Here is a 121,896-nt window from a genome sequence, read left to right as displayed (position 1 = left end):
GCTTTGGATATGGCGTGGTTAGCTTCCTCATTAATGACTTGAATTCCATTCCAATTTCCAAAAATACCCCACCGAAGGCAGCTTTCCTCATACTTTCGTCTTACAAAAATTATTGTCGCCCTAACAAGGTGGCGTTCTTTGTTAGTTCCTGTAAACGTTCGTTAGGCTCGGCTTCCTATTAGTGGCGATAGGAACCTACCATATGGAGAGGGTTTTTAGTGTTCATATATTTGTTCCTTAAAAGTGCAGGTCGCTAGACATCTCACAAGCACTCGACAACACATCCAAGTCTTGCTCTTCATCTAAAAACGCGTAAAGAAACACCTCTCCTTTCCAAAGGACTCTGGATTACTATATAAATGAAAAAGGCAACACTAGGAAACAAAAGAGGCAACAAAGGAAATATGATAGGGCATATGAAACTAATAAGAAATTCATAGGAAATCCCACATTACAACTGCGTGATGTAATGTCCCTTAAGAAGCTCACGGAACTTTGAAATGTCCATTATGGACAGGACCCACTGGGAAACAGAGTATCCCTATAACGACTGTGATTCAGAGGTCTGGTTCACGGATAGATCAAAATTCTATGACGGAAGAACGGGAGCTAGCGTCTATGGGTCGAACTTCAAGAAATCGATACCAATGGGATGCTACCCCACCATATTTTAGGCAGAAATCCATGCAATAGAAGTCTGTGGTAGAGAATGTCTACGGAGAAGCTTAGCATCGAAGAGCATCTACATTATGTCGGACAGCAGGCGGTTACACAGTTATATCTAAGCTAGTGGATGAATGCATTGAAATCCTTAATGACCTGGGAGCCAAAAACAAAGTTTTGTTAGGATGGCTTCCCGGACATCAGGTACGTGAAGGTAATGAACCTGCAGATTACCTAGCAAAGCAGGGTGCTATAGCAGCGTTCTATGGTCCAGAACCCTTTTGTGGACTTACAAAAGCACACACCTGGGAAACTGTAAATAACTGCGAAACTAAACAATTCAGACCTAACTGGGTTGACTGCCCAGGGCAAAGACAGGTCAAACTGTTTACACTTCCGGCAGCGAAAGTATCAGCCAAACTGATTAATCTAAGCAGGGAGGACCTAAGAACTTTCACTGGGTACTATACGGGAAACTGTGGTCTACCATATCACCTAAATAAGTTAAATCTAACCTATACCCAAATTTGTCCTTTCTGTGAGCTTGATGATGAAACGCCGGTTTACATTCTTTGCGAATGCGTCGCTCTGGCTAGGCAGAGACTATCCCATCTAGGTGATATGAAGTTCTTCGTCAAGGAGTAGTACTTTTTTCCTATTTTGTGCATGAAAAGAACTACTCTGCGCTTCACCCTTGAGATATAAGCCAGATAGAAGCTACCCTTCATAAGTTGTATAAGGTGAGGAAATAGATACTCGTCAAACTGCGGAAATAACAAATTATGTCATTTCTATCTGTGCATTTTTATGGCTCAAAATAAAGTTTTGCGTACAAGCTGGTATAAAAATGTAGCTCAATGAAATCTCAATCGATTTTTGTTTAATCATGTGAACCCTTTATTGCATAAATGAAATTCGAAAATTAAAAGACACATGCCTGACAAGTTTCAAAAAATATTTTCAAATTAAGCACAAAAGTTTTGAGATAATTGTATGAAAAAAAAACTATTTAAATAAATAAAGATGACCACATATTCTGCGCGAGGGCGCAAGAGTTCAGTAATTGCTGGTACAATATTCGATGATGCAACGCGTCAGTACAGAAGAAACTGGGATATTTCTGGACTAAGAGTAACAACAAATCAATCGAAACTCATAACTATATAAACGAACAAAATTTTTGTTAGGAGCAATGTAAAGAGTTTGGTGTGGAGGAAAATTATCAGATGTACATGGGTCGCTTGCGTTCAAACCAATTAGTCAACTTTTTTGGAATACTTATTTGTTTCACGTGTGCATATTGTGCTTTATTACTCGCAACTGCTGAAATTGTTAAGTTTTTTTGCAAAACAATTTAAAAAATTTAATTTAAAATTTTGCTCTTTAGGCTAAAGAAGATCTTATCCTTTACTTAGTATTAACTGTATTAGCTATTGCAATTTTAACTCCAAATGTATGGGCAGAGGCATTATCACGTTATACTTGGATTTTAGTAACAACAACTTTTTTCGCATTAACTTTTCTAATTTCTATGGGTAAGGATATAAAAAAGATATAACAACTTAGCATAATATTGAAATGAAAATGCCGAGAATATACCAAGAGTATCCAATGAGACAATTTTAGAGGTATTAAGGTTTTGTCTAAGAGTTGATGCATGCTCTTTTATAACAATTCACCTCAGAAGTTGAACAACTTGGCGGGCACTTCATTAGTTTGAGGAGGAGTATTTTCTCCACAAACTAAACATTCCTCTTCAAAAGTGTAATAACGCCCGCTCTATCTCTGTTTTTTTTTTTTTTTGTAGAAAAATGACAGGATTAATTCAACAAAATTTTCCCTTTCAGATATCGCTGTCCCAGTTATGCATGCATTCGATAGGAACGAGATCAACAATCCCATGTATTATGGTTTTCTAATATGCGCTATTTATTTATATATGCCAGCTCCCGAATATCTGTGGCCTTTCCTATTTGGTATCTATGCATCGCTGTGTTACATTTGTTTATTTTCTTTTGTATCATATCGAATGCATTCGGATGGAAGTGCAGAGATTGAAAAAGAAAAAGTCATTTCCGAATGTTTATATATGGTTGGCTTGAACTTTTTGGGTATATATTATCGGTTCACACGCGAAATAGTTATGCGCATAACATTTATTGATAAACGTGAATGCGTTGAAGAAAATTTTCTGCTGTTAGCTGCAAAAGGTCAAGAGGTAATTCATACAAGAACATTTAAGTTAAAACACATACATATCGTCGCTGACTTAGACAAAACGAACAAACGCTGCATATTTAAATAAAAAATTCTATGACGTGATCGAGAATTACTATGTGGAAAGTTGTAATGCAATGAAATGTTATTGTTTCTCTGCTGGCTGCAAACGAGCAGCATGCTCTTTAAATAGCACTTTCAAATTTTACGTCAGGGTGTCGAGTTGGCTGATTGTCATCCCATTTAATCAAACTATGATAATATTCAGTACCCGGCTCACCAAGTTATTTGTGTTCCTCCTGATCAAAAAAAAGTAGGGGAGTAAACATACAGATGTATATCTAGAAAAATTATGTTTTCCCGTTGGCAAGAGCTCGCAAGTTAAACCACAACAGAGGTAACATTAACAAATACAAACTGTTTAGAAATTATTCCTTTTGTTATTGTCTGAGTAACGGCTTCACACAGATTTCTTATCGATTTGTTAAAGGACGATCTACAGATGTGTCATCGATTTTATATTTAGATTTTATAGGTACCTGTTTCATAACAAGCCGATGTTCGATGAAAAATCGATAACACGCCGATAAAAAATTGCTAATACCCCGAAATGAAATCGATATCGCTATCGTTCCGGTATATATTTAATAGCTAAGAGATCGATAACATATACACAACTTTCCGATACATATTTGATAGCTTTTCAATAGTATATTGATAACTTTTCGATAACAAACCGATATAGCTATTCTATCAAATTTCGTTAAATAATCGTTTACAATTCAATAATAAATCGATAACCATTCAATAACAAATCAATAACTTTTATATAGAATATCAATATCTCTCCTGTACATAATTGATAAATTTTCGATAACAAATCGATAACATATACAAAACTCCGAAATATATTTGATATATTTTCGACAATATATCGATAACTTTTTGATAACAAACCGATACCTCGTCACTACAAAATCGGTAACTAATTTTAAACATTTGCTATCGATAACAAATATTTAGCACTTCGATAACAAATTGAAAGCACGCCGTCTAATTTCGTTCCTATCAAATTGGCCACATACACTGTATCCACTGTATCCTAGAGTGTAGTGCGCTGCAAGAAAAAAATGTTAACAATAAAAAGCGCTCAGCTAAATTTATCACGACATAATCAAAAGTAATAACAGCGCCAGTGCTTAGAGTTAGGCTCTATACGAACGCGAACAACATTTTTGACTCTGTGCAGTGAAGATGGTACGCAGAGCAGCGCAAGACAATTTTTCCGCCGAATACTGCTTAAGAAACAAACAGAAAAACTTTTGTCTCCTTATCTTTTCCCACATATTGTGCGCCATCCGGAGAACACCATAGGCTTCCAGTGCGACCGGGAGGGCAACTGGTGTGTTGAGGAACATCAAGCCGCCTTGGATAAAAAAGCCAGTACCTATAGAATGACTTACTCATGATCGGTGCTATGGCGACGAAGCCCCACAATTGCTTTTTTGTTTTCGCGATATATTTCACAAAACAAACGTTCCGATAATTGGTTAATCGTTTTTTTTTTTAAATTAACACTAATCTTAACCGGCCCCTAATTTATTTAGCTCTTTGGTCAAAACTACGTTTATTAGTGTCACGATTTTTTTTAAGACTGATTCTCAAAATCATCGACGTTCTGTATCTCAAAATTGAAGTAGTTTGTATGCATATACTACATATTAACATATTTTCTTAATTTTTTTTTTGTTTATTTTTAGAAAATGCTCTTAATGAGTATGATTCCAGAACAAATTGCCGAAAAAATGGAGGCGGACATACAAATGCGGCTTTTGCATTTGAATGACTTCAATAGACGCAAAAGACCTTCCGAGACGTAAGTAAACACATTAGTAAAGAAAAAGAGATAAATAATTTTAAACACTATAAAAACGATTGATTCGGGCACTTCACTTTCATAGATTTGTTTCAAATAAGCTATTATAAGTAGCTCCATCGTATGCCCATATTTAAAGCAAAACTCATCAATTTTATGTTTGTTTTTAACAAATTTTCCGCTGCACTTCGATCAATTTTTGTTTTCCTCTTTTGTGCTGTGTGTTTACTTATATACAGGCGCGATGAGAGGGGGGGATCCCCCGGGCACGGTGTTTCTCCGGGGGCCCGCGATTTAGAGGTACTAATACATATTTTTTATTCAGGAGAGTCTTTAGTTGTTTCATGTGCAAATTTTAAGCGGAATTTCAAAAGTAACGAATATTGATTACCTAGAGTATGGCAAATTAGATCAGCGATTTTCTGACCAATCTTTTGGTTACAATTCACGAAAGCCAAAAACCGCTCTTGAATTGTCAAATTTGTTGCTTTCGAATTGAAATGGAGTTAGCGCAAAATGAACGGAGTCAACCTGACTAGCATCATACATAGCATCAACGATAATAGCAAAATACTTGGCTTTCTTGCCTTGATCTAACATAGTTTCCCTCACGTGCTTTGCACATATTTCTAAAAATTCGTTCTGAATATCTGGGGAAAGATAGTGAACTTGTAAACGTTTTTGCTGCTGTTGTGAAATCCCAACTTTCTCCAAAAGATCTCTAAGTATCGGATCATAATGGCTTATGAGATATTAAAAATAAATAAATAAATGTAAGGCGCGATAACCTCCGAAGAGATCTAAGGCCGAGCTTCTCTTCCAATTTGCGTCGTGCTCCTCTTGATTTTTCCCTACAAATTGGCCGGACGGGACCTACATGTTTTATGCCGACTCCGAACGGCATCTGCAAGGCAGATGAGTTTTCACTGAGAGCTTTTCATGGCAGAAATACAATCGGAGCGCTTGCCAGACACTGCCGAGGGGCGACCCCGCTTAGAAAAATTTTCTTCTAATTGAAAAATCTTATTTCTAAAATTTTGATGTTGCTTTGCCCGGGAGTTGAACCCAGGGCATACGGTGTGATAGGCGGAGCACGCTACCATCACACCACGGTGGCCGCCGAGATATTAGATGCCCAAAAAATGTCAATCGTTTCGTTCACCAAGATATACCTTCGCCTTTAAAAGCTAGAACTCATGGGCCCGACGAGACAATAAAAACCTCAAACAAAAATATGTTCCTCAGGGGGCCTGCGATTTAGAGGTACTAAGGCATTTTTTTTTAATTCAGGAGATTCCTTAGTTGTTCCATTTGCAAATTTTAAGCCGAATTTAAAAAGCAACGAATATTGATAATGATATTTTTCCTGGGCCTGAGGAGACACTAAACACTTACATGAATCCGAAATCGTAAAGTTTTCGTGGCGACACTGATGAAGGTTTACCTTCAAAAAGTCTTCCAACAATTCCGCCAACTCTGTATCAAAGTCCAGATTATTTAAACGACTTCGATATCGGTACCGTGAACAATGAGTTTTTGCGATCTGAAGAAGTCTACGAAATAATTCGTCTAGTTCATCAAAAGTGTCCTGTTAGTTTTCCACGTGATTGTCATGACGAGACATTTCCTACCTCGTTGTTAAACAGAATCTTACCAAATGGAAAGAAAGTGGAGCGTGACTGGTTAGTGTGGAGTGCTAGTAGCAATGCTTTTTATTGCCTACCATATCGTCTGTTAAGCACCAATACTTTAAATCGACCTAAAATTTGTTGTCCTGGCAGATATTCGAAATTCCAGGTATGGAACAAGCTATACTATAAACTGCCATCATACGAAAATACTCAAGATCCATTAAATGTTATATTCAATGGCGATCTTTACAAAATCTAATTCAAAAGGAGGATACAATTGATACACTTATCAATGAACAGCTAATCACGGAAACTCAACAGTGGGAAGAAATTGTATATAGAATTTTGGACACTATTTTATTTTTGGGTGAAAGAGGTCTAGCTTTTAAAGGCGAAGGTATATCTTGGTGAACGAAACGATTGACATATTTTGGGCATCTAATATCTCATAAGCCATTATGATCCGATACTTAGAGATCTTTTGGAGAAAGTTGGGATTTCACAACAGCAGCAAAAACGTTTACAAGTTCACTATCTTTCCCCAGATATTCAGAACGAATTTTTAGAAATATGTGAAAAGCACGTGAGGGAAACTATGTTAGATCAAGGCAAGAAAGCCAAGTATTTTGCTATTATCGTTGATGCTATGTCTGATGCTAGTCAGGTTGACTACGTTCATTTTGCGCTAACTCCATTTCAATTCGAAAGCGACAAATTTGACAATTCAAGAACGGTTTTTGGCTTTCGTGAATTGTAACCAAAAGATTGGTCAGAAAATCGCTGATCTAATTTGCCATACTCTAGGTAAACATGAAATCCCATTAAAAGATTGTCGTGCACAAGGGTACGATAACGGTGGAGTTGTGCAAAAATGTTTTAATATTTTCAGCAGCACTCCACAACTATGGAGCATCCTCAAAAAAAAAGTACCGAGCTCTCTTCATAGTCTTTCAGCCAAATTTGACTGCGCAAGCATACGGCCATGTTACCGCGATTCGCAAGTACATCAACAAATTCTAATGTATTTTGCTGTCCTCAATTTGGTTCAAAATACTGACTACCATTAATGAAAGAAACGTGGTCCTCCAAGCTAGAGACGACATCTAGATGCCTTATTAACTGATTTGAAGCCGATCAGGAACCAATGCGAAACAATTTTAAAAGAATGCAAAACAGTTGCTATTCAATTGAAAATCTCGCTAAAGTTTCCGCACATTCGAAAGGGAAAACTCAAAAGACGTTCTGAAGATAATTTAAATGAGATGATTACGGATGATTCAGAGTCTGATTTTAAAAACAATACATTCCTAGTGATCGTTGATTCGGTAATCACTGGCATTACTGAACGATTTGCAGCTATGAAGACATGGATGAAACTACGGTTCGGGCGAGCGCAGCAGAATTTGTCGAAAAATACAAGCCGGATATTTCTCAAAGCTTAGAATGCGAAATAATTGACTTGAAACACATTTACGAAGCAAATTTTGATAAATGTTTGTCACCATTGGAATTGCTAAATGCCATCTACATATGTTCAAAATCTGTATACGATTTTCCCCAACATTTGTGTTGCTTTACGTTTCTTTTGCACTATATCTGTCACTGTAGCTAGTACAGAACGTTCCTGCAGCGTCCTTTCAAGAATCAAAAACATTCATAGATCGTGTTTGTACCCCATAAATTGATAGCAAGTTTCCCCGCCTACTTCCGATATTTAATTGCCTCTATACGTGCGCCTTCCAGGGAAACTTTAACATTTCTTACCACATGATTTGGTTTGCTACGAAATTTCAAAATATCTCACTCTTGGTACCACCTAGCGGAATTTTTCCCCTTATTTTATTGTCATCAAGCTCCCAACCATGTATTAGTATTACGATTATATTTCAAATTTTTTTGACAATTATATTAAATTGTCATTGATCTCTAAAGAACACTTTAAGTTTTAAGTCTCTATCCCACCGGGAACTTATTTAAAAACGTATTCCAAGTTTCCAAATTATGTTTGAATATTCTTATAACCTTGACCCGTGAACAATCAATGGAAACTCTCTTTCACTTTCTGCTTAATGTATCGGGTTTCTAAAGATGTCCCTGCCAAATATGTCAAAAGTTTCTTTATTGATATTAGAGGAGAATTACAATTGCACACGGCGATGGTTATTAGGGCATATTTCTTAATTTCACTTCTTCATCAATAAGCTTTTCGCGTGCTGAGTTTTGAAATCTAGCTCACCTGCATTCATACTGGTGTAATGGTAGATGCTTCAATTTAGTCAGCCATTTGAATGCCCCACAGTATGTTTGATGATTTATCTATAAGCACCATTTGTATGAAATACTTTTAGGCTCGTTTAACAGAAATCGATCAGTGTAATTTTTCTTAGCATCAACAACAAAAAGAAAGGTTGGGAAAATCAATACGAGTATGTCTAGGTAATCAAATACAAATTATGTATACGTATAATGATGAACAGCGAAAGTATTGTTGTTGTTGTTGTAGCAGTATTTCGCCCCATCCAATAGGTGCGACCGATCACAAATTTTCATCATTGTCCTCTAACGGGAGTCCAAGGAAACTTGCTGTTTCAACAGGGGTGGACCATATTGAGAGGGGTGTTAGAGGCGTTGGTTCCACAATACAGGTAAAGAGATGGTTGGTGTCATGTGGGGACACGTTACAAGCAGGACATATGTTTTGGTTTGTATGTCTGGGTTTGTAAGTCTGGTTTAACCTGTAACAGTATCCAGATCGAAGTTGAGCTAGAGTGACTCGCATTTCCCTGGGGAGTGTGCGTTCCTCTTCTGCAAGTTTTGGGTATTGTTCTTTGAGTACGGGATTCACCGGGCAATTCCTGGCATAGAGGTTCGACGCCTTTTTGTGGAGTTCACTGAGAACCTGCTTGTCTTTTTTGGCTTCATACGGCTGTGTTCTCAGGTGCCGTATTTCCTCATAATGCTTACGGAGATGACTCCTTAAACCCCTGGGCGGTGTTGGCTCATCAATTACATGTCTGTTGGGATGCCCAGGTTTCTGGGTATTCAACAGAAACTGTTTGGTTAGTTCTCTCCCTAATTATATAGATGGTGTTCTGGGGACATAAGAAGACAACCCGTGGCAGTTCTGAGGGCGGTATTTTGGCAGGCCTGTGGCTTCTTCCAGTTAGTAGTCTTTAGGCTTGGCTACCATATCGGGGACGCGTGGCATGCAAATGGCTGGCCATGGCTTTGTAAGTGGTAATGAGCGTTTCTTTATCTTTACCCCAAGTACTGCCAGCAAGAGATTTGAGGATTTTATTGCGGCTCTGGATTTTCGGTACAATCGTGGCAGCATGCTCACCAAAATGTAGATCCTTATCAAACGACACATCCAAGTTTTGGGGTGTCATATAGTCTGTAGCGTAGTGCCATTGACGTGGATGTTCAAAGTGGTCGACATATGGGACGTCCATGTTGTAAATAAGGTCGCCGATGCTTTAGTCGGTGATAATATCAGGTTTCGCGAGGCGAAAACCACCAGCAAAAATATTGCTGCGTAGCAGTGCTAGCAAATCCAATTTTACAAATCAAGTTCTATTTTAAATTTTCAATGGAAAATCAACAACTGTCAAAAAAAAAAATGTATGTGCAGCGCATGGCGGAACGATACAAGGTGGCAGCATGGTGACATACCTACAAACATAAATAAAAATTCCATGTACTTTGCTTTTGTAAATTCGATGGACAAATGTCAAAATCGTACTGCGTCGGAAGTTGATGCAACAAATCAAATAAAAAAAAGCGTATAATCAGCTGTCCCATGCTGCCACCTTGTATCGTTCCGCCATGGTGCAGGGTTTCTAACATCAAATACACAAAATTCTTAACTAGCTTAATAAAATTTTTGTTATAGTTTCATGTATAGAAAACTATTCGTTGAAACACATGATGATGTGACAATTCTCTATGCGGATATTGTTAACTTCGTTTACCTATCAACAACTCTAAATGTTAAAACACTCGTTGGTACTCTTCATGATATCTACGTTAGATTCGATGATGCAGCATTGGTAATAATTTTAAGTGCATTTTAACAACAATTAAAACTTCAACCAAATATTTAATAAATATGTTTCAGGCTTTAAATGTGTTACGTATACAATTCCTGGGAGATTGTTACTATTGTGTAGCAAATGTTTCAACGGCAAATATGGATCATGCTATGTCTTGTGTAAAACTAGGTCTGAGAATGATCAAAGATATTAAGCAAGTGGGGTAAATCGCAATTTTTTGTATTAAAATTTCTATTTAATAGCATTAGAGAGTGCAAATATATATATATATATATATATCTTAGGAATGAAAGAAGTTTACAACTGAGTATGCGTATTGGCGTGCATTCGGGCAGTGTTCTATCAGGCGTTGTTGGTACAAACAAATGGCAATTTGATATTTATTCGAGTGATGTTGACATTGCTGGCCGGTTAGAGCGGACGGGTGTACCTGGTCGTGTGCACATAAGTGATCGAACATTTGCAAAATTGGATAAAGTATTTCCTTATGAGAATGGTCCTGAGAAAGCTCAAGGTGATCCTTTACTGCAAAAGTATCATATAAAGACTTTTTTAATTTTATCATTGGAAGTGAGTACAATTATTGCATAGTCGTGGCTGATGGATTTAGCTTGTGTACTTTGCTTTTAGGTTGAGTTTCCAGATTTGAAAAAAGTGTCTTCACATACGTTTTCACATCAAGAGTTTCCTGAAATAGTAAGTCGGTCATAATATTTATATTAATATACAATATAGATTTAAAAAATCAATTTACGCTATCGCTGCGAGGACCAGTACTATTTTTATTTTTAATGCTTTATACAAAACATAATTTTCATTTCGGCCGCGGAGTAGAGTATCACCCTTTCTCAGCTGCCTACTCGAAAACGCTCTATCTGAAAATATTTTTCAAAAACTTCCCATCTCAAAATTTCTCAAAATTTTTTTCATAGATGCCGTAACCAATGTCAGTATGTTTTGAACTTAAGCTCAGATAGGGCATTTTTGAAAGAATTCCTGAAAATGACGCTCTTCAACGAAATTCAGAAATAGAGCGTTGTTCAAACGTTTTCTGAGATTTGGCGTAACAGGGGGGTTCTTAAAATTCTATGGGCTCATTCCGTTTCAAGACACCCGGTCCGCGCAGGTCATGATTTTTGATTTTGATGAAATTTTAGTATGTTGTTTTTTGGTCAAAATAATAATTTTTTTTGCCGCATAAAATTTTTTTTTCGGATTTATCGGCAATTGAATTCCATAAAATGCAATCAATATTTTATTCACCTATTTTTTCAACTGTCAATAACTTTGTCAAAAATTAACCGATTCTCATGATTTTTCTTTGAAATGTTCGTTATTATATTTACTTTTACATTAATTTATAAACAATAGCATATATTTTTTTTGTTTAAACTTTTTTATATTGAGTGAACAGTTCATATTTCAACTTGGCTAAATTCCTAAAATTCGTTGTTTTCGGGATATGAATTTTTGAATTTTAAACATTTTTTTCCCCTATATATTGATCAGCATAAAATTGCTTTGTCAAAAATAAACCTATTCGCGTGATTTTTTCTTTGAAATGTTCGCTTTTACTTTTAATTTTATTTAAGTTTATAAACAATAGCATATAGTTAAAAAAAAAATTTTTTAGTATTTAGTAAAAATGTATGACTTTTTTTCAAAAATTAATATTTCAAAAAAAGGTTATTTTTTTGTTTAAATTTTTCTATATCGAATGAACCGTTTATATTTCAACAAGGGTAAATATCTATTAGCCAAAACTCGTTGTTTTCGAAATATGAATTTTTTAATATTAAACTTTTTTTCGCCATATATTGATGCAATACATATCAACATACAAGGCAATCAATGCCAAATTCTTAAAATTAATTAAAATATCACATTTATTGTTGAAAACATTCATTTGTTGTTGTTTTTCAGAATATGTCCAAACTGGCTATTCAATCCCAATCTTAAACTTAAAAGGGTGTTCCACAATTGTGATTATCAGATACTATCGAATGCTACTTTTATACTATTATTATTCAAAATTCAAATTATTATATCACTGAAGTTCTGCATGTATACCTAAAAATATTGAATACAGCCTTTCTTTCTTTCTCTATGTTCTCCTTTATTCCTTTTATGTTTATTTGCCTATTGATCTATGTATCTTGAAATTTATTGCAAAGTTCAAATAACTTGTAGATTTAAGTCATTTATCCCTAATCCTTAATCTTAAGAAAGTATTGTATCAAATTAAATGTGGCACGTTAAGACTATGTCTTACTTGTGTCTTAATAATAATAATAATAATAATAATAATAATAATAATAATAATAATAATAATAATAATAATAATAATAATAATAATAATAATAATAATAATAATAGTAGTGGCACCCACGTACGAAGCCGTGTTGTCGGAAATAGCTACGTACGCGTAACAGTGGCGCACACCACACTAGTGAGCTGCTACCTGTCCCCAAACGATCCAGTTCAAGGGTTTAAAGATTCGAAGACGATTTGCGTGATGAAACCGGTAACGTGGTCGTCGTTAGAGATTTCAACGCTAGGGCTGTTGAGTGGGGAATGCCCCAGACTAACGCCAGAGGAAGGCTAGTGCTAGAAATGGCTGCCCGACTTGGATTGGTCATTCTGAATACCGGCACGACCCCGAAATATCAGCGACCAGGCTTTGGACACTCTATCCCTGATATTACATTAGTATCGGAAAACCTGCTGTCAAAGGCGGCTGTATGGAGGGTGATGGAGGATCTCTCGGGTAGTGACTATAACTACATCACCTTCCATCTTAATGACTCAGGGCAAAGTCGGACAGGGAGACCGCCCCGTATGAAAACAAAATGGGACGCCTCTAAGGTTGACGCTGCAAAGTTCTGCGCTGTTGTACAAGCGAGCGCACGACAGATAGTCGACAGTGCCGAAGCGGCGATGGCTACGGTAGAAGTCACCATGCGTTGCCTGAACAAGCCCAAGAAGTGCTTGAAATGAGCACAGAAGGCTCACACATCAATACCAAACTGGTCATAAAATACTAACGGTTTGCTTGGAAAAACTGTTCTTAAAACAAGCCCATCGGTCACGAATTAAGAAAAAACGTACTTAACAGACTTTTGTCAACGAATTTTCTTAATTTTGAACGTGTTTCGTTCACTGTTATTCTGAAAAATAGCAACAAATGAATGTTTTCAATAATAAATGCGATATTTTTATTAATTTTAAGCATTTGGCATTGGTCGTCGTTTATGCTGATATGTATTGCATCAATATATGGCGAAAAAAAGTTTAGCATTCAAAAAATCATATTTCGGAAACTACGAATTTTGGTTAATGGGGATTTAGCCAAGTTGAAATATATGCTGTTTACTCAGTATAGAAAAAGATTAGGCAAAAAAATAAGCTTTTTTTGAAATATTAATTTTTGAAAAAAAGTCATAAATTTTTACTAATTACTAAAAACTTTTTTTAAACTATATGCTATTGTTTATAAATTTAAATAAAATTAAAAGTAATAGCGGTTATTTCAAATAAAAAATCATGACAATCGGTTAATTTTTGACAAAGCAATTGTATGCTGATATGCATTGGATCAATATATAGGGGAGAAAAATGGTTAATAGCCGTGTTTTTTAACACGCGTATATCCGTTTACGCTTAAACTTTATATTAGCCGTGTTTTTTAACACGCGTATATCCGTTTACGCTTAAACTTTATATTGACTGCTAAGGGACAAACTATAAATACACCTCTGAAATTGCTGCTCATAAATTTTGTCCTACTAAATTTCAATACGCATTATACTCAGATGTAACTGAAATATGTGTCTTTGTGTCACCCTCTACACTAATTCTATGTATTCTACGTGTGTCCACAATTCATCGCAACTGATTCAGCTATATGTTATACCCTATGGCCATCAGAGCGTTGCGTCTCCGCTTTTCGGTACACCCTGTGCTGTAGCTTTAGTTATTTAACCACAGCCGCTAGATGGGTCTCCTAAGCATTATCTAAGCGAAGATAGGCGTTTTTTAACACGCGCAAACGAAACGTATACGCGCGTGTTAAAAAACACGGCTATTGACTGCTAAGAGACAAACTATAAATACACCTCTGAAATTGCTGCGCATAAATTTTGTCCTACTAAATTTCAATACGCATTATACTCAGATGTAACTGAAATATGTGTCTTTGTTTCACCCTGTACACTAATTCTATGTATTATATGTGTGTCCACAATTCATCGCAACTGATTCAGCTATATGTTATACCCTATGGCCATCAGAGCGTTGCGTCTCCGCTTTTCGCTACACCCTGTTGCTGTAGCTAGTTGTTTTACCACAGCCGCTAGATGGGTCTCCTAAGCATTATCTAAGCGAAGATAGGCGTTTTTTAACACGCGCAAACGAAACGTATACGCGCGTGTTAAAAAACACGGCTAATATTAAAAAATTCATATCTCGAGAACAACGAATTTTGGCTAATAGGCATTTAGCCAAGTTAAAACATGAACTGTTCACTCAATATAGAAAAAGTTTTAACAAAAAACAATTACATTTTTTACATATTAATTTTTGAAAAAAGTCACAAATTTTTATAAATACTAAAAAAAAATATATTTTTTTAAACTATATGCTATTGTTTATAAATTTATATAAAAGTTAATATAATAACGAACATTTCAAAGAAAAAATCTGGAGATTCGATTCGTTTTGGACAAAGTTATTGACAGTTGAAAAAATAGGTGAATAAAATATCGATTGCGTTTTATGGAATTCAATTGCGGATAAATCCGAAAAAAAAATTTTCTGAGGCAAAAAAAAAAACACGTGCCTCATTATTTTGACCAAATAACAACATATTAAAATTTCATCAAAATCAAAAATCATGTCCTGTGCGGACCGGGTGTCTTGAAATGGAATGAGCCCATGATAAGTTAAAATATATATATATATCTTCGATTACTATCTCTGTTTATAATGTAGGACGGGCATTTTATTTTAAAACGATTTCATGTTTCTTTGTTGCTGTTTCCACTTCTTGTAAAATAGTCGGACGGATTTTGGTTTCCAGACGTCCCGCAATATAGCGATCAATGATTCCATTGCGGATACCAACACAATACTGATGCAGTATATGACACCGCTGGAGCACTAACCGGTTTATCGATATACAAAAAACCAGTACTCGGTCTCAAATAAAATAATTAAAAAAAATTTAAGTTAAACGGTTTTATTGAAAACAATACTTACATGAAGTAATAATAATACTAAAAGCTAGAAAATAATTAGGTAGGTCCTAGGTACTAGTCATCACACTCCTCATCAATTTAGGGCGTTGATCAGACAATTAAATAAAAGCGTTAAGCGCGTGAAATTTCTAAAAATGTGAGGCGTAGCATAACCTTATTAAGGTTCATTTGATCTTATATATGACTATCAATAGATATAAATAAATAAATAAATAATATTCATATATGTATTATGTGTTCCAAATATGAACCAAATCGGACCACAAATAAGATTTTTTGAAATATTTCGATCCATGCGCCACCTATCGGAGTTTATTTTTCATGTTATTGCATTGTCATCGGGTTCTGAATTTATATTCCAAGTTTCAAGCTTGTAGCTTATCGGGAAGTTACTTAAATTTCAATTACAAAATTCGTGCCAGCCAGCCTTTCAAGTCAAGCTAAATAAAACCGTTTAAAAAACAGATCAAGCATAATTTATTCGGTAGCCTGACCCCAGTAGCGGTCAACGCACTAGTGTCTTGAGCATGAGGAAGAAACGAGGAGTATATTTAATTCATTCCCAAACTAACCACTGGATATCCACCAAATAATTGGTGAATGATTGCACGATACCTAGGTGAACTTTATTTTATTCGGTAGCGATCTGGTAACTGATGTTTTTTTGGCATAGACCTAACGAAAAACTATGAGCCAATATAATTCTACTTAAAGCTGGAGTCATTGGTGCCGTTTGTCGTATCGCTGTAGTCGTATCCCTAACGTAATCAGCTGTTTATCGTTACGACGGTAAACCAAAACCCAATTGGTTGGCTACGATACGGTTACGACCTTAGCGGCACCAATAATCGATTGCATTGATTCTCATAAGGTTGGTCGAATCAGCTGTTAAAAGGTTACCGATACGGTTACCGATAAAGCACCAATGTCTCCAGCTTAAGTATTAGTAATGATGAGTTATTTTGCGTACTTATGGTAGGCGATTTTCTCGCAAATGAGATGGATGCAGGTGTTCACTTGCATTGTTCCGGTGCCTTTCATTCAATTGTTTATTGCCTTTACTGTGGAGGTGTTTGTATTGGTGTCTAAAGAACAGAAGTCGGCAGCTAGTGAAATAATTATTCGCGCTCACTTGGCATACCTACTTACAGGCCAACCTAATAAAACCGCACTGCGTTTTTTTATCGCACGCAAACAACCGGCGTTTTTTGCCTTAACCCAAATAAGCATGCGTGCGTGCGTAACTGAGCTGTCATGTCTGTCAAATTTGTTTGTAAAAATATTGACAAGTTCAAATTTAATACGTTTGATTAACAATTTAACAAAGAAAATAAAAGGAGATAATGGAAATTTTAAGTGACACGGAAGACCTTATTTTATTACGGGAAATGTATCAAAGGCAGCATGGACGCAGATGTAGACGCCAATTAATTAAAACTCGGGATGAATTTGGATTCCAAGCGACTGGCTATGATATTCTGAAGCGCAAGGTCCAGACCTCTTTTATAAGTCCGTGAGGATGTCTTGCGACCTATTCGAAACATTTTTAAGACTGTTGGAACCATATTTACTAAAGGAATCTCGTAGGCCTGCAATAGATCCAGAGCAGCGTCTTTTTGCTACGCTTTTGTAAGCATATACAAAAATATATTTGGGAATTCGGTAACGTTTTACAAGACGGTGCACCACCTAATTTTTATCGAAAATTATCAAAGGTGGTATCAAAAGGTGCGTCTCGACCTCCGTTTTCAGAATCCGGAAGCGGAAATTAAAATTTTTATTTCTGTCAAAAGATATAAGCAAAAAATCGGTTCTAGTTTTCATGTGGTTGTCGTTTTTTCGTCAGATTTGTTGTACACACTTACACACTAATGCAGAAAGGTGTTCTGCGTGCATTTAGTTTTGATCCCCAAAAGGGTGCCAGACCCACCCAGGGTAATTTTTATAAGCGCGGCCGAAGGCCGCCAACGCAGAAAGGTGTTCTATGCAAAAAAAACTATGGATCAGGTCCCATATTTCGGACCCGCTCTGGGTAATTTTACGGTTTTTTGTGAATAACTTTCGACAGAAAGATTTCCGTTTTCGGATTCTTAAAACGGAGGTCGAGACGTGTCTTTTGATACCACCTTTAGTAACTAACAACCGTTATTTTAAATACTAATGAAATAAAAATTTGAGAATAAATAAATAATATTTTTATTTACTAAAATTCAAAATGTGTACTTATTGTATCTATGTTTATATGTATATATTTTAAGGTTTTACAAACAAATGGCACATCTTTGTTATGTATTTTGTACTTTACGGATATATAGACCCGGTAAAATAATAGCAGTGGTACTTTTTATCATATTTCGTCAATTTATTTCTCTTTTTTATTTTTGATAATTTATGAAAAAACTTTTGTAAATTTTGTAGCAGAAACTATGCAAACCAATCTCAAAAACAGTTCCAAAAAAATTCTAAAGCTCGAGAAATTTCTACGAATATTTCGAAGTTTTCGATTTAGAGCTTTCAGATGTTTGTTGAGTATGCAGCTCTTTAGCCAATTCAATTTTATTTTAATGAAAATTAGGTTTTAAGACGATCGTTTTCTTTCATATAATGAATGATGATATAGAAGAAAATGAGCAACACCATCGACAACAAAATTCTCAAAACTAAACGTTGGCCAATATCGTTTTGAAACTTGCACTTATTTAAAGTAAAATTGAATTGGCTAAAAAGCTGCATACTCAACAAACATCTGAAAGCTCTAAATCCAAAACTTCGAAATATTCGTAGAATTTTTTCGAGCTTTAGAATTTTTTTGGAACTGTTTTTGAGATTGGTTTGCATAGTTTCTGCGACAAAATTCACAAAATTTTTTTCATAAATTATCAAAAATAAAAAAGAGAAATAAATTGACGAAATATGATAAAAAGTACCACTGCTATTATTTTACCGGCGAACAGAAAATAGAATATTAGTCGAAATTTTTATCACTGAATTGTTTTGAGTATGTGATTTTGTAGCCCAATAAATTTTAAGCAACCAACAAAAAATTGTTCACATTTTATGGGCGAAAATCTGAAATACCCTCGAAAAAACTGTCAAAAATCATGGCGAATTATGAGAGATCTATAATTTGTACTTTGTTGTACTAAAATTTATTGGGCTACAAAACCACATACTCAAATCAATTCAGTGATAAAAATTGCCACTGCTATTTTTCTTTTCTCAGGTGTATGAATCAGTCGAGAATGATAACTTTTATATTAATTTATAAATTATAATGTTTCAATTTGTTTGAAACAAGTGCTAAGATGTCTGCTTGCAACTCGTCCTTTTGCGCTTGAGACAGTCTTGCAAGTTTAGATTTAAGCAAGGAGAAAAATATTTCGTCTTCTTGCGTATTAGCCGCAGAGTACCTTTCTCGCATCTTTATCAAAACGTCTTCAAAAAGGTCATCCACCTTTTTCTTCTTCGGCGGCTCACGAGGTGAAGGGCGTTTGTCTGGTGGCTTAGGAGAATCTACATTGGTAACTGGACTGGAAGTAGAAAAAAAGATTTAATAAAAGTTTATTATAGGCGTTCAAAGTATATAGCAATTTAAATTTTTGTAAATGCTCCCAAATAAGCCTCAAAATTGGAAATTTTTTTTTGAATGAAAGATTTTCGTGATTGTTACGATATCCGACGGATGCTTTGCGGAGGGATTGCGGATCGATCCGCGACAAAACAAAAAACTCAATGATATTTAAAACTGCCCTGGGTTTCGTTATGAAATATTTCATTGAATCACAAAGACAAACGTCTGGACATCGAAACTTTCACTTAAATGCTAGAGTACTTTACGTCTGCGATAGACAGCTAAAACACATCCATAAATCTCGGTATCAACAATTCAAAAACGGTGATAAACATTTCATAGGCACAATTATTCCTTTTGATTTTACGCTACCGACATTTTTGAAGGTGTTTTAGCAGTCGATATACTAGTGGAAACATTAGCGACACTCAGGCACAAATATTTACTTTAATATAAAAAATTTTGGTAATTCCTTACAAAAGCATGACACTGCTAATACGCGTCCAAAAATAGTGATGTCAAACGACGCGTCTTGACATCAGTATTAATAATCCGAAGGCGGAAATAAAAATTTTAATTCGTTCAAAAGATATTAACGAAAAACCGAAAAAATACCTGTGGGTACCTCCGAAAACGGGGGTGGCATCCGTAGTATTTTTGCGCAGAACACCTTTCTGCATTGGCGGCCTTCGGCCGCGCTTATAAAAAATTACCCTGGATGGGTCCAACACCGGTTTGGATACCAAAACTATAACCGCGCAAAACAATTTTTTTTGTGGGTACGAAATTACAACAATCACATGAAAATCTCTAACTTCAACTGCAAATATCTCCGGACACAGATACAATTTTTATTTTCCGCATTCGGATTATTGTTGTTGAGGTCAATACGCGCCTTTTGACACATCTTTCGATATTTTTGGACGCGTATTAACAGTGTCATGCTGTCGTAAAGAATTACCAAAATTTCCTTACCTTCCCTCCTCTGCAGATTTTTCAATAAACTGCATTGTGCTGAACAGCTTCCACTGCTTTCTAAAGCTGGTGCCAGCACCCGACCGCCCTGCATCCTCGGATTTCTCCTTCCTATATCGATCGCACAAAGAACGCCAGCGTGTTTTGCAGTTATAGGCTGAAAAACAATAAAATAATTATTAAAATACAAAAATAAACCACCGCCAGCATTTACTTACCATTGCTGTTGATTGCTTCTGCAACTGCTTCCCATGCTGCATCCTTTGCAGCTTTATTTTTATAAAGCGCCGAGGATTTGTTGTACAAACAAACGTGCGCTTGCACGGCAGTAATAAACTGCTCATTACAAATCTGAAATAAATCCAAAAAGGTTATAATTTAATAAAAATATATAATTTTTTACGAAAATGAATTCTTACCTCCATTTTAGCACGAAACAAAATTACAATTTGTAAATAAAAACTAAACGTCAGCTGGCAGTAAACGCCAAATCTAAATGTCACGCAAAACAAAAATTGGAAATCGAGTTAGGTTTTCACGCAGAAAATTCAATTTGGGTTGCTCTCATACAAGTTGTATGTGCATGAGACATTTTTGACAGAAAATGACTTGCGTGCGTTTATATTAGGTTAGCCTGTTATTCTCTTTCGGTTAGTAGTCGTTGAACAAGCAGAGCTTCAGCAACGAAAGGGGCTACTGTTTATTTGCGGAATGTAGAATGTTTTTATTGTTTAATGTTAGCAATATATTTTGTTAAAATATTTTTGATAGATTCAAGCAATAAAATATATGAGTGCCCAAGCCTTGCCACTTTGCCCGTTTATCAACGACTATAACACTACCACTACAAAGATTTTACCTTTACCAGCAAAGTTTAAATATTCGCGATTACTGGTATAGAATGAATGTTGCCGTATGGGCATCACTCAATGTTTTTACAGCAACAAAGAAATGGGGCTCACCATATATGTAATCGCGGAGAATTAAAAAAAAAATGGTCTCCAATTAATATATTCAGTTTACCATGATTATTCATTTATCTGTAATATAAATACTAAGTATAAACCAATAAACAGGTAACCTGATAAAAGTTTAATGATTGAAAATTCTTAATTTCTTAAAAAAAAATTGAATTTTGTAGTAGAGCGCTTATTTCGAACTAAATAAATTTTTCAACAGGGCGTAAAGGGGGTGTATTCTGCTGAAGTATTACACAATTTGGTAGAAGAAGAAATGATCATTGAGAGTACTACCATACCACTTGAAACTACAGAGTGAGCATTGAGTTATATAGGATGACTGTCATCGGATACGCTTAGTTTTACTTACCGGCCTTTATTGACTTTTGTAGGATACGAAGAATTTTCATTGGAAAATCCAAGAACCTGACGCGATTTGAGAAGATAGAGAAAAACTTTGATATGAACTTCTCATGGTTGTTTGTATGTTTCAAATCATGGCGTTGGGAACATAATTATATGATACAACCTGATACACACTTCAAACGCAGTGTACTATTTTCCTTTGTGATCATCATCTTAACAATTTCTATGCAAGCAATAAATGCAAGGTAAGTGCAACATTCTTTTATGCTACATACATCTATAGCACTGATGGGCACATATTTATATACATTTATAAAATAGAACAGTACGATTTTGACATTAGTCCTTCGAATTACAAAGACAAAGTAAAAGGAATTTTTATTTTTATCTGTGTGTATGTCCCTCTGCTGCCACCTTGTATGGTTGCGCCATGTGAGGAGTAATATAATACCTACATTGGGTTGGGTCGATTTGTATGCACGCAATTTAACCGATATCGCGCCATTGATTTTTCGATAGGATTTGGGCTCAGGAAAAAAGTTCCACTACGCATACCAAAAAAAATAATTTTCGAGCCTGCGAAAAAAAGTCGATTTTTCGAACAAAATTCTTCTAAATCTCCATAAAAGCAAATTTTTTTTTTTTCAAAAAACTACATTTACCAATTTTGCATTTGCCAATTGACACGAAAAAAATACATAAAAAATGATTTGGAGCCTTGAAAATGAAAAGAATGCATAAAAAATCGATGAAATGTCGCAAGCTCGAAAATAATTTTTTTGGGTATGCGTAGGGGAACTTTTTTTCCTGAGCCCAAATCCTATCGAAAAATCGATGACTCGATATCGGTTAATAAATCAACCTAGTATAACCTACATGCCTACAATTTTAGACTAAACATGTAGCTTGGAAACAAAAACTCCCCTACAAGTACACAAGAACAAATGTTCAGCGATTTAACAACCTATAAGCTTAGACGCTCAACGTCGACTTGCATATTGTTCGAGGAAGCGATATTTATTTTGGTTTAAACTAGATTTTGTAATTTTTGTGTGCACCTGTATGTGGGAAAGCTCAAACAGTTTTGACACGCGTATAATAATTTGCTCATCACCGATCTAGGGGTATTCAATTTGAATTTTAAAAACTAACCTTTCATATTTTCAGGCAAAACACCAGATTTTGGGTCTTTGCTGTGTTCGGCATCACGGCGTTATCGTTCCTCTTAGTAGTGGTCTGGTACAGAAGAATTTGGGATTTTCATAATACAAAGTGGTACCAAAAAAAGCCTAGAAATAAAGTTAGCCGCTGGTTCTTTATGCACTCAGACTTTGCAGAATGCAGCTTATATTTTCGTATTTTCATATACTTTACAATAATAGTCCTGCATTTAAGTTACACTCTATCACAATTGGTAAGATATTTCGTTTTTTAGTTAGCCTGATATTTTCTAAAATTAAGCGTCAGCTTACAAAAATCCAATTTCGTTTTAATAATTTGAAAATATATCTGATAAGCCTTCTTTTAGCTAGATTGCCAACGTTTCAAAGTAGAAAATGAGCAAATAGAAATAATTTTATTAGATGACAGTATAAGCAATAACTTGTGTTTTAACCCTTGGGTATGTTGTACTGCTTTCGAAATATATAACTATGGCACAGTTTTTCCGTATGAGTTAAAACTACGATTGAAGTTAACCCTCCGATCAGCGGTGAATAAATTCAACACATCTTAGCGTTGTCGTCCGGCCAGACGAAATTTGTCACTTTAAACTTTATCCACAAATTTTTAAATTTTGAAGAAAACTCGTCGCACACTGTGATTACCCAGAAATAAGTTAGAATTTTTATTGATAAATTTGAAATGAATACGAACTATGAGGTCTTATAGGCTTAAAAATGTGTTCGTCTAGTCAGACGACAACGCTAAAATGTTACATAATCAACTTTGGTACAAAAAAAGATAAAATAAAAATAAACAAATATCGATTTCCGAATTATTATAAATACCGCCTCTAAACTTAAAAACTCACTAAAGCTTTTCATGATCGGGTGGGTAAGAGTAAAGTTATTAAAGAAAATAAAGCCTTCTCGTCTGGCCAGACGCCACAATCTATCGGAGGGTTTACTAAACTTTAGCCTTGTTGCCGTTAATAAATAAATTCATTGTTTAACTCAGTATAAACGGCCAAAGTGGCAGGGTTAAACGCTTCTCTATTTTAACTGTAGTTTGATCTCGCACTGAAAAACCGCGCCTAAACATAAAATGAATTAACTTTTACTTAATTTTCAGGCTGTTACGCAATGCGTTTTATTTAACATGATCATCATATTTTTATTTTCCCGCATTATATATCTTTTGAAGTTAATCATTGGTCTTACCGTTGTCATATGTTATCTAATTATTATATTAGTTACACACGATTTTATCTACGAACGTAGCCCCACCTGCAACAATAAATTGTATCCGGAATATGCACATGTTTTTGTTGTTTGTGTTACACTAATAGTACTTAATATGTTAGCTCGTCAATTGGAGTTCATAAACCGAGTTGGTTATTAGTGAGTATTGATCAAAACAAAATTTGATTAAAATTTAAAATAAGTACGCAGTACCTTTGTTTCTATTAAAACTAGAAAAGCCTAATCCAAAAAATTTGTTTGGAGTCCGCTGGTATGTTTACGACCGACTTTGTCTCGATCAGAGAAGTGTTCTGTCTTGAACTTGTTGGTGCCATCGAAGACTAAAAGGCGTCATTATTTGCGTGGAAAACTAACAGTACCCTTTTTGCATGAAAAACTAACACATTAGAATTATTTTCGTGGAAGACTCATCCTTCCTAAACCAGACTAAGCGCAATGAACTAATATCCATCACCTTACACGATTGAGTGCTATTGGATGCGAAGAAATGCGCGAGCGGTTTCTGATGACCATATGTAATGTATTCATTGGTCGATATAACTTGATAGCAGGCCAAAAGTCGAATACATAAGCATAAACACAGCGCGCCTCCTATTACCATTACCGCCAAAGAGGTCAAAGAAGGCATACAATTTGAAAACCATTTAAAACAGTAGTCTCAGCAAGGATTGCTAAGCAGATGCCTAAACACCTTGGTTGATTAAAATATCTGGCGATCGTCGTCAACTGGTCTCTGTTCACTTTGCTCCTCCATAAAAAATGTAAATTGCAAGGGTAGTGCCGCTACTAAACTAAACAACTTCACCCGATATCTCTCCTATCGCCAGTTGCCGAGATACTGAGGCCGCCCTGCCCCTTTATTTGACCGAAAACTTGCGACTTACCTATCAAGAGCATAGATTTCGAAAATTACATGGCACAACCACCGTGCTAAACGCTACCATAAAGCAGTACTAGTAGCGCAAGACGTATCAAAAACTTTTGACCCAGTCAATCACAGCATGCTACTTAAGCCTTGGAAGGATCCACCCTTGTTTCTAGCCTAGAGGTGGACTGCAAATTATTTGTGTGGTTGGCGGTCATTGGTGCAGTTCAGGAAGTAACACATTACTATAATGTGTTGTCTTATCCCAATATGTTTTACTTTTTTATATCAAATTTCCCTTCCCTACCAGAAGGAGTTACCATTGTATCCTACGCTGATGACTGCATGCTAATGGAAACAGGTCCCGGCTCATCCATTGATACGTTACGCTGTAACGACTATCTCCCTTGTCGACAGTTTTTTAACCTCACTGACATTATCAGGTCACCTTTCCCACTCAGTATTTGGGTGATTAAATTTTGAATTTCCCCACATATCAATACAATTTGATTACTCTTTTTGACTAATGAAATGATCAAATATGAATACCTTTGATGATCAAAAACTGAAAATTTTTTTCGATCACTTTTTGGAATCATTTTTGAAGTCCTTTGATGATTAAATTTTAATATTTCATAAAAAGCAACAAAAAGAATAATCAAATATGCTTACCTTTCGATGAACAAAAACAGAAAATAATTTTTCAATTCCATTTTGGAATCATATTTTAATCAAATGAGTTTACTTTAGGTGATCAAAAATTTATAACCATTTTTAATTCAGCTTTCTGAATCTTTTATGAATATATTTGTTGACTGAATAATTAATTTTATACTTGTTAAAATTTCACTTTTCATAACAAATTTTATTTTTTTTACATACACATATCTTTTCAATCATGAAGCTAAGAAAAAATTTATAGCATTGTGGATAAAACAAGTGTGATATCTTATTCGTCAACTGCCTGACATGATGTTCAAGATGGCTACTTTTTGGCTTTTTGGCAGCGTTTTGACAGGATGTTCAATATGGCGGCGCATATCAGCGGGTGATAGAAAGAGATACAGGATGAGAGCACGATAGTCACTTTGAAAATCAGGTGATCCATTCTATTTGTAATTTTGACGTTTATGCAGAAGTTATCACACTTGTTTTATCCACAATGATATATAAAGATTTTATTATTTATACAAAAGATATTCTTCAAGACAAAAAATAATGTATCTAAATGCTGCTCGTGACCGAAGATTTCCCCAACAATTTCTCTACCTTCGGCTTCCCAGAAAGTACATAATGGTTGGACAATACAAAGGTTGTGTGTTATTTGAACCCCAGGTAAGTGAAACTATCTTGACATACCTGAATACGGCTTCACCATCCCGTATCGTATCCGTATTTTAAGATGTAGACGATAATGGCTGATATTGGATGTTGTAGTCGCAGGTGTATATCGGACGAGTTTGTTTGCTACGCGCCAACGGAACCCGATGCTGACGACGCAAAGGAAGAGTTCTATGATTTGCTTGACTCTACTGATAATTCTGCCCCAAAAGGGGACATAGTCATTGCCCTAAGAGACTTTAATGTCAAGGTGGACACGAATAACGCCAATTTCGAAAGAATAGTGGGTAAGCACGCTCTAGCATCAAACAGAAACAATAACGGTGACCGTCTACTCGAGCTCTGCGCAAATCATAATCTTTTCATAGGTGGCACGAAATTTAAGCATCGCAACATACACAAATATACATGGCAGTCTCCCGACGGCCATACCCGCAACCAAATTGACCATCTATTGATTAGCAGACGATTTCACAACTCCCTCATCGATGTGCGCACACGCAGAGGTGCAGACGTATACAGCGACCACAATCTGGTTGTCGGCGAACTCCGCCTCCGCCCAGAAGGCATTAGAAAACAAGGAGCTCGTAAAAAATTCTTTAATATTGAGAAGCTAAAAAGCCCGGATATTGCTCAACAATAACAGCAAGAGCTAAACAACTCTCTCCCTGAAAATGAGACTTTGACTATGAAGCAAATCGCAACTGCATCCTGCCAAGCTGCAGAAAAGACTGTCGGCAAAAAAGAATGCAAGAGAAAGCCTTGTATTAGCGACAGTACCTGGCAGCTGATAGGAGAACGCAAACAACTGAAAGCTCAAGTCAACATCTCATCGGTTCCTGAGCGCGTATCCTGCAAACCTATAATGCGGCCCATCGACAAGTCAGAAATGCAGTAAGGAGAGATAAACGAAACTTTGCCGAAAGCGTAGAAAACGAAGCAGAAATAGCAGCAAACAGCAATAACCTACGCGGCGTGTACACTGCCATTAAGAAGCTAACAAACTCAAAGCCCAACGTGCCCCCATCAAAGCAGAAAATGGCACCATTTTAACCTCAGATGAAGACCAACTGATCCGATGGGAGGAGTTTTTTAAGGACAACGCCCCCGGCGAAGAAGTGGCGTCAAACTCACGAATAATGCAGAGAAGAAACCCCAAAAGAAATATTCCAACAGATTCGCCGTCATACGAAGAGATTCTAGAGGCGATAACCAAATTGAAAAATAATAAATCTCCCGGTCCCGATGACCTTCCAGCAGAACTTCTCAAGTATGGTGCAGACGTCACTGCCCGTGCCCTACATCCTATTATACAGTCAGCGTGGACAAGATCCACAATTCCTGGTGAATGGAAACAAGGGGTTATAATCACTATCCCAAAAAAAGGCGATCTCAGCCAATGCAAAAACTGGCGCGGCATTACATTGCTTAACTCAATCCATAAGGTTCTAGCATTCATCATACCGGCAAGAATATCGCCCACGCTCAACGCACAATTGCGTAAAGAACAGAACGGCTTTATACCAAATCGATCTTCCGTGGACCACATCAATATCCTACGAATAATCATAGAACAGTCTAATGAATGGAGATCTCCACTATATCTTCTCTTCGTTGACTTTGAGCGTGCCTTTGACACAATCTTCCGTGACGCGATATGGAGTGCGCTACAAAACTGCGGGGTCCCAGGGAAAGTCATCGACATGATTAAGGCCCTCTACAAAGATACAATGATCAGTGTACGCTTCAAAAGAAAAAACAGAAACAAATTTAGCATAAACAAAGGCGTACGACAAGGGTGCGTCCTATCACCGCTGCTTTTCATAGTAGTGCTGGACGATATCCTGAAGCGCACAAACGCAGAAGCCCCAGATGGGTTACAATGGAGGCTGAATCAGAAACTAAGTGATTTAGACTACGCTGATGATATCGTCTTCACTACTCACACACTAGCTGCTGTTGCCGCAAAACTCCAGCGACTCGAAATCAACGCCTGCGCAGTCGGTTTTAAAATTAACTACGCAAAAACTAAGCTAATGAGACTGCAAACAATGAACACATCTCCTCTCCAACTTGTATCAAATGGCAGCACTACCGTCATTGAGGATGTAGAAGAATTCTGCTACCTTGGCAGCCAAATTACTAAAGATGGCGGCGCAGAATCGGATGTATCTGCAAGGATCTGCAAGGCACGAACTGCATTCCACAGGTTAGGCCGAGTATGGCGCTCTCGCATATTATCGATGAAAACAAAACTGAGGATTTTTAACACGAGCGTGAAATCAGTTCTGTTATACGGGTCCGAAACCTGGCTTGTCTCTGACTGCATTAACCGACGACTGCAAACGTTTATAAACAAGTGTCTAAGAATAGTCTGCCGTATCTTCAGGCCAAGAACAATAAGCAACGCCGATCTACTGTTACTCACGAACAACCCCCCAATCTACACTGAAATTAAAAAACGTAAGTGGAGTTGGATCGGTCACACTCTCCGCAGAGAAGATGACAACGTTGCCAAAATGGCCTTCCAATGGAACCCACAAGGAAGCCGGCGCAGGGGCGCCCTCGACAAACTTGGATGCATACGATTCTCAATGAGAGCTCTTCCACCGCCACCTGGAATGAAATAAGACGTTTAGCGACTGATAGAAGTCGCTGGAGAGCGTTCGTCTCCTCCCTATGCTCTGACTAGGAGCGATAAGTTGTGCTTCTGGATGTCTATGGTATTAGTTTTAACTTTTGCGATTGTCAACTAGATGTTCAATTCTATCTAGGAATACAACTAACTAACTTGTTTGCGAGTTACCTGTGGTTCGAATAGCTCACTTCCGCATGCTTTCTTCCCCTGATGAAATAAGATTATTATGTATTTTGAATGAGATATGAAGAATAAATGCATGATAATCGCATTCAAAAATGATTCAAAAATCTCAACCGAAACGATTGAAATATGTTCACGAATATGATCAGAAAATGACTGTGAAAAGCGGTCAAATATTACTCTAAAACAATTAAAGCTCAATTTTACAATGATATCAAATATGAATAAATAGCGTTCCGAAATAGGGATCATAAATGGTTATTCAAGAATAATCACATTTAAGGTACATTTTTCTCCCGACTATACATTAATTTTCGAACAGAAAATGCTTTTAAATTTGAACGTTTCTAATCATCTTGATCAAAATTTTCAAAAAATGCTGGCTGGGTTATTTATAACGTAGGCAAGGAAAGTATTGACCGTATTGAACATCCGATGGTTGGCACTCTGCTGCCTATACATAAAAATAATAGGTGTGACGTTTGATCAGGACCTATATTTTGACGAGCATGCATCCGTAATTGTACCTTAACTTCAGAGAGTAACAAAATCCTCAAGTCTCTTGCTGGCATCACTTGGGCAAAAATAAACAGACATCCATAAATACTTTTGAAACAATTGGCCGAACATTTGTATGCTTCCCGTTCCCAGTATGGTCGCCAAGCCTAAAAGAAAACACTGAAGGAAACGGCAGGCTTTCAAAGCAGCGTGCTCATAACTGCCATGGGATTTCTTATGCCTCCAGAATATCATGTACACATTGAAGCGAGAATACTCGCCATAAAGGAGAGAAATCAAATACTGAACAAACAACTTCTGTCGAATACCTAGAAACCTGTCCATCCCAACAGATATCTTATTGAAGAGGGGCCACTTCCCAGGAACTTGAAAAGTAATCTCCGTAAAATAAATAAATAAATGAAAGGCGCGATAACGTCCCAATAAATTTTGGGCCGAGCTTCCCCTCCAATTGGCGGGACTTACTGCGTCTACAAGGCAGATGAGTTTTCACTAAGAAACTTTTCATGGCAGAAATAAACGCGGAGTGCTTGGCAAAAACTGCCGAGAGGCGACCCCGTTTAGAAAAATTTTCTTCAAATTGAAAAACACGTTTCTAAAATTCTGATATTGCTTTGCCCGGGGCGTGAACCCAGTATATTAGGTGTAGTAGGTGCGTAAGCACTTTGAAGAAAATTCGCCCTTGGGGGATTCAGCCGTATGAAGAAAATGAGAAAGAAAGGGCCCACAGAGGAATTCATAAGAACTCGTAGGACTACCATGGCAGAAATTACACGTTGAAATACGTTCTCAAAGCCAAATTCCCTGAACTCACAGTTGAGGAAAGTCACCTTCCCAGGAAGGCGCACGTCATTCTAATTCAACTTCGACCTAGATGCTGTTATAGGTCAGACTATTGTTTTAACAGAATCACCTCCGACATAACCAATGTACATATGTCCTGCGTGTAACTTGTCCCCACATGACACCAACAATATTTTCAATTGCAATGTGGAAGCAACCCCCCCACACCCTTAATTCTCTGGTCAAACCCTGTTGAAAAAGCAAGTTTTCTAGGAGTCAAGTTAGAGGATATTGATGACAAATAGTGAATGGCTTCACCTATTAGGTGGGGCTAAACACTATTACAACAACATTAAAACCCTAAACAAATTAGCTGAGTTGGCCTACCACTTGAACCAATGAAAAATGTTTTAGTTTTCGACGCAAATTACGAAGTGTGCTATTTTTCCAAGCGAACAATGAAATGTATTACGTTTTCCATGAACATAAATAAGTATATCTCCTTATTTTACAGTTGGAAACGAGAACTGAATAAAAATCAGTATGATGTCAAATTTGTAAATAATACCATTACCAGACTAATCAGCAACATTTTACCGTCACATATAGGTGAGTGGAAATATATTTTGTGCGATTCTTTGATTCATTTCAGAAACATTTATTTTTAAGTACTGACCCCTTTAAAATGTTTCCAGATACGGGTCCGTTTGAGCTGGATCCATAATAATTGATATCTTGGTCATATATATCTTATATTTATAATACAAGTAAAGGTGTCTAAGTTCGGATGTAACCGAGCATTATATACTCAGCGTGAACTTTAATTGTACATTTCATTTCAGATAAATTACTTTTCTATATAACACGTGGCACCGCCCTTTAAAAAAAAAATGTCTCCCCATTTCCTCTTACAATAAAACTTGATAAGTGAAATATCATTGATTTAAAACTATTTTTTGTTAAGTTATAGCTTATTGTTCTAGGTTACGACCCTTTTAACCTTGTTTTATATCTAAGTTGCCGTGGTCTTTAACCGATCCCGCCCATTTTTACTGGAAATATTTTCTGCTATTAGGAAAATATGTGTACACAATTTCATTACGATATGTTAAATTTTCTTCGAGCTATAGCTCCCGAAACATAGAAAATTGCTTAGTCGTAAAAGGGGCGGTGCCACACCCATTTTCAAAAATTTTAGTGTTTTACAATTTAATGTTATAATTCAATTTAGAAAGTAAAATTTCATTAATACAAAGCTCTTTTTCGCTAAAATATAGCTTATTATTTTCATCTTCGACCCTTTTAGCCATCTTTAGCCGATTTCGTCAATTTTTTTCTAAAAATATTGCCTGCTATAGGGAAAATTTGTGTACCCAATCTTATTACGATCCGATAATTTTTCTTAGAGTTATGGCTCCCGAAACATAGAAAATTGCTTACTCATAAAAGGGGGGTTCCACGCCCATTTTTTAAATTTGAAATTTTTCCTATTTATTGTTATAAATCCATTTGGGAAATGAAATGCCATTGATATAAAGCTCTTTTTTGCAAAGGTGTAGCCTATTTTATTCGTCCACGACCCTTTTAAAAATCTTTTATATAAAAGTGGGCGTGGTCCTTAACCGATTTCGTAAATTTTTCTTCAAAGCATTCCTATAGTAAAGGCAATCTCTGCCGAATTTTGTTACGATAGCTTTAACGATTTTTGATTTATGATTTATAATATTTGTAAAATGGATTTTATCACATGTGGGCGATGCCACGCCCATTTTAAAATTTTTTTCAGGTTTTTATCAAGAGTCTCAATATCAGTCCACACGTAAAATTTCAACATTCTAAGTGTATTATTTACTAAATAATCAAGTTTTTTGTGGTTTCCAAAATGTTATATATATAAAAAGCGGGCGTGGTTATTATCCGATTTCTCTCATTTTCAATATCAATCTATTCTGGGTCCAGGTAAGCTCGTGTACCAAATTTGGTGAAGATATCTCAATATTTACTCAAGTTATCGTGTTAACGGACAGACGGGCGGACGGACAGACGGACGGACGGACGGACATGGATCAATCAAGTTTGTTTTCGATACTGATGATTTTGATATATTGAAGTCTATATCTATCTCGATTCCTTTATACCTGTACAATAGAAAAATTTTTTACAATGATTTTACCGATCCCGCCCATTTTTACTGGAAATATTTTCTGCTATAAGGAAAATATGTGTACACAATTTCATTACGATATGTTAAATTTTCTTCGAGCTATAGCTCCCGAAACATAGAAAATTGCTTAGTCGTAAAAGGGGCGGTGCCACACCCATTTTCAAAAATTTTAGTGTTTTACAATTTAATGTTATAATTCAATTTAGAAAGTAAAATTTCATTAATACAAAGCTCTTTTTCGCTAAAATATAGCTTATTATTTTCATCTTCGACCCTTTTAGCCATCTTTAGCCGATTTCGTCAATTTTTTTTAAAAATATTGCCTGCTATAGGGAAAATTTGTGTACCCAATCTTATTACGATCCGATAATTTTTCTTAGAGTTATGGCTCCCGAAACATAGAAAATTGCTTACTCATAAAAGGGGGGTTCCACGCCCATTTTTTAAATTTGAAATTTTTCCTATTTATTGTTATAAATCCATTTGGGAAATGAAATGCCATTGATATAAAGCTCTTTTTTGCAAAGGTGTAGCCTATTTTATTCGTCCACGACCCTTTTAAAAATCTTTTATATAAAAGTGGGCGTGGTCCTTAACCGATTTCGTAAATTTTTCTTCAAAGCATTCCTATAGTAAAGGCAATCTCTGCCGAATTTTGTTACGATAGCTTTAACGATTTTTGATTTATGATTTATAATATTTGTAAAATGGATTTTATCACATGTGGGCGATGCCACGCCCATTTTAAAATTTTTTTCAGGTTTTTATCAAGAGTCTCAATATCAGTCCACACGTAAAATTTCAACATTCTAAGTGTATTATTTACTAAATAATCAAGTTTTTTGTGGTTTCCAAAATGTTATATATATAAAAAGCGGGCGTGATTATTATCCGATTTCTCTCATTTTCAATATCAATCTATTCTGGGTCCAGTAAGCTCGTGTACCAAATTTGGTGAAGATATCTCAATATTTACTCAAGTTATCGTGTTAACGGACAGACGGGCGGACGGACAGACGGACGGACGGACGGACATGGATCAATCAAGTTTGTTTTCGATACTGATGATTTTGATATATTGAAGTCTATATCTATCTCGATTCCTTTATACCTGTACAATAGAAAAATTTTTTACAATTTTTTTTGATCCTTCGAAATACAGCCAAAAAGGTTTTTTCGTTGTAACTTGGTTATTTGACATCCGATTTTTAAAATTGATATGCCATTATATTGACCTTGAGAAGCTTCACAATCAATCTGGTAACCTTGCCGTGCGCGGTCGTGTTTTTGATCGCTCTTCGAATTGTTATTCTTTTTACTTTGTAAAAAAGTTTTATCTTTTATAAATATTCATTAATATAATAGAAAACAGTTTATAAGTTTAATTTCGTATTAAATCTTTACACAGTGCAATATATGTACATAGTGGCTTTTTGTGCAATTTAAACATTCAGTCTGTGTGTTCATAGATCATAGATTTTCACAAATATTTCTGATAACTGCATACCTTTTTGTTGGTAGCTGCTATTAGCAAGTCATTGTGTGCCCTTTTTGCTTTGTGTTGTGTTCGCTGCTAGCTATACGCTGTTTTCCGATTTGCATCCAGTGCTCCAAAATAACTCTCGCCCATATTTTTTGAACAGCTGTTCAATTTATCCTATACTTATAGTTTCTTTTGCCTATTTATACTCAGTTGAGCAGAGCTCACAGAGTATATTAAGTTTGATTGGATAACGGTTCGTTGTACATATATAAAGGAATCGAGATAGATATAGACTTCCATATATCAAAATAATCAGGATCGAAAAAAAAATTTTATTGAGCCATGTCCGTCCGTCCGTCCGTCCGTCCGTTAACACGATAACTTGAGTAAATTTTGAGGTATCTTGATGAAATTTGGTATGTAGGTTCCTGAGCACTCATCTCAGATCGCTATTTAAAATGAACGATATCGGACTATAACCACGCCCACTTTTTCGATATCGAAAATTTCGAAAAACCGAAAAAGTGCGATAATTCATTACAAAAGACAGATAAAGCGACCAAACTTGGTAGATGGGTTGAACTTATGACGCAGAATAGAAAATTAGTAAAATTTTGGACAATGGGCGTGGCACCGCCCACTTTTAAAAGAAGGTAGTTTAAAACTTTTGCAAGCTGTAATTTGGCAGTCGTTGAAGATATCATGATGAAATTTGGCAGGAAAGTTACTCCTATTACTATATGTACGCTTAATAAAAATTAGCAAAATCGGAGAAGGACCACGCCCCCTTTTAAAAAAAATTTTTTTTTAAAGTAAAATTTTAACAAAAAATTTAATATCTTTACAGTATATAAGTAAATTATGTCAACATTCAACTCCAGTAATGATATGGTGCAACAAAATAAAATAAAAAAAATAAAAGAAAATTTCAAAATGGGCGTGGCTCCGCCCTTTTTCATTTAATTTGTCTAGGATACTTTTAACGCCATAAGTCGAACAAAAATTAACCAATCCTTTTGAAATTTGGTGGGGGCATAGATATTATGACGGTAACTGTTTTCTGTGAAAATGGACGAAATCGGTTGATGCCACGCCCAGTTTTTATACACAGTCGTTCGTCTGTCCTTCCGCATGGCCGTTAACACGATAACTTGAGCAAAAATCGACATATCTTTAATGAACTTAGTTCACGTGCTTACTTGAACTCACTTTATCTTGGTATGAAAAATGAACGAAATCCGACTATGACCACGTCCACTTTTTCGATATCGAAAATTACGAAAAATGAAAAAAATGCCATAATTCTATACCAAATACGAAAAAAAGGATGAAACATGGTAAGGTAATTGGTTTGTTTTATTGACGCGAAATACAACTTTAGAAAAAACTTTATAAAATGGTTGTAACACCTACCATATTAAGTAGAAGAAAATGAAAAAGTTCTGGAGGGCGAAATAAAAAACCATTAAAATCTTGGCAGATATTACATATATAAATAAATTAGCAGTATCCAACAGATGATGTTCTGGGTCACCCTGGTCCACATTTTGGTCGATATCTGGAAAACGCCTTCACATATACAACTACCACCACTCCCTTTTAAAACTCTCATTAATACCTTTAATTTTATACCCATATCGTACAAACTCAATCTAGAGTCACCCCTTGTCCACCTTTATGGCGATATCTCGAAAAGGCGTCTACCTATAGAACTAAGCCCCACGCCCTTTTAAAATACTCATTAACACCTTTCATTTGATACCCATATCGTACAAACATATTCTAAATTACCCCTGGTCCACCTTTATGCCGATATCTCGAAAAGGCGAACACCTATAGAACGAAGGCCCACTCCCTTTTAAAAATACTCATTAGATCCTTTCGTTTGATACCCATATTGCACAAACGAATTCTAGAGTCACTCCTGGCCCACCTTTATGGCGATATCTCGAAACGGCGTCCACCTATGGAACTAAGGATTACTCCCTTTTAAAATACTCATTAACACCTTTCTTTTGATACCCATATCGTACAAGCGCATTCTAGAGTCACCCCTGGTCCACCTTTATGGCGATATCTCGAAAAGGCGACCACCTATACAACAACCACCACTCCCTTTTAAAACCCTCATTAATACCTTTAATTTGATACCCATATCGTACAAACACATTCTAGAGTCACCCCTGGTCCACCTTTATGGCGATATTTCGAAACGGCATCCACCTATAGAACTAAGGCCCACTCCGTTTTAAAATACTCATTAGTTCCTTTCGTTTGATACCCATATTGCACAAACGAATTCTAGAGTCACTCCTGGCCCACCTTTATGGCGATATCTCGAAACGGCGTCCACCTATGGAACTAAGGATTACTCCCTTTTAAAATACTCATTAACACCTTTCTTTTGATACCCATATTGTACAAACAAATTCTAGGGTCACCTCTGGTCCACCTTTATGGCGATATCTCGAAACGGCGTCCACCTATGGAACTAATGATTACTCCCTTTTAGAATACTCATTAACACTTTTCATTTGATACCCATATCGTACAAGCGCATTCTAGAGTCACCCCTGGTCCACCTTTATGGCGATATCTCGAAAAGGCGACCACCTATACAACAACCACCACTCCCTTTTAAAACCCTCATTAATACCTTTAATTTGATACCCATATCGTACAAACACATTCTAGAGTCACCCCTGGTCCACCTTTATGGCGATATTTCGAAACGGCATCCACCTATAGAACTAAGGCCCACTCCGTTTTAAAATACTCATTAGTTCCTTTCGTTTGATACCCATATTGCACAAACGAATTCTAGAATCACTCCTGGCCCACCTTTATGGCGATATCTCGAAACGGCGTCCACCTATGGAACTAAGGATTACTCCCTTTTAAAATACTCATTAACACCTTTCTTTTGATACCCATATTGTACAAACAAATTCTAGGGTCAACCCTGATCCACCTTTATAGCTATATCCCTAAATGGCGTCCACCTATAGAACTATGGCCCGCTCCCTCATAAAATACTCTTTAAGCCTTTCATTTGATACACATGTCATATAAACACATTCCAGAGTTTCCCTCGCTTCATTTTCCTACATGGTTATTTTCCCTTGTGTTGTCACCATAGCTCTCAACTGAGTATGTAATGTTCGGTTACACCCGAACTTAACCTTCCTTACTTGTTTTCTTTTGGGTTTGTTTAACTTTGCAATTATGTTGGATTGTTGTGTCAAGAAGTGCACCAATCAAAAGAAAATTTCCCGTGGTGATACTTATGTTTGTTGTTGGCTCTGTGATAATATGGCTCATGTTATCTGTGCCGGTTTCTCTCACATAGGTGGTCGGGTGGTTGACCTAATATCCAGCAAAATTGGACTGAACTGTACATGTCATGATTGTCGTTCCGTAGAAAATGACATGCGAGCTTTTATGAGGCAAACTCAGAAAGAGTTCAACAATATTTTTATTGGGTTTCGTGATCTTAACGAATGATTCAAAACGATGGAAGCTCACTTTAAAAAATTGAAAGTGTATCTGAATCCTCAAAATGGAAGAAATGTATGCCCAACAATGATTCCAACTTGTCTTCGAGTCAGGGGCAAAGCTGTCCTCCTACGAATGTCCCTTCAACCGCGTTGACTGATACGAACAGGCTTACCAAAAAAGGTTGTGAACAATGCAGCTCAGAAATCTCCACCAGAATCTCCACAAGGCTGTGTCGGGACTTCTAGTGAGACGATCTCTGGCAAATTAAACGAAGCACGAACTAATAGTGGTACCTTTGCGGCTGTTTGTTCTACGTCACCAATGTTGATTTCGCTGGACTCCCCAATTCATCCTACACCTCCACCGGTATCTTTAGCTTCAACAATAACAGTTACCGATACTGGGGTTGTTGCTAGCGATACAAGTGTACCTGAAAAAAATAGTACTTCATTGACGTGCTCGATAACCAATGCTAGGTCAAGCAATGCGTTTTCTGTCAACTGTCCTGTAACGGCCGCATCTTCCCAGCTCTCTGGTGTGCTATCCGCTACTCCTTTGCAGGTGACTGCCGTGCCACCTCGTAGGGCTGTATTTGTGTCCCGATTACACGCCTCGCTTACCGAAAATGATACTGCTCATTACGTTTGCTCTAAACTTGGTGGTGCACCCACTAGTAACATCAATGTGTATAAATTTAACTTTAAATATGAGAGAGACGTCTCCTCATTTAAAATATCCCTTTCAGATGAATATATCGATAAGGTACTTGATTCCTCTTTTTGGCCTAAGCATACTGTGTGCGAGGGCTGAACCTGTTTTATTACAGCAAAAAAACGGTATGACGAACACAGTAATAACAACACGAAGGTAATTGCTGATCTGTCGCGTCTTCTCATTAATTACCAAAATGTTCGTGGTTTACGATCAAAACTTGTTCCATTCTTCCTTAATTCTTTCAACTTTTCTGCACAAGTTGTAGCTTTTGCGGAGACCTGGCTAAAACCTGATAATTACAATTCCGAGGTTTTTGCAAATAAATATTCTGTTTATCGGCGTGATCGCATCTCTAGAGCGGGAGGTGTCCTTATTGCTGTTGAATCTAACCTATCATCTGAGTTGATTACGCTAGACAATATCTCTCGTATCGAATTCATAGCAGTTAGGCTTTCATTCGGTAGCTATAGCGTAATTGTTTGTTGTTCGTATATACCACCTCGTTCGAATATGGATGTTTATGCTAGTCATAGCTCGGCCATCTGCGATTTGCATTCGCAGTTGGGAGATAACGATCGACTTGTTTTTGTTGGTGACTTTAACTTGCCAACAGTTAGTTGGGTTAATATAAGTGATTCAAACTTTTTAACTCCCACTGCTCAACATGAGCTTCTCAATTGCCTGTTAGACTCATCTTTTTTACACATTAACAATGTTCCAAATAGTGGAAATAAAATGCTGGATTTAGTATTTGTGGATGGCTCGGTGGGTACTACCCTTACGCAAAGCCCACCTTTATCCCTTCCAGAAGACCCTCTTCACCCTAAGCTAGAGATATCACTTGATATCAGGCTACCCCGTAGGATTCAAGTACAGTCTCGTCCCCGATCTAGATGCTTCTACAAAGCGAATTTCATTATGCTCAATGATCTGTTGGCTTCCCATGATTGGTCGGATCCTTATGCTTGCACCGATGTCGATCCGCAATCTCTACATTTTACAGTACGCTTGATGGCTTCTTTGATACCTGTATTCCTACTCGCTATACCCTATGTTCGAATAAGCCCCCTTGGTTTTCCAGGCAACTTATCAGACTTAATAACATTAAATCTAGGCTTTATAAGAGATTCAAGAAATCTGGAGCATCTGCAGACCTCTCTAAATATCTAATACCTCGTTCTATATTTTACCGTCTTAATCAGGTTTGTTATAAAAATTACTTGAGTTGTTGTAAAGCCCAATTTTTTAAAAATCCAAAAAAGTTTTACAGTTTCGTAAATTCAAAGCGGAAAGCTTCTGGGTATCCTTCCTCATTAACCTTTGGAGGTAAAAAAGCTTGCACTGATGACGACGTAGCTGAACTATTTTCTGAGTTCTTTAAGTCCACGTATTCATCCAGTGGTTTTCATTCCGGTCAATATCTCTATCGCTTAGATAGCTCGAATTCCATTAGGAATCCTGCAATTGATGGTAATATTGTTCTTCAGCGTCTTCAATCTTTGAAGCCCACCTTTTCTCCGGGACGGTGTTCCTAGTTGCGTTGCCTAGGTACTGCGCCGAAAACATGTATGAGCTTATTTTAAAATTATTTGAGCTATCTCTGGGATCTGCGTCATTCCCGGCACTTTGGAAACAGTCTTTTATTATACCTTTGCATAAAAAAGGTAGTAGGTCGAAAGTTGAAAACTACAGGGGTATTGCTAAACTTTCACTCATTCCTAAGGTTTTTGAACAGATTGTTACAAGTCAACTTCAATATCAGTGTTCTAGTCTTTTATCTCCATGCCAACACGGTTTCATTCGTCAAAGGTCAACCACTACAAATTTGCTTGTATTCACCTCTATAGTTATGGAAGGATTTTTAGCGAACAAGCAAACGGATGTCATCTACGCGGACTTCAGCAAAGCATTTGATACCGTCAACCATGAGTTACTTATCCATAAGCTTGATTTACTGGGCTTTCCGTTTCACCTATTAATGTGGCTGAAAAGCTATCTTTCTAACCGGACCCAAAAAGTCCTGTTCAAGTGCAATCTGTCGGAATCGTTCGGAGTTTCCTCCGGCGTACCCCAGGGAAGTCATCTAGGCCCTTTGCTCTTTGCCCTTTTCATTAATGGCTAGCCACAGACAATATTATATTCCCATACTATAATGTATGCGGATGATGTAAAACTTTGCTACACTTACTGTCCTACCGATTTGAGTTCCTTGGATCTTCTTCAGGCCAACTTGGACTCTTTCCAATGTTGGTGCACAACAAATTTACTTGCTTTAAATTGCTCTAAATATAAGCATATGACATTTCACCGAATGAAGCCAGCATTGAAACCTTATGTAATAGATGGTACGCCTTTGGAGCGTATATCTATTGCAAATGATCTAGGTGTCCTTTTTGATCCGAAATTGAATTTGAACATGCATATTTCATCTATTGCCAACAAAGCGTTGGGTTTACTTGGATTTGTTAAAAGATAGGCTAAAGAGTTCGATGATTCGTACCTCACTAAGGTTCTTTACACATCGCTGGTTCGTCCAATACTCGAGTATTGCTCATGCGTTTGGTCCCCTGTTTCTCAAAAGCATATAAAGCGTCTTGAGTCAGATCAAAAGAAATTTTTGATATTTGCATTGCGCAGCCTTAATTGGGACTCAAGTTTCCACCTTCCTCCATACAGAAGTAGACTTCTTCTTATTAACTTACCCACTCTGGAAAATCAGTGAATTTTACTGGGGGTATTGTTCATCCATAAGCTCATTATTGGAGAAATTGATTCTGCGGACCTTCTCAGCCGCTTGTTTTTTGCGGTTCCCCCTAGAGTATCCAGACACTAAGTTCCTTTCTATTTACCCCTTTGTCGACGAAACTTTGCTAAAAATAATCCTCTTCTTATCTGGTGCGCGCACTACAAAGACTTGTATAGCTGTATCAGTCTTGAATGTACTTTTGCCACTATACGTAATGCAATACTTGCCTATCTAATTTAAGAGATACAAGCTAATTTAATTTAATTTGCCGGCATTTTATTCCTTCCATAAAAAACAGGAACTATCTCGCTTAAGGATGGAGGAACATTTATCAACATGTATCAGTAAGAAGGAACAAGACAATACTGTGTTGATTGGAATCTGGTGCATTCCAACAACGAAAAAAACATGCTTTTTCATGAGTCACTGACCGGAATCGTATGCATTCTGGCAGTATAATCTTATGGGTCAGGCATCGAGCTGATTGGAATCCGGCTCATTCCAACAACACAGGTCATGTTACTTTTTTATGCCTTGTGATGGCGTATCCTCATTACACTACTCTTAGCACTGCCGGATTCCCATGACATGCTGTTTGGAATCTTGTTGCATTCCAACAGGAATATTGGAATTCACTGCATTCCGAAATCATGCTGAGTGGAATCTGATGCATTCCGCCAGTATAAGATTTCGGTATAAAATCTTATTTCTGCTCATATTTCTTATTATTATTATATTCTGAATTTAAAGTGTAATGTTCATTAATATTTCTTTGTTTGTAATATAACATTGTTGAAATCTCGATATATCTTAAATTTTATCTTTTGAGATGTATATTTATATGTCTTTTATATTATGCAGTCGACCATAGTTTGTGGTCGACTTTAAATAATAAATAAATAAATAAATAAATAAATTTCCGTTTTATGTCCTTTTAAGCTATGAAGTCGTTTTCACATGATTAGGTCAGCTAACAAAGTTGTACACCCCCTAAAGTATCATTTTTTGTCTTACAAAACGAAAGTACTTAAAAATTCAAGAAAATGTTGCTTTTAAACCATATTATTAAAATAATAAACAAAAAAGTTAAAGCAATTTCAATATTTATTGCAACTGTTATTTTACCTGATTTTTATTACACTTAGACCTGAAACTCATGATATTTTTGGAGGAAAAATTATTATTATACTCAGTTGAGCAGAGCTCACAGAGTATATTAACTGTGATTGGATAAAGGTTGGTTGTACAGGTATAAAGGAATCGAGATAGATATAGACTTCCATACATCAAAATCATCAGTATCGAAAAAAAATTTGATTGAGCCATATCCGTCCGTCCGTCGGTCCGTTGACACGATAACTTGAGTAAATTTTGAGGTATCTTGATGAAATTTGGTATGTAAGTTCCTGGGCACTCATCTCATATCGCTATTTAAAATGAACGATATCGGACTATAACCACGCCCACTTTTTCGATATCGAAAAATCGAAAAAGTGCGATAATTCATTAACAAAGACGGATAAAGCGATGAAAGTTGGTAGGTGAGTTCAACTTATGACGCAGAATAGAAAATTAGTAAAATTTTGGACAATGGGCGTAGCACCGGCCACTTTTAAAAGAAGGTAATTTAGAAGTTTTGCAAGTTGTAATTTGGCAGTCGTTGAAGATATAATGATGAAATTTGGCAGGAACGTTACTCCTATGTGTGCTTAATAAAAATTAGCAAAATCGGAGAACGACCACGCCCATTTAAAAAAAAAAATTTTTTAAGTCAAATTAAAAACAAGTAAATAAGGCTAAGTCCGGGTGTAACCGAACATTACATACTCAGTTGAGAGCTATGGAGACAAAATAAGGAAAATCACCATGTAGGAAAATGAACCTAGGGTAACCCTGGAATGTGGTTGTATGACATGTGTATCAAATGGAAGGTATTAAAGAGTATTTTAAGAGAGAGTAGGCCATAGTTCTATGGATGGACGATATTTAGGGATATCGCCATAAAGGTGGACCAGGGCTGACTCTAGAATTTGTTTGTACGATATGGGTATCAAATGAAAGGTGGTAATGAGTATTTTAAAAGGGAATGGGCTTTAGTTCTATAGGTGAACGCCTTTTCGATAAATCGCCACAAAGGTGGACCAGGGGTGACTCTAGAATATGTTTGTACGATATGGGAATCAAATGAAAGGTGTTACTGAGCATTTTAAGAGGGAGTGGGCATTAGGTCTATAGGTGGACGCCTTTTCGAGATATCGCCATAAAGGTGGACCAGGGTGACTCTAGAATGTGTTTGTACGATATGGGAATCAAATGAAAGGTGTTACTGAGCATTTTAAGAGGGAGTGGGCATTAGGTCTATAGGTGGACGCCTTTTCGAGATATCGCCATTAGGGTGGGCCAGGGGTGACTATAGAATGTGTTTGTATGATATGGGTATCAAATGAAAGATGGTAATGAGTATTTTAAAAGGGAGTAATCCTTAGTTCTATAGGTGGACGCCTTTTCGAGATATCGCCATAAAGGTGGACCAGGGCTGACTCTAGAATTTGTTTGTACGATATGGGTATCAAATGAAAGGTGGTAATGAGTATTTTAAAAGGGAATGGGCTTTAGTTCTATAGGTGAACGCCTTTTCGATAAATCGCCATAAAGGTGGACCAGGGGTGACTCTAGAATATGTTTGTACGATATGGGTATCAAATGAAAGCTGTTAATAAGTATTTTGAAAAAGAGTGATCCTTAGTTCCATAGGTGGACGCCGTTTCGAGATATCGCCATAAAGGTGGACCAGGGGTGTCTCTGGAATGTGTTTGTACGATATGGGAATCAAATGAAAGGTGTTACTGACCAATTTAAGAGGGAGTGGGCATTAGGTCTATAGGTGGACGCCTTTTAGAGATATCGCCATTAGGGTGGACCAGGGGTGACTCTAGAATGTTTGTACGATATGGGTATTAAACGAAAAGTGTTACTGAGTATTTTAAGAGGGAGTGGGCATTAGGTCTATAGGTGGACGCCTTTTCGAAATGTCGCCATTAGGGTGGGCCAGGGGTGATTATAGAATGTGTTTGTATGATATGGGTATCAAATGAAAGATGGTAATGAGTATTTTAAAAGGGAGTAATCCTTAGTTCTATAGGTGGACGCCTTTTCGAGATATCGCCATAAAGGTGGACCAAGGGTGACTCTAGAATGTTTGTACGATATGGGTATCAAACGAAATGTGTTACTGAGCATTTTAAGAGGGAGTGGGCATGAGGTCTATAGGTGGACGCCTTTTCGAGATATCGCCATTATGGTGGGCCAGGGGTGACTCTAGAATGTTTGTGCGATATGGGTATCAAACGAAAGGTGTTACTGAGCATTTTAAGAGGGAGAGGACATTAGGTCTATAGGTGGACGCCTTTTCGAGATATCGCCATTAGGGTGGGCCAGGGGTGACTCTAGAATGTTTGTACGATATGGGTATCAAACGAAAGGTGTTACTGAGCATTTTAAGAGGGAGTGGGCATTAGGTCTATAGGTCGAGATATCGCCATTAGAGTGGGCCAGGGGTGACTCTAGAAAGTGTTTGTACGATATGGATATCAAATTAAAGGTATTTATGAGGGTTTTAAAAGCGAGTGGCCCTTAGATGTATATGTGAAGGCATTCTCGCGATATCGACCAAAATGTGGACCAGGTGATCCAGAAAATCATCTGTCGGGTACTGCTAATTTATTTATATATGTAATACCACTAACAGTATTCCTGCCAAGATTCCAAGGGCTGTTGATTCCGCCTTGTAAATCTTTTGCATTTTCTTCTACTTAATATGGTAGGTGTCACACCCATTTTACAAAGTTTTTTCCAAAGTTATATTTTGCGTCAATAAACCAATCCAGTTACCATGTTTCATCCCTTTTTTCGTATTTGGTATAGAATTATGACATTTTTTTCATTTTTCGTAATTTTCGATATCGATAAAGTGGTCGTGGTTATGGTCGGATTTCGGCCATTTTTTATACCAAGATAAAGTGAGTTCCTATAAGTACGTGGGCTAAGTTTAGTAAAGATATATCGGTTTTTGCTCAAGTTATTGTGTTAGCGGCCGAGCGGAAGGACAGACGGTGGACTGTGTATAAAAACTGGGCGTGGCTTCCACCGATTTCGCCCATTTTCACAGAGAACCGTTACCGTCATAGAATCTATGCCCTACCAAATTTGAGAAGGATTGGTAAATTTTTGTTCGACTTATGGCATTAAAAGTATTCTAGACAAACTAAATGAAAATGGGCGGAGCCACGCCCATTTTGAAATTTTCTTTTATTTTTGTATTTTGTTGCATCATATCATTACTGGAGTTGAATTTTGACTTAATTTACTTATATACCGTAAAGATATTAAATTTTTTGTTAAAATTTTAATTAAAAAAAAAATTTTTTTAAAAAGTGGACGTGTTCTTCATCCAATTTTGCTAATTTTTATTTAGCACTTATATAGTCATAGTAGTAACGTTCCTGCCAAATTTCATCACGATATCTTCAACGACTGCCAAATTACAGCTTGCAAAACTTTTAAATTACCTTCTTGTAAAAGTGGGCGGTGCCACGCCCATTGTCCAAAATCTTACTAATTTTATATTCTGCGTCATAACGTCAACCCATCTACCAAGTTTCATCACTTTAACCGCCTTTGGCAATGAATTATCGCATTTTTTCGGTTTTTCGAAATTTTCGATATCGAAAAAGTGGGCGTGGTTATAGTCCGATATCGTTCATTTTAAACAGCGATCTGAGATGAGTGCCCAGGAATCTACGTACCGAATTTCATCAAGATACCTCAAAATTTACTGAAGTTATCGTGTTAACGGGCAGACGGACGGACGGACGGACATGGCTCAATCAAATTTTTTTTCGATACTGATGATTTTGATATATGGAAGTCTATATCTATCTCGATTCCTTTATACCTGTACAGCCAACCGTTATCCAATCAAAGTTAATATACTCTGTGAGCTCTGCTCAACTGAGTATAAAAAAAGTTAATATCTTTACAGTATATAAGTAAATTATGTCAACATACAACTCCAGTAATGATATGGTGCAACAAAATACAAAAATAAAAGAAAATTTCAAAATGGGCGTGGCTTGGCCCTTTTTCATTTAATTTGTCTAGGATAGTTTTCATGCCATAAGTCGAACAAAAAATTTCAAATCCTTGTGCAATTTGGTAGGGGCTTAGATTCTAGGACGACAACTGTTTCTGTGATAAGAGCGAACTCGGTTGGAGCCACGCCCAGTTTTTATACACAGTCAACCGTCTGTCCTTCCGCTCGGCCGTTAACACGGTAAATTGAGCAAAAATCGATATATCTTTACTAAACTCAGTTCACGTAATTATCTGAACTAATTTTGTATTGGTGTAAAAAATGGCCGAAATCCGACTATGACCACGCCCACTTTTTCGATATCGAAAATTTCGAAAAATGAAAAAAAATACCATAATTCTACACCAAATACGAAAATAGGGATGAAACATGGTAATTAGATCGGTTTATTGACGCAAAGTATAACTTTAGAAAAAATTTGTAAAATGGGTGTGACTCTTACCATATTAAGTAGAACAAAATGAAAAAGTTCTGCAGGGCGAAATCAAAAGCTCTTGGAATCTTGGCAAGAATACTGTTCGTGGTATTACATATATAAATAAATTAGCGGTACCCGACAGATGATGGTCTGGGTCACCCTGGTCTGGGTCACCCTGGTCCTCATTTTGGTCGATATCTCGAAAACGCCTTCACATATACAACTACCACCACTCCCTTTTAAAACCCTCATTAATACCTTTAATTTGATACCCATATCGTACAAACCAATTCTAGAGTCAGCCCTGGTCTACCTTTATGGCGATATCATTAAATGGCGTCCACCTATAGAACTATGGCCCGCTCTCTTTTAAAATACTCTTTAATACCTTCCATTTGATACCCATGTCACACAAACACATCCCAGATTTACCCTAGGTTCATTTTCCTACATTGTGATTTTCCCTTATTTTTTCTCCAAAGCTCTCAGCTGAGTATGTAATGTTCAGTTACACCCGAACTTAGCCTTCTTAACTTGTTAGGGTTTGCATTAAAAAGTTAATAAAGATATGCCAAATATCGTAAGTAGGGGAAGTCAAATTAAATAAGTGAGTCAAACCTGTTGTTTCGTATTTATAATAATAACACTATGCGGCAAAATTAACTTTTTTTCTGGTATTGGACAAAACCCACTTAGGCTTAAGTAAACAAAGTACTATCTCCGTTTTTCGAAATTAGCCTCCAAAAAATAGATATCGGCGTTCGAAGTTTCTGACTACAGTCAGATTCTGACTTCTGACATTTCACCTCGTATAACAGCTGTTATACCAAATTTCTCAAAGAAGAATTCAGCCCTTCAAATAAGGGAAAAGAGCGGACCACGACCACATTTTTACTATTTAAAAATGTTCTCTTTAAATGACGCCGTTTTAGACCTGGTCATACGTCTAGTGTCATTATCCAGTTCAAGGTATGGCGAATTAAGATCGAGCAAGTCATTGGAGTTACCAAGGGTTAAGGTGCAGAGACTGACACCGGATTAATCGCCAAGGTTTCATCCGGGTACGTGCGTTTTTTTGTGGTTTTCTTGTCTGCGGTTTTCTTGTTTGCGGGCTTTGGGGACGCATCAAGGCACTTAAAGGACTTAAAGGCCTCTTCATGCTTAGCAAACTTTCTATTTAAGATTCGGAGCTCTTTTCCAATCTCTTCGAATGCTTTTCGAGTGGTACTAAGCAACTTGAAGAGCTCCACGTCAGTCGCCCTGCACTTAGGACATGCCCAGCGAAGCCCTATTCCCTTGTTGATATAGTCAACCACTCTTCCGATAAATCCAGCACATTCAACATGAGCGACACTATCACATAACCAACATTCTAGACGCTGAGATTCATTTTTAACTGAGCAGTTTTCATAAACACCCTCAAGCAACATAATTAAAGAATAAATTTAATCTTAATACATAAAAATCACTTGTCACTATGTTTGTTCCCTATGTACTCCTAAATTACTGAACCGATTTTGAATTTGTTTTCCACTCTTTTGTAGTTCGATCTAACTTGACATATAGGATAGGTTATATCTCAGTTTATAGTCGCAATATTATTTTATTGCAATTTTTTTGATTTGTTTATACGTTAAAATAAAATGTTACGTATACGCACCGGCACTTACATTTTCAGGTGGTGCGGATATACTTCCGTGTAATTGGTTGGTTTTTAATTAAACAACGTGCTTATCAATAAAAAATTTTACAGCAAATGATATCAAGTATAGCACATAACCAGGCCCGCCAAGAAGGGGGGGGGGGGGGGGGGGATTGGCCCCGGGCCCGGGGTTTCTGAGGGGGTTCGCGATTTAGAGGTACTATGACATTTTTTTAATTCAGGAGAGTCTTTAGTTGTTCCATGTGCAATTTTTAAGCCGAATTTCAAAAGCAACGAAAATCTGCATTTCGTTTTAATATTATAGTGAAGTGTGAACAATAAAAATCTACACATATAAAAAGAAAGGCTAAAATGTGTGTTAGTTGGTCGCCGGTGTTTGAAGAGATGCGTCAGTCGATTTTGTTCAAACTTTCACACAAGGTGCGTAAATCTCACGCGGTGGTTACTACATAGGTTTGGTTGCCATCGACGTACAGGGTCTCGAGATAGAGGCCGAAACGTCAACCGGAGTACCCCTAGAATATGTTTATAGAATATGGATAACAAACGAAAGCTGTTGATGGGTGCTTTAATAGAGGGTAATTTTCATGGGTGACTAGGGTCTCGAGATATAGGCCAAAACGTGGGCCAGTGAATGCCTAGACAGTGTTTATACAATATGGATATCAAATTAAAGCTGTTAATGAGTGCTTTAGTACAGAGTAATATATTATCGAGGGACGGACTGGGACTGGGATTAGGACTAGGACTGGGACTAAGACTCGGAGTGGGACTAGGGCTGGGACTGGAATGAAATACATACCACCCTCTGGGAGAGGCAATAAGGGATGCAGAAGAATGAGAAGAAATTAAGAGAAGAGAAAAGAGAGAAGGAGATTGAGAAAGATATAGAATGAGACAAAGATGGAGATGAAGCGAAAAAGACGGAGGGAGGAGTGAATAAAAGGATCAGGAAAAAGTGAAGAGGGCGGGAGGGCGGAATGGGCAGACACAGACAGAAAAAGCTTATAAAAATGTATGCAGATAGGCCAAATTTAGGACAGAACAACAACGAAACAGTTTTAAAGGCACTGTATATATGACAGCAACTAAAAGGGCAACAGCTGTGAAAGAGTGAAGAACACAAGTAAGCACACAACAACAATTGCAATATTAAACAAGTAAGAACGGGACTGTCTTCGGCTGTGCCGAAGACTTCATACCTTTCATGAATGGGGCTGAACAATAATCTTATCCCGTTCGTAATCTCCGAATAATCGGATGTATAAGATAAGAAATATATAGTGAACAGATCTGCATACCTTAACGATTTTTAAGATAAATATAAAATAAACAAGTAAGGAAGGCTAAGTTCGGGTGTAACCGAACATTACATACTCAGTTGAGAGCTATGGAGACAAAATAAGGAAAATCACCATGTAGGAAAATGAACCTAGGGTAACCCTGGAATGTGGTTGTATGGCATGTGTATCAAATGGAAGGTATTAAAGAGTATTTTAAGAGAGAGTAGGCCATAGTTCTATGGATGGACGCCATTTAGGGATATCGCCATAAAGGTGGACCAGGGCTGACTCTAGAATGTGTTTGTACGATATGGGTATCAAATGAAAGGTGATAATGAGTATTTTAAAAGGGAATGGGCTTTAGTTCTATAGGTGAACGCCTTTTCGAGAAATCGCCATAAAGGTGGACCAGGGGTGACTCTAGAATATGTTTGTACGATATGGGTATCAAATGAAAGCTGCAAATGAGTATTTTGAAAAGGAGTGATCCTTAGTTCCATAGGTGGACGCCGTTTCGAGATATCGCCATAAAGGTGGACCAGGGGTGTCTCTAGTTGTACGATATGGGAATCAAATGAAAGGTGTTACTGAGCATTTTAAGTGGGAGTGGGCATTAGGTCTATAGGTGGACGCCTTTTCGAAATGTCGCCATTAGGGTGGGCCAGGGGTGACTCTAGAATGTGGTTGTATGATATGGTTATCAAATGAAAGATGGTAATGAGTATTTTAAAAGGGAGTAATCCTTAGTTCTATAGGTGGACGCCTTTTCGAGATATCGCCATAAAGGTGGACCAAGGGTGACTCTAGAATGTTTGTACGATATGGGTCTCAAACGAAAGTGCTACTGAGCATTTTAAGAGGGAGTGGGCATGAGGTCTATAGGTGGACGCCTTTTCGAGATATCGTCATTAGGGTGGGCCAGGGGTGACTCTGGAATGTGTTTGTACGATATGGGTATCAAACGAAAGGTGTTACTGAGCATTTTAAGAGGGAGTGGGCATTAGGTCTATAGGTGGACGCCTTTTCGAGATATCGCCATTAGGGTGGGCCAGGGGTGACTCTAGAATGTTTGTACGATATGGGTATCAAACGAAAGGTGTTACTGAGCATTTTAAGAGGGAGTGGGCATTAGGTCTATAGGTTGACGCCTTTTCGAGATATCGCCATTAGGGTGGGCCAGGGGTGACTCTAGAATGTTTTTGTACGATATGGGTATCAAATGAAAGGTGGTAATGAGTATTTTAAAAGGGAGTAATCCTTAGTTCTATAGGTGGACGCCTTTTCGAGATATCTCCATAAAGGTGGACCAAGGGTGACTCTAGAATGTTTGTACGATATGGGTATCAAACGAAAGGTGTTACTGAGCAAATTAAGAGGGAGTGGGCATTAGGTCTATAGGTGGACGCCTTTTCGAGATATCGCCATTAGGGTGGGCAAGGGGTGACTCTAGAATGTTTGTACGATATGGGTATCAAACGAAAGGTGTTACTGAGCATTTTAAGAGGGAGTGGGCATTAGGTCTATAGGTGGACGCCTTTTCGAGATATCGCCATTAGGGTGGGCCAGGGTGACTCTAGAATGTGTTTGTACGATATGGGTATCAAATGAAAGGCGGTAATGAGTATTTTAAAAGGGAGTAATCCTTAGTTCTATAGGTGGACGCCTTTTCGAGATATCGCCATAAAGGTGGACCAAGGGTGACTCTAGAATGTTTGTTCGATATGGGTATCAAACGAAAGGTGTTACTGAGCATTTTAAGAGGGAGTGGGCATTAGGTCTATAGGTGGACGCCTTTTCGAGATATCGCCATTAGGGTGGGCCAGGGGTGACTCTAGAATGTTTGTACGATATGGGTATCAAACGAAAGGTGTTACTGAGCATTTTAAGAGGGAGTGGGCATTAGGTCTATAGGTGGACGCCTTTTCGAGATATCGCCATTAGGGTGGGCCAGGGGTGACTCTAGAATGTTTGTACGATATGGGTATCAAACGAAAGGTGTTACTGAGCATTTTAAGAGGGAGTGGACATTAGGTATATAGGTGGACGCCTTTTCGAGATATCGCCATTAGGGTGGGCCAGGGGTGACTCTAGAATGTTTGTACGATATGGGTATCAAACGAAAGTTGTTACTGAGCATTTTAAGAGGAAGTGGGCATTAGGTCTATAGGTGGAAGCCTTTTCGAGATATCGCCATTAGGGTGGGCCAGGGTGACTCTAGAATGTGTTTGTACGATATGGATATCAAATTAAAAGTATTAATGAGGGTTTTAAAAGCGAGTGGCCCTTAGATGTATATGTGAAGGAGTTCTCGCGATATCGACCAAAATGTGGACCAGGTGATCCAGAAAATCATCTGTCGGGTACTGCTAATTTATTTATATATGCAATACCACTAACAGTATTCCTACCAAGATTCCAAGGGCTGTTGATTTCGCCTTGTAGAACTTTTTCATTTTCTTCTACTTAATATGGTAGGTGTCACACCCATTTTACAAAGTTTTTTCCAAAGTTATATTTTGCGTCAACAAACCAATCCAGTTACCATGTTTCATCCCTTTTTTCGTAGTTGGTATAGAATTATGGCATTTTTTTCATTTTTCGTAATTTTCGATATCAATAAAGTGGGCGTGGTTATGGTCGGATTTCGGCCATTTTTTATACCAAGATAAAGTGAGTTCAGATAAGTACGTGGGCTAAGTTTAGTAAAGATATATCGGTTTTTGCTCAAGTTATTGTGTTAAGGGCCGAGCGGAAGGACAGACGGTGGACTGTGTATAAAAACTGGGCGTGGCTTCCACCGATTTCGTCCATTTTCACAGAGAACAGTTACCGTCACAGAATCTATGCTCCTACCAAATTTGAGAAGGATTGGTAAATTTTTGTTCGACTTATGGCATTAAAAGTATTCTAGACAAACTAAATGAAAATGGGCGGAGCCATGCCCATTTTGAAATTTTCTTTTATTTTTATATTTTGTTGCATCATATCATTACTGGAGTTGAATTTTGACTTAATTTACATATATACAGTAAATATATTAAATTTTTTGTTAAAATTTGAATTAAAAAAAATTTTTTTTTAAAAAGTGGGCGTGTTCTTCATCCAATTTTGCTAGTTTTTCTTTAGCACATATATAGTGATAGTAGTAACGTTCCTGCCAAATTTCATCATGATATCTTCAACGACTGCCAAATTACAGCTTGCAAAACTTTTAAATTACCTTCTTGTAAAAGTGGGCGGTGCCACGCCCATTGTCCAAAATCTTACTAATTTTCTATTCTGCGTCATAACGTCAACCCATCTACCAAGTTTCATCGCTTTAACCGCCTTTGACAATGAATTATCGCATTTTTTCTGTTTTTCGAAATTTTCGATATCGAAAAAGTGGGCGTGGTTATAGTCCGATATCGTTCGTTTTAAATAGCGATCTGAGATGAGTGCTCAGGAACCTACGTACCAAATTTCATCAAGATACCTCAAAATTTACTCAAGTTATCGTGTTAACGGACGGACGGACGGACGGACGGACGGACGGACGGACATGGCTTAATCAAATTTTTTTTCGATCCTGATTATTTTGATATATGGAAGTCTATATCTATCTCGATTCCTTTATATATGTACAACCAACCGTTATCCAATCAAACTTAATATACTCTGTGAGCTCTGCTCAACTGAGTATAAAAATAGGTAGATAATCTGTGTGAGGATGCAAAGCTTCACGTTTTTTGTGGTCTGCATGTAAAAACTATGACTACGAATCACGTATTTCAAAAATATATGAGGAAAACGTAACTATTTGATGAAATTTGATGAATTTTGAAGCTTCTAGCCGTAAAAAAGGGGCAAAAATGACAGTTTGTATGAAGTGTATAATATATAAACCACCGATCTCTATAATTTTTTCAGACAACAATATATGCTATATCCGTAAGCATTTTGTGAAATTTGAAGCTTCTAGCTGTTAAAACGGGGCAGAAATTGCGCAAAGTTTCTTATCTGAACAATCGGTCGTATGAGATATATATTATATATACCACCGATCTCTATGATTTTTTCAGACAACAATATAATCTATACACGTAAGCATTTGGTGAAAGTTGAAGCTTCTAGCTGTTAAAACGGGGAGGAAATTGCGCAAAGTTTCTTATCTGAACAATCGGTTGTATGGGATATATACTATATATACCACCGGTATCTATGATTTTCTCAGACAACAATATATGCTATACACGTAAGCATTTAGTGAAATTTGAACATATCTAAACGATTTTTAAGATAAATATAAAATAAAAAATAGGTAGGTAATCTGTGTGAGGATGCAAAGCTTCACGTTTTTTGTGGTCTGCATGTAAAAACTATGACTACGAATCACGTATTTCAAAAATATATGACGTAAACGTAACTATTTGATGAAATTTGATGAATTTTGAAGTTTCTAGCCATAAAAAAGGGGCAAAAATGACAGTTTGTATGAAGTGTATAAGATATAAACCACCGATCTCTATAATTTTTTCAGACAACAATATATGCTATATCCGTAAGCATTTTGTGAAATTTGAAGCTTCTAGCTGTTAAAACGAGGCAGAAATTGCGCAAAGTTTCTTATCTGAACAATCGGTTGTATGAGATATATACTATATATACCACCGATCTCTATGATTTTTTCAGACAATAATATATGCTATATACGTAAGCATTTGGTGAAATTTGAAGCTTCTAGCTGTTAAAATGGGGTAGAAATTGCGAAAAGTTTCTTATCTGAAAAATCGGTTGTATGAGATATATACTATATATACAACCGATCTCTATGATTTTTGCAGACAATAGTATATGCTATATAGGTAAGTAATCGGTGAAATTTGAAGCTTATAGCTGTTAAAATGGGGTAGAAATTGCGAAAAGTTTCTTATCTGAACAATCGGTTGTATGAGATATATACTATATATACAACCGATCTCTATGATTTTTTCAGACAACAATATATGCTATATATGTAAGCAATCGGTGAAATTGGAAGCTTATAGCTGTTAAAATGGGGTAGAAATTGCGAAAAGTTTCTTATCTGAACAATCGGTTGTATGAGATATATACTATATATACAACCGATCTCTATGATTTTTTCAGACAACAATATATGCTATATACGTAAGTATTCGGTGAAATTTGAAGCTTCTAGCTGTTAAAATGGGGCTAAAATTTGCCAAAATATATGTATATATATACTATATATACCACCATATATATACTATATATACCACCGCTCTTTATGATTTTTTCAGACAACAATATATGCTATATACCTAAGCATTCGTTGAAATTTGAAGCCTCTAGCTCTTAAAATGGGGCAGTAATTACGAAAAGTTCCTTATCTGAAAAATCGGTTGTGGGGGATATATACTATATATACAACCGATCTCATCAATTTTTTCAGGCAACAATATGTGCAATATACGAAAGTATATGGTGAAGATTGAAGCTTCAATCTGTTAAATTGGGTAAGATATTACAAAAATCCTCTTTTTCTGAAAAATCGGTTGTATGGAGGATATATGCTATAGTGGTCCGATCCGGTCGGTTCCGATAAATGTCTAATCGGACACCCAAATACACCCGCTCACCAAATTTTATCAAGATATCTCAAAAATTGAGGGACTAGTTTGCATACAAACAGACAGACGGACAGACGGACATGGCTAAATCAACTCAGCTCTTCAACCTGATTATTTCGGTATACTTAATGGTGGGTCTATCTATTTTCCTTTAAGGACTTACAATTTTCGGTTTCGTGACGAAATTAATATACCATTTCATTTTCATGAAAGGTATAAAAAGCGACAAAAAGCAACAAAATAAAATATGCAAAAGGCAAAGAATTTAGTGCATGTAGCTTTGAATAAATTTAGTACAATTCAAACACATTTATTGTTTTGAGCAAAGCACTGCAGCACACAAGATATTTCAAATCAAAATTAACACGGAAAAAATCGAAAAATATCCACAAATAATTTTTATTTAGTAAAAAAATCACAGACAAAACAAAACATAACCAAGCAGTTTGACGTTGCCAGATTGAGTATTTTAAAAGGGAGTGGGCCTTAGTTTTATAGGTGGAAGCCTTTTAGAGACATCGCCATTAAGGTGGACCAGGGGTAACTCTAGAATCTATTTGTGCGATATGGGTATCAACTGAAAGGTATTAATGAGGGTCTTAAACAGGAGTGGTGGTAGTTGTATATGTGAAGGCGTTTTCGAGATATCAACCAAAATTTGGACCAGGGTGATCCAGAAGATCATCTGTCGGTTATCGCTAATTTATTTATATATGTAATACCGCGAACAGTATGTCTGCCATGATTCCAAGGGCTTTTGATTTCGCCTTGCAGAACTTTTTCATTTTCTGCTACTTAATATGGTAGGTGTCACACCCATTTTACAAAGTTTTTTCCAAAGTTATATTTTTCGTCAAGAGACCAATCCAATCACCATGTTTCATCCCTTTTTTCGTATTTGGTATGGAATTATAGCATTTTTAAAATTTTTCGTAATTTTCGATATCGAAAAAATGGGCATGGTCATGGACGGATTTCAGCCATTTTTTACACCAAGATAAAGTGAGTTCAGATAAGTACGTGAACTAAGTTTAGTAAAGATATATCGATTTTTGCTCAAGTTATCGTGTTAAGGGCAGAGCGGAAGGACAAACGGTCGACTGTGTATAAAAAGTGGGCGTGACTTCAACCGATTTCGCCTATTTTCACAGAAAACAGTTACCGTCATAGAATATATGCCCCTACCAAATTTCACAAGGATTGGTGGATTTTTGTTCGACTTGTGGCATTAAAAGTATTCTAGACAAATTGAATAAAAAAGGGCGGAGCTACGCCCATTTTGAAATTTTCTTTTATTTTTGTATTTTGTTGCACCATATAATTACTGGAGTTGAATGTTCACATAATTTACTTATACACTGCAAAGATATTCAATTTTTTTGTTAAAATTTGACTTAAAAAAAATTTTTTTAAAGTGGGCGTGTTCTTCATCCGATTTTGCTTATTTTTATTTAGCACACATATAGTAATAGGAGTAAGGTTCCTGCCAAATTTCATCATGATATCTTCAACGACTGCCAAATTACAGCCTGCAAAACTTTGAAGTTACCTTCTTTTGCCATGCCCATTATCCAAAATTTACTAATTTTCTATTCTGCGTCATGAGGTCAACCCACCTTCCTTTATTCGTCTTTGGTAATGAATTATCGCACTTTTCGGTTTTTCGAAATTTTCGATATCGAAAAAGTGGGGGTGGTTATAGTCCGATATCGCTCATTTTAAATAGCGATCTGAGATGAGTACCCAGGAACCTACATGCCAAATTCCATCAAGATACCTCAAAATGTACTCAAGTTATCGTGTTAACGGGCAGACGGACGGACGGGCATGATTCAATCAAATTTTTTTTTCGATACTGATGATTTTTATATATGGCAGTCTATATCTATCTCGATTCCTTTATACCTGTACAACCAACTGTTATCCAATCAAAATTAATATACTCTGTGAGCTCTGCCCAGCTGAGTATAAAAACCGGATCCAGACTTCATTTAGAACCAGTTAAGAGGTAGAGAGTTTTCAATTTGTAAGCCGATATTAGGTGTTTTTTTTTCAGAGCCACTTGCATAACGGAAAATTATCTTTTTAACTCCGAGTTAATTTAAAATTTGTCTGAGTTTAATCTCATATTTGAATCTAACGCAGAGTTGAAAATATAACTTACCGTTCTGCTAGTGGGGCTCATGCACCGAGTTGCTCTTTTACCTGTCCTAAATATAAATGAAAAACTGTTGCCAATGAAAATTCGAAATTTGACTATATTTTCCTTTTTTATTTTCATTTTTATGCAGTCGATATTTACATGGAACACCAGCTGTCGGACGAATTGTATTATGAGGAATACACCAATGTAGCTGTAATGTTTGCAACCATTCTAAATTATGACATTACAACTGTGGGAATGAGACTTTTGAATGAAATTATTTGCGATTTCGATGAAGTGGTAAGTAACTGAAGAGCATAAGCTGATGAACAAAGTAAAGGTTTAGGTGGTGTTATTGAAAATTTCGAGCTTTTTATTTGAAGTTCTCTGAATTATTTTGAATATGCCATTTTGTAGCTCAATTAGTCTAACTACAAGTTATGGTCTAGCAAAATTTGCACTGATTTTTGAAAATTTTTTACGAAGAGTGGTTCAGATTTTCTCCATACAAAATATGAAACATTTTATTTTTATGAAAGAAAATCTGAAACACTTTAGAAAAAAATTATTGGGCTACAAAATAATATACTTAAAAATATTGAAAGAACTCCAAATAAATAGTTCGAAATTTTCATATACTGCTTTTGAATTTCCGAAATTTTATGGTTTTGAGATTAGTTTGCATAGCTTCAGCATCAAAATTAAAACAATTTTTTCCTAAAATTTCCAACATTAAAGATTTTAGTTGACTAAATTTGAACAAAAAAAAAATTTGTATTTCAGTTAAACACATTTAGAGGCGTTAATAAAGTTGAAAAAATTAAAATCGCTGGTTGGACTTATATGGCTGCTTGTGGTTTAAATACAACCGGTACAGGTCACAGGGGTTCGACAACAAAAACCAGTAGCTCGTTTTCATTGTCTGAAAAATGGCGTAAAAGAAAACTTAGTAGGTAGAAAAATAACAGTTCACTGGAAGAAATGAAGCTAGCAAAATCAACAAATAAGGTTTGCTGTTCTTGAACTAACAGTTAGTCAGTCAAATTGTTCGCATCATGGTTAATTCAACGGGGTTTTTTTTGTCAAGACTACAAATTTGTATAGTCATTTAAATAGAAAAAAAGCGGTTCAAGTTAGAAATGCTATGTAAAATTTACATATTATCTATCAGTCTAACTAATTCTTCCGTTAAAATAACTGATTTTCTTGCTCATTTTACCATCGAGCAATCTGTTCTTAATAATATTGTGCCATAGAAATCTCTGCAATATCAACAGCCATTGTTGTCCTTATGTTGCGAAATCATTTATTTTAAGAGTTTTCATTGGCATTTTAAATGTGACATTAATAACTATTTATTATTAAACACACCATAGTCGGGAGGCCACCGTTGTGTGATGGTAGCGTGCGATACCTACCAAACCTAAAATCCTCAAGGCCTGGAAAGAGCAATATCAAAACCTTCAGAATATTTTTTTTGTTAACTTTGATGAAGGCGAATCTATACAAGGTAATGGCAAATCGAATTCAACCAATTTGCCTTGCACAAGAATGTAAAGTAAAAATAAAATGTTCATTGATTTCGATTAACTGACATATTGTTGTACAAGGCGTTTTATAGAAAATATTCAAGAAGAAGCAATAAACTGTTGCGATAACAACACCTGGTACCAAGGCATTGTATGGAAAATATTCAAGTAGAAGCAATAAACGGTTGGAATAACAATACCTGGTACCAAGCCGAATTCAGTACCAGGTGTTATTATCCCAACAGCTGATTGCTTCTTCTTGAATATTTTCCATACATAGCCTTGTACTTTAATATGTCAGTTAATCGAAATCAATTAAAATTTTTTTTTGACTTACGTTCTTCTGCACGGCGAATTGGTTGAATTCGCTTTGCCACCACCTGATATGGATTGGGCTTTGCCTGGTGCTGAATTCGCCTTGCCTTTGATGGACCGTTTTTGCGTTTATTTGACTGTCAAAACGTATAGTTCAGAATCATATTCGGTTGATTTTACCAGTTTTTTACTTTCAGTATATGGCTGATTCTCCGCAAACTCTCAGTTTTGTGAGTGCAAAATTGAAAAAAATAAACGTGAGAGTTTTGAATATTTTTTGATATTTTAAAGTTAATTTATACTTGTGAAATGGACTGTCGAAGTGGCCAAGCTTAAAGTATAAAGTTATAGATTTGACAGGTAAATCTCTGAAATTCGTTTCCACGGTTGTGACCGGATTGCCACGGTTGTGACATTAGTAACAATCTATTATAAAAAATTCATTACAAGACATAATTAACATTCTTCGTTTTGTTATATAAAAGTTTAATAATATTTAACCAAAATCAAGTAATTTTTCTATGTTATTTGGTGTATTTCGCGCCAGGAGAAATACGGGGTAAAATTGGCGTCACTTCATTCATTTTGGTGTCGCATCTGGATTATGTTTATTTTTTTTGTTGTAATCGCGATTTTCGTTTGCGTTCATTTTGATCTTTTCTTCTGATCCTCTTTTCTCTTTCTATCAATTCACTAACAAGTTTTATCTTATTAGCGGCTTTGCGCTTCCAAGCCCTTTCCTTTTCTTTGCGAAGGTAATCATTATATAACATTGGATCTTCCTTTATCTTTCGTCTTCTTGCTCGTTCTGCATCTATTTTCTTCTCAAGGCGTTTCTCTCGTTCCCTGTGACCTTCTATTTTGTTCGCCTTATTACTGGACTTTTTCGAGTTCTCATATACTGCTTCTTTTTCTTAGCATCCTCCATTAATTTTTGACGACGAATTCGCGTTTGGTGACGCGCCATTACTCTAAAAATGTTTATAATATTTCACCGAAATTTCACGACAACTAGTCAACAGTTAATTGAAAAAAAATATTATGTTTAATAGTAACAAAAATGATAAAATTTTTACAATGCTTAACTTTGATTCGAAATGAGGGAACGAAATGACCGACACCGTTTTCAGTTTAACCTTGACTAACTTTATACATGAAGTAATGAGCATCATATGTAAATATGCATGCATATACATTCATATATGCGCGTGTACATATGTGCTATATAGCAATTAACGTACATATTGTAACGAATTTACTTGCAATTTCCCTTATTTGCAATCTTCGGCTAACGTTGGAATCACTAAGCTGTTGAATAAATAACTCCAATATTGAATAATGGAAAAATGTTCTTTATTAAAGTACTTCACAATAACACTTATACTTTGCAACGAATAGCTTGCTTAATTAAACCAAACTGATTGATAGCTCAAATGAAACTGATCTCTCGCCTCCACTGTCCGACCTCCTTGTCGCATATTTCTAGGCTTTTCTAATTCCAGAACTTACTAGTTATAAATTTCTCAGCTACAACTACAGATGTATAATTTTTATAGCTTCTCCCATACCCCATGCGCTTGTATGTGTGAGCGACACTTCCACAATCACAATTGCATACCTTTAGGAGCATTTCAGATAAGATATCTGCGTGTGCGGCCTAGAGATGGCAGTACCCCTTAGTGCCGCTAGCAATATAATTAAAGGTAAGAATTAAGAAGTAAAGAATTAAATAGTTACAGATTACAAATGGTGTTGACTAACGACAGTAAATTATCAATTGTTAATTATTGAAACGTTCAATTTCAAGTTTATAAGCAAAGCAATATCCGCCATAAACAATTAGTTTACTTAGCTTAAAATATCTTACGAGATGTACCAAAATACTAAACAATCATTTAGAAGTAGAGTAACAATATTCAAGTATTTCGACTGCTCTAATATTTCGGGAATATATTTCTGTCTTTATCATCAGAAAGACTATATTTCAATTGATATTAACACTGAGTTATACATAAAAACCTCACGAAATTGTGACATTTTTCTCAAAAGTAGACAACCTGCCACGGTTGTGACATTTCACGCGTGCCACGGTTGTGACATTTCAATGAATAACTGTACATTACAAAAAAGCAATTCAACCTAAAAGATTTTCCGACCGTTTTGAAGGTTGTGATAGCGAACGTGTTGAAAACCCCGTGAATTGCAGTACACACAATGTACCCTTTCCGAGTGGCAAGTGCCACGGTTGTGACGTGCACTTTCGAAACACCGTTTTTGGTTTTCGATTATATATAAAAAAAAAGACCGGTGTGATTAAGAACGCTATATTAACAAAAAAAAAAAAAACATTCAGTGACGCCTGCTGATTGAAACTGACCCCTGCATGGTGCAGGCAAGCTCTCACTGTAGTAATACTCGCATAAACAATTGGACGACATTATTTTTTTCAAACCTAATCGACACTTTTCAAAGTAGAGTTAGGAATCGTGAAATGAATACCAGCAACTCAGAAATGTGAAATATTTATCAGTGAATAACGTATTTAATATAAATAAAAACTATTATTCCCATTATTAGCGATTTGAGTCTGAACCAAATTAAATCATTCAAGAATTGAAGTTGGCGACATGCCACGGTTGTGACATTCGTATAGTATTGCCAATGAAAACTAGATAAAATTCTAATATGATGCAACAATTTATCCTAAACTATTTGAAGAAAGTCACTTTTAAACATTTAGCGTGCATAGCTCATTGATAATGCTTAATGAGTATTAGAAATCGCCAAGCGACAAAAAACTGAGAGTTTGCGGAGAATCGCCCATTTATGATGTCTTATTAATATTACGTCAATTTACAAGAATTTTTTTATTTAAACTTTAAGTGACTAAACTAAAGCGGATGAGTGAAAAAGTTGTTGAATTTACCACATACAGTCCAAGAGCATCAACTGCTGGTTCAAGTAAGCGCCGTTCGGTAAGAATGCTCAATGATGAAGAAGAGCCAACCTTGGACGATGATGTCGTTTATGTGATGGCGAGATTCGCTTTAGAGCTATTGCGTACAATGAAGCAGTTTAACAATCAAAATATTTATAGTGATGGAGAAAATATAATTAATGGCGCTCTACGTATTGGTAAGGCAAGATGTTTACTTCTAAGTAAGTTATTGGTAGAGACTGTTTGAAAAAATTCATACCTTCCAAAATAATACGAGTGTGAGATCGTAATAGTTAAATTGGTGGGAAATAATGCAAATTTAAAATGTAACCTGATATTTTCCGTTTAATTTTTTTAAATTTCAGCGAAGTTTCGACCAAAATGTGGCTGTCTAACGAAATAGGATCCCATATTAAAATATGGGGTTGAACATTTCCATATGTACCCAATGAAAGAGTTTGTGTGATAGGCCTCATGTGCCTTCTAGCATCCTCTTACATGCATACCGTGCTACGGGTGATTTCTTCGCCCTCTCTTCCCCATAAAATTTCTACGACAATTTACTTTCTACTATAATTCTTAGAGCGTTAACTCTCTAAGCATAGGCTTAGTCTAATTAGTGCCTTAAATTTCCTAGTAAATAACACAATGTCGGCTTTTTATGCGTTGGCGGAGTCACGTTACTCCAGATATCTAAGCATGTACATACATCCTAAAGCGCCTGGTCGATCAGAGCGATGACTTTTGATAGACGTCTAACGCATATAATGCTGAAACGTCATCTGCATACACCGTGAGTTTGACTGGCCCTCTGTCAAACTGCCTTAGCAATTGGTTGATGGCCAGCGTCCGCAGCATTGGTGACAACAGCTTAAGATGGATCCTATCTAATTTTTCAAGGCCTGGTGTGTACTGCAATCAATTTGAGGCTGACGATGATTTCTTGTTTTAAGACATTATTTAAAGCCACGGCCATATCCAGAACTAAGAATCAACTATCTTTCGTTTAGTGTAAGTATGTTGTGCCGAAGAAAGTAATGCTTCATTCATATTCCATGCAATATACTATATCAGTTTCAAGCAGAAAATATGTCAAACTAACAGGTATCTAGCATTTCGACTGCAGATGGCTGCAACCCTCAAATATTGTTCTAGGTCATTCTACAACCGCTCCAACAGCCATCTGCAACATGGCAAAAGTTTTATCTTCCATTAAATTTTGGTATTTGTAACCGACCCTGGTACTGCTCGCTGATCCTGCTAGTGCTCACCATTCCCCGTCTTCATTTTTTATCAGCCCCTGGACTATAAATGCCTTAGATACGACTTTCCTAAGTCTTGCCATTTCGCTGGGGTATTCTATATCCGCACAGAAATTATTCCATAAAACTCTCTTCGAGCTGTTGATTTCACGTGCATAGCTCCTCAACAAAGAGATCTGTCAATCTTCCCAGCACACCTCGTTTCATTTGTTGTTGTGGGGTCATAAACGAGTTCTTGACTCACCATGTGAAGAATTTTTTTTTATGATAGTTCTGAAAGAAAATGTTTTTGTTCTGACCAACGTGTTGGTCAACGTTGCAACGTATAGACCGCTTTTCGAAAATTTCTTCATGTTTTTAAAAGGTAATTATTCTGACTATCTTAATTTTTTTTATGAATTAAGCTGGGATTGACCTCATTGCTTTTAAATGTATGAAAACATTTATTTAAAGCAATTTTTAATTTATAATTTATCTAATAATTTGGGAAAAATTTATACAACGTTACATCAGGACCAACAAGGCGACAGCTGTGTTCGATTATATCTTGTAGACCTCTTCAAAGTCCTTTCTCCCGGGAGTGGGATTCGAAATCGCACTCCCACGATGGTTGAAGTGTTACAAACACATCCTGCAACGTCATGCCTTATGTATTGTAAACTCGTTCCAATTACCTTCCTTGCATATTTTATTATTTGCACAGTACATACTTTGTCTGTAATCATGTGTTAAAGTTATCCGTTTCGTTGGATGTTTTCAAAGAAACTGGTATTTGCTTTGTTCTATTTATAAAATTTTTAACCGCAGATTTTGGGCTCTATTATTGTGGTTATTTAACTTTCGATATTTATACAAATATTATTTGACAATAACTTTTAAACTTATTTACTATAAAATTAAATATGTATGCATATATTCTGAAAAGGTATAGCTAACGGCCCGGTTATGGCAGGCGTCGTTGGTCTCTTTAAACCTCACTATGACATATGGGGTAACGTTGTGAATATGGCATCCCGTATGGACTCAACTGGAGTGGCAGGTTCCATACAGATAACAGAAGAAGCAGCAACCGCATTGGAATACCGTAAAGTTCAGTGCACATATAGGGGTGTAACATTCGTGAAAGGCAGAGGAGATACACCCACATATTTTATAGATATTGATGATCAACTAAATTTTAAGAAACTGCCACAAAGTGAAACCGATAACAGCATGTAAAATTAAATTTTAAAAATTTGATTATTAATATTAGTTTTTTGTGTAGGATGTAAATTTGTAAGATATATAAGTTAATTAATAATAATTTTTGATATATACAACTAAATATGCTAAATTTGTGAATATTTTTATTAATTTGGAAATTTATTTATTTGATGGAGCCTGGTCCATTTTATTTAAATAGAAGCAGAAACTGAATAAGGTTTTCTTTCTTTTGCTACCCATTTATTTAAGTTTATTTAAAAATCTGTCGATTTCCGATATCATATTGTTGTGATTTTCAGAAATCTCAATTGTTCTGTTACAAATAAATAACTCATATATTCAGTATAGTAAATTGGCTTTATTTACAACAACATTGTTATTCGCGTACTTTACTTATAACGTGCTAAAATCAAACTGATTTACTCCTTCCCATACTCTTTCCCATACTGCGCTGATGAAATACTCTCAGCTGCCTCGTTCACCTATTTCTCCCAGGAATTATACTTTTCGCGACAACTTTCTCGCTAAGTTGCTTATTTTCTCACATCGCATCTCAAATTCACTGTTGCCGTCTACATCAGCGGTCATCATTTAGTGAAATAATTATTGCCGCCACTTCACACGTATTATTATTCTCTTTCGCCTTTATTCGGCTTAAGTTGTCGTTAAACAAGCAGAGTAGCAAGATCGGATGAAGCTATTGTTTATTTGCGCATTTCCGAAAAGATATTTTGCAAACAAATGTTCATGCGCAGAATGTTTTCATGGTTTAATGTTAGCGATTTATTTTGTTTAAATTTTTCATTAGTCTCAAGCAATAAAGTAGTATTTGTATGACATATTAAGAATTACTTTTTGTGTGTTAACAAACATGCGTGCATACATCCTATCTCATTCATTTTTCATCAACAACTAAAGCACAACCAATAAGATGATTTTAGTTTTACTCACACAGCCACAGTTTTGATTTTGCGGACCCCTGATGTCCATAATTAAAATACCTATGTGTTAGTAATATCGTGTTCGATTTTGTTGCTTTGTTGCACACTTGTGTAATGTCGTCCACGCTCTTAGCTGTTGTGTTCATGGATGGGTTTTTTTTTATACTCAGCTGAGCAGAGCTCACAGAGTATATTAACTTTGTTCGCATAACGGTAATCCGTAACGGCATAAACTAATCGAGATAGATATAGACTTCTATATATCAAAATGATCTGGGTGAAAAAAGAAATGCATTTAGCCGTGTCCGTCTGTCCGTCCGTCTGTAAACACGATAACTTGAGTAAATTTTGAGGTTTCTTGATGAAATTTGGTATGTAGGTTCCTGAGCGCTCATCTCAGATCGCTATTTAAAATGAACGAAATCGGACTACAAACACGCCCACTTTTTCGATATCGAAAATTTCGAAAAACCGAAAAAGTGCGATAATTCATTACCAAAGACGGATAAAGTGATGAAACTTGGTAAGTGCGTTGACCTTATGACGAAAAATAGAAAATTAGAAAAATATTGGACAATGGGCGTGGCACCTCCCACTTTTAAAAGAAGGTAATTTAAAAGTTTTGCAAGCTGTAAGTTGGCAGTCGTTGAAGATATCATGATGAAATTTAGCAGAACCGTTACTCCTATTACTATATGTGTGCTAAATAAAAATTAGTAAAATCGGATGACGAACATGCCCACTTAAAAAAAAAATTTTAAAAGTCAAATTTTAACAAAAAATTTAATATCTTTACAGTATAAAAGTAAATTATGTCAATATTCGACTCCAGTAATGATATGGTGCAATAAAATACAAAGATAAAAGAAAATTTCAAAATGGGCGTAACTCCGCCCTTTTTCATTTAATTCGTCTAGAATGCCATTAATGCCATAAGTCGAACACAAATTTACCAATCCTTTTGAAATTTGGTAGGGACATAGATTCTATGACGGTAACTGTTTTCTGTGAAAATGGGTGAAATCGGTTAAAGCCATGACCAGTTTTTATACACAGTCGACCGTATGTCCTTCCGCTCGGCCGTTGACACGATAGCTTGCGCAAAAAACGATATATCTTAACTAAACTTAGTTCACGTACTTATATGAAGTCACTTTATCTTGGTATAAAATATGGCCGAAATCCGACTATGACCACGTCCACTTTTCCGATATCGAAAATTACGAAAAATGAAAAAAATGCCATAATTCTGTACCAAATATGAAAAAAGAAATGAAGCATGGTAATTGGATTGGTTTTTTGACGCAAAATATAACTTTAGAAAAAACTTTGTAAAATGGGTGTGACACCTACCATATTAAATAGAAGAAAATGAAAAAGTTCTGCAGGGCGAAATCAAAAGCCCTTGGAATCTTGGCAGGAATACTGTTCCTGGTATGACATACATATATAAATAAATTAGCGGTACCCGACAGAAGATGTTCTGGGTCACCCTTGTCCACATTTTGGTCGATATCTCGAAAACTTCTTCACATATACAACTAAGGGCTACTCCATTTTAAAACCTTCATTAATACTTTTATTTGATACCCATATCTACAAACACATTCTAGGGTCACCCCTGGTCCACCCTTATTTCTCGAAAAGGCGTCCACCTATAGAACTATGTCCCACTCCTTCTTAAAATACTCTTTAATACCTTCCATTTGATACACAAGTCATACAAACACATTCCAGGGTTACTCTAGGTTCATTTTCCTACATGGTGATTTTCCCTTATTTTGTCTCCAAAGCTGAGAGAGTATGTAATGTTCGGTTACACCCGAACTTATCTTTCCTTACTTGTTTTGTTTGTTTTCTCATCTGCTTACATTGCATTACACAGTGATGTGTCGGAATTGCAAATATTCGTCATAATATGTTTTCAATAAATTCAAAAGATACGTGTTGTATTCTATGACATTTTCTTCAAAATCTGTGTTAAATACTTATGGGTTATGGGTTCATCGGTTTTTAATTGACGAAAATTTGCAAATTTTTTCCTATTTTTTATTTATTTTTTTTTATGTTTTTCTTAATTCTACTTTAATTTGAAAAATTAAGGAAAATGTAGCCAATTTCTTCGCTCATATGTTGGTTTCACCGTTTTCGTAAAGTAACTGTTGACCCCATAAACAAATTATTCATATACGGCTTTTAAATACTGTAAAAGCAAATAAAATTGAAAACAAATTTCGAGACTATTTCGGTACAATCCGGGATTGCTTTCAAAATGTGATCGAAAATATTTCGGGACCTTTTTTGTCGAGTTTGGGGAATATTTTTGGCCATTTTATTATATTTTAAGGAATCACGTTGGGTCTCATTTGGAATCGTTTACGAAATGATTTTAGTTCTGTTTTCTGGAATATGTCAGAACTAATTTTGGATCATTTGAATTATGTTTTTGCTGTTATTTCGGCATCATCTCTCTCAGCTTTTTCGCAGGCAACTGTTTCTATGGAAAAATAGCCAACAGAACTTTCGTAAATTTCCATTTTATTTCTAGAAGTTATTCAGATCATTTGGGGACTATGTTGTGATAGTTTTTCGCTGTTTTGAGACCTTTTTCAAAACACCAATGGATCATACCGCAATAACTTACGTAATATTTAAACTTCTTATGCGTACTACTTTGTCCACGTTTTGGAACTGCTTCAAAATTGATCTCAGCATTGATTTGATGCTGTTCAAAGGATCGTATGGGAATATATCGGGCGCATAATATGTTTAATTTGCTTCATGTAGGCAAAGCTGCGGGTTAAGGCTTGCCAAAAAGTAAGTTATATCTTCTCTGATCTTGTTCTAATAGTTTGCTAAGACAATAAGTTTTAGAGCTGCAACTTACGCAAGGTTGTCCTTCACTTAGCCTATGTTATAAAAAAACAAGTAAGGAAGGTTAAGTTCGGATGTAACCGAACATTACATACTCAGTTGAGAGCTATGATGGCATAATAAATGGAAAATAACTATGTTGGAAAATGTACCGAGGGTAACCCTGGAACGTGTTTGTATGTATCAAATGAATGGTACTAAAGAGTATTTTATGAGGGAGTGGGCCACAGTTTTATAGGTGGACGCCATTTAGGGATATCGCCATAAAGGTGGAACAGGGTGCACGATAGGGGTATCAAATAAAAGATGTTAATGAGAATTTTAAAAGGCGTGGGCTTAGTTCTATAGGTGGAAGCCTTTTCGAGATATCGCCATAAAGGTGGACCAGGGATGACTCTAGAATGCGTTTGTACAATATGGATATCAAATGAAAGGTGCTAATGAGTATTTTAAAAGGGGGTGGGTCTTAGTTCCATAGGTGGAAGCCTTTTCGAGATATCGCCATAAAGGTGGACCAGGGGTGACTCTAGAATTTGTTTGTACGATATGTGTATCAAATGAAAGGTGTTAATGAGTTTTTAAAAGGGCGTGGGCCTTAGTTCTATAGGTGGACGCCTTTTCGAGATATCGCCATAAAGGTGGACCAGGGGTGACTCTAGAATGCGTTTGTACAATATGGGTATCAAACGAAAGGTGTTAATGAGTATTTTAAAAGGGAGTGGGTCTTAGTTCCATAGGTGGAAGCCTTTTCGAGATATCGCCATAAAGGTGGACCAGGGGTGACTCTAGAATTTGTTTGTACGATATGTGTATCAAATGAAAGGTATTAATGAGTTTTTAAAAGGGCGTGGGCCTTAGTTCTATAGGTGGACGCCTTTTCGAGATATCGCCATAAAGGTGGACCAGGGGTGACTCTAGAATGCGCTTGTACAATATGGGTATCAAATGGAAGGTGTTAATGAGTATTTTAAAAGGTAGTGATCCTTAGTTCCATAGATTTGTTTGTACGATATGGATATCAAAAGAAAGGGGTTAAGGAGTATTTTAAAAGGGAGTGGGCCTTAGTTCTATAGGTGGACGCCTTTTCGAGATATCGCCACAAAGGTGGACCAGGGGTGACTCTCAAATGTGTTTGTACAATATGGGTATTAAATTAAAGGTATTAATGAGTATTTTAAAAGGGCGTGGGCCTTAGTTCTATAGGTTCGAGATATCGCCATAAAGGTGGACCAGGGGTGAATCTAGAATGCGTTTGTACAATATGGGTATCAAACGAAAGGTGTTAATGAGTATCTTAAAAGGGAGTGGGTCTCAGTTCTATAGGTGGACGCCTTTTCGAGATATCGCCATAAAGGTGGACCAGGGGTGACTCTAGAATGCGTTTGTACAATATGGGTATCAAACGAAAGATGTTAATGAGTATTTTAAAAGGGAGTGGGTCTTAGTTCCATAGGTGGAAGCCTTTTCGAGATATCGCCATAAAGGTGGACCAGGGGTGACTCTAGAATTTGTTTGTACGATATGTGTATCAAATGAAAGGTGCGAATGAGTTTTTAAAAGGGCGTGGGCCTTAGTTCTATAGGTGGACGCCTTTTCGAGATATCGCCATAAAGGTGGACCAGGGGTGACTCTAGAATGCGCTTGTACAATATGGGTATCAAATGGAAGGTGTTAATGAGTATTTTAAAAGGTAGTGATCCTTAGTTCCATAGATTTGTTTGTACGATATGGGTATCAAAAGAAAGGGGTTAATGAGTATTTTAAAAGGGAGTGGGCCTTAGTTCTATAGGTGGACGCCTTTTCGAGATATCGCCACAAAGGTGGACCAGGGGTGACTCTCGAATGTGTTTGTACAATATGGGTATTAAATTAAAGGTATTAATGAGTATTTTAAAAGGGCGTGGGCCTTAGTTCTATAGGTTCGAGATATCGCCATAAAGGTGGACCAGGGATGACTCTAGAATGCGTTTGTACAATATGGGTATCAAACGAAAGGTGTTAATGAGTATCTTAAAAGGAAGTGGGTCTTAGTTCTATAGGTGGACGCCGTTTCGAGATTTCGCCATAAAGGGTTGACCCTAAGATTTGTTTGTACGATATGGGTATCAAATGAAAGGGGTTAATGAGTATTTTAAAAGGGAGTGGGCCCTAGTTCTATAGGTGGTCGCCTTTTCAAGATATCGCCATAAAGGTGGACCAGGGGTGACTCTAGAATATATTTGTACGATATGGGTATCAAATGAAAGGTGTTAATGAGTATTTTAAAAGCGCGTGGGCCTTAGTTCTATAGGTGGACGCCTTTTCGAGATATCGCCATAAAGGTGGACCAGGGGTGACTCTAGAATTTGTTTGTACGATATGGGTATCAAATGAAAGGTGTTAATAAGTATTTTAAAAGGGAGTGGGTCTTAGTTCTATAGGTGGACGCCCTTTCGAGATATCGCCATAAAGGTGGACCAGGGGTGACTCTAGAATGCGCTTGTACAATATGGGTATCAAATGAAAGGTGTTAATGAGTTTTTAAAAGGGCGTGGGCCTTAGTTCTATAGGTGGACGCCTTTTCGAGATATCGCCATAAAGGTGGACCAGGGGTGACTCTAGAATTTGTTTGTACATTATGGGTATCAAATGAAAGGTGTTAATGAGTATTTTAAAAGGGAGTGGGTCTTAGTTCTATAGGTGGACGCCTTTTCGAGATATCGCCATAAAGGTGGACCAGGGCTGACTCTAGAATGCGCTTGTACAATATGGGTATCAAAAGAAAGGTGTTAATGAGTATTTTAAAAGGGAGTGATCCTTAGTTCCATAGGTGACGCCGTTTCGAGATATCGCCATAAAGGGGTGACCCTAAGATTTGTTTGTACGATATGGGTATCAAATGAAAGGGGTTAATGTGTATTTTAGAAGGGAGTGGGCCTTAGTTCTATAGGTGGTCGCCTTTTCGAGTTATCGCCATAAAGGTGGACCAGGGGTGACTCTAGAATATATTTGTACGATATGGGTATCAAATGAAAGATGTTAATAAGTATTTTAAAATGTAGTGGGGCTTAGTTCTATAGGTGGACACCTTTTCGAGATATCGCCATAAAGGTGGACCAGGGGTGACTCGGGATTTGTTTGTACGATATGGGTATCAAATGAAAGGTGTTAATGAGTATTTTAAAAGGGAGTGGGCCTTAGTTCTATAGGCGGACGCCTTTTCGGGATATGGTTATAAAGGTAGACCAGGGGTGACTTTAGAATGCGTTTGTACAATAAGGGTATCAAACGAAAGGTGTTAGTGAGTGTTTTAAAAGAGAGTGGGCCTTAGTTCTATGGGTTGACGCCTTTTCGAGATATTGCCATAAAGGTGGACCAGGGGTGACTCTAGAATTTATTTGTACGATATGGGTATCAAATGAAAGGTATTAATGAGTATTTTAAAAGGGAGTGGGCCTTAGTTATATTGGTGGACGCCTTTTCGGGATATCGTTATAAAGGTGGACCAGTAGCGGAATTCACTAACTTATAACGATGCGATTTGTCGAGATTTTAATTAACGATTTGTCGCTTGCCTTATCGATTGTGCTATTCACTAAATTAGTTTTCACGAATCGAAATAAATTACTTTTAAATTTCGTTTTAATAGTATAAAGGTGTAACACAGCTTAACGAAACCTAAAAAATGCGAAAAGCATAAAAGGAGTGCCAAAAATAAATAAATTCCGCATACTAACTGCTTTTAAAAGTTTTTACATATTTTAACAAAAGGTAAGTAAATGCGGTATTAATTTTTTTTCTCTGTTGATATCACAGTTATTCTTGTACCCCTTAATTGACCATAAAATTGAGAAATAATATCATGAGCCAAGTCTAGGGTTAGTCGGTACAGCTTTAGAAATTCCGTTGTATACAAGTGGAATGAGTCATCTACTTCTCTATGAACCACTGGCGATGGACTTAGTAATTCTTCATTTTGTGATAAAACGTACGCTAAGTACTCAAATGCCATTTGATTTATAAATAAAGCAGCTTTTCGTGTTTGAAAGTATTTAATTAAAGTTCCAATTTTCTTTTTTAACTAAAATTGCCAGAAATATTAATATCGTGATTTTTAACGCAGCCAATTTACTTGCCGTTTATTTAACGACACAGCTGATCGTCGATAAACGAATATCGATACAAAATAGTTACTGAATAACGAAATTGTTATAGTTATCGATTCGCAAATAAAGCGATGGCAAATGTCGTTAAAAAAGTTAGTGAATTCCACTACAGGGGTGACTCTAGAGTTAGTTTGTACGATATGGGTACCAAATAAAAGGTGTTAATGAGTATTTTAAAAGGGAGTGGGCCTTAGTTCTATGGGTGGACGCCTTTTCGAGATATTGCCATAAAGATGGACCAGGGGTGACTCTAGAATTAATTTGTACGATATGGGTGTCAAATGAAAGGTGTTAATGGGTATTTTAAAAGTGGGTGGGCCTTAGTTCTATGGGTGGACGCCTTTTCGAGATATCGATATAAAGGTGGACCTGGGGTGACTTTAGAATTTGTTTACGATATGGGTATCAAATGAAAGGTGTTAACGAGTATTTTAAAACGGAGTGGGCCTTAATTCTATAGGTGGACGCCTTTTCGTGATACCGTTATAAAGGTGGACCAGGGTTGACTCTAGAATGCGTTTGTACATTATGGGTATCAAACGAAAGGTGATAATGAGTATTTTAAAAGGGAGTGGGCCTAAGTTCTATAGGTGGACGCCTTTTCGATATATCGCCATAAGGGGTCCCAGGGGTGACTCCATAATGTGTTTGTACAATATGGGTGTCAAATTAAAGGTATTAATAAGAATTTTAAAAGGGAGTGGTGGTAGTTGGATATGTGAAGGCATTTTCGAGATATCGACCAAAATGTGGACCAGGGTGACCCAGAACATCATCTGTCGGGTACCGCTAATTTATTTATATATGTAATACCACGAACAGTATTCCTGGCATGATTCCAAGGGCTTTTCATTTCGCCCTGCAGAACTTTTTCATTTTCTTCTACTTAATATGGTAGGTGTCACACCTATTTTATTAAGTTTTTTTCTAAAGTTATATTTTGCGTCAATAAACCAATCCAATTACCATGTTTCAACCCTTTTTTCGTATTTGGTATAGAATTATGGCACTTTTTTCAATTTTCGTAATTTTCGATATCGAAAAAGTGGGCGTGGTCATAGTCAGATTTCGGCCATTTTTTATACCAATAGAAAGTGAGTTCAGATAATTATTTGAGATGAGTTTAGTAAAGACATATCGATTTTTGCTCAAGTTATCGTGTTAACTGCCGAACGCAAGGACAGACGGTCGACTGTGTATAAAAACTGGGCGTGGCTTCAACCGATTTCGCCCTTTTTCACAGAAAACAGTTATAGTCCTAGAATCTAAGCCGTTCCAAATTTCACAAGGATTGGTAAATTTTTGTTCGACTTATGGCATTAAATGTATCCTAGACAAATCAAATGAAAAAGGGCGGAGCCACGCCCATTTTGAAATTTTCTTTAATTTTGATATTTTTTTGCACCATATCATTACTGGAGTTGAATGTTGACATAATTTACTTATATACTGTAAAGATATTAAATTTTTTGTAAAAATTTCACTTTTTAAAAAGTGGGCGTGGTCGTTCTCCGATTTTGTTAATTTTTATTAAGCATACATATAGTAATAGGAGTAACGTTCCTGCCAAATTTCATCATGATATCTTCAACGACTGCCAAATTACAGCTTGCAAAACTTCTAAATTACCTTCCTTTAAAAGTGGGCGGTGCCACGCCCGTTGTCCAACATTTTACTAATTTTATATTCCGCGTCATAAGTTCAACTCATATACCAAGTTTCGTCGCTTTAGCTGTCTGTTGTAATGAATTATCGCACTTCTTCGGTTTTTCGAAATTTTCGATATCGAAAAAGTGGGCGTGGTTATAGTCCGATATCGTTCATTTTAAATAGCGATCTGAGATGAGTGCTCAGGAACCTACACACCAAATTTCATCAAGATACCTCAAAATTTACTCAAGTTATCGTGTTAACGGGCGGACGGACGGACATGGCTCAATCAAATTTTTTTTCGATCGTGATGATTTTGATATATGGAAGTCTATATCTATCTCGATTCCTTTATATATGTACAACCAACTGAAAGAGTCTTTATTCAAGATCTTTCGGGTTGTCAGGATTTCTGGATTCCGATTAAATAAACGCTACCGATTTATGCACATTAGCACATTATAACTAACAATTCATGTTTATTAAAGTTTAAAGTTAAATATATGAAAATATGTGTGTTTAAATGAAATTGATTAAATAGTTTAATTTAGTGAAAGTAAAATGAGTATTATAATGATTTCTCTGCCTGTTGCCGAGCCGACGTTGTTCACGGCGCGTTGTTCAAATCTAAACTGCTCTTTTGTCGCTGACATTGAGTAAGGGTTGCCAATTGATTATTATTCCGTTCATGTGCAAAGATGATGTATTTCATAAGATTAATTACTAAGGTAGGGTCAGCCTAACCGTTGTATTATATTGACCATAGATTAGGTTGCCTTTATATTATATTGCTCGTATACTTAGGATGACCTTACATTCGGCCAATCCTGATTACTGGAGTCGCCCTCGGCTCCGTCGTCGTCGTCGTCAAAACCATCAAAATTGGGTAAACTACACCATGGCTTCAACTTATCTGATGTAAAAATTGAAGTATAATGTCGTTGCTTACGTTTCGATCCAGGTATGTCTTCAATGAGATACCGATCTTTACCTATAACCTTTGTTATCAAAAACGGCCCTTTGTACAGTGGCTCCAATTTGCGAGAACCACCTGTGCTCACCTGTTCATTTTCGGCGAGAACGAGATCGCCGACGTTGTACTTTGTTGGTTTACGATGTCTTTCGTCGAATTTAGATTTTGCTTTCCCTCTTTGCTGATTTATTCGATGCACGGCATCTGTTTGTATCTCTTTCATCTCGTCGTTGTTAATAGTTTTATCTTCATGTAATGCTAATATCAATTTGTGTTGTAAAATATCTCTAGGCTTATAACTGAATAAAAGTTCTTGGGGTGTTCGCTGTGTTGTTTTATTCTTCATCGTGTTAATAGCCCACTGTATACTTTGAATTTGTTCATCCCAGTTTTTGTCGTTTTCAGTTGATGGAAGTAACATACCCATAATAGTTCGATTTGTACGCTCGGCATGTCCATTTGCCCGTGGAGTTCGAACTGCGTTTAAAATCTGCTTGATGTCGTGATTGTTACAATAATTCTTAAAGTCATTTGATGTGAATGCTGTCCCTCGATCTGTTACGATACGTGTAGGCACTCCGAAATAACTGCTCACCTCATTCAATAGTGTCAATACATGTCGGGTTGCAGTACTCTTAACTTCTCGTACTACCGTATATTTTGTAAATGAATCCACTAAAACTATAATATGTTCGTTTCCTTTTTTACTACGTGGAAAAGGTCCAAGATGATCCATATGTATTGTTTTAAATGGTACAGGATCGATTTCGTCGTAATGGTACGCCCCTTCTGTTTTACCACCCCACTGCTTATTGTACGCACACTCGACGCATGATTGTATAAAAGATTTTATGAAATTTCGCATACGTGGAAACCAAAAGTATTTCTGTGTTTCTTCTAAAGTTTTCTCCGTGCTAAGGTGTTTAACTTTCTCATGTACGCTAGCTATAATTTTGTAACGCATTGATTTTGGTACTAACCATAATTTATCACCTTTCTGTTTTCGGTAAACCCGCCCATTTTCGAGCTTATATTCTTCATTTGTAATTTTGTCACCGCTTTCTAATTTCTCAATAATAGAACGAATATTATTGTCTTGCTGTTGCATACTGTACATCCAATCTCCCATTTCTATTGTTGTTTTTGAAATTTTTAAAGATGCTGTATCTATATCTACGTTTTTTTCGTTTGGTGTTCTGCTTAGGAAATCAACATGTTCCGTCCTTTTGCCTGGTCGATGTTCTAACTTACAATAAAGTCCTGGATACGTAGCCACCAACGTGCAATTCTTGGTATCAACTCACGCTTCTCCATCGCTGTAGTAACTGCATTACAATCAGTCACCACTACAATTTCTTTACCTTGGACGTAATATCTAAAACGCTCTAGACTACTAACCACTGCTAAAACTTCGAGTTCATAGCTGTGAAAATTACGTTCGCTATCTGCTGTGGATCTGCTATAATACGCAACTGGTTTCCAGTCACTGCCTTCCCGCTGTAAGAGCACGCCTGCAATGCCAACAGAACTGGCATCAGTATGTATTTGATGATCTGCTTCAACGCGATAACGCCATCACCGGCTTCGATGTTAACGCTGTCTTCAACAACAAAAATGCTTTCTCTTGCCTATCAGTCCATTTAAACTGTTGATCTTTGCGTAATAATTCACGCAACGGCTCGCTTATAATCGAGTACCCTGGCACGAAGCGTCTAAAATATCCACTAAGACCTAGAAAACGTCTTATATCGGTTACGGATTTTGGCACTGAAAAATTATTTACAGCCGCCGTCTTTATATTGCCTGGACTTACACCACCGGGGTGAAGTTCATGTCCTAAAAATTCTATTGTCTGCTTCATAAATTCGCATTTGTTGATATTTAAAGTAAGATTAAGTTGGCGTAAAGCTTCAAATACTCTAGTCAACTTTTCGTACATCTCGGATATATTGTTACTACCAACCAATATATCATCCATATAGTGAATCATGTCACCAGGTTGAGTCCTATCTTTAATGTTTTGCATTAAACGCTGGAATACCGCCGGCGCATTTCTAAGCCCGAATGGCATTCGCTTAAATTCAAATAAACCGTCTGTTGTTAAAACGCAGTGTATTTTCGACACTCTTCTTCGATTGGTACCTGATAGTAACCACTATTTAAATCTAAGTCTGAAAAATATTTGTATCTCAAGGCTTCGCTCAGCCTTTCTTCTATGTTTGGTGTAGGGTAAATTTCTTTAGTTGTAAACTGGTTTAGTCGCCTGTAGTCAACGCAGAGGCGTTCACCGCCGTTTTTCTTCTTAACCAAAATAATTGGACTTGCGTATTCCGATTTCGATGGGCTAATTATGTCGCATGACAAAAGCTCATTAATCATTTCTGTTACAAGATGCTTTTTCGGCTCAGGAACCCTGTATGGTTTTTGAGCAATCGGTGTATTCGTTGTCAGTTCAATTCTCATTTTCGTCGCATTAGTTAAGCCAATGTCACAAAGCTTTTCTGCAAAAACGTCCCTATTATCTTCCAATAACGCTTGCAAATTTGAATTCTCGTCGTCTATAGTACAATTAATTTACTAAAACTTGTTACTGGATTTTCCACGACTACCTTTTTCACCTGCGTAGAAAATGTAAAGTTGTCCGCTTTTATTTCTGCTACCATGCCGTTATTTTTAAAAATATCTTGGCCCAAAAGTACGTCCGTCGTTAAGATATCGTCATCGACCAGAAATAAATTGACTTTTAAATTTATCTCATCAACTGTCATGCATACGTTGACCTTATTCTTTAATGTACGTTTTCCACCGCATATACCTACTATTTCTGCAGCGCATGGATATATTTGGATTTTCAACTTTTCTACAGCTGATCGCTGGATCATACTACATTCACTTCTAGTGTCTACGAAAGCTAATAATGACTTACCATTTACAATGACTGGTTTTTGACAAAAATTTGTTGATTCTTATAACTGAGAACGCTTGACAACAACTGCTTTTTTCCCGCAATTTTCTGCTTCATTATTTGGATGAAGTTTATTACAGTCTTTACATTTACGATTCTGTTTCGATTTCGGACAATTTCGCGCAATATGCCCACCTTCTTTGCAATTGTAACACGTTACGCTTTTCGTTTCGACCGCGCTTCGATTCATATCTTTAGCACTTTCTTTATTGCGATTGTTTATGTACTCGTTTTTAAACTGTTTTGTTACCGACATATTTTGTATATAATCTTAAATTGTTTCGCGCATATCTTTAAGAGAATTAGACTTAATTGGAGCTATTGCTATTTGCAACTCACGATGCTTTAAACCGTCGCGAATGTATTTTATAATTGTACTTTCAGTCAAGCCATACCGTCGGCCTAGTCCGCTCATTCGAAAACAATATTCGTTAACTTTTTCGTTTTGCATTCGCGTTGCACTTGCCATTTTGTAATGAATTTGTGCGTCATTCAATTCAAAACTAAATTCACTTTTTAACGCACTTGCCAAATCAGGCCAATTAGAATAAAAGGTTGGTGCAGCATCTAACCACATTCGTGCAGCACCTTTTAATTTTCTGTACACTGCCAAAAGTAAACATTTCTCATCCCATTCGTATGCACTTATTGCACTGTCTACCCTATTAACAAATTGTGTCACTGTTAGAGAGCTTTCGTTCGTTGGGTTAAATTCTGGTATTGTCTCAGCAATTTGTTTTACACTGGCATTTCTGCCCACCACTCTTATTGAACTTTGGGGTGACACAACTATACGCTCTTCATTTACACTAGAGCCACTACCATTCACTTCTTGTGCATTTGTCTGTTGACTTGGAACCAAACTTTGTATTTTTGTCATCATAATTTCCATCATTGCTCTTAACTCATTTACTTGCGTTTGTAAATTTGATTCAGAATTCTCGATTTGAATTTCATCACTACCTAAGAAATCACACAATCGTAACACTAATTCAGCTTTTGTTCCCGTAGTTGAAAGATCATTATTACGCAGCTGCTCTTTCAGCTCGTCTACTTTCAACGTTGACACTTTTATTTTCATTTTGCTATTTTGTTTACTTCTTTTAAAACGAGTATTCTAATTAGAATTTGTTTACTTATTTGTTTTGCTTTACTCGTTTTCGTTTGAGTTTTACGACACGTTGTCTCTTTTATCTATTTATATTTTCATACACACGAATGGTCGTGTAAGCGAGATCGACACTTTGAAATTATTACCACAATAACCTTAACGAACTCGGTCGTATTCTGTACTCGTTCACCCGCACGCTCTACACGCAGACCGCAGAGTTAATAAAAAAAAAATCTTGTATTTATTACTTCAAATACAAAGCTCTGATTTCTATTTTCTATGTTCATCAACCGTTCGTACATTCGTACGCCCGATAACTATACTTTGCCACAGTTATATTCGTACCAGGGATGCACCGTAACGTTAAGCCAATCGTTTATCAAAAAATTTCCACCGTTTCCGTTGAAACACTTCGAAATATTATCGATAAAGAAATTATCAAGATAAATTGTATCTCGTTTTTAACCGAAACGAAAAGCTTTCGTTAACGTTAAAAACGTTAACAAAAACGTGATACTTTATGTTTGAATTGTGCTGGCAATGCTATAGCCACGGTGAAGCCGTAAGGTGGCAACAGCGAGCGGACATGCACACACAAACTCCATGTAATTTGTTTGTGTAATTCGTTTGTGGTAATGTCAAAAATTCTCTGAGAAATGTTCGTACTGTCAAAATTCATGAGAAAAGTTGCAATCAGCTTGGCTAATGCTTTCACCTTTAATTACTCCGCCACCAATCAGCTTTGCCAGCATAGCTTGAAATTTATAATCAACATAAACGATTTGATTTCGTTTTGATATGGCAGAAAACGAAACGAAATCATTTCGTTAATTTGACGTTCTTAACGTTAATAAACGAAACGAAAAGACTTTGTTTCGTTTATTAACGTTAATTATCGTAACGAAATGATATCGGTTCGTTGGTTAAGCATGCCTGATTCGTACGCATATAATTCACATTAATTTCTGCTTTCTTGCTTTTGCCTTTTTTCCCCGCAAACCGCTCGTCCATTCGTACGCGCGATAGGCAACAAATTTTGGGCAACCACTACAACACGCAATTTGAAATCAACCACCGAAATTCACTTGCTCTGTCTTACTTTGTATGTATCACCGACCGATCGTCCATTCGTACGCGCGACAGGCAACACAACAACAATTACAACATGCAATTTGAACACAAACGGATTTTCGTTGTTTCTTTGCTTGCAACTTACGATTTATACCAACGCTCTATAACACGCAAAAACATGACAATATCGTATGCAATTCAAACACTTTCCGTTGATACTGCTTTATCGATAATGCTTTACCGACGCTCGTCCATTCGTACGCTCGTAGGCAAACACAACAACAAAACATATGTATGTACATCAACTTTCGGTTTGTGTCTTATGTACAGACTTTGAACATGTCTACACTTGTCAGAATGTTGCATGTATTCTGATGCAATCTTCCTGAAACGAACGAATCTTCTCAAGAATTCGTTGTTTTACACACACACATATTTTTGTTCTATTATATTTCAATATAATTAACACTGTCACTGTGAGGCTATGCGGAGCATCTCACTTCTGAACTGAAAGAGTCTTTATTCAAGATCTTTCGGGTTGTCAGGATTTCTGGATTCCGATTAAATAAAAACGCTGCCGATTTATGCACATTAGCACATTATAACTAACAATTCATGTTTATTAAAGTTTAAAGTTAAATATATGAAAATATGTGTGTTTAAATGAAATTGATTAAATAGTTTAATTTAGTGAAAGTAAAATGAGTATTAGAATGATTTATCTGCCCGTTGCCGAACCGACGTTGTTCACGGCGCGTTGTTCAAATCTAAACTGCTCTTTTGTCGCTGACATTGAGTAAGGGTTGCCAATTGATTATTATTCCGTTCATGTGCAAAGATGATGTATTTCGTAGGATTAATTACTAAGGTAGGGTCAGCCTAACCGTTGTATTATATTGACCATAGATTAGGTTGCCTTTATATTATATTGCTCGTATACTTAGGATGACCTTACACAACAGTTATCAAATCAAAGTTAATATACTCTGTGAGCTCTGCTCAACTGAGTATAAAAACATGTATATATATATGGGGTATTCCATCCCATTTCGGCCAATTTTGAACCCGACCCCTTTAGAATAGGCTGGAAGTTTTTCTTCTTTTTCTAGCTTTCGAAAGACGTTTTTCAGAAGTTTTTCAAATTTTTTCATCCAACTCAAAAAAAGTGTTGAATTTAAAAAAACACCGATTTTGTTTTCAAAATGCTATAACTTTTTCAAAAATTGACCGTTTGGGATCTTTTTTTTTAAATTTGTTTTTAAATGTACTTTTCGGAAAATATTCAAAAAAATTTTTAAAGTTTTTTTTTTGTGTAATTTTTCAGTTTTTCGAGATTTCGCCCTTTTTTTCTCATAAAAAACTTCAATATATTCTGCAATCATCCCCACAAATCCCGGAGTGGGCCGAGAATTTTTTTTTTTTTATTTAATTGAAAAAAAAAACTTTAAAATTTTGTTTGTTTTTTTCCCGAAAAGGTCATTTAAAAACATATTATTTTGAAAAAACACCGTTTTCCAACTCAAAATAAGTTTTAAATATTTTGAAAAAAAATAACTTTTTCAAAAATTTACCGTTTGGGATCATTCTTTTTTAAATATGTTTTTAAATATACTTTTCGGAAAAAATACGAAAAAAATTTTAAAGTTTTTTTTTCCATTAAATAAAAAAAAAAAATTCTCGGCCCACTCCGGGATTAGTGGGGATGATTGCAGAATTGATTGAAGTTTTTTATGAGAAAAAAAAGGGCGAAATTCGAAAAACTGAAAAATTACAAAAAAAAACTTTAAAAATTTGTTTGAATTTTTTCCGAAAAGTACATTTAAAAACTAATTTAAAAAAAAAAGATCCCAAACGGTCAATTTTTGAAAAAGTTATAGCATGTTGAAAACAAAAACGGTGTTTTTTTTTTAAATTCATAACTTTTTTTGAGTTGGATGAAAAAATTTGAAAAACTTCTGAAAAACGTCTTTCGTAAGCTACAAAAAGAAGAAAAACTTTCAGCCAATTCTAAAGGGGTCGGGTTCAAAATTGGTCGAAATGGGATGGAATACCCCATATATACTATAACTGAACTGCTGGTTCAACACAAACATTTCTTTAAAATGTTTAAGCTGAAAATACTTTGTAACATTAAAGTTTATGGTTTGGCATTTAATGCAAGACAATAAAGAGGAATAAATATCTCTGAAATGTTTGGCAAAGTCAGTCAAAAATTCAAGCAAAAAGCTTACAAATATATCCATTTTTTCCATAGAGGGGCATTGACATTTGTGGTACTGCTAGCAAATCATTTTATGGAAGCATTCCAAAGTTGATAAAAGACCAATTTTTACAGCGTGTTATGTCGATAACCAACAACCAATCATTACTGAAAGAAACAAAGTGTTAATAAAATAATTAAAAATTATTTTCTAGCTTTTCGTATTATTATTATTTCATGTAAGTATTGTTTTCAATAAAACCGTTTAACTTAAAAATGTTTCTTAAATTATTTTATTTTCAAGTTTTTAGTCTTTATTTAATTGCCTATTATTTCTCATTCTATTTAGTTCATTTAGTGACTCATTATTACAAGGACTCTTTCCTGACAATTTGTTACAATCTAAGTCCTTAATACATAATCCTTCCAAAGACTTTACTCGACTCTGCGCCACGTATGCTTGTCCCTCCTCCAACTCCAAAATATTTTGATGTCACTTGTACCGGACTGTATGCAATATTTGTTCCAAATATGAGCCAAATCGCGCATCATAGGTCGCTTTATATTCATGCATGTATTATGTGTTTCAAATATGGACCAAATCAAATCGGAACACAAATACGATTTTTGTGAATATCTCGATCCTTGCGCCACCTAGCGGCGATTTTTTTTGATAGGTCGCTTTCTATTTTTGTATGTATTATGTGTTCCAAGCATGAACCAAATCAGACCACAAATACGATTTTTGTGAATATCTCGATCCATGCGCCACGTAGCGGCAATTTTTTTCACAGGTCAATTTCTATTGTTGCATGTATTATGTGTTCCAGATATGAGCCAAATCGGACCACAAATGCGAATTTTGCGAATATCTCGATCCTTGCGCCACCTAGCGGCGATTTTTTTTTTGATAGGTCGCTTTCTATTCTTGTATGTATTATGTGTTCCAAGCATGAGCCAAATCGGACCACAAATACGATTTTTGTGAATATCTCGATCCTTGCGCCACCTAGCGGCGATTTTTTTTTGATAGGTCGCTTTCTATTCTTGTATGTATTATGTGTTCCAAGCATGAACCAAATCGGACAACAAATACGATTTTTGTGAATATCTCGATCCATGCGCCACCTAGCGGCGATTTTTCACAGGCCAATTTCTATTCTTGCATGTATTATGTGTTCCAAATATGAGACAAATCGGACCACAAATGCGAATTTTGCGAATTTCTCGATCCTTGCGCCACCTAGCGGCGATTTTTTTCTTATTATTGCATTGTCATCGGGTTCTCAACTATATTCCAAGTTACTTAAATTTCAATTACAAGATTCGTTCACAACGGCCGTGCGGCCGTGCATGCGGCCTGCCTGTCCACTCAAGCTAAATAAAACCGCTTAAAAACATTAATTTTGAGATGTGATAAATCTTAAATAAAAACTTCCGTAACTGAAAACTGATCAAGGAAAATTATATGGATACACTAGCTTTTATTGCGACATTCCCATCTGTATTGTTTATGTATATGTAAGTAAAATGCACTTACTTATTTATCTGTTGCCTGCAGTGTCACTCGATATTCCTCGACTCCTCTGTATGCATGCAACTTTATCTAAACATTCAGTGGCAAGTGCCAAAAAAAATTTCTCGGTTTCAATTGTCAGAGCTGTTCAACATTCTTATGAAAATAAAGAAAAATTCTACAGTCTTGAATTCGCAATTCTTTTTCTTTCATTTCATTTTTATCATTTGGCATAATACTCGACGGCACTTGGCTTTTGGTATTGCATTTATGTATGTAAGTATTTATGAATAACCATGGCATATAATAGTGACAGTGTCTGTTTCGTCTCAGTTGACAATTGGCCTGCTGCTTTGCAATTGATCCTGCTGCTTAAATATGGCAACGCCAGCAATTGCCAACGTCAACACACAACGATAGCGAATAGTAGCATGAATGTTGTTTTAGTTTTGTTTAAAATATTTATGGAATATGATTTTCTTTCCGGTTTTGAACATACGTTTTTATTGTTTCTTATGAGTTATTGTTATTTTTATTGTTCTGCTTATTTGGTTAGACTAAAGTTATTAAGGCAATTGCATTTATTATTTTCAAACTGGCAATACAAAGATATTTAAGAAAATAAATTGCAGCAGTAAACACTCAGAAAAAAACGCTTACGTAAAATAAGGAAAGCAATTTCTAAACAGTTATTTAAACTAGTTTAATTTAAATTCAGTAATATGCGTAAGATTTTAGAACTTTTATATTAAAATGTTCATTAACTTGAATTAATATTTGTCTTCAATTATAATCTAACAATAATATTGATTAAATATCTCTCACAATACATACATGTAAGAGCTAAATAAATAATAAATACAAGGCCCGATAACCTATGCTTAAACTTTCGGCCGAGATTCCTTTGCAAATTGCGTGGTGCTCCACTTCAATTTTTCCTACAAGTTGGCGGGACCGGATCCACTTGCACTTGAATTTTCAAGGCAGATGAGTTTTCACTGAGAAGCTTTTCATGGCAGATATACACTCGGCATGTTTGCAAATCACTACCTAGGGGCGAAGCGGCTTAAAAAAACTTTGTTCTACAATTAAACAATTTTTTTTCTTCAAATTGAGGAAAATTTCAATGTAAGGATTATTGTTTAAAAACGGATTGTCAGTTGTCGGTCGCCCTAATTGCGAATTCATACAAGTGAAAAATCTTTCTATTTATTCGTTGTCATACCCATCTGTCAAATGATAGCTGAAAGTGAGAATGGCTGTCACAAATGGCTAGAGAAAGGTGTGTTTTTTGCTCGCGTGTTGAAAATTTAAATTTTTAAAAATCATAAATTAATTCAAATTAAAGAGGCATTTCGCGGACAATTACATGTATCCGGCTACGATATATTTACTTCGACTGCGTCCTTTTATTGCGGATCGCCGTGGTGTGATGGTAGCGTGCTCCGGCTATCACACCGAAGATCCTGGATTCACGCCCCGGGCAAAGCAACATAAAATTTTATTTTTATTTTCAAATAGGAGAACATTTTTCTATGCGGAGTCGCTCGTCGCAAGCACTCCGAGTATATTTTGGCCATGGAAAGCTTTGAGTGAAAACTCACCTGCGTTGTAGATGCCTTTCGGAGTCGGCATAAAGCAAGAAGGCCCCGTCCCGCCAATTTGCAAGAAAATTTCAAAGAAGAACGACGGAAATTGGAAGAGAAGCTCGGTTTGAAATCTCTTCGGAGGCTATTGCTCCTTACATTTATTTTTGTTTTAACTTTGATCCTATGGAAATGCCGTCGCCAATGTAATTAATCAGCCATATATTCCTTAAACCCGCACTATATTTGAGTGTTTATTAAGTTCGCGGAAACCATGTTCCAGATTAACTAGCAGCGCTGCATTGAGGGAGCAAAACAGTCTCTAGTGTGTGCACTGCTGGCGGAAGAAGTGATATCGGGTAATTTCAGGAATAATATGAGTGGACAAAGACAAAGTGCTGAGCATTAACATTGAGTAAAGGGGTATTGTATTTAAAGGCTTTGACCTCTTGATTTCTTAACAAGCATCTGCGATAGAAACGCCAATGATTCATAATTTTCCACTAATCGATCTAACTAAAATTCCACTAGTTGTCTGCAGTCCCTTCTGCTCGACGAGAGCAAACACCTAGCCAGGCCATTTAAAATTGACGGAGTCATGAGTTTTACCCGTTCACAGCCTCCCGATGCTTTTCAGTCTTGACTTTGAAAAATATTAGCCAAGTTTATACGAGGGCCAAAAGAGGGGGTTGTTAGAACTAGATATGCTCCCAGGAATACTCAGCTTTTGAGGCTGCAGTTAAGATTTTCAAATGTGTGAGACCGGACTTAGTATTGGAATTAACCCACATTGTGGCATATTGAAATAAATTTTTATTTACTTATAAAGCTTTTTGGCAATTAATTTTCATACTTTGCTGTAATTTTAATATTTGTGATCTGCAACGGCCCTGCGCAGAAATTAGTGACCGGTTTTGTGAAGCTAATGTCACGAGAAATGTCACAGAACAGCAAATTGTGTCAAAACTGATTTTGACTCCAAAATGTCTTTAATAGTGGTAAGAGACGACTTACTGAATTCAGCTAATAGAATTACAATTATTTCTTACAGTGAAGTTATCGAGATATTTTGATCGCACGTGGAATCATGCGAGTGACTGTGGACTTTTGACTTGTAATTTAAAATGCGTTAAATGTTAATGTTAAATGTTCAGGGGTAATAACTCATAAGGCAAACAAAGTCACTAGGGTGCACCGATCCCGGTGTTAAGAAATATAGTACAATTTGAATAAAAGATAGAACTTTTTGAGAAGCTCCTCATTAAGCTACAGACAAACATCAAGTCCTGGGAAAAGCAACGTCATATGCCTTGGTGATCGCCTATCCGCATTGATTCGACAAATACTCCGAGTGTATTCCTGCAATAAAAAGCCTCTCAGCGGAAGTGCATCTGCTTTCTAGATGCCGTTCGGGGTCGTCCCAAAGCATTGTAGGAAAAATTTTTGTCTCCATTGTGAAAGTTAATATTTCTTCATGGGGATAAAAAAATTGCAATAGAATTTTTTAATTTCAAATACTATAATCTACAGCACCTTGCAGTCCAGAGTTTTTTTTTTTATGAAGACTTATTTCATAGGGCAATCTGAGCGTGAAGCTTTGTGTGACACATTTTACCCGTTTCCAACCAGGATCAAAATTAATAAGTGATATTATAGGCCCAGATGTTACTGTTGAAGGGGTGTATATACTAATTTAATAAAATGGAATATGTTTGTAATTTGTATCTAATGCAAATAGCTGTAGAGCAGCTTTACATAAATTGTTGATTTTGATGTAATTGTTTTAACAGTCAAATCAACAAAGAAAAAAAAATCATTACATGTTAGCTACAGCTCTGTTAAAAAAATAAATACTGTAGCGAATTTTGGAAAATCGTGGTTTTTGTACATCTTCTGCTAACGCTCGAATGGCTAAACTGTTGAATAAATAACTTCAATATTCAATAATGCAAAATAGTCTTTATCAGACTACTTTGAGAGTACTTCGCAATAACACTTATACTTCACAACCAATAGCGTGCTTAAATCAAAACTGATTACTGATTACTCAGCTTTCTCTGCTTTTATACTCTCCGTCGCTTCATTCGCATATTTCTACTAAAGTCGAAACGTTTCGCCTTCTGCTGTATCTCATGCTTGGTAATTGAGCTGAATATATGCGTGTGCATGTGTGAAAACCAACTTCGGCTGATGACTACATGTGTTTGTGAGTATCTCTTCGTTGCCTTGTATGTGTATAAATGATGATTTATGTGTTCATGTATATACGAGTGGCTGCCTCATGTTTTTTTATTGTTGCGCGACTATTTATTTAGTAGCAGCTTAGTGATGCTAATATTCGTCACACTGCGCTCCATTTAAGTCTGATCGTCCCGATCAGACAAATTTCTCGATCCAATTGCTTCTAGGCTCTCCAAATGAACCACCCTTCTATTTCGTGGTATCCCAATTGTTTGTATGCGGTAGATGGCATTACTGATCCTCTTAACAACTTTGTACGGGCCTTCCCAACTGCACCAACATTTGGATGGAACACCTTTCCGCCGGTGAGTGTTGTATAACAGTAACAAATCTCCCTCCAAAGAAACCTTCCGAATTGTTGTTCTTGTCAAACATGTGTTTCATCTTACTACTCATTACCCTGGTTCCTTCCCTCATACGCTGTTGTTTGGCTAATGAACTACTTCGTAGGGCTTGATCTTGAGTGATTGACTTTGCATCATCAGTATCGTCTTGACGGTTCACAACAGTAGTGCGCCCTGGCTTGAAACTACCCTTGCATTCTTTTTGGGAAATTCTTTTTTTCGTTTTAGTGCATCGATTTGGGTTTGTCAATGTCAGAGTTTTTCTCTCACTTACCTCTGATTTTGATTTGTTTGGCCAATTCATTCTATCAACCTTTGCCCGATCTACTGCCTTTTACTTTGGTGGTCTTTGTCGAATCTCCTCCACCAGCACTCTTTTACTTCTGAACCCTTTCTCCAAACTGAAGTTAAGTGATACATCCTTGTTCCTATAGCACATAATCCTTCTTTGCATGTCGATCCCGATGCCATGGTCAACTAAGAAGTCCACTCACAATATGACTTCATCAACGATATCCGCCACAGCGAATTTGTGTAGAACCGTGACCTTTCCAATTAAGACTTCACGTATCATTTCTCCCTGGACTTGGTTATACTCGCCAGTGACAGTACGCCACTTTGCTAATGGCTTTACTCTCCTGTTGACCAAATCAAATCGGATTAAGGAATGAGATGCCCCCGTATCTACAGTCAGTACACGTTCTTTAGCGTCCACATTTCCACTGATGGTAAGACTGCTCGATTTTCTTCCGATTTGTGATACAGAGATAACGGGACATTCCACAGCTGGAGTTAGCTCTCGATCTTTACATCTGACTCGCTCTTGCTCATCTCCTCCAGATTTGTTCTTAAGACCACCCATGCTGTTGAAACCGCTAGGATCAAGTTCGCAATGATGTGCAATGTGACATGGCTTCCCGCATTTGAAGCATTTGATTAGTCTTTCACTCCGCTTTTGTGATCTTTTCAGTGCCTCCAATATTGTGTTCACCCAGTCTGGCCTTTCTACCTCCACACGGTGTGCTTTGAAAGCTGGCTTACACAGAAGTGATGCTGTTTCCTGAATGAGAGCATGTGATACCGTTTCTGTGAATGTAGGTTTTGGGTTTGCGTATGTCGCTCGCTTCCTTTCGATATCCCGTATTCCATTAATAAAGCTCTGGATTTTTACCCTTTCGGTGTATTCCACGGGTGCGTCTGCATTCGCTAAATGCGCCAGCCTTTCAATGTCCGACGCAAACTCTTCCAATGTTTCACCAGGCCTCTGGAAGTGGTTCAGTAACTCCATTTGGTATATCTGTCTCCTATGCTCGGTTCCGTATCGCCTTTCTAGTTCGCCCATGAATGCTTCATAACTATTTTATTCGTGCTCTGGAATAGTCAGTGAGATCTCACCAACAGGCCCTTTTAACGCTACGAACAATGCAGCAACTTTATCTTCGGCTGTTCGGCCGGTGTGCGTCTAATCCTGGAGAGGTGGGCGCACCGGGTCGATCTCAGTGGGAATAGGTGTATGGAATAGAAAATGAGCAAATAGACGAGATTTCTCGTTATAATATATGTGGTTTATTGTATAACTATATGAATTAGTTGGTTACAATATTACCTGAACCCTGTGATCAAAACGGCAGAGATCGTTGGCGGCAGATGCGTGCTGTACGGCTGTTGAAATCAAAGAGCCCGGTTGTATAGCAAGCTACAACCGTTGACCCGCAAAATCCTCCGTTTTGGAGGGGAAGGGCACCCACACATCAACCCCGACATGCATATGCATGAGTGCTGACAAAAAACACACATACACGTACATGTACATGCATGCACATGCATGTGGCGGTGATGGTGTGGGTGGTTACAAATTAATTCGAGTATCGAGTATCGATTCGCAGGGTTGCATTGGGGGGGTCGCAGACAGATGCGGAAAAAGTTAGGCATCCTGCCTAAACATGCCGGCCCCCCTTGCGATACGCAACATCGTTTTTCGCCAATGACCTCCGCTGAAACGAGAAAAATTATTATAAGACTTACACACTAAACTTAATCTAAATGAGGAGTTCGTCTGCGACGCAAAATGGCCGGGAATCCTTTCCGACTTGCTCAGCATGCCACCTAAGCTAGGATGAAAAATAAACATTAGAAGTGGAGGAAAGTGAATATTTCTTGCCTTTGGTTATACATAATTCTTAGATATATATAGAATCCATGAAGTTATATGACGTAGCAGGTCAATCGTGCTGGATGAAGAGGCCGAGGTCTCCGTTCCAGACTAGCAAAATTTTTTTTGTTGGACGGAGAGGCCGCGGTCTCCGTTCTAAATTCGCATTATTTTTGTTTGGTTGGACGAAGAGGCCGAAGTCTCCGTTCCAGACGCGCATTATTTTTGTTTAGGTTTTTTTTTTGGGCTGGACGAAGAGGCAGAGGTCTCCGTTCCAGACTCGAGGGTTTTGAGGTTTTTCTGGGCTGGACGAAGAGGCCGAGGTCTCCGTTCCAGCGTATAACGTGTCGTGTCGCTCTCAGGTCGTCTGTGGCATTTTATGTATGTGCCAGGGCGAGTGGTCGTGAGGTTGGTTGGGTGATGCGCGTTTTCGCTGCAGCGCATGTATTTCGTCAGTTGTGTATTATATTATTACCCTACAAAACACTTGGTCACAAAACTTACCCACGCCCATGCAAATGTGACTACGAATATAACCTATCACCGTAAAATGACTAGTCAAATGACGTGGAGTGACGAGAGCGTTTTTGCAAGGTAGTTAGTGCTGTGATTTCGAGCAGCTTATGCATTTCAACAAAACCAGCAAGATTGCGGTGTGTGGGAGATTGGAACGGACGTGATTCCAAGCCACCCGCGCAAAATTGCTTGTTTTCGTGATACGCGTGTTGTTTTATTAACAAACGTACGTTAAAATAGATGAATAAACCGAGTTTAAAACGAAGCGTAGAGGCTGACGAAGGTATGTATTTAATTTTGTGCGAAAGCTCATGACGAACAGCGCAAATCGTAATTAAATTGGAAAGTGTACCAACTGCCGGTGCTTGCATGCAGATTGGCGATGCGTTCTCAACGACGCGTTCTATCTGCACGTTCCATTTTTGAGATGGCATGCAACCCTGTCGTGTATTTATTGGTCAGCTGACAGCTGGTATGGTGAATTTGTGGCGTGGGAATATATATATATACATATATGTATTTGCTTGCCCTTGAAAAAAAAACTAGGTCACTGGGGCAGTAGCACACTAAGCCAGTAGAAAAAGTTGACTTTTTCCAATTTCGGGACTTTGTCGTGTCGGGATTCTTTACTTTCGGGACTCGGATTGTTTTTGTACCGAGCCCTTATAATGACTGTTTGTGATGTTTGTTGTTGAAAAAACAACAAGTCCTGCCCCCCAGCCAGAAAACAGTGCCCAAAAAACGGAAAGGGTAAAAAAAACAACAAGAAAATTGAGAGGTTTGTTTTTGTTTTGTTTTCCCTTTTTTTTGAATTCCTTTGTTGTGTATGACTAGTTGGTACTGCATTAGATGCCCCTATTCGACAAAACCACGTCAGTACCGATTCTGATGCTTTGCGGTTTTCGGTACTGCTTTGGTGTAGTTATCGGTATCCGTTTTTTTTTTTTTCTTAATATGACAGCACTAATGAAACTGTCGGTGTTGTGCCGTGGGTTGCCATCTCGTGGGAAATTATGGTGTTTATGGATTATACACGCAAAAGGTACGGTGATGTGTACTTATAAGGGTTTGTGGCAGCCCTGATTCCTTTTGGTATAGCCACGGAACCGGGATTTTAAGGACCCGTTACTGGAAGGTTGTGGTGAGTACATGCCTTCTGCTCCATTGTCACTATCTACGCAAAACCGAACGTAGAACGACGTAAGTACGAGATAATTATAAGGTATTTTAGTATTTGTCCTAATGGTTCTTTCCCTTTTTTTTTCGTTTCAGATGGAATCGATGCAGTTACTCATAGTAAGTTTGGAGATTGAGGATGAGGAGCCCATACACGTGGTGGCGGATGTACTATATCATGAGCGGCGGAAGGGCTCCTATATTTGCCACGCGCCGGACGAGCTAGTGCAGCAGGCGGTGGCGGAAGGGCTGAGGCGCGTGAACCCCAGTGTCCTCAGAGTTCTGCGGACGCCTATTGTGGTTCACCTGCGTGGGAATACTAACGCCTGGTACAGGACGTTCTACGCGAGTATCGAGGGCATATTGTGGTGGCGGCGGCCACCCCACGGTGCGTTCCAATGCCGTGTGTGCGCCCGCACCATCTCTAACGTTTCGTGTTTGGTAGCCCACTTAAATGGGCATATGAGATTACTTCCATTTCGGTGCTGGGATTGCCCGAAGCGGTATGCCTCGTCCGCGTCACTGTCCCGGTACCGGACTCGGATGCATTAGGCCATTTAGATGTGCGAGGAGATTTTAACATTTTTGTTTGCATTTGATCTGGTTTTTTTTTTTTCTCATGAAGTGGCTTTACGTTATAAGGTTGAAAAAATAAAGTTTAAAAAATAATGTCGATCTTGGTTTTTTTTTTTTTTGTGGAAGAACCATTGGGGGTCGAGTTAGCGAGCGTGGCAACTCTTTGCGTTTCTCGTTCCAATGTCAACAGGTATATATATGCGATGATGGTGGTGAATTTGGCAAAACGGTATGTGACGTGTGAAAATTTGTGACATATCCATTGAAAAAACGCACGCGGTAAGTATGTCGTAGGTTAGGTTTTATTTTAATTTTCATTGTTGAATTTTATTTCTCTTTATTAATTAATTTTTTTTTGTCTTTCTATTTTCCTTTTAGGTGACTGGCGGTGGAGATTGATGATGATGATGATTCTTTGGATAATAGCAGCCCACAATGCTTACAAAATCTCACCAACAGTGCAAATAACAATAATACGCAAAATCTAAATCTCAATATGGATCCCATGCATAGTCCTGCCACAGCAGTTGCGCAAATACAAACTTTATTAGATCGACGTGTTATTGAAAAAGCTTTACAGTTGCTGATACCTATACAAAATCAGTTGGATCGTTTGTATCGTCCTTATCTTCATCTAACCCACCCATATCCTCATCTCCATCTAATGAAAATTGATATGAATCTTCATTATCTGAATCATCAAAATTTGCTATCATCGGTTTGACAGGTTGAGTTTTTTTTCGCTACTACTGAATTAAGTATACGTGGTGCGGGCTTATCAGACGAAATACTTGAGTTCACTTTATTACTATTAGGGGATGAATTGGGATTAGTTGGCGATGATTTTTTTTTGTAAGTATGTAATTGAGAATTTTCGGAGTTGGTGGCTTTTTGTTGACGTGGTCATAGGACTTCTAGGCAGGCGAACATCGCCACTTGCTTTTTTAATGGGCGGCACAACTTTGCGACGTTCCGGCTTAACAGGAGAATTGTCATCAGGTTTTCTGTTTTCTACCAAAGCGTGATCATCTGACATATCGTTGTCATCTAATTTCTGTGTTTTGTCACTTTTCGAAATTAGTACATCTCCTTTTTTATTAATTATATCGTTTATATTGACTATTGTGAAAGTGGGCATAGTCTCAAAATCCTCTATAGTTGTTGAGAGGGGTTCTGCTTCTATTGCTTTATTTTCCTCAATACTCTCATTTGTTGATTTACGCTTGACTGTAGACTTTGGTATCGGCTTCGTAATAGCAGATGACGCACTTCGACGTTTTGGTAAAGACAGACTGCGCGCATGTTGCGTTTTCTTTGGCATTGTTATAAGAGTGCGTGATGTTGAAGTTGATGTTTGTGTGGAAGATTTTGCTGTAGTTTTAATATTACTATTATTACTACGCACAGTTTGTAGAAATCTAGGTTGCTGCGTCATCCTCAATGTAACACTGTTACCATCCATTAATGTACGCTTTTCTATAATTCTTGTTGTTGTATTTCGTTTTGGTTCCTCCAATAATGCAAGACCATCCGTTTTTAACTTAATTTTTTTTCTACCATTTAGAGTTTGCCGTTGTTGTTGATTCGTCTTTCTCATAAGCATAGTAATCTCACTGGAATTTGAAGTTTTATTATGTTGTTGCTGTTGTTCATTATCTCTACCGCTTGCCACATTTGATGATGACTTTGCTAATAAGAAGCGTTTCCGCGCAATGCCCGATACATCTGCATCACTATCGCTGCTATCTAAATCATTACGAGCACGCTTAACACCTGCCATAGGCTCAATCGAACGATTTACATTAGCAGCAAAGGATTTTCTGAGAAGTAGCAATTGTGAAGGCTGACTTTTTTGGGCGGCTGTAGACGTTGGTCGTGGCGTTGTTGTGATAGTTGGACGTGGCGTGGTAGAGGCAGTTGGACGTGGCGTTGTAGAGGCATTCGATGGCCCAATAGGAGTTTTGCGTTGCTGTGGTTGTTGTTTAACTCGCTTTATGGGGCGTGTGGTGACAATTTTAGATTCATCCGAAAAATTAGAATCGCTATCTTTAGCAATTGCACGATACATCTTGTCTAGCTCATCTTCTAGATCCTCTTTGTATGATTCATCGTTTGAGTCGTCATTAAAAAAGTCATCTGAACTGCTTGTTGACGGCTTTCTCTGTTTTGTGACAGTTGTTGATTTTTTTTTTTTTGATGCCGTTCCACCGCAAACAATTGGGATATCGTGGAATGTCGTGGTTCTATGAATTGTGAAGTTACCAAAACATCATCGAAATCGCTGTCAATTTTGTCGTCTACAAAAATGTTTAGCCAGCGGAATGCGAAGTGGTTCTGTACAACATGAACGCAAACCTATTCTTGACAAGAAAGAATTTGCAGGCAGCTCTTCAAAGACAAAATGCAGCCGCAGCTGTTGCTGCTATGGGTGCGAATAGTGCTGCCGCCGCTGGCGGGTCTATGTTATTCACTCATAATATGAGCGGCAATGCAGTTAATGCCAACAACCCTGATGCACCATCCACCTCAAAACCTGCACCCATATTTTCTTACAATATGACATTAACGGAAATGAGACAAGCTATTTCAAATAATACGGATGTACCAGTACCACCTTTGCCCTTTCATCTAACTTTTGCCGATATGCAACAAATTATACGAAATGCTAAAAAATTTCCAACATCAAGAAAACCAACTAATGAACAGTGTACAAACTCAGCCAGCACAAACGCTCTATTGCTCGCCAGATATGCCAAAAGTTGAAGATGAGGAGGTATGTATCTCCGAATAAAATATTCGATTGGTATGTCAAATGTTTATTAATATTCAAATGAGTTTAGGACTCTTGTGCACCAGACCCGAAAGATGATGATGAGTTTACACTCGTAATACTCCAAGTCATAATACTGATGAAGATTCGCAAGAGCTCCAAGTAAACAATTTCAATCCAAATGCCCATATGAACGAAGACTCGGGTCGTGAATCGTAAGTCAAATTTAATGCATATGTAGTAAAACCAGCGACCTTCGGGGAGCGGGTGGTTTTTATTTGTATTGTGTGGCAGATTGGGGATTTGCGTCAGGATTGTGTTGGCCTCGTTCGGGGGAACGAGAGCAGGGTTATACGGGTTGTTGGCCTCGCTCGGGGTGAACGAGAGCTGGGTTAAGCGGGTTGTTGGCCTCGTTCGGGGTGAACGAGAGCTGGGCATTAAGAAAGATAATGGGCTGAACGCCTTTAGGTTCTGTGGCAGATCGGTTCGCCCTACTGCTGTAGATTTTTATGATGTCCTCGTTATGGAATAACGAGTGAATGGGAGTGGTTTCTTGTGTCCTCGCTCGGGGTGAGCGGGTGAATTTGGGTTAATTTTTGAAATTGAATTGAATTTGGATTTTTTTGGTGTCCTCGCTCCGGGGTGAGCGAGTGAACTTGGAGTTTAACTTTTGAAAATTCAAAAATAAGTGTTTTGTGGCAGATGGGGAATCTGCATTAGGCTAGGGTAGATTTTTTGAAAAGAGGGATGGGGAGGAAAGGAGGGATTGTTAAGAGGAGCTCGTGGTCCTCTCACAATCGATCTCCGTAGGCAGAAAGATCAGTTTGACCAAAGGTCGTCTGACTTGGCCCTTCTCGGTTATGAGGTCGACTACACGTACTCGGCCATCTTCGCCGGGGTGTACGTTGACGACTCTACCTAACCTCCATTCGTTGGGAGATAAGTTGTCCTCTTTGAGGACGGCGAGATCTCCCACTTGTATGTTTTCTTTAGGATGCTTCCACTTCACCCGTTTTTGAAGTTCGGATAGATATTCCACCTTCCATCGCTTGCAGAAAGTCTGATGGAGGGCTTTGAGTTTCTGCCACCGATTTATCATCGAGGCAGAGCTTTCACTAGAATCTGGTTCTGGTGGAGCCAGTAGGTGGCTGCCCGTTAGGAAATGTCCTGGGGTTAGTGGTTCCAGATCCGTTGGGTCATTCGACCCTGGACTGAGTGGGCGCGAGTTGAGGCACGCCTCAATCCTGCACAAAAGGGTTTGGAACTCCTCCATGGTGTACTTATGGGGAGACGCGATCTTTTTGAAGTGGCTTTTGAAGCTCTTCACTCCCGCCTCCCACAAGCCGCCCATATGTGGAGCAGCGGCGGGAATAAAATGCCAGCTTAATGCTTGATGATTGTACTTTGAGACTGTCTTGTCTCGGCTTTCTGCCGGGAAGGCTTTAAACTCGGATCGTAAAGATCTTGACGCTCCGACAAAGTTTGTACCATTGTCGGAGTAGATGTTTTTCGGACATCCTCTTCTCGCAATAAAACGCGCAAAGGCTGCGAGAAAGCATGGAGTACTAAGGTCACTAGTGGCTTCTAAGTGGATGGCCTTAGTGGAGAAACAGACAAAAAGGCATACGTAGCCTTTTGACAGTCGACATCCCCTACCGCGGTAGCTTTTGATGTCGAAAGGCCCCGCAAAGTCTACCCCGGTATTGGTGAACGCGCGGGTAAAAGTAGTCCGTTCGCAGGGAAGGGTACCCATAAGTTGGGACTGCGCCTGTTTTCGGTGAATAGTGCAGGTTTTGCAATTATGAATGGTTGCCCTAATCATGGTTTTGATGTTAGGTATCCAGTATTGGGTGCGTATCAGACGCAACATGAGTTGATTTTCCCCATGCAGACTTTGTTGATGAAACATTAGGACTGTAAGACGGGATAACCTGCAGTTGTATGGGAGGAGGGTTGGGTGGCGTTCATTAAAGGCTAAGTCCTTTGACGCCCCGAGTCGCCCTCCTACCCGAATGGTGCCATCTTGGTCTAAGTAGGGATTAAGTGAAAGTATTGCACTTTTCCCTGCAATTGGTTTTCCGGCCTTTAGATAATTATATTCGGAACTATAATGTTGTTTCTGATAGATTTTAATTAAAAGTCGTGTAGTGGCCTTAATTTCATCAGGGGAGATTAAGTGCGACATGACCTGGAATGAATTTTTTGTTTCGGGGTGGGTTCTTCGGTAGAACCTCATAACGTATGATAAGACCCGTAGAGCCCTAGGTAGGTCGGAAAAGCGTTGAAGAATATCGGTAGGATTGACGGTTGTTGTTGCGCAGGTCTTTGCCCTCTTTTCCTCTACGGAGGTGATGTAGTCACTTTCTTGTGCTGGCCATTGGGAAGTGACTTCTTGCAGCCAAGAAGGTCCCTGCCACCACAACGAATTGTTGACCAATTCAGACGCAGGTAATCCTCTGCTACCTAAATCTGCTGGGTTGGACTCTGAGTTCACGTGCAGCCAGTCCCTATGTCCGACCATGTCGATGATCTTGGTGATCCGATGTGCGACGAAGGTTGACCAGGAACAGGGCGGTTTCCTTATCCATGCGAGGACGATCGTTGAATCCATCCACAGGTGCACTTTCACTGGTCCCAACTTGAGATTCCTGAGAATTTATTCGGTGATTTCCGCTAACAGCACGGCTCCGCAAAGCTCCAATCGTGGAAGAGAAAGAGTTTTCACTGGGGCTACTTGGGTTTTGGCTAGAAGTAGGTTTGTGCAGACATTATCATCCGTTTTGACACGCATGTAAATGACTGCTGCATAAGCCTTCTCGGATGCGTCACAAAATCCATGGATCTCGATGTCGGTTCCTGGAGAAAAGTTGACCCATCTAGGTATCCGGATTTTATCGATTTCATGGTATTGGTCGGTGAAGGTTTTCCATCGTTCCAGCGTACTGGTAGATACTGGTTCGTCCCAAGCGGTGCCTTCCAACCAAATACTCTGCATGAGTATTTTTGCCACAATGACCATTGGTGCCAGCCATCCCAAGGGATCGAAAATTTTGGCGATTGCTGATAGTATCGCTCTCTTCGTAATGTTTTCCGGGTTGTCCAGCGTCCCTGCTTGAAAATAAAATAAATCGGAGAGGGCATTCCATCGAATGCCTAACGCTTTAACTGAACTGGTATCTTCGAATGCCAGGAAGTTTTCATTGAGTAGGTCTGCTTTGGGGATGTCCCTTAGAATGTCCTCTGAATTGGATGTCCATTTGCGAAGTGGAAAGCCCGCTGAGTGTAGGACTTGACGAATTTCATCTCTGGCTTTAATAGTCGATGTGATCGTATGTCCACCCGCTAACACGTCATCTACATACATGTATTCTCGTAGTATGTTAGCCGCTGTAGGGTGTGAGTCTGACACGTCATCTGCCAGTTGTAGGAGCGTTCTTATCGCGAGATATGGAGCGCAATTCACCCCGAAGGTAACCGTCTTTAATTCATAAAGACTAGTAGGGTCATTCGGGGAAGTGCGATGCACAATACGTTGAAATTTGGTGTGATTTTCGTTCACCCAAATTTGTCGATACATCTTTTCGATGTCGCTATTGAATACGAAGCGGTATAGTCTCCATCGTAAGATAAGTATGGGTAGATCGGCTTGTAGAACTGGGCCTGGGAGGGGAATATCGTTTAAGCTATTGCCGTTGGCCGTTGGGCTCGAGGCGTTAAATACTACGCGTACCTTGGTGGTTGTACTTTCTGCTTTTACAACGGCGTGGTGGGGCAGGAAATAATTATCCGAATCGTCGGATGGAATATTCTTTTCAATTTTTCTCATATGTCCGAGCGTTTCATATTCTGACAACACTCGAACATATTCTTTTCCTAAATCTGGGTTTTTTATTAGCCGCCCCTCATTCCGGAAGAATTGAGAGCATGCACGCTTCAGGGATGGTCCTAAGTTAATATTGTTAGGGTAATCCTGCCGGAATGGTAGTGACACGGTGTACCTTCCATTCTCACTTCGCTGCGTTGTTTCTTTAAATAGTTGTTCACAGTACCTTTCATCCTCATTCAATATTTTATTTTTGGGTACATTTTCTACCTCCCAGAAAGCTTTGAGTTGATTGTCTAACGCAACCTCGTTGTAAAAAGACATAATGCTCTTCGTTGGATTCGGTGATTCGATACGACCGGTTAGTATCCAACCCAACACTGTCTCTTGGGCTAAGAGTGTGTTTAGCACATTCTTCTTTATACCGCTCATTATAATGTGGGGATATATGTCTCCGCCCAGTATGAGGTCTACGTCTTCGTTGACGTAGAACCTCTTGTCTGCCAAAATCAAGTCTGGGAATGCCTGCATAGTCATTGCGTTGATATGGCAGGATGGAAGATTCTCAGTGAGTTTCGTTAGAACTAGTACGGGTGTAGTCAGGCTGAAGCAGGGATCCACTGGTGAACGTAGTTCGATGTTGGATGCTTCTTTCACCTGAGCTGACACCGCATTTGTGATGCCTGAAACATGGGCATGCATTTTCCTCGCTGGCAATTTGATTCTGCGTTTCAGTCTTTCAGTTATAAAGGAACATTCAGACCCAGAATCAATTAATGCCCGCGCGGAGAAGTCGGTACCATTATGGTGAATGTGTACGCGAGCAGTTCCTAATAGCACGCCTGTGCTGGAATTGGCATGGCAGGATTTGACATTCTGATTCGCAGAGGAAGGTGGTTGTCCCGATTCCTGTCTTTTCGTTGCCTGTACCGAAGTTGATGGAGCATTATCCGCATCTTTGAAGGGATTTCGTACCGCCGGTTGCTGAAGTGTGTCCGCATGCAGGAGCGTGTGGTGACGAGAGTGGCATTTGGAACAGTTGTATGAACTGGTGCACCTCGTCACTGTGTGTCCTGGGGATAAACAATTCAGGCAGCCATTTGTGGATTTGACGAATTTAATCCTTTCTACTGGGTTTAAATCGCAAAAACGTGAACAGTTGCGTAATCTGTGCTCCGTAGATTTGCACATTTTACACGTTGATTTTGTTTTTTGCTTGGTTACTTTGGTTTGAAAAGCACCAAGTCTTTTTGTAGGGTTTTCTGTCGACTGGCGCGACGTGTTTGATTTTTGCACTTTAGAAGTGGCATTCCCTGTAAAACCAGATACGGTTTCAAGTGTCTGGAAACGATTTGACAAGAATTTGTCCATATCCTCCCACTTGGATATGTCCGTCTTGTGGTCAATGCTCTGCTCCCATAGAGCCAACGTATTTTCAGGTAATTTTGTCGAACATAAATAGGTAATAATCGCATCCCAATTTGAAACATCGATCTGATGTGTTTTTAAAGATGCCAAGCAATTATTTATGTCGCGCTGTAAGGTTTTGATAGAGCTGCCGCACTCGCTATCTATCTTTTTTGGATTAAACCAAATTTGTAGTTGTGAGTTCACGAGAATCCGTTTATTCTCTTATCTCTCACATAGGTTTTTCCAGGCTGTTTCGAAGCCTTCATTTGTCAAGGGACATTTCTTGACGATGTCCTTTGCCTCACCTTGAGTTTTCTGATTGAGGTGGAACAACTTTTCTACCGGGCTTAGGCGACTGTTGTTTTTGTATATGGCTGTGAACAGGTCACGAAACGTTGGCCAAGATAGGTAGTCGCCCTTGAACACCTCAGTATCACAAGCTGGCAGGCGGATACTATGTTCGCGAGCGCGTTCTCCCTCAGGTTTGACTGCCCTATCTTTTTCCTCCTTCAGTTTAGTTTGAATTTCAGCCATGTTCGACATGCATCTCAGGAATACGGCATATGCCGCTTTATGCTTGATCTTGACCGCTGCAATTTTCTTAGCATCGAGCGTGTCAGAATCAAGCAATTCCTCGAGGGCGGTCTCGGCTTTTTCCCACTTAGCTTGCAACTCTTTTTGCTGTATTGCAAGAGTGTGTATAGTGTGCAGAGCCACATTTATGTCATTAAAATCGGCCTCGAATTCGATTATTCGATCGGCCAATCTAATATATGATTCCATATTCATGGATTAAAGTGGAAAGCGAATTAATCAAGGGATATAAAACTTGAAAACCTGAGCGAATCACCCAACCAACAACTATTAAAATTACACAGAATTGATTATTACTTTTAATTTGTTAATTTTTGTCTGACTTTGCAGATTATTTGTGCCGCAAAACAGGGAGCAGGGGGAAGCAACACCAATGTGTTTTGTGTAAATAAAGGGGGCCACTCGCCACTCGCCACTTCAATCGTCAATTTTATTAAGTGCGCGCGTTGATATGAACTCGACGAAAAGTGTGAAACCGTGAAATAGATCTTATGCAACAAAGAACAAAAAACTGGGTAACAAGATTGATTAAGGAAATTAGTGAAAATAATAGTGACGCAAAAGAAATTAAATTTTGCCGCAGTCAAATGGCGTGAAATTTTTGTGAAAGTGAGGTTATGTGCACCTCTTCCCTGTGCTGTGTCTGGAGAGCCTTACCGCTGGTGGGGGGACAGACCAGATAGTCACAAGGAATCTTAACCGACGTTAATGCAACGCGTTTGCACTTATTTTCTTTTTTGGCACTACACAGTTTTTACACACTTTTCGCGGTTAACTACAATCACGTATGGCACTTTAAATGATTTTTCGCACTTTTTATTTATTGTTTTTAACCAACCAAAAAAAATGTGGCAAGAAATATTGCACTTACTCTGGCTTTTTATGGCGATTTGTATAGTGGTGCTTATGTGAAAATAATACTTTTTCCCGGATAAATTTTTTATGAGGAATTTTTAAGTGTGTGCGATCAGCTATGATTTTAATGTCACCAAAAGAATTTTACCACCAAAGTGTACCACCAAACGTGTATTTCAGCTTCTTAAAAGAATTTTACCATCAAAGTGTATATAGAAGATTTTGTGTGGATGTGGACTGTATATAGGCGCTCTGTTCTAATTCCTGGTGAGAATGACCAAATGTTCGGCCGGTGTGCGTCTAATCCTGGAGAGGTGGGCGCACCGGGTCGATCTCAGTGGGAATAGGTGTATGGAATAGAAAATGAGCAAATAGACGAGATTTCTCGTTATAATATATGTGGTTTATTGTATAACTATATGAATTAGTTGGTTACAATATTACCTGAACCCTGTGATCAGAACGGCAGAGATCGTTGGCGGCAGATGCGTGCTGTACGGCTGTTGAAATCAAAGAGCCCGGTTGTATAGCAAGCTACAACCGTTGACCCGCAAAATCCTCCGTTTTGGAGGGGAAGGGCACCCACACATCAACCCCGACATGCATATGCATGAGTGCTGACAAAAAACACACATACACGTACATGTACATGCATGCACATGCATGTGGCGGTGATGGTGTGGGTGGTTACAAATTAATTCGAGTATCGAGTATCGATTCGCAGGATTGCATTGGGGGGGTCGCAGACAGATGCGGAAAAAGTTAGGCATCCTGCCTAAACATCGGCATTCCAGTTGTTCGCTGCTTACGTCTTCTCGAATTGAAGCTTAAACACATGGAAAGGAACATAACCGTCAAAGGATGGTGTTTTTACCTTTGGATTACTCGCCGAAACTGCTGGGCGATTTAGTTGCAACTCCTGAATACGACCTCTCAATGTGTCAATCTAGGCATCGATTTTGTCTTCGAGTTGCAAAATTTTTGTATCTTGCGCCTCCAACTTCGAGGAAATACATCCTTCTTGCTCTTCCAGTTGAGCAGAGATTTGCGATGATATCTATGCTGAAATTTGCGCCGACATTTCGGATACTCGTGCCTCATGTGCTTCAATCTTATATGTAGTCTTTGTCGACATATCTGAAATACGCCTTTCTTGTGCTTCAATCTACGATGTTATGCATGTCTCCTGCTCTCTCAGTTGTGTTTCCAACTTGGTTGCTTCTGTCGATGTTTGTGCAGACATTGCAGCCAATATCATGTTCAAGTCTGTGCTCGTAACTGCCTGCGTAACTGTCTCTTCCATTTTTGTAGTTGCCTATTCCACATCAGGATTGAAAGTGCGTTCATCAACGTTGATTCCTTCCAATTCCACAGCTCAGTCGTGTCTGTAGCTCGGATTTATTGCCAGTAGTATTCAATTCTCGGACTTCAAACCTCTTTTTCAGTTGCAGAATCTTCAATTCATTAAACTTGGCCATGTCCTTGTTGCCCTCTGGAATTTCTTCAACAATTCCTCTTCTGCCACCAATTGTAACGAATTTTGGGAAATCCTGGTTATTGTACACCTTCTGCTAACATTCGAATCTCGAAACTGTTGAATAAATAACTCCAATATTCAATAGTGTAAAATGGTCTTTATTGGACTACTTTGAGTTTACTTCACAATAATACTTACATCACAACCAATAGCGTACTTAAATAGAAACTGGTTACTGAGTACTTAGCTTGTGCTGCTTTTATGCTCTCCGTCGCTTCGTTCGCATATTTTATTTATATTTATATTTATATCTATTTATTTAATCAACAAACAAGGTGTTTATAGACTGTTAATATACAAAACTTCAAGTTTACATAGCTTATATAAAAAGTATAGTTAACTTTATGACAAGTATCTGATTATCAAGTTTTTAAATGTAAATTTACTACAACTAAAATCAAACGCCAAGGAATAGGAATAAGCATTAAATTGAGAAAGTGTCCTCCTAAGGGGAACATTCATTGCATAAATTGTTCTAGCAACACCCATATAAAACAAATCGTTACAACGAAGGATACGACAGGGTACATTAAAACGAATTTTCATGGGGAGGGAAGAACAGTCAATTGAGCAGGAAACGATATCAAAGACAACGCACATTGACAACAGAGTTCGCCTGGAATCTAGTGACATAAGATTTATCAATAAACAGCGAGAGTGATATGATGGTACAGGGTCTACAAAGTTCATCGACCACAATGCAAAGCGCATAAAAGCTCTCTGAACAGACTCCAACCTCTTGATATAAACTGCATGAAAAGGTCTCCAAACAAATACCGCATACTCCAACCTCGATCTAACTAAAGATGTGTACAATAGTTTGAGAGTATAAGGATCTGCAAATGATGAGCAGTTACGGCGGATAAAAGTCAACATCGCGTACGCTTTAGAAACTATATAGCTTATGTGAGTGGTAAAAGTCAGCTTTGTATCAAAATACACACCCAAATCTTTAACTTCAGTTGACTTTTTTAATTGAACGTCTGGGATAATATACGATGTAAGAACTGAACCAGAACCTTTAGCATAAGTGGTAAAATGACACTTACCAATATCTAGGAATAGAAGATTATGGACACACCAATGGTATAAGTTTCTAAGCTCATTTTTTAAGATTAAAGAATCATCCAAGCACTTGATTTAATGGTAAACTTTTAAGTCATCAGCATAAAGAAGAAACTTACACCTTGAAAAGCAAGATGATATGTCGTTAATAAATATGACAAATAATAGCGTACCCAAAACGCTGCCCTGGGGGACACCGGAAGTTGGGGCGAATGGATAAGATGACACATTATCTAGACGAACGACACAACTTCTGTTCTCTAAGTAAGAAGAGATCCACCTCAGAAACTCAGAGTGAAAGCCCAAGCATTCAAGTTTTGCCAGTAGTATTCCATGCGATACCCTATCGAAAGCCTTAGTGAAATCAGTATAGACCGCGTCGATTTGTAGCCCTTTTGAAAGAAATCCAAACAGTCTTCTGTAAAAACAGCCAACGAAACCGTGCTGCTGAGGACATAGTAGATGTTTCACGGAGAAGTAAATTTTATTCTTAAATATGCACTCATATAACTTTGAAACAGTGGTAGGTTTGGATATAGGCCTATAATTTTCGATATCATTTTTGTTACCACCTTTAAGGATAGGCGTAATAAAAGTCAATTTCCATTCATCAATAAAAACTCCGGCAGATAGTGGCATATTAAATATGTGCCTTAAAGGAACAACCAAAGATGAACAACTTTTCACCAGGACAGCCGAGAGGCCATCTGCGTCAGTTGTGGTTGACATCTTTAGCTGTTCAATACCATTAGCTATGTCCAAGTCAGTCAAGCATAGCTTTCTGAAATTGATGGAGGTATCTACAATTGGCAGATATTCAGACGTCACCCCACTACTATTTTCCGTAACGAAATTCGAGGAAAATAATTCAGCGAATAAGTCAGCCGCCTCCGAAATTGAGTTAGCCGAAACACCTCTAAGGTGGACCGATGTCGGAATATCCGAACAATTCTTTTTCGACTTAATGTAGCTCCAAAAAAATTTAGGGTTACATTTAATACTGTGTTCAACATTATGAATGTACCGCCGATACAAAAATCTATTGGGCTTATTAAATTCAGCTCTGTAAAATATGTAGCGCTCACGAACATTTGCATTGGTAGAGGGTTTATGCTTTTTGTAGAACTTATTCTTTAAATTCCGCAACCGTTTGAGTTCTTTGGAGAACCACGGACGTTTATTTTTTGTTGCTCTATGAAAAAGGATGCTATTCACACAGATGTCATAAATTGTTGACTTAAAAATATTATAACAACCAGTTACATCTGCATTTCCAAAAATACGGTCCCAATTCAAATCAAACAAGATGTTTAGCTCATCAAAATTACATCGCGAGTACTTAAAGGCCGCTCTATTATCACATGTTGGTAGTTCGAAATATTCATAAAACTCAAACTCCATCATTAGTGGGCTATGATGCTGATTTGGACGGGAGATATAACTAGCTGCTATCGAGAGCTTATGGTGGACATTGTAGCTTACAAATATTAGATCTAAGACCCTGTCTATAAGTTTAAAAAGCTATTAATTTGTACTAGTTCTATACATTGAAAGTTATCAATATATGTCTATAAGTTTAAAAAGCTATTAATTTGTACTAGTTCTATACATTGAAAGTTATCAATAAGGTATGACTCCGAGACAGTAGTAACATTCGAAGGTGTTAGAACGGCATTACCATCCAAGGAGCTCCATGAAATATTACCCATATTAAAATCCCCCAGGATACAAAGTTGATTGTCTCCAATTGTATTATGCACAGTCAATATATTATACATATGTGCCTTGTATAGGGCATCAGAACTACCCGGCGGAATATAAGACACACAAATGTACTGGAAACCACAAGCGCCTTGCAATTTAATTCATAGTTGATCCAGCAAAGAGTCAGTTTTATGTAAATGAAGCAATTAAGCTCGAAATTGTTTGCGGGCAGCAATGAGTACACCACTACCTCTACTAAGAGCAGTTTTAGCATAGTCTCTATCCTTGCGAAACTATAGATGTTTCGCCTTCTGCTCTATCTCCTGCTTGGTAATTAAGCTACATATATGCGTGTGCATGTGTGAGAACCAACTTCGGCTGATGACTACATGTGTTTGTGAGTATCTCTTCGTTGCCTTGTATGTGTATAAATGATGATTTATGTGTTCATGGATATACGAGTGGCTGCTTCATGTTTTTTTTATTGCTGCGTGATTATTTATTTAGTATCAGCTTAGTGATGCTAATATTCATCGCAATCCTGGGATCCCAGGATTTTCAGTGTGGTAGGCGTAACACGGTGATGGTAGCGGTAGCCATATAACTTAGTTAATTTCTAATGTCACCCCAAAAGATACCAATCAAATCTGTTTAAATGTAATAGTGACTGTTAACATAACAGAGATTTCTCTGGCACGATGGTAATAAGAACAAAGAAGTGGCGCCGTGAGCGTAATCTTCGCTTTAAAATAAGCATTTGCACCATATAGACAGTTGTTCGCTGTTTAAATGGCAGGTTAAATCAGTTCTTCTAACAGAAATTTCAATTAAATTGTTTGAGAGTCTGTACTTCTTACAGTACATAGTTATTGTGAGACTAACAGTTTTTAATCTGTTGAAATGACTATGTAAGTTTAAAAAAAAGAAAATTCGTTGAATTAACCGAAATGCGATAACTTATACATCAATATCGTACTTTTCACCACATATAATAGTTGACGGTAGGGAGCGTGTCATTATTCTGTATTACAAAATTCTGGGTGACAAAATTCTGTAAATTGCAAAAAAATTCTGCTTGAACAAAGTTCTGATTTTTTTAGAAAGCAGAATTTAAAAAAAGCAGAATTTTAAAAAGCAGAATTTTGTTTTTTAGAATTTTGTTCATACAGAATTTCGGCACCAAACCTGACGGTGCGATGAAAAAAAACAAACGGATGCAGAGCTGTGATACATAAGTTAAGTTATGATGCCTATTCCACATCTCTGCTAAGTTAACAATATGCCTAGCTTCTCCACATAGCCTCAAACAACCTTAGCCTTAGCAACCAAGTCCAATGGCAAGTTCAATTGATGCAGAGCAAAACAAACCGACAAATGAACATCGCTTGCATAACATAGCTGCCTAACCCAACTCAAATGCTCATCGCTTGCCTAACAAAGCTTGCCCAACAACAGCCCAACTAATCGCACGAAAGCACTACGATCACAGCATAGCGACATCATATTGTAACGAATTTGCTTGTAAATCCTCTTATTTGCAATCCTCTGCTAAGTTCGAATCACTAAACTGTTGAATAAATAACTCCAATTTGTAATAATGCAAAATGGCCTTTATTAAAGTACTTCACAATAACAAACTGTGCAACGAATAGCTTGATTAATAACCACACTGATTGATAGCTCAATGAAACTCTACTATACAAAATAACACTGCTATTGCTCGCTAGATATCGTCTTAATCAAACTGCTTGACAACTCAAATCAAACTGAATTACATTTTACTCGCTTGTGCCGCTTTTATAGTTTACGCTGCATACATCTAGGCTCTTCTATTTCCAGAACTTACCAACTATTTCGAGTGTTTATAGTTCTCATATAGTTTCTACTTGTTTACAATTTTCTACTTTTCAGCGTCTCTCAGATGTATGTGAGTTTGTAGTTTACAGTCTCTCGCACACACATAGGCGTATAAGTAAATGCATCTGTGTGCGACATCTCTCGGCTGCCTTATATATGTGTATACATGATTTGATTATTGACGTTAACATCGCTTAGCATCGCCTTAGTGATGGTATAGCTTAGGGATGCTAATATCCGTGACACTGCCCTCCACCTAAGTCTGATCGTCCCGATCAGACAAATCTCTCGATCTAAACGCTGCTAGCATCGCCAAATGTACCACTCTTCTACTCCGTGGTTTCTCAATGCTTTGTATGCGGTAGATAGTATCACTGATCTTCTTCACAACCTTGTACGGGCCTTCCCCACTGCACCGAAATTTGGATGGAACACCTTTCCGCCGGTGAGGGTTGTATAACAGTACCAAATCTCCCGCCAAGAAACCTTTCGAATTATTTTCCTTGTCGTACCTGTGTTTCATCTTACTACTCATTATCCTGAATCGTTCCCTCGCACTCTGTTGCTTGACCAATGAAGAACTACTTCGCAGAGCTTGCGCTGGACGGATTTCCTTTGCATAATCAGTATCGTTCCGACGCTTCACAACAGTAGTGTGCCTTGGCTTGAAACCACCCTTGCATTCTTTCTTCGTTTCAGTACGTCCGTTAGGGCTTTTTAATGCCAGTGTTTCTCTCACAGGTACCTTCGGTTTTGATTTGTTTGGCCCATTTGTTCCATCAACTTTTACCTTTGAATTTCGTGGCCTTCGTCGAGTCTTCTCCACCAGTACCCGATTACTGCTGAACCCTTTTTCCAAACTAAAGTTAAGTGGTATGTCCTGGTTCTTATAGCGCATAATTTTTCTCCGCATATCGATCCTGACGTCATGGTCAACCAAGAAGTCCACTCCCAATATGACTTCATCAACGATCTCCGCCACAACGAATTTGTGTAGAACCATGACTTTTCCAATTAATACCTCACATACCACTTCGCCTTGGACTTGATTATATTCGCCTGTTACCGTACGCAACCTTGCTCCAGGTAATGACTTTACTCTCCTGTAGACCAAATCAGATCGAATCAAGGAATGAGATGCCCCCGTATCTACAGTCAGTACACGTTCTTTACCATCCACATTCCCTCTGACGGTAAGACTGCTTGATTTCCTTCCAATTTGCGACACAGATATCACAGGACATTCAACAGCCGGGGCAAGTTTTCGTTCTTTACATTCGACACGCTCTTGCTCATTTCCGCCAGCTTTGCGTTTACGGCCACCCGCATAGTTGGAACTGTTAGGGTTGGTGTTGCAATAACGCGCAATATGCCCTGGCTTTCCACACTTAAAGCATTTGACTGCATCATTATTCTTCTGCTGCGTACCCTTCAATGCTTCCAAAATTGCGTCTACCCAGTCTGGCTTTTCCACTTCCACGCGATGAGCTTTGTACGCTGGCTTACTCAAAAGTGAGGCTGTTTCCTGAGTCAGTGCATGCGATACCGTTTCAGCAAACGTTAGTTTTGGATTCGCATATGTAGCCCGCTTCGTTTCCACATCTCGTATGCCATTTATGAAGCTCTGGATTTTTACCCTTTCAGTGTATTCCACGGGTGCGTCTGCATTTGCAAGATGAGCCAATCTTTCAATATCTGAAGCAAACTCCTGCAATGTCTCATTTGCTTTTTGGTAGCGGTTTTGCAACTCAATTTGGAATATCTGTTTCCTATGCTCGCTTCCGTAACGTCTCTCTAAAGCGCTCATCAATGTTTCGTAGTGGTTCCGCTCGTACTCTGGGATGGTCTGTAAGATTTCCGCGGCAGGCCCTTTCAGTGCCACGAACAGAGCTGCAACTTTATCTTCAGCATTCCATTGGTTCACTGCTGTGGTCTTCTCAAACTGTAGCTTAAAGACCTGAAAAGGAACTGAACCGTCAAAGGATGGTGTCTTTACCTTTGGATTACTCGCTGAAACAGCTGGGCGGTTTAGTTGTAACTGCTCCATACGACCTTTTAACGCTTCTATTTCGGCATCAATTTTGTCCTCGAGTTGTAAAATTTTTGCATCCTGTTCTTCCAGTTTCACAAAGAGCTGCGATGATACCTGTTCCGAAATTTTTGCCGACATTTCAGATATACGTGCCTCTTGCGCTTCCAGTTGAGATGCCAAATGTGTCTTCTGTTCTTCCAATTGTGATGTTATACGGGTTTCCTGCGATTCCAGTTGGGATACCATATACGTCTTCTGTTCTTCTAGTTGAGATGACATATACTTTTTCTGTTCTTCTAGTTGAGATGCCAGTTGCGACGACATTGATGCTACTGTCGATGTTTGTGCAGATATTGCAGCCAATATCATGTTCAAGTCTGTGCTCGTAACTGTCTGCGATGTTTCGTTTTTCTCTTCAATTTTTGTTGTTGTTTCGTCCCCATCAGGATAAAAGACAAACTCGTCCACATCAATTCCTTGCGACTCCATTACCTCTCGTAGCCGTGCTTGAAGTTCGATCTTATTGCCGGTTGTATTTAATCCACGGTTCTCCAACTCCTTTTTCAGTTGCTGGATCTTCAATTCACTGAACTTTGCCATGTCCAAGTTGTATTCCCAATCTTCGGAATTTATTCAACAATTCCTCTTCTGACACCAATTGTAACGAATTTGCTTGTAAATCCTCTTATTTGCAATCCTCTGCTAAGTTCGAATCACTAAACTGTTGAATAAATAACTCCAATTTGTAATAATGCAAAATGGCCTTTATTAAAGTACTTCACAATAACAAACTGTGCAACGAATAGCTTGATTAATAACCACACTGATTGATAGCTCAATGAAACTCTACTATACAAAATAACACTGCTATTGCTCGCTAGATATCGTCTTAATCAAACTGCTTGACAACTCAAATCAAACTGAATTACATTTTACTCGCTTGTGCCGCTTTTATAGTTTACGCTGCATACATCTAGGCTCTTCTATTTCCAGAACTTACCAACTATTTCGAGTGTTTATAGTTCTCATATAGTTTCTACTTGTTTACAATTTTCTACTTTTCAGCGTCTCTCAGATGTATGTGAGTTTGTAGTTTACAGTCTCTCGCACACACATAGGCGTATAAGTAAATGCATCTGTGTGCGACATCTCTCGGCTGCCTTATATATGTGTATACATGATTTGATTATTGACGTTAACATCGCTTAGCATCGCCTTAGTGATGGTATAGCTTAGGGATGCTAATATCCGTGACAATATGTACGGGCTTGCAACAGCAGGTTTAATATCCAGCCCAGCAACGCACTACACAATGTCACTGCATGCGCTTGCTTATCATAGCAACGTGATGGTCGTAGACAGGCATAAAGTGAAACGATAAAACTGATTGCGCGACGTCGCTGCTTGCTGTACCTAGCAACTTGCACTTATCATAGCATCGCATGCGCTAGCAACAACATATGAATGTGCGACCGTTCATCATATGATAACAGCAGCAGCAGCATGACATTAGGAAGAGTATTTAAGGAGGCCTTTCGAAGGCGATTCTGTTTAATCAGAGAAGTTGCACGGTCAACTAATTAATTTCTAAATATTTAAAGTTGTTTCAAATAAAGTGTTGTGTTGTAATATTTATTTAAGAAAAGCAAGGACCGTAAGGGCATGCTTAACTTATTTGATAATTAATTATGACTTGCGTTTACAACGTTATTCGTGTCAAAGATTCAACTAAGTTTGCTCCTTTTCTTGTTGAATTATTTCCCTGAAAGTTTTAAAAATGCCTAATTCACAAGGAAACGTTGAGCATTTTGCGATATAATAACTTATTTCCTTATTGTTTTGGGACTGCTAATGAAATTTTATTTCTTTTGGAATAGACTTATCAAGGCGAGCAACTACTTAAACAAAACAACCTAATTAATATGCACGCTATCATCTTTACTTATACATACAAACATATACATATGCAACAATGTGAGGGTATACTTTTATATTCATTACAGGTCGTTATTAATTAGACCGCACAAAGCTTAACGAGCAGACGAAACGCACTTAAAATGCTAATCATAAATGACGCATTTGTAGGCTGAATATGAGTTGTGTGTGCTATAAAAAAATTATATATAAAATAATTAAATTTTACGCAAAGCAGTTTAAGCTGCTTTTTTCTACCAAAACCCCCAAATTAAAGTAAAAAATCCTTTGTTTTTATTTTATTACTTTTTCGTGATTACTTATTTTATATTTTTTGCAATTTTATCAGACATTTGTGTTGAGCTGTTGTGAGGCGCGTGAACTCAACACCTGGGTACCGAGTAGCTGGCGGCGCAGATGAAATTTGTGTTCGAAATCACTGGGGAATGGGGTTTGTCGCCGGACCAGCGGGCATAATTAAACTGATTTACGATGTTTGATTATCGCACAGCTAATTTACGAGTTTGCCCCACGACAGCTGGTATAATGGCATTAAATGCCTAAGAGGTCACCTGCCTGGTGCTGGTGTTGCATTGGTTAGGGTGTGTGTAATGTGATATTTGCGTCATATCGTAGGTTCACGCATAGTTTTGCATTATTTTGTCGCTTTATTATTTCGTTTCATTGTACATATATAAAAAAATATTGCAAAATGCTTCAGATAGAAATGCAAATTTTTCCAAACTTATACTACTTTTGCCAAAACTTATAAATTTAAGTGAATATCAAATTTTAGTTTGATCAGCTTTGTTTATGAAGTAAATACAATCTTTGAGTGATTTGGTTTGATGACGTTTATGCAGGCAATTTTGATAGAATCTTATCGGCTTTATTTTCATGTATTTTATCTTAAAGTAGCGAACATTTTTTCATGAAACATTTGTCCTGTCGATTTCTAATTTAAATACATTTAAATTACAATAGGACACCACTTATTATTACAAAGCATAATAAAGTGAATTGAATAACAATTACTTTTAGCCGATTTAAGCTCATGAACTCTTAAAATTAAATTATAAAATACCATAAAAACTTTAAACCAAAAAAATATTTAAAAAAGTAAGTATATCCAAAAACATATTTGGCGATGACATATATTCTTGAAATATTATCCTGATCATTTATCAATTTAATAACACACATTTGCCACTTACAACGCCTGTCATTGTGACAAATTTGCATGTACTCGCAGAAATAATTATTTACATGCATACAAACACGCTCCTAGCAGATTTATATTTCGAAAGCCGGAAATTATAAGAAAATGCTTTTTATAAAAGAAATTGCCCACCACTTGGATACATACATATGTATATGTATGTACATATATGATTATTAGGCCACTAAAAACTAACTCCTTTTATAGACCTTATTGAAATTGAGCAAAGCCTGTAAAACACTATTCTAGAAAAGCATTAATTGCATTCAACATCCCTTATAAGTATTTCTTATTTTTGTAAGAGTCTTTTCATTAATTCGAGAAAAAAAATTTCTTAATTTTTTTTTTCGTTCAAGAATACTTGATTAGTGTGTCCGTTATTTTTTTTTCGTATTTTCACTTGGCACACCCCTTAGATTTATTAGAAATTAGAAACAAATTATATATAAAAAATTTTACATCGTTTGCATAATTATTGGGCGTGCCTTGAGCACACAAAGTTTGCTAAAAATGCTATTTTTCTCACTATGACTCGCTTTAATTGTGCTTAATTTCAGTTATATTTGTTTTATTGAAAAACGTTATTCACAAATATTGTAGGGACATATCTGATGAACAATGTTGCTCTGCATTACTTTAACATTAAAATTACAATTACTTTTACAATTAAAATTACTATCCGCAGGCCATAAACATGGATAATTGTTGAAAGATGCTGTATTGATGTTAAAGCGAAGAAAAAAACTGTTTGTCTGAGAAGAAACGAACTGATCCATTCCGCCTCCATTGACATGCATAACATTTAAATTTTGAATTGAGACGCGTTTTATGTCTTCATCTAATGTCTCACGACTCAATGCCTTCACCATCTCTTTTTTGACTCAACAGAAACACTGTTATCAAAAAATGCTAAAGCCACACATTGAGGACTCAAGTACCATAAGTGGTTTTTAAATTTGTGTAATGCAACTTGAGATATATCAGCATAAATTTTTTTAAATAAAAATATTTTTAAGCAGTATATAGCTTTTGCCATCCATCTCACGTGGTGGACAGCCCCATGGGAGCGAAAAGCTGCATCGTGAATAGGTGGAGTCTCGCCTATAAATATTAGTGTTAGCTCAAGAAACTCCCTGTAATCATTTCTTCGCTGTTTAGTTTTGATCGCATCGTTCACAACTTCAATTATTTTATTTTTATCTACTGTTAAATATTTTTTGACATCATTATCTTCCATTCCAGGCTGATAATTTTTTTGGTTAATATTTCCCCTGGTATTTTTAAATTGCTTAAATATTTTTACATTTGGGCTTTCGAGTTTGCTCATCTTAATTTCAAAGGCAGTTTATAATACGACTTCCAAAATGTGGCGATAGAAAGGTAGCCAAAGAAGCTGCTTTTGAAGACCGTGTTCAATAATCGTACAGGTTCCATTAAAACGGCCTGTATTTACGGCAGTTCTGTCTAACATCAAAGCTTTTATATAATCTTGAAGTCCCCATTCAAATATAGCTTTACAAACAGCAGACGACTACTCCCTGCCAGTTCCACTTTTAAGTGCGGGCACATCAAGTAGTTGCTCCGTATGCCCGCATCAAATTATGATTGGAAGGAAGTCTGTCAACTTTTTCATTCCCAGTGAGAGCTGGTAACAGCTTTCCGTCTTAGTGCAAACAAATTGCACCAAGTTCGTTCTTGTTGCAACGTTCTTTTATATTTTTGAACTGTTCTGCTCGTATTTTTCACTTGCATTATAGACGTTTTATTTATAATATAGTGTAACGAATTTGCTTGCAAATCCTCTTATTTGCAATCCTCTGCTAAGTTCGAATCACTAAACTGTTGAATAAATAACTCCAATTTGTAATAATGCAAAATGGCCTTTATTAAAGTACTTCACAATACACTCAAACTGTGCAACGAATAGCTTGCTTAATAACCACACTGATTGATAGCTCAATGAAACTCTACTATTCAAAATAATACTGCTATTGCTCGCTAGATATCGTCTTAATCGCAACTGCTTGACAACTCAAATCAAACTGAATTACATTTTACTCGCTTGTGCCGCTTTTATAGTTTACGCTGCATACATCTAGGCTCTTCTATTTCCAGAACTTACCAACTATTTCGAGTGTTTATAGTTCTCATATAGTTTCTACTTGTTTACAATTTTCTACTTTTCAGCGTCTCTCAGATGTATGTGAGTTTGTAGTTTACAGTCTCTCGCACACACATAGGCGTATAAGTAAATGCATCTGTGTGTGACATCTCTCGGCTGCCTTATATATGTGTATACATGATTTGATTATTGACGTGAACATCGCTTAGCATCGCCTTAGTGATGGTATAGCTTAGGGATGCTAATATCCGTGACACTGCCCTCCACCTAAGTCTGATCGTCCCGATCAGACAAATCTCTCGATCTAAACGCTGCTAGCATGGCCAAATGTACCACTCTTCTACTCCGCGGTTTCTCAATGCTTTGTATGCGGTAGATGGTATCACTGATCTTCTTCACAACCTTGTACGGGCCTTCCCAACTGCACCGAAATTTGGATGGAACACCTTTCCGCCGGTGAGGGTTGTATAACAGTACCAAATCTCCATTCCGGAAACCTTCCGAATTATTTTCCCTGTCGTACCTGTGTTCCATCTTACTACTCATTATTCTGGATCGTTCCCTCGCAATCTGTTTCTTGGCCAATGAAGAATTACTTCGCAGAGCTTGCGCTGGACGGATTTCCTTTGCATAATCAGTATCGTTCCGACGCTTCACAACAGTAGTGTGCCTTGGCTTGAAACCACCATTGCATTCTTTCTTGGTTTTAGTACGTCCGTTAGGGCTTTTCAATGCCAGTGTTTCTCTCGCAGGTACTTTTGATTTTGATTTATTTGGCCCATTCGATCTATCAACCTTTACCTTTGAATTTCGTGGCCTTCGTTGAGTATTCTCCACCAGTACCCGATTACTGCTGAACCCTTTTTCCAAACTAAAGTTAAGTGGCACATCTTGGTTCTCATAACGCATCACCCTTCTCTGCATATCGATCTTGATGTCATGGTCAACCAAGAAATCCACTCCCAATATATCTTCATCAACAATCTCCGCCACAACAAATTTGTGTAGGACCATGACCTTCCCAATCAATACTGCACGTATCACTTCTCCCTGAACTTGGTTATACTCGCCAGTGACCGTACGCAACTTTGCTCCAGGTAACGGTTTTACTCTCCTGTTGACCAAGTCAGATCGGATCAAGGAATGAGATGCGCCCGTATCTACAGTCAGTATTCGTTCTTTGCCATCCACATTCCCTCTGACGGTAAGACTGCTCGATTTTCTACCAATTTGCGACACAGATATCACAGGGCATTCAATAGCTGGATCTAGCTCTCTACCTCTTACTCGCTCTTGCTCATCTCCTCCAGCTTTGCGTTTACGGCCACCCACATTGTTAGAACTATTAAGACCAACATCGCAATGACGTGCTATGTGACCGGACTTCCCGCATTTGAAGCATTTGATAACTTTTTCACTTCGCTTTTGCGATCCTTTCAGTGCCTCCAATATTGCGTCTACCCACTCTGGCCTTTCTACTTCCACACGGCGTGCTTTGAAAACTGGCTTACACAGAAGCGACGCCGTTTCCTGAATCAGAGCTTGTGACACCGTTTCTGCGAATGTTGGCTTTGGGTTCGCGTATGTGGCTCGCTTCGTTTCCACGTCTCGTATGCCATTTATAAAACTCTGGATTTTTACCCTCTCGGTGTATTCCACGGGTGCGTCCGCATTTGCGAGATGAGCCAACCTTTCAACATCTGAAGCAAACTCTTGCAATGTCTCATTTGCTTTTTGGTAGCGGTTTTGCAACTCAATTTGGAATATCTGTTTTCTATGTTCGCTTCCATAACGTCGTTCTACAGCAGCCATCAATGCTTCATAATTGTTCCGCTCTCCTTCGGGAATCGTCTGTAGAATTTCCGCTGCTGGCCCCTTCAATGCCACGAACAGTGCAGCAACTTTATCTTCCGCATTCCAGTTGTTCACTGCTGCGGTCTTCTCAAACTGTAGCTTAAAGACCTGGAAAGGAACAGAACCGTCAAAGGATGGTGTTTTTACCTTTGAATTACTCGCTGAAACTGCTGGACGATTTAATTGTAACTGCTCCATACGACCCTTCAAATCATCGACTTCTGCCTGAAATTGAGCGATTTTTGCATCCTGCGCTTCCAGCTTTGATGTTACCCTTGCTTCCTGTGCTTCTAACTGTGAATACATTTGTGCCACCTGCAATGATAAGCGCTCCTCTTGTTCTTCCATCTTTGATGTTATGCGTGTCTCCTGCGATTCCAGTTGGGATGCCATATATGTCTTCTGTTCTTCTAGTTGAGATGCCAGTTGAGATGTTATATCTGTCTTTTGCGATTCCAGTTGAGAAGCCACTGTCGATGTTTGAGCAGATATTGCAGCCAAAATCATGTTCAAATCTGTGCTGGTAACCGTCTGCGATGTTTCGTTTTTCTCTTCAATTTTTGTTGTCTCCTCCCCATCAAGGTGAAAGACATACTCTTCCACATCAATTCCTTCTGCTTCCATTGCCTCTCGTAGCCGTGCCTGAAGTTCAAGTTTAACGCCGCTTGTATTCAATCCACGGCTCTCCAACTCCTTCTTTAGTTGCTGGATCTTCAATTCACTGAACTTTGCCATGTCCTTGTTGTCCTCTGGAATTTATTCAACAATTCCTCTTCTGACACCAATTGTAACGAATTTGCTTGCAAATCCTCTTATTTGCAATCCTCTGCTAAGTTCGAATCACTAAACTGTTGAATAAATAACTCCAATTTGTAATAATGCAAAATGGCCTTTATTAAAGTACTTCACAATACACTCAAACTGTGCAACGAATAGCTTGCTTAATAACCACACTGATTGATAGCTCAATGAAACTCTACTATTCAAAATAATACTGCTATTGCTCGCTAGATATCGTCTTAATCGCAACTGCTTGACAACTCAAATCAAACTGAATTACATTTTACTCGCTTGTGCCGCTTTTATAGTTTACGCTGCATACATCTAGGCTCTTCTATTTCCAGAACTTACCAACTATTTCGAGTGTTTATAGTTCTCATATAGTTTCTACTTGTTTACAATTTTCTACTTTTCAGCGTCTCTCAGATGTATGTGAGTTTGTAGTTTACAGTCTCTCGCACACACATAGGCGTATAAGTAAATGCATCTGTGTGTGACATCTCTCGGCTGCCTTATATATGTGTATACATGATTTGATTATTGACGTGAACATCGCTTAGCATCGCCTTAGTGATGGTATAGCTTAGGGATGCTAATATCCGTGACAATAGTTTTGTACTTCAAGACCGACTGTTTCCACTACAGATATAATTAAATGAACGGCTTTTCGATCACTGACCTTGCAAACATCTAAAGCGGGTGCAAGTTTTGGAGTCATTATATTTTTAAATCCTCTAATTTTTTTATGTGTTTCAATTATTTCTCATCTACGTTTTATATAGTTTCATTCTCACGTTTTACTTATAATTTATAACCTTGAACTTACCTCATAGCTAGCGATTTCGCTGACATCGCTCTACGAACTACAGGAGGAAAGTTCAGCTGTTTCATTTGAATAAAGACAGTACAAATAAATATATGTTATACTATATTAAAAATAATATACAATTTCTTCTTACTAGAAGCAACTAATGCACGACCACTCTGTTCTTTCCGTTTTAAATGATTTTGTTGACGTTCTTCCGTTCTTTCTTCACTTACTGCTGTTTTGTAATCGATGACATACATAAACCCCGGTCTACCTTTCTTTCTTTGATTCTCCAAAAATAATTTGTCCTTTGAATTTGTAAAAAGGTTCAGTGCATTTGCACTTGCTATATCAAATAAGTCATCTAACTTCGACGTCCACGCCTCTTCTCTTTCTCTTTGCGTTTCCGATTAAATTTTAGAATTTTTATTACTTTCCTCCATGCATTATATAAATCTTCAAGTTTTGTTATGCAGTGTTGCTTGGTTATAGTGGGGATTCGACCTTTATCCCAAAAAATATTTACTTCTTCGACCACTAATTTAGCACTCTCACGTAAATTAAATTTTAATGCTCCTAAATTAAAATACAATACCTTCATAACTTCTTTGTTAGAAGCTAGTTTACACCCACTTAAGGAAGGAGAAAAATAGGCTAACAAATGAATTTTTTCGCCCAAAATTCTTGATGCCATGTCTAATTGCTTTCAATGCACGACAATAAATGAAATATAGTCGTCGTTAAGTAACAACAAAAATAATATTCTGCCCTGCTACTCAATAAGAAATAACGGTAAACTGTTGCACTAATTATGTGGTGGAAATAATTATATGAAAATATGTTCGGATGCAAAGAATGCGAAGATATGTGAAAAATTCGCTGTTATTTTTTATTCGGTTTTTTCTGGATTAAATATTAATATTAAAGAAATCTAATACACAGCAACATTGTTTATCAAGTATGTCCCTAGAGTATTTGTGAATAAAATTTTTCTATAAAATAAATATTACTGAAGTTAAGAACAAACAAAGCGAGCCATAGTGAGAAAATAGCATTTTAGCAAACTTTGTGGGCTCAAGGCACGCCCAATAATTATGCAAAGGATCTAAAATTTTTTATATGTAACTTTTTTCTAATTTGGAATAAATATAAGGGGTTTGCCCAGTGAAAATATAAAAAAAAAAAAATTTGTCCCTATAACTTGCGGTCACACTAATACTTCATTGAATATTTCTCACAATATTCACATGCACAACAACCCCTTTTGCAAGTGTTCTTCAGAAAACGTAAACTGAACTTCAGAACAGTAAATTGAACTTCAGAAACTCGAAAATCGATTTCGGAGCAGTAAATTGTACTTCAGAAGCTGTAAAATGTACTTCAGAATAGTAAGTTGTACTTGAGAAACCGTAAAATTGATTTCAGAATAATCAATTTTAAATAAGAAAACTTAGTTTGGGCTGCAGAATAGTCAGTTGACTTTAGAAACTATAAATTAGAATTTCAGAACCCGTAAAATATACTTCAGAAAAGGTAAAAGGTCTTTCGTAATGAACGTAAAAAAAATGGTTTGCCATTTATTGAACTCCATTTTCTGATTTTGAAGTCCAATAAGTGGCTTAAGAAGTACAGTTAACGTTTCCCGAAAAATAGTTCACAGATTCTGAGGTATAATTTATGGTTTCTGAATTGAAATTGACTATTCTGAAAAACATATTACGTTTTCTGGGGTACCGTTGACTACTGGCAAGTACATTTGACTTTTCTGAAGTCCAATTTACCAATTTTTTAATTACTTTCTTACTTACTTACTTAATTGGCGCTTAACCGCCTAAACGGTTATGGCCGTCCAACAAGGCGCGCCAGTCGCTCCTTCGCTCCGCCAACCGGCGCAAATTGGTCACACCAAGGGAGCTTAAATCGTTTTCCACCTGTTCCTTCCAGCGGAGTGGGGGTCGCCCTCTACCTCTGCTTCCAGAGGCGGGTTCCGATAGAAACACTTTCTTGGCCGGAGCATCATCTTTCATTCGCATAACATGGCCTAGCCAGCGCAGCCGCTGCGTTTTAATTCGCTGGACTATGTTGATGTCTGCGTATAGCTCGTACAGCTCATCATTAAATCTTCTTCGGTACTCGCCATCGCCAACGCGTAGAAGTCCATAAATCTTTCGAAGAACTTTTCTCTCGAACACTCCCAAAGCCGCTTCATCTGCTGTTTCATGGTCCATGCTTCTGCCCCATATAGCAGGACGGGTACGATAAGTGACTTGTAGAGTATGATTTTCGTTCGCCGACAGAGGACTTTACTTTTCAATTGCCTACCTAGTCCAAAGTAGCATTTATTGGCAAGATTGATTCTTCGCTGGATTTCAGTGCTGATGTTGTTGCTGGTTCCAAAATAAACGAAGTCTTTTACTATTTCGAAATTATGGCTGCCAACAGTAGCGTGGTTGCCAAGGCGCATATGCGCTGACTCTTTGCTCGATGATAGCAGGTACTTCGTCTTGTCCTCATTCACCATCAAACCCATCTTTACCGCTTCTTTTTCCAGTTTAGAGTAAGCAGAACTAACAGCTCGGGTGTTTAGGCCGATGATATCAATGTCATCAGCATATGTCAGTAATTGCACGCTTTTATAGTATATTGTTAAAGTGCGGTTGAGTTCTGCAGCTAGTATAATTTTCTCCAGAATCAAATTCAAGAAATCGCATAATAGGGGGCCACCCTGTCTGAAACCTCATTTAGTTTCGAACGGCTCGGAGAGGTCCTTCCCAATTCTGACTGAGCTGATGGTGTTGCTCAACGTCATTTTGCACAGCCGTATAATTTTTGCGGGGAAACAAAATTCAGACATAGCGGCATATAGGCAGCTCCTTTTCGTGCTGTCGAAGGCGGCTTTAAAGTCGACGAAGAGGTGATGTGTGTCGATTCTCTTTTCACGGGTTTTTTTCAAGATTTGGAGCATTGTGAAAATCTGGTCATTGTAGATTTACCAGGTCTGGAGCCGCACTGATGTCCAATCAGCCGGTTCACGGTGGGCTTCAATCTTTCGCACAATACACTTGAAAGAACCTT

The 121,896-nt window shown here is 37.5% G+C and overlaps 1 protein-coding gene across 1 annotated transcript; it reads left to right on the top strand.

The window, feature by feature from the left end:
* Nucleotides 1–2,692: 2,692 nt before the first annotated feature.
* Nucleotides 2,693–64,455, top strand: LOC137246074 (adenylyl cyclase X E-like). Its single transcript, XM_067777172.1, has 16 exons — nt 2,693–2,881; nt 4,641–4,756; nt 10,280–10,436; nt 10,505–10,641; nt 10,724–11,009; nt 11,070–11,135; nt 21,420–21,514; nt 21,592–21,810; nt 22,733–22,979; nt 23,094–23,186; nt 23,858–24,126; nt 30,832–30,926; nt 57,342–57,493; nt 57,977–58,142; nt 61,921–62,172; nt 64,163–64,455. The coding sequence occupies exons 1-16, from the start codon at nt 2,693–2,695 to the stop codon at nt 64,453–64,455; spliced, it is 2,832 nt and encodes a 943-aa protein (XP_067633273.1).
* Nucleotides 64,456–121,896: the final 57,441 nt, after the last annotated feature.

Source organism: Eurosta solidaginis, chromosome 3 (assembly GCF_040869045.1).
Source record: "Eurosta solidaginis isolate ZX-2024a chromosome 3, ASM4086904v1, whole genome shotgun sequence".
Taxonomy (NCBI): domain Eukaryota; kingdom Metazoa; phylum Arthropoda; class Insecta; order Diptera; family Tephritidae; genus Eurosta; species Eurosta solidaginis.
The sequence above is the reverse complement of the archived record's forward strand: the minus strand, read 5'-3'. Positions and strand labels throughout refer to the sequence as shown.

Bases quoted from the DNA above. Each gene is read 5' to 3' on its own strand.
- LOC137246074 (XM_067777172.1), top strand. From the start codon at position 2,693: ATGCATTCGGATGGAAGTGCAGAGATTGAAAAAGAAAAAGTCATTTCC. The intron at 11,010-11,069 runs GTGAGTACAATT...CTTTGCTTTTAG, and splicing joins TTTTAATTTTATCATTGGAA to GTTGAGTTTCCAGATTTGAA. The intron at 21,515-21,591 runs GTGAGCATTGAG...TGACTTTTGTAG, and splicing joins ATACCACTTGAAACTACAGA to GATACGAAGAATTTTCATTG.